General features: G+C 39.1%; 2 protein-coding genes across 2 annotated transcripts; both read left to right on the top strand.

Annotated features, from left to right (window-relative positions):
* The first annotated feature begins 65,598 nt into the window (after nt 1–65,598).
* Cdx4 (caudal type homeobox 4) lies at nt 65,599–73,659 on the top strand. Its single transcript, XM_042666933.1, has 3 exons — nt 65,599–66,103; nt 71,753–71,898; nt 73,453–73,659. Exons 1-3 carry the CDS (start codon nt 65,599–65,601, stop codon nt 73,657–73,659), a joined length of 858 nt encoding a protein of 285 aa, XP_042522867.1.
* Nucleotides 73,660–81,922: 8,263 nt separating this feature from the next.
* Nucleotides 81,923–137,374, top strand: LOC122096374 (cysteine-rich hydrophobic domain-containing protein 1-like). The gene is given in 7 exon segments (XM_042666911.1): nt 81,923–82,357; nt 92,324–92,378; nt 105,470–105,602; nt 105,605–105,624; nt 132,730–132,786; nt 133,022–133,081; nt 136,166–137,374. Coding segments are annotated over 7 exon segments (672 nt in total). The 5' UTR covers nt 81,923–82,061; the 3' UTR covers nt 136,217–137,374.
* Nucleotides 137,375–144,179: the final 6,805 nt, after the last annotated feature.

Below are 144,179 nucleotides of genomic sequence, written 5' to 3'. Positions count from 1 at the left end.
TTTTATAGCACATTACATTTATATAAAATAGAGGCTGAGAATGTGGCTTAATGGTAGAGTGCTTTCCTAGCATGTGTAAAACCCTGGGTTAGATTCCTCAGTATCACATAAACAGAAAAAAACACAAGTGGCCCTGTGGCTCAACTGGTTGAATGCTAACTTTGAGCACAGAGAGGTTCAGAGACAGAGCCCAGGCCCTGAGTTCAAGCTCCAAGACAGGCAAAAAAAATTAGATAGGTAGATACATACATACATACATACATACATACATACGTAGAATTATTAGAGATCATAGTTTAATCCTGCTTTGCCCTGTAGTACCACCTTTCTTTCCTCCTCCTTCCCACTAATTCCACCCACACAATGTCTCCTTTATGGTCATGTCTTTTTGTTTTACCAGTCTGTAAATGACTGAAACATGCCAGATTCAGTCTTTTGAACTTGGTTTATCTCAGAATGCTGCACTTCAGTACCACCCATTTTCCTTCAAGCAACATAATTTCACTAATATTTATGATTCATCATCCGTTGTGTGTGTTACTGTTTTTGACGTGAGGAGCACTAGGCCTCCAAAAGAGAAAGCTTGGTTATTGTGAATAATGCTGCAGCAGAGATAGCTATGTAGGTATCTCTTTTATATGTTTATACTCTTTCAAATATATATGCTCATGAGTGATATCATTTGTTTTCTTGGCATTTACGAATTTTTTATTTTACTCTTCCTAACAAGTGTGCAACAATATCTCAGTTGATTTTCATATTCATAAGTTTACTGACTCCATGAAAACAAACATTATGTTGGTTTCAGAATACTGCTAAAAAAGTGAATTGCAGTTTCTTGTCAAAAAGCTACTGTTCACAGCCTAATTTGTAGTAATATACCTTTTAGGTATTTTTTTGTTTGTGTCAACACGGGGCTTAAACTCAGGAGCTCATACCCTTGCTCAGCTAGTACTATACCACTTGAGCTACACCTCGAATCAGGCATTCTGCTTGTTAATTGGAGGTGAATTTTCTGCCTAGGCTAGCTTCAAACCTCATTCCTCCGGGTTCCAACCTTCTTAATAACTAGGGTTATTAAGACTCTAGGTATTTTGATTGTCTCACTGAAGTACAGGGACTTTGAAACAAGTTTAGTTACATTGGCAGAAAAAAAAATTCCCTATTCTCACTTATAAGCCTCAGAACCTCAAGAAGACTTCAAATTAACATTGTGAATGCTCTGTAAAAGAGAGGGGATAAATAGTAGTATCCCATAGGAGTTGACAGAAACCCTTGTGTATCTTGGTTCAGTACATTCAGCCAATGGTGAGCCTATGGCTCAGCATTTTAATAAATCTCATTAATATCTGTTCTGGTCTCCAGCTAAGCACAGTTCTCCCCTGGGAGACACAAAATCGCATACTTCCAATTTATTCCAATAGTAGTGATACTATTTCAGGACACTAGATGGCATCTCTGTACAATACGTTGTCTATGCTGGGTTCCAATAAGTGAAAGGAAATTGCTTCTTATGAGACATTTGCATGTAAAACAAAAATACAAATGACTGATTCTTATCTCCCACATTCCTTTTATGCCTTTTGAATAATTCTAAAGGGTCTGACCTGCTCTCACCTCTCAAAATTTTAGTTCCAACATATGAAAGTTAACACTATAAGTAAAACATGAATGTATTAGTAAACATTTAAAAGTTAACAAAAACGATATTCAAGAGACATTTAGGTTGCAAAACTACCAGTGTGTTCTCTCAAATTGTCAAAGAATCAGCTGAACTTATATTATATACAAAACATGAAACCAGAGAAATTACTAAAAGACTAACAAATTCCAGTAACTAGAGAGCTTTGCCTGCTTTTTTCCCTACTTACATATATCATATATATACCATTATTACTCTTCAGTGTCACAAGATAATTCAAATCACATGTTCAGTTTAGCTGATTGTTAAAGCATCTATATTTAATTGAACAATGTAACAATTTATTAAAGTATAGCAGTGTTCACATTCTTCTAGGACTCCAGAATCAGAGAGGTGTGGATCTATACCTGGATAATGACTCTTTCAGAGGTGTTTTTCTAACCAAGCTTTGAAATTAGTCAATAGGTCTGTAAGTGTCTAAGCAAAGTCACTGTATTTCTGCATAGCATGGTATACTTCAATTTCCCAATGAAGAGTTTATAGCTCTCATGATAGATGTCATGTACATTCTATTATATCCATAATGGTGTATTTATTGAAATGCTATTTTAATTTCTTTGATGGACAGTGTTTTTATATAGATGACTTTTCCATCACCCATGTTTAAGAATGATAGTGTATACACAAAACAATGACAAACTCTTTTGACTAAGCAGTGGGGGAGTTAGAAAAGGTATAAGCTGTGCATTGGTAACTCAGGCCTATAATTCTAGCTGCTCAGGCGTCTGAGACCTCAAGAATTGTAAAGCCAACCTAGTCAGAAAAGTCCATGAGACTACATCTACAATTAATGAGTGAAATGCCGGAATAGAGGCACGGCTCAAGGGTAGAGCACCAGCCTTGAGTGGAAAAAGCCAAGCAAGAGTGTGAAGCCCTGAGTTCCAATCCCAGTACAGGTGCAAAAAGAAGAAAAGGCATATAGGAAACAAGGACCACATGTGCAGGGGTGGAATGGGGAGAAAATTGACCTGTGAGCAGATAACATGGGTAGACAGCCCATGGTGCAAGGCTGACTCCAGCTCAACTTCCAGCTGTAAGCATCAATAACCCTCAGGATTGAAGAGTCATAAATGGCATGGACTCAGATGTCTTTCTCTGTAGAATTAAATTTATCTGTTCCATTGCCACTTTAATAAAGCAACAATAGGCAGCTTCAAATTCAACAGCACAATACACATACCCTTTTCAAACATGCTTGTTTCTGTCCAACAGCAGCTGCTATAAACACAGTTCTGCAAGGAACACACAGTTCTCTCAAGCCAGGGCAGCGGCTCATGACAGAAGACCAGACCAGAGGACCTGAATCAACACCATCTGTTAGAAGGCACCATGTGAGAGACACTGGGGCCTCTAGAGACCAACTGGTGCAGGTGATTTCCAGATAAATATTTGAACTTTGCCTTCAGCAACATTTAAATATAAACAGACATTAAAGTCCACTATAATTTACACTTAAGGTTTTGGAGGGCCTGGCTCACACACTAGAACTTTTTAGTGATAGAAAAAGTTTAGGTTCTTAATTTTAATCAAGTTCTTGCTGTAACAAAACCTAATAGAGAAGGGTCACATATAAACTTTGGAATGGGAAAATTATGATACATTTACACTGTTGATTCAGTGCAATGAAAGTCATTGACAAGAAAAATCCCTTATTTAAACCTTTTAAAAAAGAAAATATGCCAGCTGTGGCTGTTTGGGCTCTAAAAGCTCTTCTGTGTTTCTCTCTGTCTGTGTGTGTGTGTGTGTGTGTGTGTGTGTGTGTGTGTGTGTGTGTGTGTGTGTGTGTGTGTGTGTCTGTGTCTGTGTCTGTGTCTGTGTGTCTGTGTGTCTGTGTGTCTATGTGTCTGTCTCTGTCTCTCTGTCTTTCTGTCTCTGTCTCTGTCTGTCTCTGTCTGTCTGTCTGTCTCTCTCTCTCTCTCTCTTTCTCTCTCTCTCTTTCTCTCTCTCTCTTTCTCTCTTTCTACTGGGGCTTGAACTTAAGGCCTTGTACTATGAGGATTGATACCACTGAGCCACTCTTCCAGCCTTGTTTTTCATTGATAATTTTTAGAAAAGGATCTTAATTAGGCTTCCTGCATTGCTGGGTTATAGGCATGGGTCATCATGTCCAGATTCCTCTCTGGAAGAGAAGTTTTGCAGGCATTTCTGCTCTGGATGGCCTGAAATGAAGATCTTCCCAATTTCAGCCTCCATGTAAATTGAAATGATGGGCCACATACCTGCATCATGCTATGGGTTGAGTATGGATCTCACAAACTTTTCTGCCTGAATTGGCCTCAAACCAAATCCTGCAGGCTAAAGCCAGCCAGAGAGCCCTTCATGTGTTCCTTGTGGTCATCACATTACCTTGTCAGACCTTGTGCAAACATAGGAGCCCTGAGATGTCTTGTGCCTGTGTGTGTGTGTGTGTGTGTGTGTGTGTGTGTGTGTGTGTGTGTGTGTGATAATCCTGAGGATTGAACTCAAGGCCTGGATGCTCTCTCTGAGCTTTTGTGCTCAAGGTTAACACTCTACCACTTGAGCCACAGCTCCATTTCCAGCTTTTGGTGGTTAATTAGAGGTAAGAGTCTCACAGACTTTCCTGCCCAGGCTCACTTTGAACCATGACTCTTAGAACTCAGTCTCCTGAGTAGTTAGGATTACAGGCATGAGCCCCTGGAGCCCACTCTAGAATAAAGATGTATTTTATTTTAAAATTATTTTATTTTGATGCCCTGTTTAGTAAAAAGGTTAAGTTCAAGGCTTCAAGCTTGCTCCACTGGTGCTCTATCACTTGAGCCATGCCTACAGCTCTGTGTATTTGCTTGTTAAAGGGAGATAGAGTCCCTTAGACATTTCTAACTGGGCTGGCTTCAAACTTTCCTTCCAGATCTCAGCCTCCTAACTAGTTAAAATTACAGATGTGAGCCACCAGTATCTGCTTTTTAAATGCTCATTTAGTCAATCATGAATATCATTTATGAATTCTATTTTCTTTCATATAAATACCTTGATATCATATATATTTATAAATATGGAATCTTTTTCTGATTTACATTCCATCTTGCCTTAATGCTTATGGAACTGAAATATAATGCTAAATACAAAATATTTTAATAGGTCTTTTGTCTCAATGTTGTGACACTGGAAAAGGTTCCCACAGTTAGTCATCAAATATAATATTTCCCAGATATCTTTTTGGTTAAAAATTTACAATGTATAATCATTAATAACTCCTCTTCAGTTACTACATTGGTTAATGTTTTATGATGAATGGATTTTTAACTTTATTACATGTTTTTCCTGAATCTATTTAGATGACCTTAATTCTTACTCTTTTTTTTTTTTTTTTTTTTTTTGGTGCCAGTACTGGGACTTGAAGTTGGGGCATGGGCATTATCCCTTAGCTTTTTTACTCAAGGCTGGTGCTCTAGGACTTGAGCCACAGCTCCACTTCTGGCTTTTTTGGCAGTTAATTGGAGATAAGACTCTCATACAATTTCCTACCTGGGCTGGCCTTGAACCACAACCCTCAGCTCTCAGCCTCCTGAGTAGCTAGGATTATAGACATGAGTCACCAGCACCTGACTCCCACTTATTGCTATGATTTATATTAATTAATACAAAACTCTACTTGACTATATTATTCAGGGCTATATTACTCAGTACATATATGCATATGTACATATGTACCTAAAATATATAATATAATCTGTGAATTCTAGTTGCTAGTATTTGCTGAGAATTTCTATATCATTGTTCCTGGGTGATACTATATATATAACATATATTCGTGTAATGTTCTTATTAGATTATGATACTAAAGTTTTGATTTCCCTGTGAGTTGAGAAATGTTTCAGTTTTGTCTACTATCTGGAAAATATAAGATTAGTACTATTTCTTCCTTTGATATTTGGTAAATCTCCCTACTAAAACCCCCCAGCCTGAAATTTTATGTATGGGAAGAATTTTTTGTGTATGTGCTAGTCCTGGGCTTGAACTCAGGGCCTGAGCACTGTCCTTGAGCTCATTTGCACAGGCTAGCACTCTACCACTCAAGCCACAGCTCCACTTCAAGCTTTTTGGGTAGTTAATTGGAGATAAGACTATCCTGCCAAGGCTAGCTTTGAACCACAATCCTCAGATCACAGCCTCCTGGGTAGCTAGGATTTACAGGCATGAGCCATCAGCAACCTGGCTCAGAACCATCTTTTCATTATGCTTTTAATGTAGTTTTAAGTTTGCAGGAAAGTTGAACAGAAAGTATAATTTCCATATGCCCCCTCTTTCCCACACAATTTTCTCCTATTACTAGCATCTTGCAGTATTGCAGTACATTTGTTACAATTAATAAACCATTACTAATCTGTTACTATTCAACAAATCCTTAGTTGGTACCAGCTCTCCCCAAACAAATAAGAGTTATCTCAGTGATGAGGGTAGGAAACTTTGCAATTTTATATCTCTAAAGCCCAAAATGCTCTGCCTCTCTCCTATGCTGGCTAAGCAAATAGCCACTGAGAGAATCTGTATGTGGATTCATGAAAGTAGTGAGACTAGAACTCATATTCATGGATACAGAATTTCTTGAGTGGATAATACAAGCCATAACATGCAATGGTATGTGGTGGTATGTTATCTCAGATATGTGGAACCTCATGCAAGGGAAGTTCAGAATGAGTTGTTAGATACTAATCTGAAAGACATCAGAATAGTAATCTGCAAACCAGAGCCAACACATACATGGGGTAAGTTGAAGGAGCCACTGATGGTGAAGAGCCACTTTCTCAAGTCTCAGGTACAATCTCATGAGTCTATTGGAAAGCAAATTTGGAGTTGGTGTATACCACATTCACATGAGAATACGTCAGTCCATTAGAAGGTAAACTAAGAATTAACAGGAGTGTGACTAAAGGGATTTCCATGACATTCTGGAACAAACAGAAATGTCAGGAGTCACTGGCCACAAGGAGATGAGAAATGAACAGCTGTTATGCTATCTCACAAACAGCAAGATATTTATTGTGACAGAGATCTGGCTCAGGGGTTCCCAAGTGCTGAGCGGGCTGTCTTTTACTGAGCTAAGTCCCCCAGGCAACACTCTATGGTTTTACCTGTTCAGACTTCAAAGAACAGAGAAACTGTTTCAAGAGAGTGGGGAATCCTCTCACTTCTTCCTGAGCAAAGATCTGCAGAAATGTAAGCCAACATATAACAGAGATACTTGCGCAATTGCTATATGCTTAGAGCAGCACTATTCATAATATCAAATTATAGAATCACCCTAGGTGTCCATCAGCTTATGAACGGACAAGAAAATGTGTCATATGTATATATGGGATGGAATAATATTCAGCCATAAAGAATGAAACTACTTCATTAGCATGAAATTAGACATAACTGGAAGTCATTGTGTTAAAGGAGATACTAAGAGAAATATTTTCTCCCATATGTGGAAAATAAGCCTTAAAAAATGATGAGAGTAAAATGGAGGATTGTTTGTGAGTGGGAACCAGAAAGAGAAAGTAGGATAAGAAAAGAGAGTGAGGGGCTGGGAAGGTGGCTCAGTGGTAGAGTGCTTGCCTTGCATGCCTGAGGCCCTGGGTTCGATTCCTCAGCACCACATAAGCAAAAAGAAAAAATGCCAGAAGTGGCACTGTAGCTCAAGTGGTAGAGTGCTAGCCTTGAGCTGAAGAGCTGAGGGACAACACCCAGGCACAGAATTCAGGCCCCACGATCGGACCAAAAAAAAGAAAGAAAGAAAGAAAGAAAAGAGAGTGAAAGGGCAGTGAATATGCGTATTTAAAAAGAGAATGATAAACCAGGTACGAATGGCTTACACCTGTAATCCTAGTTACTCAGGAGGCTGACAACCTGATTGAGGTTTCAAGCCAGCCCAAGCAGGAAAGCCCCCCAAAAACCAGAAGACTAAAAACTAGAGGATTGAAGTTGATGCCAGCCAGGGCTGAAGAGTCTATGAGACTCCATCTTCAAAATAACCAGTAAAAGTAGGACTAGAGGTGGTAGAGTGATAGCTGAGCAAGCAATCTGAACAAGCATTAGGCAATGGGTTCAAAAGGCCCTCAGTACTACCAAAGAAAAAAAGGCCAGTGTCAGTGGTTCATGCCTATAATCCTAACTACTTAGGAAGCCCTGAATTCAAGGCTCAGCCCCAAATAAAAAGTGGTACACGGAGCTGTGGGTTGTGTTACAATCCTAACCTTGAGCAAATTACCTCAGGGAAAGAACCCAGGTCTTGAATTAAAGTCCAAGGCCAGTAATGAAGAAAAACTTTGGAAGTGGAGCTGTGGCTCAGGTGGAAGAACACTAACCTTGAGCAAAATAGCTCAGGGAAAGCACCCAGGCTCTGAGTTCAAGCCCTAGGCTCAGCACCAAATAAAAAGTTGTAAGTGAACATGTGGCTCAAGTGTTAGAATTCTAACTTTTAGCAAATTAGCTCAGGGAAAATATCCAGGCCTTGAGTTCAAGTCCTAGGCATCGCACAAAACAAAATGTTGGAAGTGGAACTGTGACTCAAGGGGTAGAATGCTAACCTTGAGCAAATTAGCTCAGGGAAAGCACCAAGGACTTGAGTTCAAGCCCTAGGCCAGGCAGGAAAAAAATACTTGGAAGTGGAGTTTTGGCTCAAGTGATAGAATGGAAACCTTGAGTTAAATAGCCAGGGAAAGCACTCAGGCCCTGATTTCAAGCCCTAGGCCCGGCACACACACACACACACACACACACACACACACACACACACACCACACACACACACACACACACACACACACACGCACACGCACACGCACACACACGCACACTTGAAAGTGGAGCCATGGCTCAAGTGATAGAATGCTAACCTTGAGTAAAATATTTCAGGGAAAGCACCCAGGACCTGAATTCAATCCCTAGGCCAGGCAGGAAAAAGTACTTGGAAAAAGAGCCATGGGTCAAGTGGTAGAATGCCAACCTTGAGCAAAATAGCTCAGGGAAAGCACCCAGGTCCTGAATTCAAGCCCTACGCCAGGCTCGAAAGAAAACATTGGAAGCAGAGCTGTGGCTCAAATGATAGAATGCTCATTTTGAGCAACTACCTCAGGAAAAGCACCAAGGACCTGAGTTCAAGTATTAGGCATAGCTGACAAAAAATATTGGAAGCGGAGCTGTGGCTGAAGTGGTAGGATGTTAACTTGGAGCAAAATAGCTCAGGTAAAACATTTAAGCCCTGAATTCAAGCCCTAGCACAGCAGGAAAAAAAAGTTGGAAGTGCAGCTTTGGCTCAAGAATGTTAACCTTCATTAATAGCTCAGGGAAAGCACCTAGGCCCTGAGTTCAAACCCTAGGACAGTCACTGAAAAACAGTCGGAAGTGGAGCTATGGCACTAAGCTCAAGTCCTAGGCATGACATGAAACAAAAAGTTGGAAGTGGAGCTTTGGTTCATGTTTTAGAATCCTAGCCTTGAGCAAATAGCTCAAGGAAAGCACCTAGGCCCTGAGTTCAAGCCCTAGGCCAGGCACATACAAAAAAAGTTGGAAGTAGAGCTATGGCTTAAGTGGTAGACTCTTAACCTTGAGCAAAATACTTCAGGGAAAGCATCCATGCCCTGAGTTCAAACCCTAGGCCCAACACCAAAAATAAAGATGGAAGTTGAACTATACTCAAGTGATAGACTGCTATAATTGAGCAAAACAGATCAAGGATAGCACTCAGCCTGGAGTTCAAGACCTAGGACCAGTACAAAAGAAGCTGGAATTAGAGCTGTGGCTCATGTGGTAGAATGCTAACTGTGAACAAAATACCACATGGGAAGCATTCAGGCCCTTAGTTCAAGACCTAGGATCATTATGAAAAAAATAGAGACAAAATAGTGCACCAGAGCCCTGAGTTCAAGCACTAGAACCAACACACGTGCACGCACGTGCACACCACACACACACACACACACACACACAACCTTGAAAGAGAAGCTGTGGCTCAAGTGGTAGAAAGAACCCAGGCTCTGAATGCAAGACTTAGACTTGCCATAAAATAAGTAGGAATAGGAGCTGGGACTCAAGTACTAGAGTTCTAACTTCAAGCAAAATATCTCAAGGAAAGCACTCTGGTCCTGAGTTCAAGCCCTACACCCAGTACAATAAAAAGAAAGTTGGAAGTGGAGCTGGGGCTCAAGTGGTAGAATGCTAACCTTCAGCCAAATACTTGAGCAAAAACACTCAGGTGCTTATTACAAGACCTAGGATAAAAAAGTTGAGGGCTGGGAAGGTGGCTCAGTGGTAGAGTGCATGCATGCCTTGCATGCATGAGGCCCTGGGTTCGATTCCTCAGCACCACATAAGCAGAAAAGCCAGAAGTGGCACTGTGGCTCAAGTGGTAGAACACTCATCATGAGAGCTGAGGGACAGCGCCCAGGCCCAGAGTTCAGGCCCCACAACTGACAAAAAGAAAAAAGAAGTTGAAAGTGGAGTTGTGGTTCCAGTGGTAGAATGGTAACCTTGAGCAAAATAGCACTTGGAAAACACCCAAGGCTCTGACTTCAAGTCCTAGGCACAGCATAAAACAAAAAGTTGGAAGTGGGGCTGTAGTTCAAGTCATAGAATTCTAACCTTGAGCCAAATAGCACTGAGAAAGCACCCAGACCTTGACCTCAAGCCCTAGGCCATACAGGAAAAAAAAAATAACTTGGAAGTGGAGCTGGGGCTCAAGTGATAGAATGCTAACCTTGAAGTTAAATAACCAAGGAAAGTATCCATGCCCTGAGTTCAAGTCCTAGACATGGCACAAAACAAAAATTTGGAAGTGGAGTTATGGCTCATGTGGTAGGATCCTAACCTTGAACAAAATACCTTAGGGAAAGCACCTAGGCTCTGATTTCAAGCCCTAGGCCCAGCTCCAAAAATAAAGTTGGAAGTGGATCTGTAGCTCTAGTGGAAGAATGCTAACCATGAGCAAATTAATTAAGGGAAAGCACCCAGGACCTGAGCTTAAGACCTAGGAATGGCACAAAATAAAATCGAAAGTGGAGCTGTGGCTCAAGTGACATATGCTAATGCTGAGAAAATACCTCAAAGAAAGCACCTCAGAGTTTAAGCCATAGGCCCAGCACGAAAAAAGAAGTTGGAAGTGGACATAGGGGTCAAGTTGCAGAATGCTAAGCTTGAGCAAACACCTCCAGGAAAGCACCAGGCCTAGAGCTTAACCCTAGTCCTGGCATGAAAACAAAAAACGTTGAAAGTGGAGATGTAGGTCAAGTGGTAAAATGCTAACATTGAGCAAAATAGCTCAGGGGAAGCATCTAGGTCCTTAGTTCAAGCCCAGGTGCAGGTATAAAAAGAAAAGGTGGAAGTGGAGCTGTGGCTGAAGTGATAGAATGGTAAATAAGCAAATTAGCTCAGAGAAAGCACCAAGGCCATGAGTTCAATTCCTAGGCATGGCAAGAAACAAAAAGTAGGAGGTGGAGATATGGTTCCTGTTTTAGAAGCCTAACCTTGAGCATTTGGGTCAGAGAAAGTACCCAGGCCCTGACTTTAAGCCCTAGGCCAGACATGGAAAAATCAACTTGGAAATGAAGCTGTGACACAAGTGCTAGGATGCTAACCTTGAGCAGAATAGCTCATGATCTAAGTTCAAGACCAGTAAAAAAAACAGAATTGGAGATGTAGCTCAAACGGAACAATGCTAACCTTGAGCAAAATACCTAAGGGAAAGCACCAGGCTCTGAGTTCAAGCCCTAGGCTTCACATGAAAAAAAGTTGTAAGTGGAATTGTAGCTTGATTAGTAGAATGACTACCATGAGCAAAATAATTCAAGGAAACCACCAAAGCCCTAAGTATATCTCTAATCCCAGCATGAAAAAAGAATTTGGAAGTGGAGCTTTGGCTCAGTAGGTACAGTGCTCACCTTCACCAAACACATCATGGAACCACAGGCTCTGAGTTTGTCCTTAGTCCAGGCATGAAAACAAAAAATGTTGGAAGTGGAGCAGTGGCTCAAGTAGAATACTGCTAACCTTTAGCAAATTAACTCAGGGAAAGCACCCAGGCCCTGAATTAAAGCCCTAGGACCAGCACCAAAAAAAAATGGGAGTGAAGCTATGGCTCAAGTTCTAGAATGCTAAATTGGAACAAATGCCTCACGGAAAGCACCCAGTTCCTGAGTTCAAGCCTTAGGCCCAACAGGAAACAAAAAGTTGGAAATGGAGCTATGGCTCAAGTGGTAGAATGCTATGCTTGGCAAAATAGCACAGGGAAAATACTAAGGCCCTGAGTTTATACCTAGTCCCAGCACAAAAAAGAAATGTTGAAAGTGGAACTGTTGCTCAAGTGGTAGAATGCTAACCTTGAGCAGAACAGATCAGGCAAAACATCCAGGCCCTGACTTCAAGTCCTATGCCACACAGGAAAAAATACTTGAACGTGGAGCTGGGTCTCAAGTGATAGAACCTAACCTTTAGTTAAATAGCCAGGGGAAGCACCCAGGCCCTGAGTTCAAGCCCTAGGATTGGCACCAAAAAATAGTTGAATGTAGAGTTGTGGCTCAAGTGGTAGAATTCTAACCTTGAGCAAAATACCTCAAGGAAAGCACCCAGGCCCTGCATTCAAACTCTATGTCCCACATGAAAAAATTGGATATGGATCTCTGGTTCAACTGGTAGACTGCTACCTTGAGAAAATTACCCCCCCCCCCCAGGGAAAGCAACCAGGCCCTGAGTTAAAGTCCTAGGCCCATCAGAAAATAAAAAATGTGGAAGTGAGATTTTGGCTTAAGTAGTAGAAAGCTCACCTTGAGCAAAATATGTCATGGAAAGCAGCCAGGTCTTGCATTCAAGCCCTAGGCCTGACACCAAATAAAATTTGTCAGTGGAACTGTGGCTCAAGTGTTAGAATTCTAACCTTGAGCAAAATAGCTCAGGGAAAGAACCCTGGCCCTGAGTTTAAGCCTAGGCCTAGCAGGAAATTTTATAAGTGGAGCTGTGTCTCAAGTGGTAAAATTCTAACCTTGAACAAACACTTCAATTCAAGCCCTAGGCTCACAAGCAAAATAAGATGAGAGCTGTGGCTCAAGTAGTACATTGCTAAACTTGAGCAAAATAGCTCAGGGAAAGCACCCAGGCCCTGACATCAAGCCCTAGGACCAGCACAGAAAAAAAAATGGAAGTGGAGGTGTAGCTAGAATGTAAGAATGCTAACCTTGAGCAAATACCTCAGGGAAAGCACAAAGCACCTGAGTTCCAGCTGATAGAATGCTAACCTTGAGTTAAAAAGCCAGGGAAAACAACCAGGCCATGAGTTCAAGTCCACATACAAGTGCAAATAAAAACTTGGAAGTAGAGCTGTGGATCAATTGGTAGAATACAAAGTTGAGTAAAAGAGATCAGGCAGGGATAGCACTGAGGCTTTGATGTTCAAGACCCAGGATCTGCAAGAAAAGCAGTTTAGAAGTGGAGCTGTGACTCAAGTGGTTGAATGCTATCTTTGAGCAAAATAGGCCAGGGAAAGCACCCACGCCCAGAGTTTAAGCCCTAGGTTAGGCATGAACAAAAAATGTTAGAAATGTAGGTGTGATTCAAGTGGTAGAATGCTCACCTTGAGCCAATAACTCAAGGAAAGCCCCCAGGCCCTGAATTTAAGCCCTTGGACCACCTCGAGTTCAAACCCTAGTCCAAGCACCTAAAGAAAATAGGAAGTAAAGCTGTGGCTCAAGTGGTTGAATGCTAACCTTGAGAAAAATAGCACAGGGAAAGCATCCAGGCCCAGAGTTCAAGCCTTGGTTCACTATGAAAAAAAAGTCTCAGGTGGAGTTGTGACTCAACTGTAGAATGCTAACATTGAGCAAAATACCCCTGAGTTGAAGGCCTAGATTGGGACCATTAAAAAAAAGTTGGGGGGCTGGGAAGCTGGCTCAGTGGTAGAGTGCTTGCCTTGCATGCCTGAGGCCCTGGGTTCGATTCCTCAGCACCACATAAGCAAAAAGAAAAAAGCCGTAAGTGGCGCTGTGGCTCAAGTGGTAGAGCGCTAGCCTTGAGCTGAAGAGCTGAGGGTCAGCTCCCAGGTCCAGAGTTCAGGCTCCACGACCAGACCCCCCCCCAAAAAAAAAAAGTTGGAAGTGGAACTGTGGCTGAACTAATAGAACGCTAACCTTGAGCAAATTAGCTCAAGGAAAGTACCCAAGCCCTGAGTTCAAGTTCTCGGACATGCACTAAAAAAAAAAAATGGAATTGGAGGTGTGGCTCAAGTGGTAGAATGCTAACATTTCTTATTGTCAGTACTGGGGCTTGAACTCAGGGCCAGGGCACTGTCCCTGAGCTTGTTTTTGCTCAAGGTTAGCACTCTACCACTTGAGCCACAGCGTCACTTCCGGCTTTTATGTGGTACTGAGGAATCAAACTCAGGGCTTTATGCATGCTAGACAAGTACTAAGCCACATTCCCTGCCTAGAATGCTGACCTTGAGCAAATACCTCAGAGAAAGTACAAAGCATCTGAGTTCAAGCCGAAAGCCCAGCACAAACCAAGAAGATTGAAATGGAGCTGTGAGTCAAGTGGTAGAATGCTAATATTGAGCAAAATATCTCAGGGAAAGCATCCAGGCCCTGAGTTTAAGTCCTAAGCCAGACAAGAAAATATTACTATGACATGGAGCTGTGACTCAAGTGATACAATGCTAACTTTGAGTTAAATACCCAGGAAAAGCACCCATGCCCTGAGTTCAAGTCCTAGGCCTGGCACCAAGAAAAGCCTGGAAGTGGAGCTGTGGCTGAAATGGTAGAATGGTAAATAAGCAAATTAGCTCAGAGAAAGCACCCAGGGCCTGAGTTCAAGCCTAAGATCTTATACAAAAAACAAAAACAAAAAACTTGGAAGTGAAGCTGTCACTCAAGTGCTAGAATGCTAGCCTTGAGCAAAATAGCTCAGGGAAAGCACTCAAGACCAGAGCTCAAGGCCGAGGCCAAGCATTAAAAACAGGTAGAAGTGGAACTGTTTCAAGTGGTAAAATGCTAATCTTCAGCAAAATAGCTCAGGTGGTAAAGCACCCAAGACTTCAGTTCCCAACCTAGGCCCAGCTTGAAAAAAAAAAAAACGTTGGCAGTGGAGCTGTGGCTCAAGTCATAGAATAATACCCTTGAGCAAAATAGTTCATCGAAAGCATACAGGCCCTGAGTTCAAGCCCTAGGCCTGGCACACACACAAAAAAAGATGTAAATATAGCTATGGCTCGTGTTAGAAGGCTAACCTTCCGCAAAATAGGTCAGGGAAAACACCCAGTCCCTGAGTTGAAGACCCAGGTCTGGCACAAAAGAAAATGTTGGAAATGGAGCTGTGACTCAAGTGGTAGGATATTAACTGTAAAAAAAAAAAAAAATACCACATGGAAAGCACCAAGGCCCTGAGTTCAAGCCATAGGCTCAGCCCTCAAAAAAAAGTTGGAAATGGAGCTGTTGCTCACATGACAGAATATTATTCTTGAGCAAAAAGGCTCAGGGATAGCACTCAGGCCCTGAGTTCAAGACCAAGGAATGACACGAAAAAAAAAAGTTTAGAAGTCAATCTGTAGCCCAAGTGGTTGAATGTTATCCTTGAGCAAAATAGCCCAGGAAAAGCACTCAGGCTCAGATTTTAAGCCCCAGGTTTGGCATGAAAAAAAAAAGTTGGAAATATAGCTGAGGTTCAAGTGGTAGAATGCTCACCGTGAGCAAATACCTCAGGGAAAGCACCCAGGCCCTGAATTCAAGCCCTAGGTCTGGCAAAAAAAAAAAAAAAAAGTTGGAAATGTAGCTGTGACTAAACTGATAGAATGCTAACCTTGAGTAAATCAGCTCAGGGAAAGCACCCTGGACCTGAGGTCAAGCTCTTTGCTAGGCATCACAGAATTAAGACAAAGCCAAGTGTGGATTGGATCTTGTTTTGACTGACTTATTTTCTACCAGGGTTGTGACATATCCTTACTTGTCTTTGCTAACATTAGTCCGATTAGACAACTTCATGCTACCTCCTGCCTTGATTCTACTAAGTAGAGAAGCATGCCTTATATCACCTTTTTGGGGGAAATAAGATGGTAAATGACATCCTCCAGCTTGCTTCTTCTATCATCAGATCTGTGGAAAAGCAAAGTATCAAGTAGCATCACTTTACATAATTTCATTGCTGCTAGGTAAAGATAGAAGTTGAGCTTTCTGCAGGGCTTTACTGAACTCATCCTCACAAAAGCACAGTTCCCTTCACATTGCTTTGCCCTGCCCCATTGTTGTGTCTTTGACACCTCATTACCACTGGGCCAGGCTGTATATTTTGCTTCTCCCTTGAGCTCCAAGGGGGAAAAGTGCTGACTGGCATCACTTTGTATGATCTATTGTATTGTCTGGCCGAGGTGGGCAGGACAGACTCAGAAGTCGGAATCACTTTGCCAAATAACATGCCTGTTGCTGTTGGGGTAATATAAATTCAGATTCTTTGGGGAATCTGCTTATACCACTTCTAATTGCAGAATTCTAACTCATACCACCTATTGCTTGTGGGGGAGAGGTGGCAATGTAGCTGCTCATCAGTCCCTGCTAACACCAGGGGTTGGAAAAGCAATGGTCAACTCACAGTAACTTGTTACTGTCCCATGGGGGTAGAATTTTAGCTCTGTACTTAGACCCACTGACATCAGTGAGGAAAACCAAATACTGATTTACTGTTACTATGTCAGGATGGAAGCCCTGCTACCCTCTTGGTCCCAATGACAGCAGTAAGGACTGGAAGTTTAGTTCTTCATTAAGTTCTATTAACACTAATAGGTCTTTTTCTGTGCTTGTTGATAATTTTCAGTTGCAGAATTCTCTAGTACCCAATCTGGTGTGTTGAAGGCAAAATTCAAAGAGGAAATTGCCAGGTATAGGTTGCTCACAGTGTAATCCTAACTACTCAGGAGGCTGAGATCTGAGGATAATGGTTTAAAGCCAGCCCCGGGGGTTAAAAAATGAGAAACTCTTATCTCCAACTAACCAGCAAAAAGTTGGAACAGGAGGCATGGCTCACGTGGTAGACCTCAAATCTTGAGTGGAAAATAAATGAGTTCAAGCCCCCATACCAGTACCTAATATAATAATAAAAATAATAAAAGGAAGGAAAGGAAAGAGAAGGAAGGAAGGAAGGAAGGAAGGAAGGAAGGAAGGAAGGAAGGAAGGAAGGAAGGAAGGAAGGAAGGAAGGAAGAAAGGAAGGAAGGAAGGAAGGAAGGAAATAACAGAGAAGGAAAACAAGAAAGTGGCAAAGTTCCTGACATTTCAAGATCCCTAAGCAGTTCCACACCTCTTTTCCACTCTGGAGTTGTTTTGTTTGTTTGTTTGTTTTTTGTCGGTCGTGGGGCCTGAACTCTGGGCCTGGGCGCTGTCCCTCAGTTCTTCAGCTGTAGACTAGCACTCTACCACTTGAGCCTCAGCCCCGCTTCTGGCTTTTTCTGCTTATGTGGTGCTGAGTAAGCGAACCGAGGGCCTCATGCATGCAAGGCAAGCGCTCTACCACCGAGCCACCTTCCCAGACCCTCTGGAGTTGTTTATATTTGTTGTGCCCGGGCATTTAGCTGTAATAAAAAAAAAAAAACTAAAGTATAAGCTATTTCATCCTGGCCAGAATCCCGTAGTGTATTTTAAGGTTTCATTTTCTTCTTACTATTAGAATATGCAGATAAAAGTAAATAAAAGAAGCCAGATTCAGACCTCAAGTGTGTTGTGGGGTGTGTGTGTGTGTGTGTTGATTAATTGTAATTGTAGGACTATTTGGGGGGGATGAGGAGAACAAAGGGAGAAGAAAAGAGAATAGGAGGTGACTAATTTTGAAGTACATTGTGTCCATGAAAATGGTGAAAGCTGTTAAAAAATAGGGGAGGGGCGGTGCACCTGTGGCTCACGCCTGTAATCCTTAGTCAGGAGACTAAGATCTGAGGAACTCAGTTCAAAGCCAGCCCAGCAGGAAAGTTCGTGAGACTCTGATCTCCAATTAACCACCAGAAAACCGAAAATGGCGCTGTGGCTCAAGTGGTAGAATGCTCACCTTGAGCTGAAGAGCTCAGGGACAGCACTCAGGCCCAGAGTTCAAACCCCACAACTAACAAAAAAAAATAAAATAAGGGAAAGAGATAGGAAAAATAGCAATAGAGGGGTCAATCTGATCACAGTACAATATATGCATGTGTAAAATATCACAGTGAAACTTCCTTTGTACAGTTAATATATGCATTAATAACAAGATGGTTTTGTTCATCACAATGTTAAAAAAGAATATGAAGATGTAATTAATTTTTGTATACTGATGATGTTCAAGGATCTTACTAAGTTGATATGATCTGCAAACTCTGTCTATAGATTCTTTTGGACTTCATATGTGCATGATTTTTTTGCCTGATATATTTTTTGTTTTCTTCATAATCATTTCATTCCTTATGACTTTATACTGCTTAGTGTATGATCCAAACTTCAATTGCAGCTGGGGGCCTATGGCTCACACTTGTAATCCTAGCTACGCAGAAGGCTGAGATCTGAGGATCGCAATTGGAAGCCAGGTCAAGCAGTAAAGTCCACGAGACTCTTATCTCCAATTAACCAACAGAAAGCTGGAATTAGAGTTATGGCTCTAGTGGTAGAATGCTAGCCTTGACTAAAAAAAGCTTAGGGACAATGCCCAGTCCCTGAGTTTAAGCCCCTAGACAGAAAAAATAAAAACTTTCATTGTAGTAATTAATGTGATGATAGAAGACATACTTACTTTGTTCTGAAATTAAACAAGAATGTATTTAATATTTTTAGCATACTCTTCTATCAATAGAGTTCTAGCCAAAATAGCCAAGATTGAAAAAAAAAGCACTATGGACCTTTGGTGGCAATACAAGATGGTGGCTTAGAAGCTTCCTATGTGAATGAGAAGAATCATACTTCAACAACAGCAACAACAACAAAAGCCCACATCCAATATCTTACTGAATTTTGAAAAGCCTGAGAGCATTGCTGCTAAAATAAAGACTCAGACAAGACTATTCTCTCTCACCATTTTCAAAATTTTGACTATCAATCAATAATAGAAAAATCCAAAGGGGATTATAAATAGGAAAGGAGAAAAAGTTCAATTATCTATGTATGAAGATAATATGATTCTATCCTTAGAAAACCATAATTCATCAGGTGCTGGGGCTCACACCTATGATACTAGCTACTCAGAAGACTAAGATCTGAAGATCATGGTTCAAAGCCAACGTAGGCAGGAAAGTTCATGAGACTCATCTCCAATTAACCACCAAAAACAGCCAGAAGTGGAGCTCTGAATCAAATGGTATAGCACTAATCTTGAGCAAAAAAGCTCAGAGAAGTGTCCAGGCCCTGAGTTCAAGGCCCAGAACCAGCACCAAAAACAAACAAACAAACAAACTCTGGAGGCATCACAATACTTGATGAGAAAATATACTACAGAGTCCTAGCAACAAAAACAGTATGATACTGGCACAAAACCAGACATACAGACAAATGGAATACAATAGAGTACCCAGAAGTAAACTCATGCATCTATAGCCATCTGATTTTTTTGTCAGTTGTGGGATTCGAACTTAGGACCTGGGCACTGTCTCTGAGTTCTTTTGCTCAAGGCTAGCCCTCTACCACTTTGAGCCACAGCACCACTTCCAGGTTGGTTTTGTTTTTAGTAGTTAATTGGAGATAAGATTCTCATGGGGATTTTTTTAGCCTGGCTGGATTCAAACCACAATCCTCAGATCTCAGCCTCCCGAGCAGCTAGTATTACAGGCATGAGCCACCGGCGCCTAGCACCATCTGATTCTTGACAACAGTGCTAAACCATAGAGTATATATGTAGAAGATTGAAACGTGACCTCTTTCACCCTATACAAAAAAAAATAACTCAAAATTGGTCAAAGACATTAATGTAAGACCTGAAAATTGCCTGTCTGGCTTTTCAGTGTATTTAGTTTTGTAGAAGAATTATTGTTTGGTAGGCTTTTTCATGAATTTTCTCATAGGCAAAAAGCAAAAGCTTCTGATATATATTTTTCTCCTCATAGGAATAATACTGGAAAGGAACTGTTGGCATTTTAGTATAATGTAGCTGTTGTAAACAATTCTTAACTTGATTTTGACTTGGAAATCTATACTGACCAAGAATTAAGCATAAGGACCATATATAAGTCATTAAAGCTGCAGTCTCCCAATGGAGATAGAAGGTGTTTTTATCCTGAGTCTTACATGCTGACTTTCCTATCATATTATGAATAAGATTGTTCAATGAATTGAAACATGGGCTATAGAAAGTAGTTTTACAGTATAGATCTTACAATGAAGTTTTGCTTTTAAGTTTGTACCATTTATTCTGTTAGGAATAAGAAACGATGGGTTTACATGCTTCTTTGGGATACTCTCTTAAAGGCCACTATTACAGTCTCTCATTTATCATGCTGAGACTTCCTCCTTTCAGACAATTGTGGAGAGATACTTGTACCCACTTTGTACCTTCCTTCTGTTTCTTCTGCAGATCATTTTAACAGATACAGAAAACAACACTGAAATGTCCATGTTATGGATTTGTCCATGGGTACCAACACACCTTTACTTTGTTAGTTTTGTGCTATCACTTTAAAGTACATTTTTGAAAGAATGAGTAAAATAATAAAGTTAAAATAATCCCATTTTTAAATTAAGTGATCCGTTTAAAATTTGTAATTCAATAAAGCTTTTTGTTGTTGTTAAAAAAAAAGACCTGAAAAATTTTAAATTACCAGGAGAAACCCCAGAGGAACATTTTAAGATACTGGCACAGGTAATGGTTTCCTGAATAAAAATTATATGGCTCAGTAAACAAAAGCAACACTTGACAATGTAATTACATCAAATTTAAAACTTCTACACCACAAAGAAATCAATCAACAGTATATACAAATAACCAACAGGATTGAAGAAAATCTTCACTAGTTATGCATCTGAGAGAGATTTAACACCCAGAATCCATAAAGACCTTAAAATTTTAATATTAAAAGAACAAATAATGCAACCAAAAAGGGGCAAATAAGCTCGAAGCTTGGGGCTCATGACTGTAACCCTAGCTACTTGGGAGACTAAGAATGGGGGTATCACAGTCTGAGGACAGGTTGAGCAAAGAAAGTTTGTGAGACCCCTTCTCAATCCATACCTGGGTACAATGACCTATGCTTGTCATTTCAAGCTGCATAGGAGTCTGCAATTGAAAGGCCTGGTTCCAGGCCAGCCTGGCAGAAAAAGCTCATAAGATTCTGTCTCCATAGAGAGAAGCTGGATGCAGTATCTGGCATTTGTGATTCCAGCAAGGACAGGAAACTTAAAAGTAAGCAAAATGTAGCTGCACACTCCTGGGCAGGAAGCAAAGACCCTATCCTAAAAAAAAAAAAAAAACAGTGAAAAAATAGAGTTGGAAATATGGTTCAGCAATATCATGCCAGACTAGCATCCATTAGGCCTTGAATTCAAAACCTCAATACCACCAAAAAAAAGGGTGGAGGGGGGCAGGGGAAAATGATCTGACAAGACACTTCTCACAAGTAGTACAACTCAGGGGCTGAGATGTGAGAATCACAGTTCAAAGCCAGCTCACAGGAAAGTTTGTGAGACTCTGAACTCCCACTAACTACCAAAAGCTGAAAGTGGAATCATGGCTCAAGTGGTAGAGTGCCAGCCTGGAGCAAAAAAGCTAAGGAACAGCACCCAGGTCCTGAGGTCAAGCCCCAGTATTAGCAGCAAAACAAAATCTATTTCTTCAAAAGTCACTATTTGGAAAGTGACTAAATGAAACCATAGACTGTAAAATTATGTTCTCTCTTCTCCACAGAGAGGTTATATCTACATATACATAGTTTATATATACATATGTAGTTTATATAGGAAACTCATAAAAACCAAAATAAAAGCTGAAAATTCATTTAAGATTTGGACATTCCTTTTAGAAAGAGAGTCTACAACTAGTCAAGAAGTATATTAAAATATATTGGTATCATTAGATATGAAGAAATTCAACTCAACATGTACATATATAAGAGTACATATACAAAACTGGAGTTAAAAATACAATAACATGGTGCTGTGGTAACTATATTTTTAATTTTTTAATTTTTTTTTCGGTCCAGTTGTGGGCCTGAACTCTGGGCCTGGGCGCTGTCCCTCAGTTCCTCAGCTCAAGGCTAGCGCTCTACCACTTGAACCACAGCGCCACTTCCGGCTTTTTTCTTTTTGCTTATGTGGTGCTGAGGAATCGAACCCAGGGCCTCATGCATGCAAGGCAAGCGCTCTACCACTGAGCCACCTTCCCAGCCCTATTTTTTAATTTTATTGCCAAGGTGACATACAGAGGGGTTACAGTTACATAAATAAGGTAGTGATTGCGTCTCTTGTCTAACTTGTTAACCCCTCCCTCATTTGCTCCCTTTTTCCTTCCCCTTAACCTCCCTACACACCCAAGTTGTACAGATCATTTCCAACCTATTGTCTTTTAAGTATGGCTGTTGCATAGATTCTCCTTTGTCTTTTGACTCACCATTTTGTTGTTCCCTTCCCTTCCTTTCCCTAGTTCAGATAAACATACATACAATACCCAGGGTACCAAAATCAAATACAGTGACAACAGGGGATAAACCATAGAAAGAAAAAAACACAAACGAAAAAGGAAATCATATAGTACATTGAGAACAACAATAAAGAAAAAACTCTTGGGGCTGGGAAGGTGGCTCAGTGGTAGAGCGCTTGCCTTGCATGCCTGAGGCCCTGGGTTTGATTCCTCAGCACCACATAAGCAGAAAAAAAAAGCCGGAAGTGGCGCTGTGGCTCAAGTGGTAGAGCGCTAGCCTTGAGCTGAAGAGCTGATGGACAGTGCCCAGGCCCAGAGTTCAGGCCCCACGACTGGACCAAAAAAAAAAGAAAGAAAGAAAAGAAAAGAAAAAATTCTTGTCTCCAGGTCTTGGAGTTCATTTCACTTAGCATCATCTTTTTTAAAATTTTTATATATTTTTTATTATAAAAATTCTGTACAGAGGGGTTACGGTTACATGAGTAAGGTAATGAACATATTTCCTATCAAGCATTGTTACCTCCTCTTTTGTTTTTCTCCTATCATACTTTCCTTCCCCACCTCCCCAACTCTACCTCCCCCAAGTTGTAAAGTTCATTTTCAACATAGTGTATTGTACATCTCATTGTTACAATGGGTCAACCTGTATCCTTATTTCAGCATTTTATTATTTTTCTTCCCCTCCCCAAATTAGAAAAATGTATATTATATACAAGATGCAGGGCACCAGAATCAAATACAGTGAAAACAGGGGTTATACCAAGGGGGAAGAACATACAAGAGGAACAAAAAAAAATCACATAATACATTATAAATACATTAAAAGCAACAGCAAGAAAGAAAAAACGAGTTGTGTCCCTATCTTGGGGTTCATTTCACTTAGCATCATCTTATATGGTCTTATGCACATAGCTTTTGAGCTTTTCTGCTTGTACTAGACATATACTAGTTATTGCAAATAAGGGAAACCATGGGACCTATGTGTCTTTGGGCCTGGCTTACTTCACTTAATATGATTTTTTTCCAAATCCTTCCATTTCCTTACAAATGGGGCAGTGTCACTCTTTCTGATGGAAGAACAGAATTCCACCATATATATATATAATCACATTTTCTTGATCCATTCATTTACTAAGGGGCATCTGGGTTGGTTCTATATCTTAGATATGGCAAATACTGCTGCAATAAACGTAATTGTGCTGGTAGCTTTAGTGTGGCTTTGTTTGTGGTCATTTGGGTAAATGCCCAAAAGTGAGATTGCTGGGTCATAGGGGAGCTCTATGTGGAGTCTTTTAACGAACCTCTATAGTGCTTTTCAGAGTGGTTGAACAAGTTTACACTCCCTCCAACTAATGCAGTAAGGTTTCCCTTTGGCCACATCTCCTCCAGGATCTGTTGCAATTAGAGTTCTTGATTATAGCCATTCTAACTGGGGTGAGGTGGAATGGCAATGTTGTTTTGATTTACATTTCTTTTATGGCTAGAGAAGATGGACATTTCTTCATGTGTCTATTGGCCATTCCTATTTCCTCTTCAGAGAAGTTTCTCTTTAAGTCTTTAGCCCAGTCTTTAGGGCAGTTGTTTCTTTGAGGAGTTGTTGTTGGGGGATTTAATTTTTTGAGTTCTAAGTATATTTTAGATATAAGGCCCTTGTCTATTGTATGGCTACTGAAGATCTTCTCCCAGTCCATGGCTTTCTGTTGATTTTGCTAGCTATGTCCTTTGCCATGCAGAAGCTCTGCAGTATCATGCAATCCCATTTGTCCAAACGTACTTTGATTTGTTATGTTTCTGGGTCTTTATTAAGAAAATTTCAGCCTATGTCAAAGAGCCCTAGAGTTTCTCCTATTCCTTCCTGTAATGTTTTCAGGGTATCTGCTTTTACCTCAAGGTCTTTGATCCATTTGGATTCAATTACAATTTTTAAAGATGTTTTTCCAAGGGAGAAAACTTTCTCAAGACAAAAATAAATTTTTTAAAGTATTCCTTTGAATATTTCTTTTCTTTTGGCTAACTGTTGTTTTAACTGTTATTAACTGTCACTTATAAACCATTTTGACTTAACAGAAAACCAACTGCTGTGACTGCCACTTTCTCTCAGAGGGGGTACTTCAAACCAATAGAAGGCCTATGATTGGTTCAAGCACCAACTTTTATTTGCATAATGGACTGTACCATTTTTTTGGTACAAGCATGAAGGGACTCTTGTGATTGGTGCGGACTCCCCCTTATAGATATATAAAGGTCCAGTCAACTCACTTTGTGAGCAGCTAGGAAAAATGAAATTGTAAAGAAGACAAGATTAAGACATCAGTCTTAAATTCATTACATAATTAATTCTATGCTATGCTAGAATGGTATTATAACATGTTCAAAAAGAGGATTCCCCCATCCAACTTTGTAGGTTACATTTTCTTCTGTTTTTCTTCAAGTCAGAAGTAGTATAGCTTTGAAATACTTTAACTCATAGTTTCACTCTTTTTCTTTTTTTATTTCTTTTTTTAAGAACAAGCAGTCAGGGGCTGGGAAGGTGGCTCAGTGGTAGAGCGCTTGCCTTGCATGCATGAGGCCCTGGGTTCAATTCCTCAGCACCACATAAGCAGAAAAAGCCAGAAGTGGGACTGAGGCTCAAGTGGTAGAGCGCTAGCCTTGAGCTGAAGAGCTGAGGGACAGCGCCCAGGCCCAGAGTTCAGGCCCCACGATCGGACCCCCCCCCAAAAAAAAGAACGAGCAGTCTACCTATATTTACATTTACTTAAACATAGCAAGTATGTTGCCCTTAATGAAAATGCCAGAAACTCATATGAAGTGATAAATTATATAAAGATTGGACAAATGACTTAGTCTTCCTTAGTTTTCAACTCTAAAATAAGGATAGCATTGATATGGGAATTAAATAAATCATTCAAAGTATACAGAAACCTCCTGGAACATAAGTATTTAGTAAGTATCAGTTCTTATGGTTATACAATAGAATGGTTATACTCACTCTTTTGTTGAGACAAATAACAGGCCACAGGCTGCAACCCAGTGTGCAACAGCAACAGAGACATCCACACAGCAGCCATTTCACATTGACTGGGAGAGCCTTTTTCAAACATGCATTCACACGGCCGATGCTGGTCTTAAATTCTTCTGGGGCCACCTATAACAAGGGTACTATCTTTAACAATTTTGGGGCAGTTTCCCACTATTTACCTTGAATCCTAAGGAAAATGTCTCATTACAATTGCAAATGTCTCAATATATTTCTTTCCCATCTGTCCCACAAGTATGTATCACATATTCTTGGAAGACATCAGAAAGTAAAACAATAGGACTGAGGGGCATGGCTGGAGTGGTAGAGTATCTGCTTAGCAAGTGCAAAGTTCTGAATTAAAATCTCAGTAACCCCTCAGAAATGTTAAGATGATATATTAGTCTGGGATGTAGTTCAGTGGTAGAGTGCTTGCTTAGCGTGTACAAGGCCTTGTGTTCAACAGAAAGCAACAAAACTGAAAAGAAAAAAGTAAAACAATATCTTTTCATGTTCACAGAACTTAGGTTAATATTCAAAAACATCTTCTGAAATGATCAACAATAAACTGTGAGCAATAGGCAATCTGGTAAAGGATATCTATCAAGCAGTTTTGTTAGCACATATTGTCATCAAAGCAACATTTTTCACAGACTTCAGGTACTCTGACTTAAAGTTGAATAAGACTGGAATAATAAATCAAGAATAAAGTCCCAAATACTACCAGTGAGAATAGAATTAAAATTAGACATTGATAATAGCCCTGGATTACTTTTGTGTGTGTGTGTGTGCCAGTCCTAAGGTTTGAAGTAAGGGCCAAGGTGCTGTCCATTAGAATTTTTCTAGACCAGTTCTCTACCACTTGAGCCCATAGTCTGACTTTTGGCTTTTGGGTGGCTAATTGGGATTAGAAGTCTTATGGCCTTTCTTGCCTGGGTTAACTTTGAACTACAGTCCTCTTGTCTAAGCCTCTTCAATAGCTAAGATTACAGGCATGAGCCCCCAGTGCCTACCTAGATTACATGGGGCTTGAACTCAGGGCCTGGGCCCTGTTGGTAAGCTTCTTTTGCTCAAGGCTAGCACTCTACCACTTTAGCCATAGCTATACTTCTGCCTTTTTGTTAGTTTGGTGGAGATAGTCTCATGGACTTTCCTGCCTGAGTTGGCTTCAAACCATGATCCTCAGATCTCACCCTCCTGAGTAGCTAAGATTACAAGTGTGACTCACCAGCTCCTGGCTACTCTTTACATATTTAAAAGTTCCTATTAACATCCCCCCACCCCAGTCAGTCCTCTGTTAACTCCTTCATGGATTATCTTATTTTTATGCCTTTTTGTGAACAGGCCTTAGAATGCTAGCTAGTTAAGTCTTCCTTGGTCAAGCAAAATGGTTGTAGAAAAAGCATTTCTCTGAATATGGCTTCTAATACATTGTGCAAGCAACCTATTTGAAGAAATGCATCAGTCTGTATTTCTAACATATCCTTTTTTTTTTAGGTGCTTGTCCTGGGGCTTGAACTCAGAGCCTGGGTACTATTCCAGAGGTTTCTTGCTCAAACTAGAACTCTGCCACTTGAAACACAGATCCACTTTCAGCTTTTTTGGTGGTTAATTAGAGATAAGAGTCCCATGGACTTTCTTGCAGGGTCTGGCTTTGAGAATTGAGATCTTCAGATCTCAGCCTCCTAAGTAGCTATGATTATAGGCATGAGCCACTGGCACCCAGCTAACATATTCTATTTTTATTCACCGTGATTTTTCATTTTCTTCCCATATACTGTGACTTAACTAGGATTACTGGTTCACATAGTATCTAACCCAGGGTTCCTTGTAATTCAGCAGCCTTGTTTTAAATATTGGGAGACTAAGATATTTCAAGGAGAATAGAATTGCCTGAGTGGTAGAATTTGGAGTATATTTTTCTCCTGGAAGAACCAGAGAGAAGCTCAAAAAATGAACAATGTACCTGCCATATAAATGAGGGTAAAAGAGAAGGAGAGACTAGAAACAATGGAGAAGTGAGTAAAATTCTACGAGATAGGAAGGAAAATCTAAAAAGCTAAAAGGGCTTGTGAAGATGGAAAGTCACCAACTTATATTACTTTTTTTTCTTCCCAAGTCATTTACATGTGAATCTCTCTCACATTACACAAAGATATGCAAAAACACCTACAGTGTCAAGTTTAAAGTCTCCAGGCTGAACTGTCAGGATGTTTAGGTTTTTATTTAGAAAATATAAAGTCACTGGGGTTATTGTATTGCTTCTTGGATTTTTCCCAATCTTTTGCTCTAGGGGAATTTTTTTAATGAATTAAATTCCCTGGCCTTTCCCCCGTGTCTCTCATATTGTCTCCCAATTTTAGTGCTGTATGTGTGCCTTTAAAATGTAGACAAACAAGGGCAAAAAACTATTCAGGGAAACCCAAAAATTCACTTGCACAGGCACAGCCCTTCACGATCAAACTTCTTTACAAAAAGGGAAAGACTGGAATGAGAGTTGTGAAAACATTACTGAACAGTTCTTTTCCTCACCAATCTGAAGAGCTTCCTCCCAAACAACCTACCTCTCCCTTCCTCTACTTTTCAGATAAAAAGAGGAGAATCCACTTCTCCTGAAAAGATCATTAGACTTCCCTCCATTATCTATCCCACCGGAGACCAGTCCCAAATTGATGAGAGAAAGGAACTTGTAGGGTTTATTCCAGTGTAACCACTGGGTCGTAAACACCTCCCTTCTAACAGGTTTTTTTCCCCCTGAAAACAATAAAGTCTAGGATAGCCCTTTTTATTTGCTGTGAAAATCCTCACCTTTTCTTGCAATATAACCCTTGAAGAAAGGCGAGCTGAGGAGGAACCCTGGTGCATATCAAAGCTACGTGAAATGTTTAAAAGGTCTGTTGCTTCAGTATGACAAGATAAGACCTCAAACTCCTAGACAGAGTAGGAAGCTGTTTTCTTAGACCTCATAATTCCTGGACAAAGAGAAAAACATCAGCATTCAAGAGCAGCTCTGTCTTGGTGTTGTCTTTCAGATCTCTTTAGTGGGCCTGGGTAAGAGTGTCACCTTCAGATGGATTAAATGAGGAAATAAGAGGGGCAGGGTAATGAAACAACATCCCAGTGGAGAATGCACCTTCTTCCCACCAGGGGGCCACATGGTGATGAATAGTCTCCTTACCTCAACTCCTGAAAGATTTAAAGAGAACACCAATTTTGCAGCTCAGGAGGCTGAAATCCTAAGGAATAGATCTGACCAGATAGTTAGAATTGAGACGAATGTCCAATTCTACTAAATCTAAACTGAATTATGCTCTACCATTGGAAGGTCAGCACTGTAGCTACAAACTTCAAATATACTCAGTGACTTTAAACTGTTCCAAATTCTCTATAAACTCAAGAGGCTTTTCACAGAATCTTGGGAGTGTAGAATATCTTCAAAATCTTTTATCATAAGAACTGTTAGGAAATAAGTCACTAAACTGACAGTGGTAGACGCTAGAGTTTAAGAATACACAAATAGTATAATTCTTTAGAAAGTCTAAGCCAAAGCCTAGTAAAATAAGTACCAGGAAATGTGTACTTGCAAATGGGGGTATGATAAGAGGAGAGGGGTAGAAGAATGAACAGGGAAAATGAGTAGGCAGGCAAGAAAGCATTGAATATAAAGAACTAAGAAAAATAAAGAAGAGATGGGTTAAAAGGAGTTGAAGCTGTTGAAGGGATGACACAGATCAAGATGCATTGTACACATACACTTCCTTGTTAACTTGTAAAAATAAATCCATAACCTAAAACTTAAGAAAAGTGAGGGAAGGGGTGGGGTAGGAAAGGTGAGAATGCTAAAAGGGGTGACATGGATCAAGAGGCATTGTATTCATAAACTGCTCTGTTGAATAGCAACTCCTTTGTACAACTACTTACAGAAATAGAAAATATATTTAAAAAGAAAAGAAATTTATTATCAGATACATATATATATAATTCCAAAGTACGTGGACCTTTATTTGTAATTATTATAATAGATATCTTAAATAGATATAACTGATTTTTGTCTATTTATTTGTAAAAGAATGATGTTTTGTAATAGTTTTTAAGTCAAATTTCTGCACAACAAAGGAAGAATAAACAGGAAAAAAAGAGTCAACATACAGGATTGGAGAAATATTTGACACCTAAACATCAATAGACAAAAACATCATATATTAAAAGTAGGCAAAGGATCTAAACAGACATTAATGTTTTTGTCTATTGAATGTAATCCTCAGACGTCAGCCTCCTGAAAAGCTAGGATTACAGACATTAGCCATCAGCACCTAGTGATTTAGCAATTTTTTTTTATTGTAGCGGTCTGTTGTAGAGGTCTTTCAATCCACAGTTACATTAATTTCCTGGTATTTGTTATAGCAATTATAGTCTGATTATTTTGTTTTCATAGCTCTTTCTCATAAATCTTGTTATTGGTATATAAAAACACCAGTAATGTTTTATATATTTTTGTACAGAGGGGTTACAGTTACATGAGCAAGGTAATGAGTCCATTTCCTATCAAGCATTGTTATCCCCTCCTTTGTTTTTCCCCTACCATCCCTTTCCTCTCCACCTCCCCAACTCCTCCCTGCTCCCACCAAAGTTGTAAAGTTTGTTTTCGACATAGTAAAAACACCAGTAATTTTTGTATATTGGTCCTGATTACATCAACATCTCCCAGTGTATGTGGAACAATGTATGTCAGTGGATGCAGAATGACAGACATTGATGGGTGCAACATGGAGTCTGGAAATAGCTGATAGGAAACCTGGTAAGTTTGATCATGGCAGCTAGGATCCAAGTGCTAGATTGTCTAGCATTCCATGGGGAATGCTAGACCAAAAAGATCACACCAATCATGACACAGCAAACTCTCCTGAGACAAATAATAGAATCCTAACAACTAGCACAAGTCTGATAGTAGTCTGGAAATTTTGACATGGACCCAAAGTGGCATGATCACATAGACTGTCCACAGCCCTAGAGCTCAACTTTTTAATCTCTAATAGGGGAATCATACCAGCCTAAAAAAGAATAGTCTGTGAATTGGCAGGGACCCAGGAGATTTGGAGGGCACCTCAGGTTAAATGGGGAGTGAAATCAGAGAAAGGTTTAGGAGTCCCAATTTTGGAAGACAGCATGGATAATTGCATACAAAACTTTAAGTGTATTTTCTGTACTGAGGTCTCAACTCAGAGACTTATAGGCCCTGATTGGCTAGTCTGCCATCAAGCTAAATACCCAAACCAGACACCCCCTCTCAATCATTTCACATTTTTAACACTGCTTTGGAGAGGAAAGGGAACCTCCTCAACAATAAGGAAAATACTGTTTTGTTACTGGCTTAGTCTTTTGGAGAGTTGTTTGGTTTTGTTTCTTTAGGGGTACTTTTGCTCTATTTTATACTTTTTCTGTCCTTTCCTTCCTTTCATTTCTTTGCAGTCATTATACATGAACCAAAATACCCATTTTCTTTTTTCTTTTTTCTTTTTTTTGTCAGTTGTGGGGCCTGAACTCTGGGCCTGGGCACTGTCCCTCACTAGCTCAAGGCTAGCACTCTACCACTTGAGCCACAGCGCCACCTCCAGCTTTTTCTGTTTATGTCGTTCTGAGGAATTGGACCCAAGGCCTCATGCATGCAAGGCAAGCGCTCTACCACTGAGCCACCTTCCCAGCCCCCCCCCCATTTTCAAACATTGAATTTTTAACCATCTCTTCTCCCTTCCTTCCTAGTGCCCTCTCCCATTTCTACTTTCCTTCTGACCAAAATTAGATTCTTCTTTTTTAAAATCTTTCTCTGTTCCCCCATTGACAATCCCTTATCATTACCTTTGGCAGGCTATTAAATTACAAGATCCACTTTTCTCTCTCCTTTTATTCTCACTATGCTTTTAGTGGAATCTTTTCTATCCCCCTTTTTCTATTCCCCTTCTTTCTCATTAACCCTTTCTACCTACATTAGCCACCCCTTCCATTCCTTTACACCATACATCTTGTAGTACCCATTAGTATAATCCCTCTTACCTGCTATCTATTCCTAGCTTTATTAACTCCTGTCGTCCTAGTTCATGAAATGTTATCTTTTATTCCTTTATTCTTCTAAAGATATTCTAGCAGTAGCAATAATTGTTCTTTCTAAGAGATTACTATATTCTCATAATGACTTAATATTTTTCTCATTTAGGGAAATAAAGGGTCTTGAGCATAGGGTCAAGGGTCTTGAGCATAGTCAAGGGTCTTGAGCATAGTCAAGGGTCTTGAGTGTCTACATGCCCACAACAAAAATACTACCCTGTCTTGCCTAAATATTACAAATACTTCAACTGAAAGGGCACAGAGCATTAAAACCTCCAACCATAAACTTGGCCTCAGATGTGTAAATCCCAATGTAGAAACCAAGTAATATGAAAAAAGTCAATATGTCTCCTCAAAAAGTCAATAATTCGCAGGGCGCTGGTGGCTCATGCCACCAGGAGGCTGAGATCTGAGGATTACGGTTCAAAGCCAGCCAGAGCAGGAAACTCCGAGAAACTCTTATCTCCAATAAACCATCAGAAAACCGGAAGTGGAACTGTGGCTCAAGTGGTAGAGCACTAGCCTTGAGCTGAAGAGCTGAGGGACAGCGCTCAGGCCCAGAGACCAAGCCCCACGACTGACCAAAAAAAAAAGTCAACAGTCCTATAATAAAGAAGTTGAGCCAGGTGCCAGTGGCTCATGCCTATAATCCTAGCTACTCAGAAGGCTAAGATCTGAAGATCACAGTTCAAAGCCATCCTGGGCAGAAAAGTCCATGAGACTCTTTTTTTTTTGTCAGTCATGAGGCTTGAACTCTGGGCTTGGGTGCTGTCCCTGCGCTCTTCAGCTCAAGGTGAGCGCTCTACCACTTGAGCCACACAGCGCCACTTCCGGCTTTTTTCTTTTTGCTTATGTGGTGCTCAGGAATCGAACCCAGGGCCTTGAGCATGCAAGGCAAGCGCTCTACCACTGAGCCGCCTTCCCAGCCCAGTCCATGAGACTCTTATCTCCAATTAACCACCAGAAAACTGGAAGTGATGCTGTGGCTCAAGTAGTAGAGTGATAGCTTTAAGCTGAAGAGCTCAGGGACAGCATCCAGGCCCAGAGTTCAAGACCCATGGCCAATCCCTGCCAAAAAAGAACTTGAGAGACAGTGAAGTAAATGAAATCTCACATAATGAACTCAAAAGCATCCTGTATTTAAAGAACCCTATAGTATAAGACAGAGTCTCAGAATCACAACAAACCAGAGAAAGACTGGATAAATGAGATTTCATAAAACTGAAGAGTTTCTGCATGGCAAAGAACATTGCTAGCAAGATGAATAGAAAGCCCAAAGAATGGGAAAAGACCTTTACTAGTTATGCATCAGACAAGGGCCTCATATCTAAAATATAATTAAAGCTAAAAAAATTAACCCCTCAAAAACCAATTTCCAAAGAAACAACAACCCAATTAATAAGTGAAAGACTTAAGGAGAGATTTGTTAATAGATGATAGAAACATGAAGAAATGTTCAACATCTCTGGCAATAAAACAAATGCAAATAAAAACAATATTGAGATTCCACTCACCCCAGTTAGAATGGCTATTATCAAAAAAAAAAAAAAAAACCTAACAATAATAGATGCTGGCAGGGATGAGGCCAAAAGGGAATGCTACTACACTATTGATGGAAATGTAAACCACTCTAAAAAGTAGTATAGAGGTTTCTCAAAAGACTAAACATATAGCTTCCCTATGACCCAGCAATTCCACTCCTGGGCATTTATCCAATTGGCCACAGACCAGGCCACACTAAAGCTATCAACACAATCATGTTCATTGCAGTATTGATTACCATAGCCAAGATATGGAATCAACCCAGATGCCCCTCAGTGGACAAATGGATCAAGAAAATGCAGTATATATACACAGTGAAATTCTATTCTCCCATCAGAAAGAATGATATTGCACTGTTCGTAAGGAAATGGAAAGACTTGGAAAAATTATATTAAGTGAAATAAACTGAACCCAAAGAAACATAGGTGGCATGGTTTCCCTCATTTGTAGTAATAAGAATGTGCCTATAAATCTACAAGTAAACACAATGGATTGTAAAAGAAAAAATTACAATTGGGCATGATAAATTAAACAGGACTCTACAGTGAGAACAAAGGAAACTATTCTTAGGAGAAGATCACAAAGGCTCAATAGGTATGTGGGTATGATCATATAAAATGATGTTTATCAAAATGAACTCCAAAAAATGGAAAAAAGAGGGTTTTTTTGTTATTTTGATTTGGGTTTTTGTTTTGTTTAGGGGTTGTTTTTTCTTTCCTTTGTCACTGTTTTTGATTTCTGTACTTTTTGTCTTGTATGTAAGTTTATCTGTTTTGGAAGGAGTAAGGGGGAGCACAGAAATGGTGGGACAAATGATGAACAAATGCAGCAGTGATATTCACTAGCCACTATGTTAAAAATGAACTATACAACTGTGGGAGAGGCACGTTGGGGGGAGGGGAGGAAACTAGAAGAAAACAAGGGAAGAGGTGACAATGTTCAAAAAGAAATGTAGAGGATCACATGGGCTCAGTAGCTATGTGCATATGATCATATAAAATGAGGCTTATCAAAATAAACGCCAAGAAATTGAAACAAGAGTTATTTGGGGTTTGTTTGTTTTTTACCAATCCTGGGGCCTGAACTCAGGGCCTGGGCACTGTCCCTGAGCTTGTTTTTGCTCAAAGCTAGCACTCTACCTCTTGAGCCACAGTGCAACTTCAGTTTTTTCTGTTTATGTGGTACTGAGGAATCGAACCCAGAGCTTCATACATATTAGGCAAGCACACTACCAATAAGCCACATTCCCAGCCCAAGAGGTTTTTGGGTTTTTTTTTGTTTTTTTTTTTTTTGGGTCCGGTCGTGGGGCCTGAACTCTGGGCCTGGACGCTGTCCCTCAGCTCTTTAGCTCAAGGCTAGCACTCTACCACTTGAGCCACACAGCGCCACTTCCAGCTTTTTTCTTATGTGGTGCTGAGGAATCGAACCCAGGGCCTCAAGCATGCAAGGCAAGTGCTCTACCACTGAGCCACCTTCCCAGCCCCCCAAGAGGTTTTTTATTGTACTATTTTCAGTTATTTTTTCTTTTCTTCTTTCCTTTTCCTTTGGTTTATTCCCTTTTGTTATTGTTTTTTATTTCTGTTCCCTTTGTCTTGTATATGTTTATCTGATTTGAGGAGAAGTGAAAGGACAGAAATGGCGGGACAAAGGGTGAACTAATTCAACATTGAAACACACTCGACACTACAAAATGAACTACAAAACTTGGGAAGGAGGAAAGTCAGGAGGGTAAAAACTGAGAGAGAAAGAGGGAGGGGGTAACACTCTTCAAAAGGAAATGTACTCATTACTTGGCTTATGTAACTGAAACCCCTTTCTGTACATCACCTTTAAAACAAAATTTTTTTAAAGAAATGTACTCATTACCTGACTTATATAAATATAACCCCTCTTTACATCACCTTTACAATAAAAATAAAACTTTAAACCTAAACATAAAAAATAATAATTAAAGAGGACAGGCATAAACATCTGAATTGAAAGAGAATGCAAATAAACAGCTGTATGTACTTAAAGAGAATTCAAATAAACAGCTAACTAAAATAAGGAAAATAAAGGAAGATATGAGAGAGGAACTCAATAAGGATATAGATATCATTACAACATCAAATTGAAATTCTATAAATGAAAAAGTTCAGTAAGTAAAATGAAAAACTCAATTGGAAGCCCAGGACTTGAAGATAAAGGAAAGGAAAAGATAAAGAAAAGCCAGGTGCTACTGGCTCACACCTGTAATCCTAGCTACTCAGAAAGCTGAGATCTGAGGATCCTGGTTCTAAGTCAGCTGAAGCAAACAAATTTGTGGGACTCTTACTTCCAATTAACTATCAAAAATCCAGAAGTGAAAGTGGCTCAGCTGGTAGAGCATCAGCCTGTGCACAAAAGTTAAGGGAAAGCATAAGGCTCTGAGTTCAAGCTACAGCATTACACACACACACACACACACGACAAAGAGCCAAATGCCAGTAGTTCATGCCTGTAACCTTAGCTACTCAACCTGATGAGCTCTGAATATCACAGTTCAATGGCAATCCAGGTAAGAAAGTATATGAAACTTATCTCCAATTAACTACTAAAAAGCTGGAAGTGGAGCTGAGGTTCAAGTGGTAGAGCACTAGCCTTGAGTAAAAAAGGGACAGTGCCCAGACCTTGGGTTCAAACCCCAAGACCAGCACATCAAAGGAAAGACAAAAATGTACAAATGATTAGTTTATGCATTCATATTAAGTTTGTACAAACAAAATATTTTATAATTAAGACTGCCATTTCGAAATGGAGAGGAAAAGACATTCCTAAAGAAACAAAAGCTATGAGATTTTATTACTACCAGATCAACTTTACAAGAAATGTGAAAGGGAATTCTTCAATCTAAAACAAAAGTAATTAGCACAAGGAAAACATAAAACTCACTGGTAAAAATATGTATATACTTAAATTCAAAATAGTCTGGTTCAATAATGAAGTTGTAAAACCACTTTTGCATATAGTATAAATGTTAGTAAAAAATTTAAATCACGGGGAGACCAAGATGGCGACGGGGCAGTAGGGAAACACCACAGCTCTCTCCAACCAAAAAGAGAGTTCGAGTTCCAACGCTTAATCTCCCCAAGAGACCGACAACAACAAAAAGACAAACACTCAGAGAAAAACCAGAGGTGGAAAATAACAAAAAAAGAAAGAGAGGAAAAGAAGAAATTCAGAACAGAGAAGAGCGAAGACCCCTCCCCCAACCTTTACTGGCCGCGCGGCAGTGCGCCAAGCCGCCGGCCAGCCGGCCCTGTGGGGGCTGCCGGAGCCCCAGAGACACAGGGGGCTGCTTGCAGATCACCAGGTACCGGATTGCAGAACAGCCGATCGCCAGGAACAGAGAAACCTACCAGCCGGGAGTCTCCACGAGGATCCCACCCCCACCCCTCACTCTCCACCGGAGCGGAGAGGCTCCATCCCGCCAAAGCCACCCAGCACCAGCAGTGCGACAAAGGGACCTGTCGGCAGACCACCCGCCCAATCGCTATCGCAACTACCCTGCGGGGGCCGCCCAACCCAGCCCGCAACCACCCCAACTAAACTCGGATTGCAACAACAACTGACGACCTTCAGGGTGAGTACCCCACAGGGGACAGTGAATCCATCAAGGGAGACCAGAGCTGGAGGGAATCCCCAGACCCTGACCTAGACTCCCTACCCCAACACCCGGACCACAGGACCCACTAAAACTGGGAACTGTTCGAGAGCTCCACCAGCCGGTGGAGCACACTCTGCTGGCCAGGCCAGAGCAAGAGCGCCCCTGGAAGGGAGCTTAAATGCCCAAGCCAGGAACAGCGCCCCTGGGTCAAGACTACCAACAGTAGAAGAAATTTGAACTGTGTCCTCCAGGCTGCATAACCTAGGTGGTATACACATTAGCACAGGCCTAACGAGCGCGCTCCAGGCTGGGGCCGGAACCAGGCCCGGGGACCGGCGCCTGAACAAAGCAAAAAGGGTCAGAAGTGGGGCTGTGGCTCAAATGGTAGGGTGCCAGCCTTGAGCTGAAGAGCTGAGGGACAGCACCCAAACCTAGAGTTCAAGCCCACAGCCAGCCCAAAACAAACAAACAAAAACACATCAGGAGTCCATAGCAGACTCCAGTATTTGGGAGAGTGCATCCAGAGCATCTGACCTTCCCAAGAGCACCCGGAGGAGCAAACACAAGCAGTCTAGGCTGCTCAACCCTTCCAAAGGCGGGAATTGCCAGCAATCTACAGCAGAGAGCTGAGAATCCTAAGTAAGTCAGAATAGCAGCTGGAAATAGGCTCCCAACAGAATCCAGTTCAGGCACAGACTCTCTCTACCAATACAGAATCAGCAACCAAGCAAAGACAGACACACCAAAACAAGATTGAAGAGCAGTCTCCTGAACCCCCATGCGAAAATCACAGAGAAAAATCACAAGGTTTACCACTACCCAGGACAGCAAGCTCACCTCAAAAGCCAGCAGCCACGCAGGGGAGAGCCCCAGTGGGAGCAAAGCAGGAATGGAAGACAAAAACTACATCCAAGGGTTGCTGGAGGCAATGACTCAAGAAATAAAGCAAGAAACGGATCAGAAATTGAAAGAGCACAAGGATGAACTATCAAAAGATATACAGGATATCAAACAAAAATTGGATGCAAAAATAGAAGCTGCACAAACCTCAGTAAGAAGTGAGATAAACGCCAAATTAGAGGTAATGCATACTGATCTCACCTCATTGAGAGGTGAGATCAGTACTCTGAGAACCAACATTGAATCCATAAAGGGATCCATTTCCACCATGCAAACCACAATAGAAGCCACGGTCAACAGAGTGAATGAAATGGAAGGTAGAGTGTCAGATACAGAAGACAGAATACACCAACTGGACCAAAAAGTGACAGATATGGAAAAATCACTCAAATTAAACCAAAGGGAAATTCAAGAGCAAGCAGATAATGCTAAAAAATTTAACCTTCGCATAATCGGAGTGGACAAAGGTGAGGAATTCCAGAGCAAGGGAATACAACACCTATTTAACAAGATAGTCAATGAAAATTTTCCCCACCTCAAAAACGACCATCTTAACTACATCACAAAAGCTTATCGAACACCCAACAAGCAAGATCCCAGGAGAAACACTTCTAGACACATTGTAGTAAAAATGATGGATCTGAATAATAAGGAAACAATCCTGCATGCAGCAAAAATGAAGAAGGAGCTATACTACAACGGGAAAAAAATTAGAATCACTGCAGATCTCTCCACACAAACAATGAATGCAAGAAAAGCCTGGGAAAGCACCATACAAGCCCTGAGAGCCAATAACTGCCAACCCAGACTGATATACCCGGCAAAGCTAGCATTCACATTCGATGGAGAACTGAAAACTTTTAATAGCAAAGAAAAACTAAATGAATACATAAACATTAAGCCAGCATTACAAAGAATTCTAAGAGGGGGGACACAACCTGAAGAAAGCAACCAGGAACTGGGACCTGCCCCAAACAGGCATTACTCAAAGTCTAACTGAGCAAGCACAGGAAGAAAGGAAAGAAGAAAAACTTAGGAAAACAGAATGGCAGGGACAACAATGCATCTCTCTATACTTTCTCTTAATATAAATGGGCTGGATTCGCCAATTAAAAGAAAACGAATTGAGGACTGGATCAGAAAACAAGACCCATCCATCTGTTGCCTTTAGGAGACCCACCTCTCAGCCAAACATACAAACAAACTCAGAGTGAAGGGGTGGAAAAGGATCTACCAATCAAATTCCCCCAATAAGAAAGCAGGTGTAGCTATCCTGATATCTGACAAAATAAACCTTTCATTAAAATCAGTACAGAAAGACAAGGACGGACACTACATATTAATAAAGGGAACAATCCAAGAGGAGGATATAACCATCATCAACTTATATGCCCCAAATAGCGGTGCACCCAGATATGTTAAACAAATGCTCTCAAACTTACAGAATAAAATAGATCCCAATACGATAATACTAGGAGACTTTAACACGCCACTCTCACCAAAGGACAGGTCTACCAACCAGAGGATTGGCAAAGAAGCTACTGAATTAAGTGAGGCCATACTTCAAGCGGAATTAACTGACATCTACCGAGTATTTCACCCTAAAACAACACAGTACACATTCTTCTCAGCAGCTCATGGAACTTTCTCCAAAATAGACCATATCATAGTTCATGCAAGGAACTTAAGCAAATACAAAGGGATCGACATAATCCCCTGTATCCTATCTGACCACAGTAGAATCAAGCTAGCTCTCAATAACAAAGCATACCGCAGAAATTTCTCTAATACATGGAAATTGAACAGCACACTCCTTAACAAGGCCTGGGTAACAAGAGATCAGAGAAGAAATAAAGCATTTCCTACAACTCAATGAAAATGAAAACACCTCACAAAGAAACTTGTGGGACACAGCAAAAGCAGTCCTGAGGGGCAAATTTATTGCCCTCAGTGCCCACATCAAGAGAATGGAGACAGACCAAGTAAATAATCTCATGTTGCAACTAAAACAGCTAGAAAAACAAGAAAAAATGGGACCTAAAGCTACTAGACGAAGCCAGATAACCAAATTGAGAGCAGAGATTAACCAATTAGAAAATCAGAAAACCATAACCAAAATAAACCAAACAAAAAGCTGGTTCTTTGAAAAAATAAACAAAATTGATGGCCCGTTGGCAAGATTAATTAAAAAAAGAAGAGAGGAAACCCATATTAATAGGATTAGGGATGCCACGGGAAACATCACAACACGTACCCAAGATATCCAAACAATTCTAACAGACTACTTTCAAAAGCTATACTCTCTAAAGGAAGAAAATCTGGCAGAAATGGATGCATTTTTAGAGAAATACAAGTTACCCAAACTGAGCAAAGAAGAAGTTAACCAATTAAATAAGCCAATATCCTATAATGAGATACAGGAAGCTATCAAAAGTCTTCCAACAAAAAAAAGCCCAGGACCAGATGGATTCACAGCAGAATTCTATAAGACCTTTAAAGAAGAACTAATACCCATACTCCTCAAGCTCTTCAGAGAAACAGAGAAGGAGGGAGCTATCCCAAACTCATTCTACGAAGCCAATATCACACTCATCCCCAAACCAGGCAAAGACCCAACCAAAAAGGAGAATTACAGGCCAATCTCCTTGATGAATACAGATGCAAAGATCCTTAACAAGATTCTAGCTAACAGAATCCAGAAACACATAAAAAAAATAATACACTATGATCAGGTAGGCTTCATCCCAGAGACACAGGGATGGTTTAACATACGTAAGTCAATAAATGTAATCCAGCATATCAACAGAGCCAAGGTCAAGAATCACATGATTATCGCCACAGATGCAGAAAAGGCCTTTGATAAAATTCAACATTCATTCATGCTAAAAGCTCTGGAGAAAATAGGAATAGAAGGAACATTTCTAAAAACAATAAAAGCCATTTATGACAGACCAATAGCCAATATTATACTTAATGGGGAAAAGCTACAACCAATCCTCCTAAAAACAGGAACAAGGCAAGGATGCCCACTGTCTCCACTCCTCTTCAACATAGTCCTAGAACCCTTAGCCAGGGCAATAAGGCAAGAAAAAGACATTAAAGGGATCCGCATAGGGAAAGAAGAAGTTAAACTATCCCTTTTTGCAGACGACATGATACTATACCTCCACGATCCCAAAAACTCCATCCCCAAACTTTTAGAAATCATAAGTCACTTCGGCAAAATAGCAGGATACAAAATAAACCCACAAAAATCAGTTGCCTTCCTATACACTGATAACGCACAGGAAGAGAGGGAAATAAAGGGAGCAACCCCATTCACAATAACCTCCCAAAAAATAAAATATTTAGGAATTAACCTAACCAAAGATGTAAAAGAACTATTTAATGAGAACTATAAAAAGTTAAAGAAAGAAATTGCAGAAGACACTAGGAAATGGAAAGACCTCCCATGCTCCTGGATAGGCCGACTTAATATAGTAAAGATGGTGATACTTCCAAAACTAATATACAAATTCAATGCAATTCCTATTAAAATCCCAATGACGTACATCACTGAAATACAGAAAACAGTCCAAAAATTTATATGGAACAACAAAAGACCTAGAATAGCCAAAACAATTCTAGGGGATAAAGACAATATGGGAGGGCTATCCATGCCGAACTTCAAACTCTACTACAGAGCTATAATAACAAAGACAGCATGGTACTGGCACAAAAACAGACCCGAAGACCAATGGAACAGAATAGAAGATCCAGATATAAATCCACAGGCCTACAGCCAGCTGATATTCGACAAAGGAGCCAAAGACATACAATGGAAGAAACACAGCCTCTTCAACCGCTGGTGCTGGGAAAACTGGGCAGCCACATGCAGAAAACTAAAAGTGGACCACAGCCTATCACCATGCACCAACATCAACTCAAAATGGATTAAAGACCTTAACATTAAACCTGAATCTCTGAAACTACTGCAGGACAGAGTAGGAGAGACACTTGAACTAATAGGCACAGGAAGGAACTTCCTGAACAGTGTCCCAGGGTCACAACAAGTTGGAGAGAGACTCGACAAATGGGACTACCTTAAAATAAAAAGCTTCTGCACAGCTAAATCTATCGCAACTAAGCTAGAAAGACAACCAACTAATTGGGAAAAAATATTTACCAGCAATATATCAGACAAGGGGTTAACATCCTGTATACAGGGAACTCAAGAAACTAATCCCTCCCAAACCTAACAAACCAATTACTAAATGGGCAAGGGAACTAAAGAGGGACTTCTCAAATGAAGAAATAAAAATGGCAAAGAAACACATGAGGAAATGTTCATCATCCCTGGTGGTGAAGGAAATGCAAATAAAGACAACCCTGAGATACCACCTTACCCCAGTCAGAATGTCCCACATCCACAAATCAGCCAACGACAAATGCTGGAGGGGATGTGGAGAAAGAGGAACCCTATTACACTGCTGGTGGGAATGTACACTTATACAACCACTTTGGAAAGCAGTCTGGAGGGTCCTTAGAAAGCTAAAGATTGACCTCCCTTACAACCCAGTCATACCACTTCTAGGCATCTACCCTGAACAACAGGAACCAATATACAAGGACACGTGCACCTCCATGTTTATTGCAGCACTGTTCGCAATAGCTAGGATATGGAAACAACCTAGATGCCCCACCACAGATGAATGGATCCAAAAATTGTGGTATCTATACACAATGGAATATTATGCAGCCATTAGAAATGACAAAATAATGGCATTTGCAGGGAAATGGATGGAGCTAGAAGGAATCATGTTGAGCAAGGTAAGCCAAGAACAAAGAGACAAACGGTACATGGTCTCCCTGATAAGTGGATGCTAAATCCAAAAGGTTAGGTGATACGACAAAACTAACAGGACTTAAGAAACAAAGAACTCCCGCTCATCTGGTTGAACCACTACTAAATATCCCCATGCTGCTGATCACAAATATGGTATATAACATGTGAACACTGTTATATATTACAGACTGTGGTAGACAATTTGCTCCAGGGAAGTTAGAATGAACTTGTGACTTTGAAATTATGTAATCATTTAATCACAATCAAAAAAAAAAAAAAAAGAACCTCGTGGAAGGGAGGGAGGGAGGGGATGGTAGGGGGAAAACAATGGAGGGGGTAACAATGTTCAAGAGGAAGTGTACTCAGTACCTCACTCATGTAACTGTAACCCTCTGTGTAGTAGCTTCACAATAACAAATAAATAAATAAATAGGAAGGAAAGAAGGAAGGAAGGAAGGAAGGAAGGAAGGAAGGAAGGAAGGAAGGAAGGAAGGAAGGAAGGAAGGAAGGAAGGAAGGAAGGAAGGAAGGAAGGAAGGAAGGCAGGCAGGCAGGCAGGCAGGCAGGCAGGCAGGCAGGCTACATCTAGGATGGAATTTGATGTATGGAAGTATCAAAATGAAATGCTTTTGTTCAGTAAATTTATTCTAATAATAATAAATAAATGTTAAAAAAAATTTAAATCACTATAACTAAAATAATTGGTCAATGTATACATAAAACAAAAAGATGCAAATTGCAATATCTGAAACTACAAGGTGGGGTGGTAACAGTAAAACTAAATTTCCCATATACAATTATATGAGTTGTTATCAGCTTAAACTGTTACAACTACATGATATTTTATGTAACTATCATGGAAACCTAAAGTCAAAATCTGTAGTGAATAAAAAATAAAGAAAAAGATATACAAGTAGTTCATTATAGAAAATCATCACAATAAAAATGAAAACAAGAAAGAAATGAACAAAAAATATACCAACAACCATAAAACAATTAAGAAAATTTCAAAACTAAACCCTAACATGCCATTAATTTTCTTCATTGTAAATAAATTAAATACTCCAATCAAAATACATAGTGACTGAATATTTTAAAAAATAATTTCTACATTATCTACAAACAACTCACCTTAACTTTGGACTTTTGTTGCCTGAAGAGATGGAAAAGATATTTCAAACAAACAATAATCAATAGAGAACAAATGTAGCTGTGCTTGCATCAAGGAAAAGTATACAATTCAAAAACTATACAAAAAGGACAAAAATCCATTGCATATTGATAAAGGGATTGATTCATCATGAGAATATAAAAATTGTAAATACATAGAAGCAACACCAGAGAATCTGTATATATAAAATAAAAATAGATAGACCCAAAGGAAATAAGCAGCAATACAATATAACTACAGAATTTCAATACCTTATTTTCAACACCACCTAGAACAAATCCAAAGAGATTTGGCACTTGAGCTAGACTTAAGACAAAATGTACCTTAAAAAATATACACAGAACTTTCAACCCACCAGTATCACAGTTTAAGTAGAACTTAATACAGGACAGGTCACATGGTAAGATACAAAACAATGCCAAACAAATTTAAGATCGCCTGGTAATGGTGGCTTATACCTGTAATCATAGCTACTCAGCAGGCTGAGATCTGAGGATCGAGGTTCAAACCTAACCCTGGCGGGAAAGTCTATGATACTCTTATCTCCACTAAACTACCAAAAGAGCTAGAGGTGGAGTTGAAGTTCAAATGGTAGAGCACTAGCCTTGAGTAAAAGAAGCTCAGGGATAGAGTACAAGCCCTGAGTTCAAGCCACACCACCAGCACAAAAAAAAATTAAGAAGACCTACATTTTATTAAGTATTCTTTTTTTTGGGGGGGGGGGTCCGGTCGTGGGGCCTGAACTCTGGGCCTGGGCTCTGTTCCTCAGCTCTTCAGCTCAAGGCTAGCGCTCTACCACTTGAGCCACAGCACCACTTGCGGCTTTTTTCTTTTTTTGCTTATGTGGTGCTGAGGAATCAAACCCAGGGCCTCAGGCATGCAAGGCAAGCGCTCTACCACTGAGCCACCTTTCCAGCCCTTAAGTATCCTTTTTTGATACAATGGTATGAAACTAGAAATCACTAACAGGAAGAAAACTGGAAAATTATAAATATGTGAAAATTAAACTTTTGAAAATCCATGATTGAAAGAAGAAATCAAACAGGACTTTTTTTTTTAATTGTTGGTTGTGGGCCTGAACTCTGGGCCTGGGCACTGTCCGTCAGCTCTTCAGCTCAAGGCTAGCACTCTACCACTTGAGCCACAGCACCACTTCCAGCTTTTTCTGCTTATGTGGTGTTAGGGAATCGAACCCAGGGCCTCATGCATGCAAGGCAAGCACTCTACCACTGAGCCACCTTCCCAGCCCTCAAACAGGAAATTTAAATTACCTTAAGACAAATGAAAATTGAAATATGACATACCAAAACTTACGGAATGAAGAAAAAACAGTTACAGAAAGAAAGTTTATAATGCTAACCACCTAAACATGAAGAAAAAAGGATCTCAAGAAACCTAAATTTGTGAGCTGGGAATGTTGGCTTAGTAGTGGAGTGCTTGCCTAACATGCATGAAACCCTGGGTTTGATTCTTCAGTACAGAAAAAACTGGAAGTTGCACTGTGGCTCATGTGGTAGAGTGCTAGCCTTGAGAAAAAGAAGCTCAGAGACAGTGCCCAGGCCCTGAGTTCAAGCACCCGGACTGGCAAAAAAAGAAAAGAAAAGAAAAAGAAAGAGAACTAAATTTATACCTCAAGGAGACAAAAAGAACAAACTAAGGTGAAAGTTAGTAGAAGGATGAAAATAACAAAGGTCATCACAAATAAATGAAAAAGACTATTATTTACCTACCAGTAAAAGAGAATATTTCTGTCATTTGCAGCAAAATGGATGCAACTGGAAGATAGTGCCTTAAATGAAATGTCTTTTTTTTGAGGGGGGGGGTCCGGTCATGGGGCCTGAACTCTGGGCCTGGGCCCTGTCCCTCAGCTCTTCAGCTCAAGGCTAGCACTCTACCACTTGAGCCACAGCACCACTTCTGGCTTTTTTCTTTTTGCTTATGTGGTGCTGAGGAATTGAACCCAGGGCCTCTGGCATGCAAGGCAAGCACTCTACCACTGAGCCACCTTCCCAGCCCCATTAAATGAAATGTCAAAAGCAGAATGGGGAATGATGTGTTTTCTCTTACACATATGGATGTTTTTCTATTTTATTTATTTGTTCATGCATTCATACATTCATTTGGTGCCAGTCCTGAGGCTTGAACTCAGGACCTGCATGCTATCCCTAAGTTTTTTGGCTCAAGACTAGTGCCCTACCACTTGAGCCACAGCTCCACTTTGTTCTTCTAGTGCTTTCACTGGAGTTACAAGTCTCATGAACTTTCATGCCTGGGCTGTCTTTGAACCTCAATCCCCATATCTCAGCCTCCTGAGTAGCTAGGATTATACGTGTGAACCACCAGTGCTGCCCAGCATGAAAGTTTTTTGAAAGTCAACTAGATGGACTCTTCTTTGGAACCTCTCTCTGGATGGAGAGTCTTGCTAGTTTCCTTTTGCTATTCACTTTAAAATAAACTTGCTCCATCTGGTTTAAATGTTAAAAATTAAAACTGGAATGTGTAGTTATTAGTTGAGGCTGGATAGAAAAGGAGGAGAGTAGGAGGCCTGATAATGGGTACCCAAACACAGATTGATGCAATGTGTTCTGGTGTTCTAAAACACTACAGAACAGTTAACAATAAACTTATTTTTTAATAAATGGAAGACTCCAAACTCAAATAATTATAAGGTGATAGAAATGTTGATTACTGTGATTTGTTCAGTATATATTGCATACATGCATTGAAATAGCATTCCATGCTCCACAAATATGTATAATTATATATTAATCCTTTTTTCAGTTTAAAGAGATGTAAATAAATGTTAATTACCAAGATTTGATCATAATATGTAACAAATAATAAAACAGTTAAAATCGAAATATCCATTTGTATAGTATTGTATATTTTATCTGTGTGAGAAGTATTTTAGTTATAGTGAGAGTTATCAATAAATGTATAATATATGTCCCTCAAAATGATCATCCATTGGAAAAGATTAGTTAAATATTAGGAGAGGCTTTTAATAAGCCATTCTCAAAATAATGCTCATATGGCTGACAAACTTATAAAAATATATTCAGTGCTGGGCACCAGTTACTTACTCATGTAAATTCTACCTACTAAGGAAGCTAAGATCTAAGGATCATGGTTCAAAGCCAGCCCAAGCAGGGAAGTTTGTGAGACTATCCAATTCATCACCAAAAAGCCAGAAGTAGAGGTGTGACTCAAGTGGTAGAGCACTAGTCTTGAGCAAAAAATGCTAATGAACAGTACCCAAGCCCTGAGTTCAAGCCCCAGGACCAGCACAGAAACAAACAAACAAACAAAAAACACTAAGAAAAGCCAGGTGCCAGTGGTTCATGCCTATAATCCTAGCTAATTAGGAGGCTGAGATCTGAGGATTGTGGTTCAAAGCCAGCCTGGGCAAGGAAAGTCCATGAGACTCTTATCTCCAATCAACCACCAGAAAACCAGAAGTGATGCTGTGGCTCAAATGGTAGAGCACTTGCCTTGAGCTGAAGAGCTCTGGGACAGTGTCCAGACTTCAAGCCACACAACTGACAAAAATAAAAAGTACACTAGGAAAGCATACTCAATATCATCGCTTAGGGAAATGTGAGTGAAAACCACAGTGAGACATCAGTCCAGCTAGACATGTTAGCAGACTAGTATTAAAAAGTCAGAAGTAGGACTGGGAATGTGGCCTAGTGATAGAGTGCTTGCCTAGCATGCATGAAGCCCTGGGTTTGATTCCTCTGTGCCACATAAACAGAAAAAGCCAGAAATGGCACTGTGGCTCAAGTGATAGAGTGCTGACCTTGAGCAAATGAAGCTCAGAGACAATGTCCAGGCCCTGAGGTTAAGTCTCAGGACTGGCAAAAAAAAGAAAAGGAAAAAAGAAAGGAAGAACATTAGAAAAAGATTGATGAAGGTAAAATAGAGGCCTTCATTTAGCTTATTTCTAATTGATCTAGTAGATGTGTTCAAAAAACTAATCATTGAATTTATTTATGTATGCATGTATCTAAGCACAAGTGATGTGAATGGCAGGGAGAAACAAGGTTCAAAAGGAACAACTGATAAGGTAATTGAACACAGTATAATGGTATATACATGTACACATATAGTATAGTGTTATATGAAAGAAGACTTGGAATAATTGTAAATATATGTTGTGAACCCTAGGATCACAACTTAAGAAAGCAAAAAAAGTAAGAGTGGTATACTAAGAAAGGAAAGTAAATAGAATTCTGCAAAAACTTAGTTGAAACCACAAAAAGCAGAAAAAGTATAGATCAGAGTCTGTTCAGACTACTATAACAAAATACCTTAGACTGGGTAACTTATAAACAACTGTAATGCTGGGTGCTAGTGACTCACACTTGTAATATAGCTTCTCAGGAGGCTGAGACCTGAGGATCGCCATTCAAAGCCAGTTCGGGAAGGAAAGTCCATGAGACTCTTATCTCCAATTAACCACCAGAAAACCAGAATTGGCACTGTGGCTCAAGTGATAGAGCCAGCACCCAGGCCCAAAGTTCAAGCCCCACCACTGAAAAAAACAAACAAAAACTCACAGTTGTGGTGACTGGAAAGTCAACAACAAATTCAAATGAGAGAAAATTCAGTGTCTGGTGAAACGTTGTCCCTCAAAGTAAGTGCTTTCTGTATCTGGATTTGTCAGATGGGACAAAGAAACCCTTCAGACTTCTTTCATAAGAGTACTAGTTCACTCATGAGAACAGGACCAGCAGGATTAAAGCACTTCCCTAAGTCATCATTTTAATATCATCTTAACATTATGTATTTGAACATAAATATTCCAACCATAGCAGTGTAAAAGACCAAGATCAGAGCAACAAACTAGAGCAACATATAGAAAACATAGCAAGCATGTTTTATATTAACCTCAATATATCAGTAATCAACTTAAACCACCTCTGTAGACTAAATAGAACAATAATAAGACAGATATTCAAAGGAGACTTTCAGAATATCCACCAGTTGTCTATAAGAAACTCATTTTAACTAGGAACATTTATTGATTAAAGTTAAGGGAATGGAGTGGTTATAACATACAAACACCACTGACAAAAGCTGAAGTAGCTTTATTAATTTTAAACCAAGTAGAGCAAGGAAAGTTATCATGAATAATTTCATACTTTCAAAAGAGTTGATACTTCAACAAAAATAACAATATATAAAGTATATGTACCTAAAAATACAGCATCTAAATGCATGAGGCAGCAGTCTGGGATGGTGGTACATGCCTATAGTATTCCTGAGGCAAGGAGAATCATTTAAACCCAGGAATTCTAGACTGGCTTGGTTAACATAGTAACACTCTGTCACAGAAACAAAAATTTTAATTCACGGAGGAAATAGAACTTAAGAGGTAAGAATCAATCTACTGTTAGAGTTGGAGAAATTAATACTCCTCTATCAGAAATGAGTAGATCCAGAAAATCGGTAAGGAGATAGTTTAAATCAATAGTACCATCAACTAATTAAACAAAATTCAAATCCATGGTGACTTCTTCCAAAAAACAGGGCAATGTACACTCCTCTCAAGTCACACAGAATGTTCACAAGGATATACTGCTTTCTGGACTATAAAAAAACAAAACACCTGGAGTCCAGAGGAAGATAGCAGAGGAGAAGCTGGAGGCTAAACAAGCTCTCACATAGAAACCAGTTTTAGTGTTCCAGTAAAAAGTCCAAGGCTAGAGAGTCACACCAAGTGTGCCATCACAGTACAGAGAGTTTGGCGAGAGAGAAAAAATCCAGGCAGCTTGGTTAAGGAGACAGATTAGAGCACTCACCAATGCGGTAGCAGTGGCTCCTGCTCCAGCTGCCATATCAAAAGAGGGAGCCTGGGACAAAGGAACCAGAGGCAGTATACGAGTGGATTATACTCACCAACAACAAGAACTGACAAGAGTGGACATCTTCATCCTGCTGACCACAGACAGTAGCAGACCGTAGACAGCCCAGAAACCAAGGGAAAGGTATGAATACCCCACAAGACATCCTCACTCCTTTTCACAGAGCAGCTGTGGGAAGGTAGGCCCTCCCCCACCACCAGAGAACTCCATCTTTGATACAGACAAAGACCAGGCCAGAGCAACTAGCAGGTTAATCAGGCCTTGGAAGAAGACAATAGGAGCCATTCAACCAGTCAAAGGAACCTGGGGCTCAGCTCCACCCCCTGGAGGAAAGTTGCCCTTCCCAGGCAGAGAAGCTCTGCCCATGGAGGAGTGACTTTCTTCACTGGGTGAACAGAGCCAAAGGCTGCTACACCCCACTGCAGCACAGGCAGCAGACCTAGATGCAGGAGGTTAAAAGAAAAACAATTAGAAATTCAATACACATAAATCATGAGAATAGCTCCAGTCTGGGCTGTGTGAGAGTCTCAGGAGCTAGCCACTCAGGAAAAGGCTACTGGTTGCTGACAGGCCTCAACCCTACCCACAAGCTAGCCCTATCACAGAAACTCCAAGCTAGAGGAAACAGCCATCGCCCTCTTTTCTGATCTCAAAGCAGATCACTCTCCCATTGAACTAGCCTGGGAGAAGGGTCATAAAGTCCCTGCTAAGGCAGAGCCTCGTTCTGCTTGCTCAAACTGATTTGAGAAAACAGTTGAGCCACAGGAAAACCAAACACCACAAGCAAACCAGAGACTCCACCAAGAGACTGGTTATGAACACAGGGGAGACACAAGATCCCCCTCCCAAAAAAAAATCAAAGAACTACTTTTTCTACCTAAATTTTTTTAATTGTTTTCTTCTTTTTTCATCATTTTTTTGGGGGGGGGCCTGGTTGTAGGGCCTGAACTCTGGGCCTGGGCGCTGTCCCTCAGCTCTTCAGCTCAAGGCTAGCGCTCTACCACTTGAGCCACAGCACCACTTCCTGCTTTTTTCTTTTTGCTTATGTGGTGCTGAGGAATCGAACCCAGGGCCTCAGGCATGCAAGGCAAGCGCTCTACCACTGAGCCACCTTCCCAGCCCTTTTCATCATTTTTATTTTAGTTTTTTTTTTTTAATTGCCTTTTTACTCTTTTCCCTTTTAGTCATTTTGGGGTTTTTTGCTTTACTTAATTGTTATTCTGTTCATTACCAAATATTTACCTGTCTTCGATTATTAGACCTTATTCTTCACTGTGTGCATACTTTATTCAAATATTGATTACTCAATTCACAAACTCTCAGCCTTAACTCCTTTAATTGTAGTATTATATCTTTATACGTATATAATTTTTAAGTTTTCCATTTTTAAATTGTTTATTTTTCATTTTTCCTTTTTCTGTATCTCTCTTCTCCCTTCCTTCTACTCTTTTCCTCTCTCTATATTTAGGTTTTGGTTATGTCCCCTCTCTCCCTTTCCCTCCCCACATTCCTCTAATCCTATTTTCAACTCACAATTCTCCCTAAACCTTTTAATTTCTGGTCTGCTGACTCCTTCTTTGATTTTCTTAGTCCATTGATCCCTAGTGTTTGTTGTTGAACTGAATCATATCTGTTGAACTAGATTGTATCTGTACTCATTTTGACTGCAACAAACAATCAGGGCTCTGGTTGATGCTTGCCTTAAAATAGTGTTCTAGTGCAGAATTGCCTTTGCTTTCATTCCCAAATGGGCAGAACAAGCCAGAGAAACACAAGGAAAAAGGCAACTCTCACTCATGATAACCAGGCAACAGAACAGTTAATGAATAATCCAGAGGAAAGTTCCCAAAATGCTCTACAAACACTACTGGTAAACATGCTGAATGAAAAGATTGAAAGCCCGCAAAGGACACTGTGTGAGCATGATAGGGAAATGTGTGAGTATGATGAGGCTAACTAAAGATTAATACAGGAATTTCATGAGTGTGAGGAGGCTAATCAAAGATCAATTGAGGAATTGTGTGAGCGGGATGAGAATAAACAAAGATTAATAGAGGCATTCATGGAATCCACAAACAGAAAGCTGAAGGAACCCTTGGAGGCCACAAAGGGAATGCTGAATGAAGTCCAACAGAAGGAAAGGGAGTCCAATGAAACTATAACCAATCAATAAGGGATCTGAGTATGAACACTGAAAACCAAATTAAGTAGGTAAAGAAGTCCATACAAGATCTAAAACAAAGCTCCAACAAAGAATCTGAAGCCGTCAAATCTGTAATTAGAAGGAAAGGAAATTTATGTAATTATCTAATCTCAATTTTTTTTAAAAAGTGAGAGAAGGGACAGGTTAGGAACGATGAGTGACAATGTTGTCAAACATTGTACTCATATGCTGTTTTGTAGAATGGGAGCTTCTTTGTACAACTACTTAAAGATATAATAATAAAAATGTAAAAAAAAAAAGATTGTCAGAGAAATTAAATTACATTTGTTAACACCAAAAAAAAAAAGGAAAGGAAATAAAAAACAAAGTAGAAAGTCTTGACAGTAGGTTAGACCATGCAGAAGATCAAATCTCAGGGATTGAAGACAGCCTAGACATTATAGAGAAATAACAGACAAGTATTCAAAAGAAATCTAAAAAATATGATAGATGTATTCACCATTTAGAAAACACCATCAGAATGCCTAATTTAAGGCTAATGGGTGTAGAGGAGGGTCTAGAGACAGAAGTTAAAGGTCTAAGAAATTTATTTAACAGGATCCTAGCAAAGAACTTCCAAAACATGCAAAAAGATAAGCCCATTCAGATACAAGAAGCTTTAGGACCCCAAATAGACCAGACCAGGACAGGACATCCCACCATCACATTGTAATCCTCACAGGATCAATTGAGACCAAGGAAAGGATCCTTAAAGCTGTCATGGAGAAAAGATCAATCACTTATAAAGGGAAAACAATCAGAATAACTTCAGATTTCTCAGCAGAGAAATTAAAGCAAGAGCCTGGAATAATGGATGTCATGCCCTAAAGACAAAAAACTATCAACCAAGAATACTCTACCCAGCTAAACTCTCCTTCATAACAGAAGGTCAAATAAAAACCTTCCACAGCAAAAGAAAAATTGAAACAATATATCTCCACCAAACCAGCCCTACAAAAGATACATAAAGATGTCCTACACATAAAAAACCAACAAGAGCACGATAAAGGCCGAGAAACAGCCCCCAAACGGAGAATCCAAGAATCATAGGAAGAACCCATTTGTCACATCCCACAAGAAGGTGGATAACATGGCAGAAATTACCAAACACCTCTCAGTCCTAACTCTCAATATTAATGGACTTAACTCTCCAATTAAGAGAGACATAGGTTGTCTAGTTGGAAAAAGCAAGATCCTTCTATCTTCTGCCTTCAAGAGACACATCTTGCCCACAAAAACAAACATATTCTGAAAGCCAAATGCTGGACTAAAATCTACCAAGCAAATGGCCCCCATAAACAGGCGGGAGTTGCAATCCTAATATCAAGTAAAATAGTCTTCAAATTAAAATTATCGAGAAGTGATAAGGAAGGTCATTTCGTACTAATTAAGGGATCTCTCCTTCAGGAGGATATTACAATTCTAAATATCTGTTCACCAAATAACGGAGCACCGAAATTTATCCAAGAAACACTACTTTATCTAAAATCTCACATAGATCCAAAGACATTAATTGTTGGGGACTTTAACATACCACTATCCACACTGGATAAATCAATCTGACAAAAACTCAACAGAGAAACCTTGGATCTAAACAACAGCATAGATCAACCAGACTTAACAGACATCTACCCAAATTTCACCCAGCAGCATCAGAATACACATTCTTCTCAGCAGCAAAATAGTCCACATTTTAGGTCACAAAGCAAATTTGCCCAAATTCAGAAACATTGAAATTATGCCCTGCATTCTCTCAGACCACAAGGGAATAAAATTAGAATTCAACACCAAAAGCCACCAAAGAAAGCCCTGTAACACATGGAGGCTTAACAACACATTGTTGAACCACCAGTGGGTCATGGATAAAATTAGAAAGGAAATTTAAATGCTCATGATATTTAACAAAAATGAACACACAAATTACCAGCTCCTCTGGGACACAGCAAAGGCAGTACTCAGAGGCAAGTTTATAGCTCTGAGTTCTTATATCAACCAATTGGAGAGATCTGAAACCAACAATTTAATGGCACCTGAAGCTCCATGAAAAAGAGCAACAAGCTAAACCCCAATCCAGTAGATGGAAACAAATAATTAAAATTAAATCAGAATTAAATGAATTAGAGTCCAAAAAACCATAGAAAAAAATCAACAAAAGAAAAAGTTGGTTCTTCGAATAAATTAACAAGATTGACAGAGCCTTAGAAAATCTTATCAGAAAAAAAGAGAACACACCAAAATAAACAAATCAGAGATGAGAATGGAAACATTACCACAGAAACAACCAAGATTCAGAACATAATAAGGGGATACTTCTCAAACCTTCATGCTAATAAGTTTGAGAATCTGGAAGAAACAGATGAATTTCTAGCAAATACTGACATGCCCAAACTAAACCACGATGATTTAAATCGACTTAACAGACCCATATCAAGCATCAAAATAGAAGCAACCCTCACAACTATGGTTCTCACAGCATTATTCACCATAGCTAAGATATGGAACTAACCCAGGTGCCCCTCAGTAGATGAATGGATCAAGAAAATGTGGTATGTATACACAATGGAATTCTGTGCTTCCATCAGAAAGAATGACGTTGCCCCATTTGTTAGGAAAGGAAAGACTTGGAAAAAATTGTATTAAGTGGTGTAAGCCAGGCCCAAAGAAACATAGGTCCCATGGTTTCCCTTATTTGCAATAACTAGTATATGTCTGAGACAAACAGAAAAGGTCAGATGAGTTGATGTTAGGTGAAATGAACCCCAAGAAGTATTCAAATGTTTTTTTTTCTTTCTTGCAATTGTTTCTAACACATTTATAAAATTATTTCTTTGTTGCTTTGTTTGTCTCTCCCCCACGGTATAACCCCTGCTTTCATTGTATTTAATGTTGGTATAATTTGTGGAGGGGAAGGGAAAAAAAAACAAATCGTTTAAATAAGGATATAGGTGGACCCATTGTAACAATGAGATGTACAAGTCGTTATGTTGAAAAGTGAACTTTACAACTTTGGCCGAGGGGTGGGGAGGGGGTAAGGGGTGGGGAGGAGAGATGGGAAGGGATGGGAAGGAGAAACAAAGGAGGAGGCAACAATGCTTGATAAGAAATGTACTCATTATCTTGCCCATGTAATTGTAACACCTTTGTATGGTATTTTCACAAAATAAATAAACAAATAAATAAAAAGAAAATGTGGTATATTTATACAATGGAATTCTATGCCTCCATCAGAAAGAATGACATTGCCCCATTTGTTAGGAAATGGAAAGACCTGGAAAAAATTATATTAAGTGAAGCAAGCCAGGCCCAAAGAAACATAGGTCCCATGGTGTCCCTGATCTGCAATTACTAGTGTATGTCTAGGACAAGCAGAAAAGGTCGAAAGCTATGTACATATGACCATATAAGACGATTCTAAGTGAAATGAACCCCAATATAGGGACATAAGCGGTTTTATCTTTGTTGCTGTTGTTTTAAATGTATTTATAATGTACTATATGATTTTTTGTTTCTTTTGTATGTTCTTCTCCCATGGTGTAACCCCTGTTGTCACTGTATTTGATTCCAGTGCCCTGCATCTTATGTGTACATTTTTCTAATATGGGAAGGGGAAGGGAAATAACAAAATGCTGAAATAAGGATACAGGTCGACCCATTGGTGCAATGAGATGTACAATACACTATTTTGGAAATAGTGCTGGGGGTGGGAGGAGTTGGGGAGGGAAGCAATGGTATGGGAAAAACAAAGGAGGAAGTAACAACGCTTGGTAAGTAATGTACTCATTACCTTACTCATGTAACTGTAGCCCCTCTGTACAGTATCTTTACAATAAAAATATATTTAGTAAAAACATAAAAAATAGGTCTGGGAACATGGCTCAGTAATAGAGTGCTTGCCTCACATGCATGAGGCCCAGGGTTCAATTCCTCAGTAGCACAAACACAGAAAAAGCTGGAAGTGGGCATTATGCCTCAAGTAGTAGAGCACTAGCCTTGGGCTGAAAAGCTCAGTGACAGTACCTAGGCCCAGAGTTCAAGCCCCACAACTGACTAAATAAATAAAGAAATAGCTTACTATTAGGGGCTGGGAATGTAGCTCAGGAGTTGAACATGTGCCTTGCCTGCATAATGTTCTGGTTTTAATCCACAGCATCAAAAAGAAAAAAAAGTAGACAACAGAAATCAAACCATATCTATTCTCACTACAATGCCATTAAATCAGAAGTCAATGGCAGAAATACAGATAGGAAACTCTCCAATAACTGGAGATGACACAGGAAAATTCTAAATAATACAATGGGTTAAACTAGAAGTCAATGGCAGAAATTTAGCTAGAAAACACAAATAATTGGAGATGACACAACATAGTTCTAAATAATTCATGGATTAAAGAAATCTCAAGGTATATTTTTAAGTCCTTTGAATTAAATGAAAATAAAAATATGAATTTTCACAACTTGTAGGACATAGCAAAGGCAGGACTAGTCTAGCACTGACTACATACATATTTAAATAATATTTAAAGCTTAATAATCAAAACTTCCCCATTAAAGAACTAGAAAAATAAGGTCAAATTAAATCCAATTAGAGACAATAAATAATGAGAAGAATTACAGCTGGGAATAGTGGCTCAAGCCCATAATTCTAGCTACTTGAGAATCCAAAATCATTCTAGCTGCAGCATAAATAGAAGGATTACAGTCAAGGACAGTTCCAGCAAAAAGCAAGACACTATTTCAAAAATAACTGAGGTATTATCAAGAAAACAAAACAGATGCTGGCAGGGATGTAACCACAAGGGACCACCATTACACTGTTGGTGGAGATATAAACTAGTTCAACCACTTTGGAAAGCTGTATGGAGGTTTCCGAAAAGATTGAACATAGAGCTCCCCTATGACCCAGCAATCTTACTCCTGGGCATTTACCCAAACAATAACAAATAAGGCCACAATAAAGCTACTAGCACAACTATGTTCATTGCAGCATTATTTACCATAGCTAAAATATGGAACAACAAGATATGGAATTATAAGCTAGGGAGCAACAAGATATGGAATAACAAAATGGTGAGACAAAGGACAAAGGGTGGACCAATGCAACGATATTCACAAGACACTATGTTGGAAATGAACTTTACATCTTGGGGGGGGGGGGGGCGGTTAGGGAGAGGGAAAGTGGGAAAAAACAAGGGAAGGTATAACAATGTTCGGCAAGAAATATACTCATTACCTTACTTATATAACTGTAACTGCTCTGATATCACCCTAACAATAAAATTAAATTAAATTAAAAATAACCAAGGCAAATCCCATAGCTAGTGTCTCATGCCTATAATTCTAGATACTTGGGAAACTGAGATTGAGAGTATTGTGGTTTGAGGTCAGCCCTAGCAGAAAAGTTTGTGAGACCTCTTCTCATCCCAGGGCTAGGTGCAAATGCCTGCCATCTCAAAGTATGTGAGAGGAAAGAGGGTGAAAATATGCAGCAGTGGCGCTCACTGGACACTGATGAAAATGAACTACACAACTTGTGAGTAGAGACTGGAGGGAAGGACTGGGAGAGAATGAAGAAACAGAAGGCACTGTAGAAAAGGAAATGTACTCATTACCTGACTCTTGTAATTATGACATCTCTGTACATCACCTCTATAATAACAATAAAGTAAACTAATTTTTTATTGTGAAAATACTGTTACAATTACATGAGCAAAGTAATGAGTACATTTCTTATCAAGCATTGTTGCCTCCTCCTTTGTTTCCCCTTCCCATCCCTTCCCATCTCCCACCTACCCCTCACCCCCTCATTTCCCCCCACCCCCAACTCCCGGCCAAAGTTGTAAAGTTCGTTTTTCGGCATAACGACTTGTACATCTCATTGTTGCAATGGGTCCACCTATATCCTTATTTGTTTTTTCCCTTCCCCTCCATAAATTATACCAACATCAAATACAGTGAATGCAGGGGTTATACCAGGGGGAGAGACATACGAAGCAATAAAGAAATCATCTTATAAATATTTTAGAAACAAGAAAGAAAAAAATTTGAATCCTTATCTTGGGGTTCATTTCACCTAACATCAACTTATCTGACCTTTTCTGCTTATCTCAGACATATACTAGCAATTGCAAATAAGGGAAATCATGGGACCTATGTTTCTTTGGGCCTGGCTTACTTCACTTAATATAAGCAATCCCACTTTTGGGCATCTACCCAAATGATCACAAACAAGACCATACTAAAGCTACCAGCACAACTATGTTTATTGCAGCATTATTTACTATAGTTAAGATATGGAACCAACCCAGATGCCCCTCAGTAGATGAATGGATTAAGAAAATGTGGTATATATACACAATGGAATTCTATGCCTCCATCAAAAAGAATGACATTGCCCCCATTTGTTAGGAAATGGAAAGACTTGGAAAAAATTATATTAAGTGAAGTAAAACAGGCCCAAAGAAACATAGGTCTCATGATTTCCCTTGTTTGCAATAACTAGTATATATCTGAGTCAAGCAGAAAAGGTCAAATAAGTTGATGTTAGGGAAATGAACCCTAAGATATGTATTCAAATGTTTTTTCTTTCATGAGATTGTTTCTAACACATTTATAAGATGATTTCTGTGTTGCTTTGTATGTCCCTACCCCATGGTATAACCCATGCTTTCACTGTATTTGATGTTGGTATAATTTGTGGAGGGGAAGGGAAAAAACAAATCGTTTAACTAGAGATAGAGGTGGACCCATTGTAACAATGAGATGTACAAGTCATTATGTCAAAAGAGGAACTTTACAACTTTGGTGGGGAGTGGGAGGAGGATCGGATGGGAGATGGGGGAGAGTATGGGAAGGGATGAGAAGGGGAAACAAAGAGGAAGCAACAATGCTTGATAAGAAATGTACTCATTATCTTGCCCATGTAATTATAACTCCTCTGTATGGTATTCTTACAATAAAAAAAAACTATCTGAAAAAAAAAAAGAAATGTACTCACTACTGATGTAACTGTAACCTCTCTGTACAGCATCTTTACAAGAAAATGAAATTTTAAAAAAAATTTTAAAAAAAGAGTCTCATGGGGGCTGGGAAGGTGGCTTAGTGGTAGAGCACTTGCCTTGCATACCTGAGGCCCCGGGCTTGCTTCCTCAGCACCACATAAGCAAAAAGAAAAAGGCCAGAAGTGGCGCTGTGGTTCAAGTGGTAGAGCGCTAGCCTTGAGCTGAAAAGCTGAGGGACAGTGCCCAGGCCCAGAGTTCAGGCCCCATGACCGGACCCCCTCCCCAAAAAAATGAGTCTCAAAGAATTTTCTGCCTGGGCTGGCTTTGAACTGGGATCCTCAGATCTCAGCCTCCTGAGTAGCTAGAATTACAGATATGAGCCACTGGCGCCTGGCTAGCTATTTATTTATTTATTTGCCTTTTACAAGCCTTACAGTTAACTTGGAGATCAATCCAGAGTCTGAAGCCTCATTTGATCCCTGCCTCTCTAGGTCTCAGAAAAACTAAAAGATCTCTTCCTGGAAGCACTAAGATTGCTATAGTGAAGCTGCTCCTCTCATTCATATTTTTTTTTTACTTTATGTCTTTATTTATTTATTTTATTATCTTTAAGTAGTTGTACAAAGATGTTCCCATTCTACAAAACAGTATATAAGTACAAAGTGTCTGACAACATTGTCACCCATCTCTCTTAACTCATCCCTTCTCTCACTTCTTTTTTCTTTGAGATTAGGTGATTACATAAATTTCACATATTTCACAGTGTTGTGGAATAGTGATACTTAGAGTCACAAACACCTTCTAATTCTCACAAGGCAAATTGTCATTATCATGGTCTCTATAGTTTGTGAATTCTATGAGCTCTGACATTACAAGTTATTTTTTCCACATCAGGTGATGTTTATATTTTTTTTCCTTTTGCTTAGTGTGGGCTGTTCCCACTTATTCTATTCCTCCTGCTGGCTTCCCTCTTTTTTGTGCATATATCTACCATATATATGATCTAGAACATGAGGTCATTTAGCAAAGATATGACAAAATGAGTGGCTGTCTTTTGTTTCTTGAGTCCTGTTTGCCCTATCTTCTTGTATTTTGGCTTTAGCATCCACATATCAGGGAGACCATGTGCCATTTGTCTCTTTGTTCTTGGCTTAGTTCACTCAAAATAATCTGCTCTGTCCCATCCATTTCCCTGCAAATGCCATTATTTTGTCCTTTCTAATTGCTGCATAATATTCCATGTATATAGGTACCACAATTTTTGGATCCACTCATCAGTAGTGGGGCATCTGGGTTGTTTCCAAATCTTGGCTATTGTGAACAGTGCTGCAATGAACATGGAGGTGCATGTGTCTTTGTATACTTGTTCCTGTTGCTCAGTGTAGATGCCTAGAAGTGGTATGGCTGGGTCATAGGGGAGGTTTATATTTAGCTTTCTGAGGTAGCTCCAGACTGTTTTCCAAAGTGGTTGTATTAGTATACATTCCCATCAGGAATGCAGTAGGGTTCCTCTTTCTCCGCATCCTCTCCAGCATTTGGCTGACTTTAGGATGTGAGCCATTCTGTAGGGTAAGGTGGTATCTCAGTGTTGTTTTTATTTGCATTTCCTTTACAGCCAGAGATGATGAACATTTCCTCATGTGTTTCTTTGCCATTTTTATCTCTTCTTCTGAGAAGTCTGTCTTTAGTTCACTTGCCAATTTCATGATTGGTTTGTTAGATTTGTGAGGAGTTAGTTTCTTGAGTTCCCTGTATATAATGGATATTAGACCCTTGTCTGATATTTTGCTGGTAAATATTATTTCCCAATTAGTTAGCTGTCTTCCTAGTTTGGTTGCTATTTCTTTAGCTGTGCAGAAACTTTTTATTTTAAGGTAGTCCCATTTGTCCAGTCTCTCTCCAATTTGTTGTGACCCTGGGACTCTGTTCAGGAAGCTCTTGCCTGTGCCTATAAGTTCAAGTGTCTCTCCTACTCTGTCCTGCAGTAGTTTCAGAGTATCAATTTTGATGTTAAGGTCTTTAATCCATTTTGAGTTGATGTTAGTGCAGGGTGATAGGCTAGGGTCCACTTTCATTTTTCTGCATGTGGCCACCCAGTTTTCCCAGCACCAATAGTTGAAGAGGTTATGATTCTTCCACTGTATGTCTTCGGCTTCTTTGTCAAATATCAACTGATTGTATGTATGTGGCTTTATTTCTGGGTCCTCTAGTCTGTTCCGTTGGTCTTCGGATCTCTTTTTGTACCAGTACCAAGTTGTCTTTGTTATTATGACTATAGAAAGCTTGAAATTCGGTATCGTGATCCCTCCTGTGTTGTTTCTTTTGCCTAGCATTGCTTTACCTATTCTAGGTCTTTTGTTGTTCCATATGAACTTTTGGACTGTTTTCTCTATTTCAGTAAAGTATATCATTGGGATTTTAATGGGAATTGCATTGAATGTGTATATCAATTTTGGCAGTATAGTCATTTTCACGATGCTAATTCTGCCTATCCAGGAACATGAGAGATCTTTCCATTTCCTGGTATTCTCTATGATTACTTTTTTTAGGCTTTTATAGTTTTCATGAAATAGATCATTTACATCTTCGGTAAGGTTAATTCCTAGATACTTTATTTTTTGAGGTTATTATGAATGGGGTTATTTCCTTGATTTCCCTTTCTGCTTGTACATTGTTGGTGTACAGAAAGGCGACTGGTTTTTGTGGGCTAATTTTGTATCCTGCTACTTTGCCAAGTGGTTTATAATCTCTAAGAGTTTGGAGATGGAGACTTTGGGATCGTTAAGGTATAAAATTATGTTATCTGCAAAAAGAAATAGTTTAACTTCTTCCTCCCCTATGCGGATCCCTTTAATGTTTTTTTCCTGCCTTATTGCTCTGGCTAAGGATTCCAGAACTATATTGAATAGGAGTGGGGAGAGTGGGAATCCTTGCCTTGTTCCTGTTTTTAGGGGAATTGGTTGTAGTTTTTCCCCATTAAGTGTAATATTGGCGGTTGGTCTGTCATATAAGGCTTTTATTGTTTTAAGGAATGTTCCTTCTATTTCAATTTTTTCCAGAGATTTTAGCATGAATGAATGTTGTATTTTATCAAAAGCCTTTTCTGCGTCAATGGAGATAATCATGTGGTTCTTGACCTTGGATCTGTTGATGTGATGAATTACATTTATTGATTTACGTATGTTAAACCATCCCCACATCTCTGGGATGAAACCTACTTGGTCATAATGTATGATTTTTTTGTATGTTTCTGGATTCTGTTGGCTAGAATTTTATTGAGCTTTGCATCTGTGTTCATCAAAGAGATTGGTCTGTAGTCTCTCATTGATCTTAAGAGTAAGAAAGAAACCAAAAGTCATAGTCAGATAAACTAGACTACCTGCATGCCAACACACACACACACACACACACACACACACACACACACACACACATATTGTGCTGTGCTTAGCACAACCTGGCTTCAGAATTGCTGTGTGTGTGTGTGTGTGTGTGTGTGTGTGTGTGTGTGTGTGTGTGTGTGTGTATGCTGGTACTAGGGCTTGAATTTAGGGACTAGGCACTGTGCCTTAATTTTTTCCGCTGAAGACTAGCACTCTGCTGCTTGAGCCATAACTCTACTTCCAGCTTTTTGCTGGTTAACTGAAAATATGAGTCTCACAGACGTCCCTACCCAGGCTGACTTTGACTTGGGATCCTCAAATCTCACTCTCCTGAGTAGCTAGGGTTACAGGCATGAGCCCGTGGTGCCCAGCTACAATGTTCTTTACTGGCTTTATTTCCCCTGACAAGCCTATAGCTGGGTCAAATGGTAGTTCCAATCCATAGTTCTGAGGTCTTTCATCGAGTCTGTTCATAAGTATTTCCCAAGACTCTACATGTGCAGGGACACTCCATTCTGCTGGCTTCACATATTCAGACTCCAAAAGATTTAGATAAGATCTCAAATATCTCTAAGACAGACTAAATAGTTTTAGTCATTTAAGGAGATCAATAGGTAGTGGAAGTTCAATAATAGTATATTCTGAGAGAAACATCACCACAAGGAGGCTTTAAGGAGAGGGGATACTCGACTTGAATCTAGTAAAACAGGAAGAATTTGAACAGCTTTTTCTCTCTACAACAGGAAAATTATGGAGATAAACAGTTTGGGCAAACCCCCAGACTCCTCATGTACAAAAAGGATAGTCCCTGGGTGAGATACATTTGAAAGACCCCCTGTTGTGCCTCTATCCTGACATCATTTTTCAAATATTAGGTATTTGCCTCCAGATAAAACAAGTGAAAGAATTATCCAGGGGTTATTGAGTTTATGTTGTTAAAAAATACCTTGAAGGCTAGGCTTCAGATCCTGAGCACAGAAAGAAAACAGAATCCAATTCTTGATCTATGCCCTGACACTATAACAACCTGGTACCAGTGTAAGAACATCTTCTTTATAGTCAGGGCAGCCTACACTGGAACCTAGCATTACTTCACACCAGCTATGTATCCTTAAATACTTCATGTCACCTCTTTGAGCCTCTGTCTCTTCATCTCTAGATAGAAATGATAATAATTTGTGGGGCTGTTGTGAAGATTAAATGAGACTAAGGTGTAAAAAATATCCACAGATGTGTTATTGCCCTGCATCTTAGTCCCTTCTCTCCAGCACAAGGCTTTAATTCGTCTTGCTGATCAATTACTTGTTTCTCTTCCGTTTCTTTTTCTGTTTCTCTTCTGTTTTCTGAAATAGGCTTGAAAATATATTAAGATTCCAACCACTTCTCCCATCTCCACTGCCATTCACCAAATTGCAATGCCCTTTTAATTGTCTCACTGGTTGTATTTTGTCTGCTTAATCCATCATGTGCCTCATCTGCTCAAAGCCCTACAATGCCTCCTTGCCTCATATAAAGGAAGACCAAAATCTAGAATGTTTACAGTGACCTACTCTACCTCAGCATTTGGACTTTACTGTCATTTCTGCCAGTACTGGGGCTTGAACTCTGGGCTAGGGCACTCTCCTTTAGCTTTTTCACTTAAGACTAGCATTCTACCACTTGAGCCACAGCCCCACTTCTGACTTTTTGCTGGTTAATTGGAGATAAGAGTCTCAAAGACTTTCCTGTCTGGGCTGGAGTTGAACTGTAATCCTCATACCTCAGCCTCCTGAGTAGCTAGGGTTACAGGCATGGGCAATTGGGCACCAAGCAACTATGCCTACTATTTAGCTACACTATTTTTCCTTGCTGTTTCTCAAGGTATTCTCTTTTTACATGTTCCTTCTAACTGAATCCTCTTCCTTTATGATTCAGTCTACCAACTCTCATAATTGAGTGTCATTGCTCAGGAAAGATCTCCTGGACTAGTACACTTAAAGTTGTAGTCCCTCGCCAGCATTTCTCTTTCTTCTTTTTCAAAACATGTATTACGATCTGACATACCATACAATTTAGTTACTTAAAAGTGTTTTTCCTCACCAAAATGTAAACTCATAAGGTCCCTACTCATGTCTCCATACACAGAACAGCATCTCAATAAATATTTCTTAAGTTGGTGAATATAGTAGCCCACACTAGGTGCCAAGCAATAAATTAAGCAGTTTGTATTTATTATTATTATTATTATTATTTGCCTTGTAACATAGGTAACATTAGGAATTCTGCCTTTAAAAAGCAGACTACCCTGGGGATGTAGTTCAGTAGGGCCTAGCACATACAAAGCCCTAGGTTATGTCCTCTGCAGGGTATGGGGAAGGGAGATGGAAAGCTCAGAAGTTAAATGACTTTCCCCAAACGGGGGGAGGGATTGGCTAAGTGGGAGTGTCAGCTTGGGTGAGACATTGTGGAGGAGCACATTTCCTGAGGTGGCCTGAATTACAGGTTGCGGTGGGTCTTGGTGGGAGGGAATGGATAAGAAGAACACAGAAGGTGATGGGGTTTTCTGCTAGCAATCCCAGATCTTTTACAACTAGAGCTTTGAAAGGGAATCCCAAGTCTGCAGCAACAGCCATTGACTCCAGACTGCAAAAATCCTGGCCTCTCAGAGGATACTCTTAGGAAGGAACACAATAGGTGCATTGCCTCCTGTGCCTCTGATCAGATAAATTAATATTTATCCATATGAAAAAAATATGACCTTTGGGGGTATCAACTTTGGGGCAGAAACCATACTTGACAGAGATACCTGAAACTAATAAATTAATATGAAGTTACAACAGTTCACTAATTCACATGATCTGTCTCTCTCTCCTCCTCCCCCCATCTCCCTCCCTTTTTCATAACCCACACTCTTCATAGTAGTTCTGATTAATTCAGCCTGCCATCTACTAGAATATAACCTTAGGAAAACAGAATTTAAAGAATGGTTGCTTGCTCAGTGCTCTGTCCCCAGTGTCTACACTAGTACCGGGCATACAATAAATTTCCAATATGTAGTTATGAACAGAATTTCTTCCCTTGGTAACAAAACACTTTCCTGGAGAAGGGGAGAGGGAAGGAGAAGGGAAAATCCTTTTCGATGGTCTCATAGGCCATTGCCTGGTTGGGAGAAAAAAAAATCGCTACCAGGGAATTAGGGCAGGAAGGTGAAAGTGTATGCAGGCTGGGCTCCAGAACTTCGGTAAAAGAGAGGTGTCCGTGTTGAGAGCTAAATCCCAGAGAGCATGACCCGGTGTCTTAACCTCACTTGGGAGCGAGCTCGTCAGAAAGTGTTGGAGGAAGTCCTGATTCCAAAAGCGCCAAACTGGTGTTGTAGGAACCAGATGGACAGTCAGGAAAGATGATTTGGAAAGGCCCAAAGGCTTGGGAGAGGAAGCCTACAGTGAAACCAAGTCCCCGTGAAAGTGAAATGGCCCTTCATTTGAATGCAAATGCTATGTAAAGCCTGAAGCCCCTTGACGTCAGCCCAAGCCATGGGTGGCCCATCTCCACCGGGCTACCTGGAAACCGTCAGGGGGTAGCAAACGTGGGATGGAGTAGTCTGAGACTGGGCAGAGGAGCTTGCGGCACAGCTAAGCAGTGGTTGTCCTTCTTGCTTTCTCAAAGTCAGGTTGGGGACCTTTACAGGGAACCTCAGGATGGCTTAGGGAGTTCTTTCCTTCTTACCAAGCCAGCATGTACGGAAGCTGCCTTTTGGAGAAAGAAGCGGGCATGTACCCGGGCACTCTCAGGAGCCCTGGAGGAGACAGCAACGCGGGGGTGGGTCACTCTGGGAGCGGTGGGAGTCCGCTGCCAGCCCCCAACTTCGCTGCGACCCCGACTTATTCACATTATATGAGCTATCCTCATGTGGCCAGCATGGATCCTCACGGTCCATCGCTGGGGGCCTGGAGCTCACCCTACAGTCCCCCCCGGGAAGACTGGAGTGTGTATCCAGGGCCGTCCAGTGCAATGGGCACAGTGCCCATGAACGATGTGACACAGAGTCCTGCGGCTTTTGGTTCACCCGATTACAGCAACCTGGGTCCCTCGGGCGGCGGCGGAAACAGCAGCAATAGCTTGCCAACCCCCGCCAGTGGGTCACTGATCTCCATCGACCCAGTGACCGCAGACGCCACTTCTCCCAGTAGGAGCCGCCACAGTCCTTATGCATGGATGCGCAAAAGCGTGCAGGTGACCGGTGAGTAAGCAGTTGGGGCTACGTGACCCACTTCCTCCCCTACTTGTCTGCGCCCCTCTCCATCTGTCAGCCCTCCTACTTCTCAGGAGTCTCCAGGGAGTGTTTAGGTGAGGAGAGTCAGGCGTGCTGGTTTGCTTACCTTTCAAGCAGCCCCGGGGCTCAAAGGTTGCTAAATGTGTGGCTCAAGACTAAATCTACCGAGAAGGGGAGCGGGGGACTTGGGGGATCTCCATTCCCTCATGAACTAGGGGACTGAGCGAGTGGGAAACGAGCACCATTATTAGCCAGAAGGATCAGGAGCCAAGAAACAGATGTACGGAAAAGCTCAACGGGTGCATCGCTAAGGTATGAGGACAGCTGTGATGTTCAGATGTGCTTTCCCAGTGCGCAAGGCTTGCTCTTTTCAATTCGTTCACCATCTGGGTGAGGCGGCTCCCCCAAACAGCTGGTGATGAGCAACTTCAGTTCGCCGTGCTTGGGACCTTCCAGTTTAACTACAAAGGTTTCCCGACGACAAAACTCTAGACTTCTAGCTTCCTTTACCTAAATTGGCAGACACAAGATATAAACTGACATAGACTACTCCAGGCAATCCTCACAGCAACCAGCTCCCACGCGAGTAACAGCCCTAGTTACTAGTGGCTGAAGCTCTAGTCAGTATTAGGACCGGCATCAGGGAACCGGCGATTAAATCCAAGTCTGAGGTAGTGGCACCTTACAGGAAGACACGGGCGGATCCTAGCCTAACACCAACCAGCAAAGCAAATCCCTGGAAGCTGGAGGCGTGAAAGGCTGGAAGTCTTTAATCTTGGATAGGGGAAAGGGAGAGATGTCTATTTTCAGCTATGGTTGTTGGTGGGTTGTTGTTTTTTTTTTTTTTTTTACTCATGTTCTTATTATTCCAATTCTTCCTCCCTAGCATTACGGGAAATTGGCAAGATTCGATTCTATTACTTTCATCCCTCTGGAGGAAAAAAATGACTTTTCAATAGCGTTTACCCACAGTGATTATGCTCCCCATTCACACTTTTGTTTTCTCTCTCCTCTCCAAAGCCAAGGCGGGAAAGTGAATGGGAAGGTACCAACTTTTACCATTAAGAGGACTTTTTAGCCAGAAGAGGAAATGCAAGTTGATCATAACATTACTAGTGTGATAAACACAAATTAAAAGTAGAGCGGAAAGCACCACTGGCTCATGCCTGTAATCCCTACCTACTCAAGAGGCGGTGATCAAGGATTGTGGCTCAGAGCTAGACCAAGTAGAAAAGCCTATGAGACTCTTATCTACAATTTACCACCAAAAAGCCAGAAGTGAAGCTGGAGCTCAAATGGTAGAGCACTAGTTTTGAGAACAAAAGCTCAAGGATAGTGCCCAGCACGTGAGTGCTCATTCACACACACACACAAAATGGGTAAGTCAGATGATTAAGTAAGAAAGAAAATGAGGTTAAGATGGGCCATTCGTAGAGCTGTTATTACATCTAATCTCATGGTTGTAATTATATCCATTTACTAAAATGTAATAATCAGGAAAAGACACAAAAAATGACCAGAAAAGTAGTAGCTCCTGGACCAGGATTATGTTCTGAAACATTTTAGGAGACAGACGTCATTGGCATGTTGTTAAAGTCACTGGCAGGTTGTTTGGAATAGAGAACAATGGGGGGAAAAGGACAAGATAAAATATTATGTTGTTCTTTTTCAGTTTATGAGGGAAAATATGACAAGTTTATTTGCTTTAACATCTTCCACTTACATATGTTTTCCTGAGCTGGAGCCTCTCTTGGGAAACTTTGGTGCCTTCTAAGTGTGTGGCATCTGACTTTTCCATGTGGCCTTCATGGGATTTTTCTCTTCACTCTCCATGAAAAGTTTAAAAGTGAATGCTTTTGGAATATCTTTGACTCTTAGGCAGCCTATCCTACAGATGAAGCATTATTAAATCCAACCTTTGTTTCATTTGCAATATACTCCTTATAGCCCAAGGTGCATGTTCAGTAACAACTTAAAATATAAGGAGAACATGGCTATCCTCCCAGGAAAATACACAAAAGCACACAAAAACACACACATTGTCTACATGCACACACACACACACACACACACACACACACACACACACACACACAAACTATTTCACATAATTTCCACTATGACTCTTTTATGGACATCAGATCTCATGAAAAAAAAATGAAGTTAATCACCTAACTGGATCACTCTGGATCAAAATGCACTCATTTATATGCTTAGCACATAGAGAGGGTGTTATACAAATATTGGTTAAATGAATGAGTGAGTCAGATCCTCCTACATTTTTCACTTCACCCTGTAGTGTTATAGGATAACATTTGGTTTGTGGCTGAGACAAAAATAGATGAACTACAAAGTGGAAGTAACTCTTTCCTGAACTAAGGCAATTATGGCAAGTTCTTTCTATTCCTGAAGAATGTTTTTAAATAGACCTAGGGTCTATTTAATTTATCTCCTAATACGAATACTTTTGAAAAGTATCACTATGGAATATCTTCTCATTGTCCCCTAATATGTATACTTCAAAATATTCCACAGTGATCATTATAGCATTTGATTGTTTAATGATAGCAAAAGGACCGATGTATAGAATCAATAATTGTGTTACAGGTGATCTGATTTAAAAGTAAGACATTTTGTTTCTACTTAGTTCTCTAAGTCATCTATTCCAGCAAACATCTCATTTTAAAGATTATGTTAAGAAGACTGTTACAGAAAAGTTTCTATGGAAAGTTAAACATTTTATACATTTTCCTATTTTGAATACTTAGCATGTTAGAGCAGGTCCAGTTATGGACCTGGATGACTATTGGCAATATGGTATCTTAAGCAGGGCTGGAGAAAGGCTTTCTTGGTAGGGGGAAGAAAAGGGAAGAGGAAAGAGTAATTTTGATTGGTTCTCATGAAGCTACTCGACAACACTGAGGAAGTCGTGCTTTACTTGATTATGGCACTTCATAATAGAATAGCTTAATCATTATTGAGGCTTATCATTGTCTTCCTTGGTTTTGCTTATTACATTTTGCCACTTTTTAAATGAATTGGATGAACTGCCATTATATGAAAAATCATCACAGTGAAGTTAATTACACAGTTGTCTCTATAGAAGAAAATTGGTTTTTATCACGTTTTTCTCTACTGACAGCATCATTGTAGTCCCTGGGTTTGGTGAGTGGTCTTCTGCCTACCAGGACTTTCACAGACAGTCTCTGATGAGTACTTCTAAAAATTCATTTAGGGTGACAGTAAGTCATCATACATGATGACAATGGCTTACAAACCCCATGAGGACAGTGTCTTCTAGGTGATGAGAAAAGGGTCCATCCATCTTGAACTACAGAGATTTGCCCAAGTCTGAGGAACAGGTAATGAAATCCCCTTTGCAAAGAAATGGAAGTAGCTGTCTAGTAAATTGTAAACTTTCTTAAATTAGCTCACAGTTGCATCTGAGAAGGTAATCCCTCAGTCTCTAAAATATCACTATCTCTAGAAGAGAATGGCTTGAACAATAAGCACAAGCATCTCAACTCCTAATACTTTATTAATGTTGCTTATGGCAATATGGACAACATGCTCTACCAGAAAATGCTCCAAATCCCTTTTGGTCATTTAAGGACGCGATGCAGTGAAGTAGAGGAGAAGCAGTTAGGAAAGTGGCACAAGAGGAGAACCAGGAAATTGAAAATCCTTTCTCTTTGTAAACTGTGCAGCTACTATATTCCCCTGAGCTATGTCTTCCCTGGTTTTAGGTCTTATCTGTCAGATTGGGGCTACAGAGCCTGTTTAACACTTAGCTTGGCTTTGATATGCATCCAGGCTTTTCCTTGTCCCTCCTTTCTTTAGGGGTTATATTGCCGGAAAGGGTGAGGATTTTCATGGCAAATAAAGAGGCCTGGTCTTGACTTTATTGTCCTCAGAAGAAATTGCAAGAGGGGAATTTATGACCAGTGGGGGTAGGGAAGAACCACAACCTTTCCAGAGATCTTGAAGTCTGGTTATATTTACTGATTATAAAAGAGCAGAAGACACAGACAAGTTGAATTTTAACTTCTCTTGCCTTGAATTAAAATTTAAACATCCAGCCCCTTTGGTATTAGGAGGGATTTTAGAACATGCTTCCTGAAAGATACATTTTTATTCCAAGATTGGAGGTTATGGACTAAGCTAAACCTCAGGTTTTCATTTTTGTCCCCCTACACACATTCTTCCTTTGCTCCATAACCAATACCAGACAACATTTCTGTTTGTATTCAGCAAATAATACCAAAGTTTGAGCCTTTGAGTCAGGTTGACTAACTGACACTCATAGCTTTCATTTTCAAGAAGATTTTTGTTTAGGTCATTAGTCAGGCATTTAGTTTAATCATAAGATAGATTTCTCAAGTGGAATTTGTTTCTACTTTCGTGGCTCTTTTTTGTTCTTTCCTGGAGATGAAAGGGTGTCTGACATTTGTTTAGGGCTTGTAAATTCCAAACCAATTGGTTGGTGCTCCTGAATGTAAAGAGGGTTCAGGATGGGATCTGATGCCGTGTAGCTCCTTTGTTAGGCCTGTGGTGCACCTTAACACCTCAATGGAGTTTAGGGAGCCACTTTAAAGAAGTCTTTGTCTTACAGATAGCTCCCCAAAACCTCACATCAAAAACAACCAGGAAAGATCAGAAGGAGTTTCTAAAAGCCGTAGAGAAAAGGAAGAAGATCCTGGAGGGGGTTAGAGAAACTGAAAAGAAACTTCCTAATCACCTTCAGAAAATTTGAAAGGAGGAATAAAATTCTATTTGAAAGAGGGCATGAGAAATTAGTTAATGTTGTAACGCAAAGCAAATGTTTGGATATCCTTTCAAAGGACAAGAAATACTCACTTTATTCTGCTTAAATCAACACACCTTTCCCCATTCAGCATTCACTTGGGAATAAAAATTGGCTTAAGACTCCCACCAAAAAAAGGTCTGGTATTTTTAATAGGTAATAGGGACTCTTCTGAAATAGAACTTGCGAAGTGACAATAAAATTTTTCTTTTACAATTACTGTTCAAATCAAATTCTGTCTAAGTACTGTGTGTAACTATCATTTCAGGATCTCAGAGTAGTTTAGCACTCTTGAGACTTTCTTACACTTCCCATCATGTCTAGACTGGGAATAACAGCATACTGAAGTAGGAGTCCAAGATGGGTCCTCTCCAGAGCCCACTAGCACAAATTTACTTGCCCATACCGAACTTCAGGTTCCTTAGCTCTACAATGAGAATAAGCATGTTCTGGGTAATTCAAGAGAGTATGCAAGAGATTTAGTAGAAAGCAATATGAAAGCATAACATAAAAATATAATGTATAATGGATGTTGGTACTACTACCAGCGCCATTGTTGTGAGAAGGGAATTAAAAGCATAGATTAGTGTTTAAGCATTTTAAATGTTTTGACTCAATGGTATACAAATGGTAGACTGACTATGGTTTGAATGATCATTTTAGTAGAAATATTAAAGAGATGAAACCAGCGTTTCATAGACAGACAGAGAGACTGTATCTATTGCTAGGATAAGGAGCTATGATTCCTTCAACAACACAAAGTCTCCAAAGAAACAGAGTAAGATTAAATGAAATGCTTTCTCCTCCAATAGGGAAAACCAGAACAAAAGAAAAATACCGTGTGGTTTACACAGATCATCAAAGGCTGGAGCTGGAAAAGGAATTCCACTGCAATAGATACATCACTATCCGGAGAAAATCAGAGCTGGCAGTTAACCTGGGACTTTCTGAGAGACAGGTATCCCAAAAATGCATCTAATATATTATGTGTAGTCGTTCAATAGACTAAGGGTTGGAGGAAGTCTGTAAACAGAGATTCAAGACATCACTCATCCTATAGCCCACATTCATTTTAGTGGCTTTCCTAGCTTACTTTCTTTCGTCAGTGGGTGTATAAACTATTGAATTTGGTGGACATCATGTAAACACAGAAGCAAAAGATGGGACATGAGCCAGGCGACGGTGGCTTACGCCTGTAATCCTAGCTACTCAGGACTGCGGTTCAAAGCCAGCCCGGGCAGGGAAGACCTTGAGACTCCTATCTCCAATAAACCACTAGAAAACTGGAAGTGGCGCTGTAGCTCAAGTGGTAGAGTGCTCGCCTTGAGCTGAAGAGCTGAAGAGCTGAGGGACAGCGCCCAGGTCCAGAGTTCAAGCCCCATGACCGACAAAAAAAAAAAAGAAGGTGGGACATGAGAGGAGCAGAGACCCTTAATCTGGTTCCTCAAGTAATCAAAATCAGTGTATGAAGTGCAGCTCAGCAACAATTGCAATTATCTGGTTCCTGCCATCAAACTACAAGAGTATCTGTTTTTAATTGGCAACCTGTACCAAGATTTTCCATTACTGAGAGTAGGACAATTGATCTTTTTTTTTTGGAGGGGGGGGGGTCCAGTCGTGGGGCCTGAACTCTGGGCCTGGGTGCTGTCCCTCAGCTCTTCAGCTCAAGGCTAGCGCTCTACCACTTGAGCCACAGCGCCACTTCTGGCTTTTTTTTCTGCTTATGTGGTGCTGAGGAATCAAACCCAGGGCCTCATGCATGCAAGGCAAGCGCTCTACCACTGAGCCAACTTCCCAGCCCGACAATTGATCTTCTAAAGAAAATTAATTATAATGCTATGATTCTTACCTTCAGTTCATTTTATTATAAACATTAAATTAGGGCAAGGATAAAAAATTTTCAGTGTGTTCAAAGTTGAAAATTACATAACAAGCTAGTAATTTTTTTCACTTCAGTCTAGGAATAATCCTGGAGCCATAGAATTCTAAAATGGTAAAGTTCATTAACACATTGCCCTATCCCAACAATCTTGCATTGCTGCTTATATAAGCACAGTAATAACACTCTAGTCTTCATACATGGTGTATCTTGGCCCATGTTCACCTCGTTCTATGTTGCATTAACCTTTTACTATTAAGATGTTTCTCTTAGTGATCAATTGTAATCACCTGTTTGAATCTCTCCCTCTTCCCAACATTCCTCAGTGTCTGTCACTCTATCATCAGTCATTTTAACTTATGTAAATAAGTTGATGAGTTGTAACATAAAGAACAATTCATTTAGAGTAAGTAGTCCTAGACTTGATCTCAGTCTTATTTCTTGAAAGGTATTTGCCTCTCTCTGGACTACAGCTTAAAAAAAAAACATATTAAATGGACATACTCCACAAGATCATTGTGAAACTCAGATGAAGCTTTATAAATGCTAAAATTCCAGTGCAATATCAGCAACCCCTGTATTTACTCTTTACAAAATGTTATGCCATTGAATATAAAGCATTTTGTGTTGCAGGTGAAAATCTGGTTTCAGAACCGGCGAGCCAAGGAGAGAAAGATGATCAAAAAGAAAATCTCCCAGTTTGAGAACAACGGAGGCTCAGTGCAAAGTGACTCTGGCTCCATCAGCCCTGGGGAATTGCCTAATGCTTTTTTCACCACTCCATCTGCTGTCCGTGGATTTCAACCTATTGAGATACAACAGGTCATAGTGTCTGAATGAAAGAAAGGTCAAAAGAAACAGACAATGCTCTTCCTTTAGCAAAGCCTCTTTGGTCTCTGACTTGCCAGCAAGAGAGTTGGTACAGGGTGAAATTCCTTGTAAAAAAGTTATTCTCAACAAGTAAACTCACAATGAGTTGGAGGAAAAAATGTCTCATATGACTCTTAGCAAAGATCCCCAGGAACCTCCTGTTACATTCTGTTATGTGTCAATCCCTCAAGAAGCTTAGTTATAAACTCTCTTAATTAAAAGCTAGACTCATAAGCTCTAGAAATTCTGTTCACTAGTTCAGAAAGTTGCTTGTGAACAGACCATAAAACACAGCTCTGCCAGGAAGTGCACTTGTGTGTACCCTTGTGTTTATTATTTGCTACTGTGTTCTTTTCAAACTATTTTTAGTGGGTAGGAATAAGGTAAGAAGAAAGTTACCTCTATAATAGCTTTCCAAATGTATAATTCCAAAGTTAACCGTTTGCCTAACAAGATAACTTTTTTAAAAACCATCAAGAGGTGATTCTGAATCCATTGTCACTATCTAATAAAAATAGCAAATAAAAAAGATCATTTTGTCCCTCAATTATATTTCGTCTGGCATCAATTATCTTATCTCAGGACTTCTAACCTGCAGTGTCAATTTCAAATCTTGTTAAAACAATGAAATCATCCTGTAACAATATAAGCCAGCTTGGTTGATTGATTAGTCAGGCAGATACTCATCACATAGTGTAAACCTTCCTGCCCTTCTGTTTTCCACAGCTATTAGTATTGTGATTAAATGCTAGTCAGGTTTACATAAGCACAAAGACAGCAAGCTAGTCTGTAAGCTCCTGCCTGTCATCACCTTTCAACCAGTTCAATTTTATCCACATCATATCATCAAAGAGCTGCTGTTTACAGATAACAAACACACAACTTGGGTAAGAGAAAGAACAGCAGTAAAGGAGGATAGTTTTTGATGTTGGTCCAGTGTACTGTTTCCATATCAAAGTTGCTCTGAATCATTTCTAAATTGAAGTGGTGTTGGTTTGATTTCATTTGATTGGTTGGTAGGGTTGGAGTTTTAACTTAAGGCCTTATACTTGTTAAGCAGGTGAGTGCTCTATCACTGAATCACACCTGCAGTCCTAAATTGAGGTGGTTTAAAGGAAAGATTGATAAAAGTATAAAAAGCAATCATATCCCAACTTCCCTCTCTTTTTGAAGACACACCTTCATAGTTGTTTTTAAAAATAGAATTTTTGAGCATAACTACTTGTCTTGGGATTGAAAATAAGAAATTTATCATCCCACTCCTTATGAAAAATCTCAAGAAAAATTGTTCAATTTCCATGGCTATTCTACAGGGTACTTCACTAGTGCTGAAAAGATTTAAGAGAAAACTTTCCATTTTTGACCAGTACTGTTGGTAGGATATTTTTTCACAACACATTTAAGAAGGTATCAATTGCTCCATTTTACTGATGAGGACAATGAGGTGTGAGCAAACAGGTCACTTTATAAAGATACGTGGCAAGTAATTGTGGATACTACTGGGAATCCTCAGCTAGATATGGTGGTCTTCCTCAGTCTCTAGCAATAGGTCCAAAGTCAAAGCATTCCTTTCTATTCATTTAGTATCTGAGGATACCATTGAAATTGCACACCCCTCTTCAAACACCAATCAGTGGGCAATTACCACCTAGGAAACCAGCCTTTGTTTTCTAGCTGTCTTGCTCTCTGAGTTAGTGAATCTGGGGATTTTATTAATAATCTTAATGCCGTGTGTGTGTGTGTGTGTGTGTGTGTGTGTGTGTGTGTGTGTGTGTGTGTGTGTGTGATATCTTATATGTTTCAATATGTTTTCATTTCTGTTATGCTATTTGATTCAAAATCTTGATGTGAGATACACAGAAATTGATATCCTTATTTTGTAGTTTAAAGAGCTAGAGATGGACTGGAATGCTTTTGCACAACTAAAGATAATAAAAATTTTTAAAAACCTAGAGGCTAAAACAACTTATAAATTAAAATTCCCTTTCTTTTCAAAAAAGTTACTGGCCTTACAATAAGTTAATGGTAATATCTTGGATGAGATCTCAGATCAACTGTTTAATGAATATTTTTTGAGTTTTACTCAGGATTGCGTAATTCCTCTCCCTTCACGGACTGGGGCTTGACTTTAGAACCTTACATTTTAGTTCAGCTTACTAGACTACTGCTGTACCACTAAACCTCCAGTGAACTTTTTGCTGGTAAGTTTGAGATAGAATCTCTCAGCCTTTTCTACCTGGGCCAACTTAGAACTTCAGTCTTCTGGGCAGCTAGGTGCCTGGTTTCAGGTGCTTTTCCCCACTCGCTTAAACCTTCTCATGTTGTTGTAAACTTATTATTTTCCCATAGTCAATAAACCATCACTAACATTTTTCCACTTTATTCACTACTTTTATAAAAGGGTGAGTGTTTAAAATTCCCTCCCTACCTCTCCATTTTTGTTGACATTAACTTGGTTTGCTATTAAAGGATAACATTCTTGAACTCTGGGCCGGGGCACTGTCCCTGAGCTCTTCAGCTCAAGGCCAGTGTTCTACTACTTGAGCCACAGCGCCTAAAGGATAACATTCTTTTCAATTATTTCCAGTGAATTTATAATTGTTTGTTGAAATATTTTCATTGTGGTTGATTTAAAGACTTCTTCCTTAACTTGTTATTGGCATTTATTATCTTTATTTTATCTTTCAGGTTTATCTTCCTGATACTTGGTATAATGAATAATCTTTTATTGAAAACTGGATATTTTCATGTTAATGTGATAAAACTGTGGGTCTTATCTAAACCTCACTTTTATTTGACTGCTTCTGAAGTTGCTCTGTTAGTACAAGAGTATCTCGCCCCATTATTATCAGCTGTTGGTAGAAATCCAACTTTCCTAGTCATGTTGATATGAAGGACTAGGGGCTCCTCCTCATTATTAGGTAATATTCAAAGTTATGGCTCCCCGCTAGGCCTTTACAGATAACTTGCTAGCTGAACAGACTAGTAATGCCTCATGAGTATTTGGCTTCCATTGACATGGCTACCAGTGTTGACCTCATAAGCACTGAAAAATCATGAAAGTCCTGACTACTAAAACTACTGACACCACTCCAGTGGGAATAGAAGCAGTACCTTCATATTGAGAAGTGAGGTAGAAAGTCAGGCTTCCTATGTGGTCTCTATTGACAACTTGGTGTGGAAAGCTTTGTTATTGTCTTGCATTGATAAAAAGTATCTGCATCCTAATTGACTTTCTGTGACACTGTCACCAAAACATTAACACAGCTATCTACTTCACTCCTTGCCTCCAATGAGATAAGAATTCAGGCAAGATATAAAGCTTAATGGAAGTTTATTAGGAAAGGAATAAAAGGAGGGAGGAGAAGGGAAAATACAACAGAGGGGAGGGGAGGAAGAGGGAAGGAGAGAGTAGAGGAGAGATTACCACTGAAGTAGTAATCAGCAAATACTTCTCCCTGTACACATGGACTTAGTAGGCCTTTATAGATAACGTTTGGAAAATATTTAATCTCATCTATGGCTTTTACTTCTTGAAAGAAATTGGTACAGAATATTGGATTTGATCTTAAATCTAAAATATTTTACTCTCATAGTTGATATGACACATTTATGAATACCCAAGAAAACAAAAATCTATGTTTTGCCAGAAGATATTTATGAAATATTTTGAGGATGAGGAGCATGGCTCAAGTGATAGAATACCTGCCTAGCAAGTGTGAGGCCCTGGGGCTTAAATCTCAGTAATGCCCTCTTTCCCCTTGCAAAAAAAAATCTTAAGAGCTCTCTCTCTGCTCTTTTCTAGCTCTTTCTCAGCTCTTTCCTTCTCTTCTCTTTCCCAGATCCCTTCTCTTTCCTAGCTCTCTCTTTCCCACCTTTATGCTCTCTTTTCTAGCTCTTTTCTCCCTCTTTCCCAGCTCTCTTTCCAGCTCTCCCAGCTCTTTTTCCCAGGCCTTTCCCCACCACGTGGAGGACCAAGATGGCCTGGTGCCAGCCGGAACAATGAATAAACCTACCCCTTACCTGAATAAAAAAAAAATCTTAAGATGCACTATCATATTATTTCTCAAGAAAGAGACATACATTACCAGAGAAAAAAATTTAATACTATAATTTTTAAACCTTCAAAATGTATCTATCCACTTTAAGGAATTTAATGTGAATAATAATGTGAATCTGAGCAGTCATCAGAATTTCTGATTATAGCCAGGCACCAGTGACTAAAATCCTAGCTACTCAAGAGGCTGTTACCTGGAAGACTGAGATTTGAAGCCAGCAGAAAAATCTTCAAGACTCCATTTCCAGTTAACAAGCAAGAAGCTGAACTGGAGTTGTTGAAATGTTACAGCTCCAGTCAAGCAAGTAATCTAAGCAGGCCCAAGGTCCTGCGTTGGTACTCTGTACCAGTAAAAGTGGAGGGAAAAGGAAAAAAAGAATTTCTGATCATAGAATTGTTATCTGAAAAATATTTGGCAAAATATTCCTAACAGATATAACACAGTGTCAACTTTATTTGCTTATGTTATTTTTTGAGTGCAGTATTGGATCTTTAACTCAGGGTCTCAAGCATATTAGTCAAGGACTTTGCTAGGTGCACCAATCATCTCCAGTCCTGCCAATTTTCACAGATCATATAACTAGTATGTGTGCTATTGTCTTATTTTTGTACAGAAAAAATGTGTATGTGTATATATATAATATAGTATATATATATATAAATGCTAAACCAAACATATCAACAATGGGCATCTCTGAGTAAAAAGTTATCTTCCTTTTAGATTTTCACAATAAATATTCTTCTTAGTACTCTGGAAACAAATGACTAAAATTGTAAAGGAAAAATCTTAGTAACTTCTCAAATTATACTGATAAGACTAAACTAAGCAGTAACCTTATGCATCTAGAAGGCCAATGTTCAGGAGCTGATGTCCCACGCAATCTCTCCTAGAAGCCCTGCCAATGTCATAGTTTTATATTCCTCTGACAGACTTTATTCTGTACAGACAATATCTAGCTATCCAGAAAGGAACTGTTCTAGGCAGGGCAGATAGTTGGTGAACTACTAAATTCACCACTACCATGCTGATCACAGAAGATGAGAGAGCAGGCAGGGAGACATGTATAACCAGGGAGTTTGCTGCACCTCTTCCAATAATTACAAACAGCATACCTTCACACAAAGACAGGATAATGAGGTTGGATCAATAAAAACCACATAAGTAATGAAAATTAAATAAAAGTTTTTTTTTAAGACTCTGTCTTTTATTAGAATTTCTAGCTAGTAAAGTTCTCTGTATTGCAAAAGGCTAGATTTTGTTGCTTATTGTTAGTATTACAACTTATTTTTTAAGCTCCTATGGAGTTGGGAAGGTGGCTCAGTGCTAGAGTGCTTGCCTCACATGCATGAGGCCCTGGGTTTGATTCCTCAGCACCACATAAACAGAAAAAGCTGGAAGTGCACTGTAGCTCAAGTGGTACAGTGCTAGCCTTGAGCTGAAGAGCTGAGGGACAGCGCCCAGGTCCAGAGTTCAAGACCCATGACCAACAAAATAAAAATAAAAAAGCTCCTAAGCCGGGCACAGGTTGCTCGCGCCTGTAATCCTAGCTACTAAGGGGGCTGAGATCTGAGAATTGCAGTTCAAAGCCAGCCCTGGCAGGAAAGTCTATGAGACTCATCTCCAATTAAGCACAAGAAAACTGGAAGTGGTGTTGTGGCTCAAGTGGCAGACTCTTGCCTTGAGCTGAAGAGCTCAGGGACAGGGCCCAGGCCCAGAGTTCAAGCCCACAACTGGGAAAAATAAAAGCTCGTAAATAATTAAGTTATTGAATACAATGGAGTGTTTTTTTCTTTCATTAGTAACACAGATTCCTTGGTGCCAGTACTGGGGCTTGGACTAGGGCTTGGGCACTGTCCATTAGCTTTATCACTCAAGGTTGCTACTCTACCACTAGAACTACACCTCCACTGTAACAAAAACTTGATAATAATAATGGTTTGATCCTCTTATAAAACTAATTTCTTCCTCCCTCTTACACCATAAATGTTTTGTTTATATTGTTACACAGCTAACAGGAGTCATCCTAATTGCAAGTGTGTCTGTTTTCCCAGTCTCATTGCCTAATTGGAATTCAGCTGTAGTGTAGGAGAAAGAGGGAGAAACCAGATGTTTGATTGCCTGAATTACAGTACTTTTTCTATTACCCAGCAGCTATGTGATTTTACTGTGCTAATAGCAGGTTATCTGTTGCTGCCAAGTATTAGCCAGTTTGGCACTTTATTTGGAAACTGAAAATATGTGACCTCTGTATTCTAGTGGTGTGGAGAACGTAAAATAGAACATTTGAAATGGAACCATTTGGACAATATGTCGCAATAGACCTAAATACATTACTTAAAACTTCCTGAGATTCAGTTTTGTCATCTGCAAAAGGGTTACAATGATCATTTGAATTAACTGAGATATTGTATGGGAAAGAGTATAGCTCCATATCTGAAAAAGTGGGGGGAGTAATATTAACTCACATTACGTTAAGTTGAAATGTTCCCTATACCCCCAATTTTCACAAATCCCAATAAAACAGAATTGAAACTTGCAGATTCTTACTCATATTTTTAAAAAACAGCCCCAAAGGCATCACAGTACAAAGCCTTTTCAAACAACTTCAGTCAGTATGATCGTTTAGTTAAGCTTTTGGAATCAGAAGATGCTTCCAAATTTGAAACGACGTCTACTTTCAATAGCTTCATGGCCTTAGGCACATCCATATTTCTTTTTTTTTGTTTGTTTTTGTTTTTTTTTGGTTTTTGGGTCCGGTCGTAGGGCCGGAACTCTGGGCCTGGGCACTGTCCCTCAGCTCTTCAGCTCAAGACTAGCGCTCTACCACTTGAGCCACAGTGCCACTTCTGGCTTTTTTCTTTTTGCTTATGTGGTGCTGAGGAATCGAACCCAGGGCCTCAGGCATGCAAGGCAAGCACTCTACCACTGAGCCAACTTCCCAGCCCAGGCACATCCATATTTCTGTAATTAGATTTCCCACATCTAATGAGATCATCTAGGCATAAACGTGATAAGGTTGTGGAGGATTAAGTGAGATATGCATGCAATGCCTTTGGTAATCTAAGGCAGTTCATTCACCTTAAACTGCTATGTAACAGAAGCAGAAACAGAAAGGTTCCTCTTTAGTGAAATGTTTAATAAAAATGTTTACCACCGGGCACCAATGGCTCACGCCTGTAATCCTAGCTATTCAGGAGGCTGAGATCTGAGGATCATGGTTCAAAGCCAGCCTGGGCAGGAAAGTCCTCGAGACTCTTATCTCCAATAAACCACTCGAAAACCGGAAGTGGTGTTATGGCTCAAGTGGTAGAGCGCTTGCGTTGCATGCATGAGGTCCTGGGTTCGATTCCTCAGCACCACATAAGCAAAAATAAAAAAGCCGGAAGTGACGCTGTGGCTCAAGTGGTAGAGAGCTAGGCTAGCCTTGAGCTGAAGAGCTGAGGGACAGCGCCCAGGCCCAGAGTTCAGGCCTCACAACCAATCCTCCACAACCCCCCCCCCCAAGAAAAGTTTAGCCTGTCATGTGTCAGAGCCCAAGAGGGTTGAAAGGATTGGTCTGGAAAAATCTCAAAGTAGTTAAACATTTATGGTCACGAGTATTTCACTGCTAATGTGCAATTAGGGTGAAAAAAAGATGACAAAGTCCCAAAATGCACATCCATCTTTTATAATATAATTATATGTACATTGTAGTCTTCATTGGCTTCGTTCTAGTACTCTGAAGTGGGTACATATATGCATTTTTCTGTGTATTTATATATTTATATAAACATATTGTACATTGTCAAAAAATGTTATCCTGTCTCCCAGGATTATAGCAAAAGTCCTTCAACTGTAATTCTGAACAAATCTAAGGAATTGGTATCTGTGTATCTTGAGATATTTTAGGCAAAGTTCTGAACTCACTTTTATAGAATATGCTTGCCCTCGACCGCCTGCAACAAGGGATAGCCTTAATTAACAGGAAATCAAATCAGAAGCTACGTCCGTGGATTTATAAAGTAGCTCTCGCCCAGCACGCAGCGTTAAGATCAGCACCCGCAGACCGGACCTCGAGAATTCCCTGGAGTTCACCTCTAACGGCCCCCTCCTCTCGGAGCCGCGCAAGCGTACACCGAATTTACTCCTCGGTCCCTCGTGCCCCCGCCTCCAACTCCCTCCCGCCCCCTCCCGTCCGCCCAACACGCAGGCGCGTCTGCACAGTCCATTCCCTGCCCCCCCTCCTCTTTCTCATTCTGTTCCCCCTCCTCTTCCAGCAGCTCCGCAGGTTCAAACTCTTCTCCCCGAGAGTGGTGGCGATCGCGGGGTCACGTGATGAGCATCCTGCTGCCCAACATGGCGGAGTTCGACACCATCTCGGAACTGGAGGAGGAGGAAGAAGAAGCCGCAACGTCGTCGTCGTCGTCGCCGTCGTCGTCGTTGGTCTCTGGGCCTGAGGATGACGAGGAAGATGAAGAGGAGGAAGAGGAGGAGGAAGAGGAGGAGGAGGAAGAGGAAGAAGAAGAAGAGGAGGAGGAGGTGCCGCCCCCGCCTCGGGTAGTGAGTGAAGAGCATCTGCGGAGATATGCCCCTGACCCTGTGTTGGTGCGGGGCGCCGGCCACATCACTGTGTAAGCGACAGGGGGGCCGTGGGGTTTGGAAAGGCTGAGATGCGGCGACTGAGATAAAAGGTGATCGAGGTGATCCTAGGGCCTGTGGAGTGGGGGAGGGCTGGTTGAGGCGAGCAGTTAGGAAAGGACACCTGGGTGTGTGTGTGTGTGTGTGTGTGTGTGTGTGTGTGTGTGTGTGTGTCAGAGAGAGAATAGGTGTAGAGAAACTGCTGGGGGGGGGGAGATGGGGGGGCGATCGTGATGCCGATTTTCAGCACCAACGCCAAGAGTGTCTAGGACATGGCAGGAGATTGAGAACCAGAGGTGTTGGAGTGTGCTTGTATGCTGGCAGGTGAATAATCTCTCAACTGCAGGATGTACTAGAGGCTTCTTTGCTGCTGAGATTGGTGTAGAAAACAGCGACTGCTGTGACATGTGACAGGAGCTAGGTTTGGATTCTTCAGCACAGAAATATGTGATATGTTTTGTGAATAATATTGCAAGTAGACATCCACCCACGTATTCCTCCATCCATTCTTCCGATGCAATCTTTATATGAATGAATGCAATCATCTTTTCCTTGTTTGCTCTATTCTGACGTTCCTTAAATATCACATCATTAGAGGTTGAGGTTGATTGATAGGCAGCTATAGAAAGTAGAAAGAGCCAGAGATTACAAGGCAGGGATCTTGGTTACTAGTCTCAGGGTTTTGTTGTTGTTGTTGTTAATGGACCTGTGACCTTGGTGGGTTGCATCTTATTTCTGGGCCTTGGTTTCTACATCTGTAAAATGAATGATGATTTCTTAACCCTTGCAGCTCCGAGAGCATTTCCTCCAGGAGATGAAATTATTTCTATGCCCAAATACTAAATAGACAAGCAAATATATAGAAATCAGCCCTCTAGGAACTGAGAATGATTTCTTGAAAATTTATCCAGGGTGGCTTTGTTTGAAATTGAAATCTTAGATCATATTTCAGAAAATAAAATGAGGAGAGACTTGATAACATCAGATACAAAACAAAACAAAAACCAGAAAGGACAGAAAAATGAAATGATAAGTCTCTGGTTTTTGAGGAGTGCTTCCAATTTTTATTTGCTTGGAATGTAAATACTTGAAAGTTTGAGCATTATATTATGTTCATTCTCCAAATTGTGCTTTTGCTGCATTTTTAAAATAGGCCTGTTCTTTCCTATCATATCATGCTGTCTCTAATTTTGATAATAGCTCACTTTAGTGACTCAACTGGGTTTATGTTATATGATTTATATTTATAGCATATTCAATTATATAGCATGCACTATCTCTGTCATGTTAGCTTTTTAATTTTAACATGTTGGCTATTTTCATTGTGATGCACTGTTCTAATATCTGCATGAAATATATTTACAAAGATTTTTTAATTGTGGAAGAGTTTGGGAAGGTTTTTAGACTTGCGTTTTGATTAGGCAGTTTTAAGACAGTTTTGCAGATAGTATTCAGATGCCAGCTTACTGCGCTGTTTTACTCTCATTCCTTTCATCACTAGAGAAACAGTTTATTGCTCAGACTAATTATGATTCTGGCACCAAGGGTTCCCTTCATGAAGATTAATTTATGTGACTCAACACAGAAAAGGTGTCTTATTCAAGTTTATAAATTTATACTCTTAACATCCCTCACCCATTATTTTTTAAAATTCAGACATTGTGTAAGAAGCAAGGAAATAGAAGTTAAGTTCTCTAAAACTTATTGACTCTCCACACAACCATGGTCAAGTATTATTTCATTATTTTCATTATTTAATTCAGAGCACTGACAGTTGGCCATGTCCAGCCCATTGTAAAAGTTGTGATGTCTCTCCCAGCTTAAAAATTCTGCAGTTTGGAGTGTGAAGGGGTAGTAACTTGGAATTAATTAACTGAAGCTAAAATCTGAAAAGCACAGGCCAGTACTACTGTATACCACACAATGTATACAGTTGGGCAAGTTATTTAGTTTTATTATACACCTTATCTCACCCTAAAAGCATATTTGATATTAAGGATATCTTTGATGGGGGTGGGGACATTGAACATCTAGGAGAACCTTACTGGATGTGAGAAAGAGGCTATGGTAGTACACCTTTATATCAAGTAATGTAAAACTCTTAGAAAATAATCTTGAACTTGGAAATATAGTTCAAGTGGTAGAGCACCTGCATAGTTAGCACAAGGCCCTGAGTCCAAAACCCAACACTGCAAATAAAAATAGTTAATCCTATTCGGGTACATCTAAAGTAAAGATTGTTTCTTTTCTGGCATAAGAATATTTGAGTTACCTTAAAGTATAGGCCTTGTTTTTGGCTTTTGGCTGTTGTAGTGCTAGGCATTATACAAGCTAGGCAGGTGTTCTGCCACTGAGCTACATTCCCAGCCCTAACTTCTGACTGAAACACTGTTCTTTTTCACCCAGATTTTTTCATTCTCTGTACAGATTTCATTCTACAGAAGGCTTTGTTTCTTTTCAAAATTAAAAATTTGAGAGCCATCGCCTCCAACTGTATATTTCAAAAAAAACTTGAAGGAAGTATTTTGAAGTTTTTCATCATGAAGAAGGAATTGAGGAGAGATATATGCTTAAACTGATCCAAACTTGGTATACCTTAAAACCCAACTTTTTTTTCTTTCCTACACTGACTGCATTTCTAGTTGCCCTGTCTCTAACTATGGTACCACTGTTCTAATCTCTCAGTCTAATATTTAAAATCTTTTAAGTCATTTCTACTCTTCCTTCTTTAACTAGTCTGTGCCGATCTTCCCCAGAACTGTCATCATACCTTTGGAATGTCTTCTAGATTTTTCATTTTCTCTATTCCTATTTGGCACCACTCTAGTTTGGGTTTCCATCATCTCTTTCTTGAATTATTGTCACAGTCTTCTGTCTCTCCTGCACTTCAATCCATCCTGCATGCTTGTGCCAAACTAATTTTCTTAAAACACAGTTCAATCATGTGGCTTTCCTGCTGCAGAGCTGCACTGGATCTTAATTAGATCTGAGTTCTTCCAACCTCAGAGTTCAAGGACTCCTTCCACTTATCCGAAGTTCTTCCTTTCTCTTGTGCTTTCCATACCCTTCTCCTCTACCCTCCTTCTAGGTCTTACTCTATCAAATAGCTCTTGGCTTCAATATAACTTTTCTGTGCCACTCTGCTAGCTTTTGCTGTAATCATATTCAGTCCTTCTGATTAAAAATAAAAAGACAAAATCCTTCCAATACCCATATTCCCTTTGGCTACTGGATCTTTCTTCTTTTTCCTCCAGATTTCTTTTTTAAGCTACCTTTCTTTTTAAATTAATTTATTTTTTATTGTAAAGGTGATGTACAGAGGGGTTACAGCTGTGGAAGTCAGGTAATGAGTACATTTCCTTTTGAACAGTGCTTATGAATAGATACAGATACCATATTTATATCCTCTGATATGAATTCTGCTACTTCAACCAAAGAGGAGCCAGCCTCACCATGATCATGGGCTAGGGGTGTAGCTCAGAGGTAGAGCCCTTGACCAATATATGCACGACCTTGGGTTCAATCCCCAGTGCTGAAAGAAAAGATTACAAGTCCAAACACAGCCTGGGCTAAATAATGAAATCCTGTCTCAAAACAACAGCAAAGAAAGATCACCATGATTGCTCTTGTTAGTTGCTTAATCAGTGTACATCTTTCATTACCTATCTTCCTATCCTCCCTGCTGCATTTGACACTTACAATGACTTCATCTTTTTTAGAGGCTTCTATATAGAGATCATTAAATACAAAAGCCTGAAGCCTAGGAAGTCACAGAAGATAAAAGTGTAAGTAGTGATAAGGTCTTAGTAAATTGGAAGGTATAAAACTTTTTAAATGTCTTCAAATTCTAATTTAAAAGACAACATTCTGCCAGCCAAACAAACCTGAAAACTCCTTGGCCACTTCTTTCTCCAGGTTGTCTTGGTATTTTTCATCCTCTTGTTCCTTAACCATCTCAGTCGTGGCTCCTCTTCCTTTCTTACCTGTTAAAGTCAGTAATCTCCAGAATTTTATGCTCAACCCTCTACTTTTCTTATTCTCTACACTTCTCATTTTATTTCTCAGGGTTTCAAGGATCCCATGTCTCCTAAAACATGTATCTCAACTCCCCACTCTGCTTAGACTCTTATTATGCTTAATAACCCATTATCATCTTAAATTTAATGTATTCAAACAAATCTCATCCTTCCACACCCTCAAACTCTCAAGAATGCCTTCTCTTTCTGTTTTCCTTCTCTTGCTATGTCATTACTTATCCTTAGTTCTCCTTTTTTTTCTCATTACTTATCCTTAGTTCTCACATTTCCCACAGCCAAACAATCAGCAGTTCCTAAGAAATGACAAAAATTTGCTTCTTTTTCTCTCTACTACAACTTCTCTGATTCTGACCCTTTTCATCACCCTAACTAGTTTTCTTGCTTCATCCTTGTCACTTGACAAATATCCTTCAACCTGCTGCTAGATTAAGACACAAAAAGTATAGATGTATGCTGGTGGTTCACTCCTGTAATCCTAGCTACTCAGGACGCTGCAATCTGAGGATCACAGTTCAAAGTTAGCCTGGGCAGGAAAGTCCATGAGACTCTCCAATTAACCACAAGAAAACCAGAAGTGGTTCTGTGGATCAAGTGGTAGAGCATTAACCTTGAACTGAAGAGCTGAAGGACAGCGCCCAGGCCCAGAGTTCAAAGCCCCACAACCGCCAAAAAAAAAAAAAAGTATAGGTCTAAACAAACCACTTTTCTTCTTAAGGTTATTGTGTAATTACCTCTTACAGAATATAGTGTAAGCTCTGGAACATGGCATACAAAACTGTATCCAACCTGTATGTTAGCATCAACTCCTATCATTGAACTTGCTGCTTGTGTTACTACTCATAGCATATTTCTTATTTTGTGCCTCTGTTCTATCTAAAATGCAAATACTCACCTCCTTCTTACCCCAGCTCTTGTGTTACCACCTCTTATAAATCTTCTTTGCCCCCATTAAATTGTAACTTGAAATAGCAAGAGCAAAATTTCTTATTACCTCTGAATCCTCCAAGCATAGCACACTGCCTGGCATAATGAATGAATATCATAGTACAAATTATTATACTATAGTCCCTCAACAAATATTTGTTAGTTGAATCATGAACCATGTGGTGGAGAGAACTTTTTCCAATAGCACATCTATATGGATACAATACACCAATTCAGGTGATGGGTTTAATGGCATGGCCTTATTTCTGAAAGCTTTGCAAAGCTAGCCCCTATATGTCAGAGTATTCCTGTTTACTTCAATTATCTTAATATTTTCACTAATTATTGTAACAAAATGTTAATCTTTTGGCACACAATTAATTATAATCTCATTAAAAATAGAATGACCTAATCACATTAATTGTAATTCCAACTCTGAAATGAGACTCATATATCAATATTTGGTGATCTTTTCCCAAATTAAAAAAAAAAAAAACATAGCAAAATTAACTCCCACAGGTTTGAGATTCTAAATTGATAAAAAAAAATATTGGAAATATTTACTGTTTCAGAAATGCTATATTCCTAAGTGATAGCACATGTAAGTATCACTTTTCTTTGTGATGTTTTTAGGATAAATACTTGGATGCAATACATAGAAATACAGAAAAAAATAAACCTTACCAAGTGCCTGTAATCCTAGATATTCAGAAGGCTAAGGATCACAGTTTGAAGCTAGCCCAGGCAGACAAATTTGAGAAACTTTTATCTTCTCTTAACCAACAAAAAGCCAGAAGTGAACCTGTGGTTCAAGTGGTAGCGCACTAGCATTGAGCAGAAAAAGCAAAGCAAGAATGTGAGGCCCTGAGTTCAAGCCCCAGTACCAGCACAGAACAAAGAAAAGAGAAAAAGAATTACAGAGCTGGGCACCGGTGGCTCACACTTGTAATCCTAGCTACTCAGGAGGCTGAGATCTGAGGATTGTGGTTCAAATCCAGCCCTGGCAGGAAAAGCCGTGAAACTCCAATAAACCACCAGAAAACCTGAAGTGGTGCTGTGGCTCAAGTGGTAGAGTACTAGTCTTGAGCTGAAGAGCTGAGGGACAGCGCTCAGGCCCAAAGTTCAGGCCCCATGACCAACAAAAAAGGTTGGGGATTTAGGTCAGTGGAAGAGAGCTTGCCTGATGAGTGCAAGGCCCTGAATTCGGTCCTCAGCTCTGGAAAAAAAAAAAAGAATTACAGAGATTTCCCCCCCCCCCCTTATTTATAGACATTTACATATTTTTGTATTAAAATGCATGAATATTTATTCTTGGCATTGCATCTGTGTATCAGTAGAGATGATGGATTACCAATTCTCATAGACTCAAAATTATCTCATTGAAATTAATTTAAAAAAGCTGAAATAGGAACTGGAGGCATGGCTCAAGTGGTAGAGCACCAGCCTTCAAGACCCTGGATTCAAGCCCTAGTACTAGTACACACACACACACACACACACACACACACACACACACACAAATACACACACATATACACACACACCAAACATACAGGCTGAAGTTATTAAAGAATTGAAAAGATGACTAAATATGCTAAACAGTACACTTTCTGAAAAAAATAACACTTCACATATTGATACTTCTCAAATAAAACAATGGTTGTCTTTAAGAAATTATACTGATCATTTGTTAAGTTGTGTTAAAACAAGGTGACTATTTTATAAAGTTTCAGGCTTTAAGAATATTGAATCTATCTATGACTATTTGGTATTATACAGTGTGGTAAGACATGATTATTTCCACATGAAAGATTAAAGATATTTAACATCTTTTTATTGTCAGTATTTCTTTTTATTTAAAATTTTACTTTATTTCATTTTCTTTTTTATTATCTTTAAGTAGTTGTGCAAAGGAGCTGCCATTCAACAAAGCCCTTTATGAATTGGTGTCTTGGTCAATGTCACCCTTTTTTTTTTCTTATTTTTTTTTTTTTGCTTATGTGGTGCTGAGGAATCGAACTCAGGGCCTCATGCATGCAAGGCAAGCGCTCTACCACTGAGCCACCTTCCCAGCCCTCAATGTCACCCTTTGAACGTTCACACTCCTCCCTTTCAACATTTCTCCCTGCTCTTCCCTCATAGAATCTTTAAAAAAAAAAACTCTTTATACTGTATGACACAGCTTTTCCTTTTCATTGGTGTAGTAGAGGTCCAGTGCATGTGCTTTGAATCCTTGTTACTATTAAGTGCAGTTTATTTTAGCAAAATTGTGTTTCTTATTGGCAGAATTTGACTGCACTGTTTTTGTAAACCATCTGAGCACATGAACTTTAATTTGTACACGGTTTGAGAGGCTGATGTACAACCATTTTCAAAAGATGGGAAGTGGGGGCTGGGAATGGTAGAGTGCTTGCCTAGCATGCATGAAACCCTGGGTTTGATTCCTCAGTATCATATAAACAGAAAAAAAAAAAACCGGAAGTGGCACTGTGGCTCAAGTGGTAGAATGCTAGCTTTAAGCAAAAAGAAGCTCTGGGACAGTGCCCAGGCCCTGAGTTCAATTCCCAGGACTGGCAAAAAAAAAAAAAAAAAGATGGGAAGTGAGAGATGTAGGAGGGAGAGTGCAAAACTGAAAGAACCCATTCTTTGTTTCAATTTCTTTTTCTCCAAACAGTTGTTCCAATAAATTAAAGATTAGGGCATTTGAGGTACTTAACAAAGAAAATATAGTTATTGAGAACCACCAGCTGGGTCAACCTCAAAGACATAATTTATTTTATATTTCATGAAATCAATAAAATGACAGTGGATCAGTTCCCAAGTACCTGTTTGTCTAATGTGGAAGAGCCCCACATCTTGGCTAATGTCTTACCACTCATAAGTACTGAGTTGATGAACTTGTCTAACTTCTGTGGATTTATAGTTTGTAACTTAATGGTTTGTTTATAAAACAGAGCTGAAATATTTATTCAGCGGGAACTATTACATTATCCTTGCAGCTATAAGTGAAACTCTAGAGCCTAATTTTATTGGAGTTTAAGTACTCTTTTTATGTTTTCAGTCTTTAAAGAGGAAGAGTTAAGAAAGAAATCCCTGATGGCAAGAACTGAGTAGCTACTATTAGTCAAAAGTATGGGAGAGTATCAGGCCTGCTTTTCTTTCTTCATGTTTTTTTTCTGTTTGTTTTTTGAGATAGGATCTTACTCTATAGCCCAAATGGTCTCATGATTCTTTTGCCTTCAACCTCCCAAGTGTTTGGTCTATAAGTGTGTGCAACCATGCCTACCATCTTAATGCTTTATTTTGTCAGTCTTGGAGCTTAAACTCAGGGCCTGGGCACTGTCCCTTAGCTTTTTCTCTAAAGGCTAGTGCTTGAGCCACAGTGCCACTTCTTCAAATATATTTGTAATGTACAAGATGCATTGTATTTATACATAAGTCCATATCCTGCTATTAGCTACTAAATATAGAGAATCTGTGCACTTAAGACTGGCTTGTTAGCTCGGCACCAGTGGCTTACACCTGTAATCCTAGCTACTCTGGAAGCTGAGAGCTGAGGATCAGAGTTTGAAGCACACACACACACACACACACACACACACACCAAAAAAACTGGCTTGTTTCCTTGAAACTGAGCTATTAGCAAGGAGAATATAAAATATCCGCACAGAGTTTTAATCAGACATTGGGTTCCTCCATTTCTTTAAAGTGATCAGAGTGCCATAAATCAAGTGAATCAAACAGTACAATCACTATTATTTCACAAACTTTTGTTAAACATCTACTAGATTACACTATATAGCTAGACATAATAGAAAATAGCAGAACAACACTTATTTCTGTTCTCAAAGAGTTTAGTACAGGAAAGAAAGGACTTAGGGGTCAGCATTTGAATTGTAATCACCCCTACTTATTAATGAAGTATATACCTGACTTTGGCAAGTCATTTAATTAATCTATTTTTAAATTTTTTTTTCTGAATGTCAGCCTCCTTGTCCGAAAAATGGGGATGACAATACTTCTCTTGAAGGCCTTTAAAATTTTGAAGTAATGTAGTACTAACTACACTACTTAGCACAGTGTCTAGCTTGGTAAGTACATAGTTATTGGTAGCCGGTAATTTAATTGCCTTCCTCACATGGAGTTCTCAGTAAATGTTAGTATCTTCCTTTCTGCTTACAAGCTATCATCCACTATAATAAAATTGTAATAACTATGATATGGTATCATCTAACATTCAGAAAATCACCTGTGTTATCTCTGCTAAAGTTGAAATGAGGTGAGAAAAGGCTTCTTACTACAAATTTTAGTGAGCGTACTGAAAGGGAAAGTCTTTTAGAGACTGGGATCTCTTTTCTAAAAGTTGAGTACATGAAAGCCATTCATAAAGATCAACCTTTGGATATCTGAAGAGTAACTGAACAAAGTTATCAAGTTCTATACCTCCAAAGGCTAGATTAATGGGGGAGGGGAGACATTTATTAGGAATATTTAAAGTAGTAAAAAAAAAAAAAGTACGATGCATTCCCACATATTACCACCCTATCACCTCGTCCAAAAATTTATCAACTAAAGTGGGTTTTAACAGAGAAACATTTTAGTCAAATACTATCACATTTTTGGCTCTCTTGTAAAATGTATTTCTCATTAATTTTTAAATCCTGTGTTATGATTATGGTTAGAATCCTATTGTAATATTTGCTTTTGTTGAGCTTCTTTACTGTTAATATGGATTAATAGTCAAAGATTTATTTCCTTTAATATAAAGTTTAATTTAGAATGTATATTTTTATTTTATTTTAGGACTTCTATAGCATGTTAAATTTTAAGTTTAATTTTTAACTGCACAAAAACCATAACAGTTGCATATATTCAGGACAGATTTTTAAATCAAAAGCCCAAAAGAAAAATGCATGGATGTGTGGCTTTTTAAGAAAGAAAATAAGAGGGTTAAATATACTGGATAGAATATATTTTGTTCTGTCTTTTGTTTTTAAGGTTTGGCTTGAGCAACAAGTTTGATACTGAATTTCCCTCAGTTCTAACAGGGAAGGTAAGTGTAACTTTGCTTTGAACTTTTGAATTCTAATGCATTGTTATATGGCTTATTCAGTGTTATGACAAATGCTTTAACTTATTGGTAATGAATTCAAAGAACAAGAGGCCTCCATAACTGAACTTGTGTTAGCAACTGAAAGCTATCCCCATGACGACCAATCTCTGTCCAGTTATTCCATCTATTGTTTATTAGTACTCACAATTATTTATTTACTTCTTCAGCTTTTGCAGTTGTCCCCCCCCCCCCAGAACAGGTAGCTATAATTATTTTTATTTACATCAAAAATAATTTCCAATTTTTTATTGCCAAAGTTATTTTTAACTGTATTAGTCTGTTATTTTGTGCCAGTGCTGGGGCTTGCACCCAGGGCCTGGGTGCTGTTCCTTAGCTTTTTTGCACAAGACTAATGCTCTACTACTTGAGCCATACCCCCAATTCCAGCTTTTTTGGTGGTTCATTGGAGATAAGAATCTTACAGACTTTTCTGCCCATGTTGGCTTCAAACCTCAATCCTCAGATCTTAGCTCCCTAAGTAGCTAGGAATACAGGTGTGAACCACCAGTATCTGTGGGATGATGCATATAATTTTGAGTTTTTAAACTTGGACTCATGGCAATAAATCATTACCTTTCTGTTTCCTACATTTTAGTATATTCTAGCATTGAGGTTCAGAATTCAGACTTTCGGGATTCAATATGATAAAACTGGAGACCTAATGTAAAACAAGATGATTATACCTAATACATAATATTGCATTATATACTGATATTTTGCTGAGTGAATAGATTTCAAGTCTCCATAGCACAAAAGAAAATCCTTGTCAGGATTGACATGTTAATTTAACAGCTGTGATCATTTCACCATGTATATATGTATCAAAACATCATATTGAGCATGTCATGGTGGGGTATGTCTGTAATCCCAGAGGAGGATCATTTGTTCCATGCCAGGCTGGGGTACCTAGTGAATATGAGGCCAACTGAGGCTGCATAAACCCTGAGACTACATAAACCCTGAGACTACATAAATCCTGTCTCAACAAAACAAAAAACAAACAAAATCTATCATATTTATACCTTAAATATATACAATTTGAAAAACTACATTTGGGAACTTCTCTTAACAATGCTTTTAAGTTCCAATGGAGAAGGCTGTGCCTAAGACAAAAAGTTATTTTACTGGTTGTTGTTGTTGTTGTTGTTGTTGTTGTTGTTGTTGTTGTTGTTGTTTTGGTCATGGGGCTTGAACTCTGGGCTTGGGCACTATCCCTCAGCTCTTCAGCTCAAGGCGCACGCTCTACCGGTTGAGCCACAGCTCCACTTCCATTTTACTGTTTTTATATACAGTGGAATTCTATGCTTCCATCAGAACACCACCCTATTTGTTAGGAAATGGAAAGACTTGGAAAAAATCATATTAAGTGAAGTAAGCCAGACCCAAAGAAATATAGGTCACATGGTTTCCCTTATTTGCATTAACTAGTATATGTCTAGGCTAATCTTACCAGACAAGCAGAAAAGGTTAAAAGCTATGTAGGTATGACCATATAAAATGATGCTAAGCGAAATGAACCCCAAGGTAGGGACACAAGAGATTTTTTTTCTTTGTTGCTGCTGTTTTTAATGTACTATGTGATTTTTTTGTTTCTTTTGTATGTTCTTCCCCCATGGTATAACCCCTGTTGTCACTGTATTTGATTTCTGTGCCCCTGCATCTTGTATATACATTTTTATAATTTGGGGAGGGGAAGGGAAATAACAAAATGCTGAAACAAGGATGCAGGTTGACCCATTGTAACAGTGAGATGTACAAGACACTATGTTGAAAATGAACTTTACAATTTGGGGGGGAGGGAGGTGTTAGGGAGGTGGGGTGGGAAGGGATAATAGGGGAAAAACAAAGGAGGGGGTAACAATGCTGATAGGAAATGGACTCATTGCCTTACTCATGTAACTGTAACCCCTCTGTACAATATCTTTACAATAAAAATATTTTTAAAAAGTTATTTTACTGTTTGCTACTTGAATAAATGTAGAAAAGAGGAAAGTATTACAGAATACTCAATAACTTGTAAATGATTATTAGCTGAAGGCTTGAGTAGCTGAAATGATGATAATGGGTTACCAGAAAGTAACAACAAAGTCAAAGCCCAACAAATTAAGTACCAGAAAATGGGTACTTGCAATAAGAGAGGGAGGTCAAAGGGAAGGGGGGGGGCGGGGAACACAGGCAAGAATGCATTATATAAACTACAGAATTGAGAAATATAAGGGAAGGGGTAGGGGGGTAAATATGTTGAAATGGAGACACGAATCAAGATGTATTTTATATATATAAATTGCTTTATTAAAAAAATTCAATACATAAAACCTACAATTAAGATAAGCAAAGGAAGGGGTGGGCGAGAATGTTGAAAAGGGGTGATATTTGATCAAGATGCACTGTCTTCATAAGCTGCTTTGGTGAATGGCAACTCCTTTGTACAACTACTTAAAGATAATTAAAATATTCTTAAAATAAAATGAAAATGAAAGAAATTGCCTTTTTCAATAGTTTGATGTTTTGTATTTAAGTAAGCAGTTGCTATTTGTCAGTATAGATTTGTGTCATTGTCCAATGCCATTCTGAGGTTGGGGGCATTGCTCAAGTGGTAGATCACCACCCTAACAAGTACAATGCCCTGAGTTCAACCCCCAGTACTCCCCAAAAAATTATAAAAATAAAGCTAAGTGCCAGTGGCTCACAACTATAATTCTAGCTTCTCAGGAGGCTGAGATCTAAGAATCGTGGTCTAAAGCCAGTCTGTGAAACTTTTTATCTCCAATTATCCATTTAAAAAAGCCAGAGTTGGAGAGATGGCTCAAGTGGCATAGCACCAACCTTGAGCAAATGAGCTCAGAGACAGTGTCCCGGTGCTGAATTGACTGTGGCAATTAATTAATTAATTCTTCTCCCTAAAGGACCTTTATGCTATTTTGATGTTAATTTATTGCATATTGTTAATTAGGAAAACATGGTATAAATTGATATGTCTAATGTATTTAAGAAACAAATGATAAACACATTGATAATTGTATTTTATATAAAGCAGTTCTAGAAAAACATGCATGAAACTAACTAGTTATTACCTTGAATGGGAAAGAAGAATGAGGTGGATGGAGGAAAAGATAATGATGAGACTGTTCTGTGAATTTTTAGTGTTGTTTTAATTCTGGAACTATGACTATATTGCCTTTTTTAGTGTTATTGTAGAGGTGATGTACAGAGGCTTACAGTTATATAAGTCAGGTAATGAGTACATTTCTTTGTGAACAATGCCACCTCTTCCCTCATTCACTCCCAGGTTTCCCTCCTAACAACCCTCCAGGTTGTATAGTTTATTTTCAGCATAATGTCTAGGGAGTACCACTGCTGCATTTTTTTCACCTTTTGTCCCACCATTTGTGTGCTTTCCCTTACCCTCCCTAATACAAATAAACTTACATAAAAGACAAAAGGTATAGAAAACAGAAACAGTGACAAAGGAGAAAAACAAAAATAAAAAACAAAATAACAAAAATACCTCTTGTTTCTATTTCTTGGAGTTCATTTCAATAAACATTTTTTTTTGTCAGTACTGGGGCTTCAACTCAGGGCCTGGGCACTGTCCCTGAGGTTCTTTTGCTCAAGGCTAGAACTCTACCACTTGAGCCATAGCACTACTTCTGGCTTTTTCTATTTATGTGATACTGAGGAATTGAACCCAGGGCTTCATGCAAGCTAGGCAAGCACTTCACTATACTACTAAGCCACATTCCCAGCCCTCAATAAATATTTTATATGATCATATGCACATAAGTATTGAGCCCTTGTGATCCTTTCCTTTTGAACCTTAATTTACTTTTTTTTTTTTTTTTGGGTCCGGTCATGGGGCCTGAACTCTGGGCCTGGGCGCTGTCCCTCAGCTCTTCAGCTCAAGGCTAGCGCTCTACCACTTGAGCCACAGCGCCACTTCCGGCTTTTTTCTTTTTGCTTATGTGGTGCTGAGGGATCGAACCCAGGGCCTCAGGCATGCAAGGCAAGCGCTCTACCACTGAGCCATCTTCCCAGCCCCGAACCTTAATTTACTTTTAATTTGTCCTTTATTCTGAACTCTTTGAGAAGGAAAATATTAACTCTTTTTTGTTATGTTGTATTTTCTAGCTGTTTATTCTTCTAGCTTTTGGCTTAATCCCAGTCTTCCCTTCCCCCCAGCCACTAGGGGTTAAAGGGGGAATCTATATATTGTCAGTTGTGAAGGCTGAACTCTGGCCCTGGGCGCTGTCCCTCAGCTCTTCAGCTCAAGGCTAGCGCCCTACCACTTGATCCACAGCACCACTTCCAGCTTTTTTCTGCTTATATGGTGCTGAGGAATCAAACCCAGGGCCTCATGCATGTAAGGCAAGCACTCTACCACTGAGCCACCTTCCCAGCTGGGGAAAACATTTTTTTGGGGGATGGGGGGGTCTGGTCATGGAGCCTGAGCTCTAGGCCTGGGTGCTGTCCCTCAGCTCTTCAGCTCAAGGCTAGTGCTCCACCACTCTTGAGCCACAGCGCCACTTCCAGCTTTTTTCTTTTTTGCTTATGTGGTGCTGAGGAATCAAACCCAGGGCCTCATGCATGCAAGGCAAGCGCTCTACCACTGAGCCACCTTCCCAGCCCGGGAAAACATATTTAATGCTGAAGTTTTGAACTCAGGGTCATGCACTTACTAGGCAAGTGTTCTACCACTTTAGCCATGCCTCCAGTCCTGGCTGAGAGAAAAGAAAAAGGATAAAAAGCAAACATTTCTGTTTTCTAGAGGTTATCTCTGAGATTGTAAGGAATCATAGTTAATTTAACCCTAAAAGGTAATTTATACTTTATTTGCTTCATTTTTCTCCTAAAAAATGGGAGCCAATTTGATAGAGAAGTTGAGCAACAAGCTTTGCAGTTGGATCTGTGTTGGAATACAAGTTCTGTCACCTCTCAGCTATGTGGCAAATCACTTCTAAGCCTAGGTTCTTATGTGAAAAAAAGAGGTGATATTGGTAATTAAGTCACTTCTTCTAAGGATTAAATGAGAGCATGTATAGGAATCATAGGGTATTCTCAGTCCTGGTGTATTCTCTCTTTTAATTTTGCTTTCTCTTCATCTGAGTAATAATTTATTCTAGGGTCGCACTCCTAATTTATCCTTTTGATTGTTGGGCCTTTCTATCTCTCCTGAGGCATGTCAGAGCCTGCCACGGAATTAGTCCCTGGCAAAGTTAACACTTGAAAATATGTGGCCATTTAACTTTTTGGCATACAAAACAACCTTTGGTATGAAGCTTTAGCCTCAGTCTCTAGGATATTCTACCTTGTTCTTCTAATCATTTAAAACATTTCACAAATTGGAACAGCTCGGACTTATTTTGTTTGTCAGTCATGGGGCTTGAGCTCTGAGCCTGGGCACTGTCCCTTAGCTCTTCAGCTCAAGGCAAGAGCTCTACCACTTGAGCCACAATGCCAATTCAGGTTTTCTGGTGATTAATTGGAGATACAAGTCTCCTGGACTTTGCTGCCCGGGCTGGCTTTGAACTGTAATCCTCAGATCTCAGCCTCCTGAGTAGCTAGGATTACAGGCATCTGTACAGCTAGGATTACCAGCTTAAATTTGTTTTACATAAATTAATCTAAAACATTTTCTCCAAATGAATAACCATGGAAATATCTCTTCAATAATAATATATTGGTAAAAGATGGTAGTTACAAAATTAAGATTTAAAAGAATGTGAATTTAAATCTCTTCCATAGAAAATTTATTAATGTTGTCCGGAAAGTTATATCAGCTTTAATATTAGCTTCATCTTGTGGGGTGGACAGTACCAGTCCTGGGGCTTGAACCCAGGGCCTGGGTGTTGTCCCTGAACTTTTTTTGCTCAAGGCTAGTTAGTGCTCTGCCACTTGAGCCACAGCTCCACTTCCAATTTCTTGGCAGTTAATTGAAAATAAGAGTCTCATGGACTTTCCTGCCTGGGCTGGCTTTGAACTGTGATTCTCAGACCTTAACCTCCTAAATAGCTAGAAAAACAGGCATGAGCCACCTGCATCTGGCCATTTATTTTGATGTTGGGGATCAGACTCAAGCCTTTGAGTGAGTAGAGCATGTGCTCTACTACTGAGCTAAACCTTCCACCCTTGAAGATAGATTTTTAAAAGACAGATTGTTATAACATTAGTTTTAAAGCTGAAACAAGAATACAGGTTGACCCATTGTAACAATGAGATGTACAAGACACTATGTTGAAAATGAACTTTACAACTTTTCGAGGGATGAAGGGTAGGAGTTGGGGAGGTGGAGAAGGAAGGGATGGTAGGGGAAAAACAAGGAGGGGGTAACAATGCTTGATAGGAAATGTACTCATTACCTTACTCATGTAACTGTAACCCCTCTGTACAATATCTTTACAATAAAAAATATATTTGAAAACATTAGTTTTACTCTTAATTTTTTTAATGAGAAAATTTTTCTCCATGAGGTAATGTTTTATTTGGATATGTTAGTTTAGATTATCAAAAAAATTCTTGGTTTAACAGGGAAAAGACCTTATATGAGTGTGAAAATAAAATTTTACAAAAGTCTGAATTCTAGGGTTAATAATCTTTGTATGAAACTTTTAAAATTAATGAATGCAATAACAAGAATTGAAAAAAGACCTGCCCTTTATAAAATTAGTTATCCAGCATGAATGAGATTCTAGGTAGCTCTTATTCCTGTCGGAGCTGAGCAAAACTGCATGAACTCTAAAAACGTAAAAGTTCATTTGACAAGCTCTGTGGCTCAGTGTTAATTTTTGCTTCTTTTATGTTAATACTTATCATCAAAAAATAAAGTGATCTTTTCTATTAAGTGTAGAAAATATATTTCTTCACTCTTTCAATCAAAGTCTTCCTCTCACGATAAGAAGTATCAAGTGAGTATGAGCACATAGAATCTGGTGAGCAGAAAAATGAAAGAATCACAGCACTTTAGAAAGGAAATTAAAGCTTCTGGCCCTCGTCTTAAAATAATTAAATGGTGTTATAAGGAAGTTAGTGTGCAGCGTAGGGAATCGTAAGCCATAAAGATTGACCTTTCCTATTGTGACCCAATATGACAAGTGATTGATAGGGTTGTGTTCCCCACAACTAAAGAAGGCAAATCAGTCCTGCTGGGGTTTGCTTAGATTTTCTGTGTTTGTAGAGTCTCCTGCATCCTGTTATAAAATACTATTGCCCTTTCACCCACCTTTATGATGTGGTTTTCTTTTTTCTTTCCAAGAGAATGAATAGGAATGAAACGTTTCTTTACAACTTATGGTTCAACTAGAAAATGAGGGGTTTCCCGCTAACTTTCAGGACCAAAGATGCTCATTTAGATGGAAGAGAATGAGTCAAAGTTATTAACTCTGATTCTATACAGTTAGCTGAACATTTCTTTCACATTGTATAACATTGAGAGCTAACCAAGTCTAATTTCCTATGCCTATATCTCTACTTTATGATTTTAACTGTTTTTCAAATACAGGGTGTTTTTTTTCCCCAAAGACAATACTTGGGGCTAGGGATGTAGCTTTATGGTAGAGTGCTTGCCTACTATGTATGAAGCCTTGAGTTCGATTCCCCAGTACCACATAAACAGAAAAAGCTCGCAGTGGTACTATGGCTCAAGTGCTAAAGTGCTAGTCTTGAGCAAAAGAAGCTCAGGGACAGTGCCCAGACCCTGAGTTCAAGCCCCTAGACTGGCAAGAAAAAGACAATTCTGGCCTCTTATTTAGAGACAAAAATATAGACTTTAGTTTGTTGCTTTAAATTCCACTAAAAGCTTTTCTTTTCTGTATATTTGTATTATGATTAACGATTTTGAATTGGTCTATGATAAGAATATAAAATGAAACTACTTATTAAAAGTGGAAAGTTATTGGTGGGAAAGAAGAAAATTGCCATATTTCAGGAGTGTTACTCTTTTCATTTTCAAAAGCATATAGTAAGAAAAGTTTAGTAACATTGTATGTACATTGGCATGTAATTTATGTCATTGTGTTTTAAGTTAAAGGCCCATTTTCCATTTCCTCTATCCTTTTTGTCTCTAAGTCTCCCTCAGTCATTCTTCCCTAGTAGAAGTAGAGTTTTCCATTCTAAGACTCCTTATACACATATATTGTAGGGGAGCTAGAAACATTTTTTCATTTGTTCATTTAACCTCACCCTTTACATTTATTTTTTCATCTGTGCTTGCATACTTACTTTAAAATAAAATCTTAAATTCCAGTTATAAGCTTTTAAAATTGTTAATGGGCAGCATTAGTAATTTTATGATGTGTGTGTGTGTTTACATCAACAGTTCACGTTTTTTAAAAAATGTGCTATCACTTCTGAGTACATAATTTAGATTTGATACTAGTGTTTTATAAAACATTAAAGCTCAATACATGCTTTTCTTTTTCTTTTTTTTTTTCTTTTTTATCGGTCATGGGGTCTGAACTCTGGGCCTGGGCGCTGTCCCTCAGCTCTTCAGCTCAAGGCTAGCGTTCTACCGCTTGAACCACATCACCACTTCCGTCTTTTTCTGCTTATGTGGTGCTGAGGAATCAAACCCAGGGCTTCATGCATCTAGGCGAGCATTCTACCACTAAGTCACATTCCCAGCCCTTTCTTTATTTTAAATTCTACTTGGTTATTTGGTGATTCCCTAGGGGAAAAACATTGAATATTGTTGTTTGCAAGGGGTCAACCATTAGATAATAACTTGATTCCTGATTTTTAAAAAGAACATCAAGGAACTGGGGATAATGCCCAGTGGTATGGCATGTACCTTAGCATGGACAAATCCCTGGATTCAGCACAGAAAAGAAGAGGGAGGAAGAGAGGACTGGATCTCAAAGAACTGAAGAGCATTAAATCTACATTCACAATCTAGCAGATTATCTTTTGTTTTGTAATATAACATGTAATAAACCAAAATATTAAAAATTGCTTGATGGAACCCCTTGTCTTCAGATGAGAGTTCATGTAAAAGAGAGCTTTTTTTTTCTTTCTCCAAATTGATTCAGAAATATAATTTGCACACTTTCTTTTGCAAATTATTCCAGTCCATTTCTTTTGAAGGTATAATTTAAACTCCCAGCAAATTTGTAAAACTTAAGATTATTCTATTTTATAGATAGGAAAATGAAACTCAGAAAAATTAATTGATCTTCCCTAGGATTTTCCAGAGCTAGTAAGAACTAAGATACCAATGTCTTGATTTATTGTCTAATGTGCTTAGCTTGTGTTTTTCTCTTTTCAATAGTAAGACATAGTTCTCTGAATTTATTTTCATATTTACTCATATTGTGACAAATAGTTGGAAACTTTTATGCACACTGATTTTCTTTTTTATTAGCATCAATTAGTTGTACAAGGGAGATTCCTTTTAACAAGTCTATTTGTGCTTCTTGATCATAGTCACTCCTCTGTCACTCTTCTTCCTCCCCTTCCTGCTTCTCAGACCAGGCTCATCAAGTTGCCTTGTTCTATTTTCACACATGTATATATTTTGGCTATATTAATTCCCCCCCCCCCCCGTATTCATCTGCCCCCTTGCCACTAGTACCTACACCTTAGAGAAGACATGTTTCAAATTCCTAAATTTTTGTTTAACATCCATAGTGGTTTTCATTGTGTCATCTTGCTGACAGTATAGATGGAAAATGAAATTCATTTACTTGTTTCCTATAATAAACTAATTTCACAACCATTGATTGATAGGTCAAACATGAGATTCATGAGCCAAAAAATTAACCTTATCAAGTGATACAAACAGTTCTAATAAAGATTATATATTTGATGTTTTAATCAGCTGAACTCTTGACATGTATCTTTACAGCATATGCTAATAAAAATGTTCTGCAGTGTTGACTCTAATATATTACTATTAAAAGTGAAAAATGTGACCAGACACTGGTGGCTCATGCCTGTAATCCTAGCTACTTGGAGGCTGAGATCTGAGGATCGCAGATAGAAAAGTCCCTGGGAGACTCTTATCTCCAATTAACCATTCAAAAACCAGAGGTGAAGTGGCGCTGTAGCTCAAGTGGTAGAGCGCTCGCCTTGAGTTGAAGAGCTGAGGGACAACGCCCAGGCCCAGAGTTCGAGCCCCACGACCGACGGAAAAAAACAAAAAACTATACAGAGCGCTCAAAAACCAGAGGTGGCTCAAGTGGTAAAGCACTAGCCTTGAGCACAAAGAAGCTAAGGGATAACACCCAGACCCTGAGTTCAAGCCCCACAACCGACCAAAACAAGTGAAAAACATAAATTGATTCCTCTAGTCCAGTTATTTTATTTGGTACAGTAAAGCTGTATTGTTTGTGATACTTAACAAAGTACCGGGCTTTTATTTTACAGCAGCTTATTTTCCCTAACAATAACAGAATGTTTGTTTTCACAGCCAGATGCTAAAAAATTTTCCCATAAACTTTAGTCTGACAGCTTTCTAAATACAAGAGAATCATTTTGGGGATCCAGAAATGTGATTTAACATAAAGAAAACTATTTTTAGTATACCTTTGACTAATCTTAAAGCAGAATTTTTGGTATAAATCTTATTATGCAGGTCATGCTTCTACCTTTGAATTGACTTTGTCATTGTCTGTAGAGAGACACAACCAGTTACTTCCAGGAATAGAGAGATATCATCTAAAAATATTAAATCTGTATATTTAATGACTATCAAGTTTTACTGCAGTTATGATTCCAATTTATGCTGAATCTTAAATATTTTTAATATAATTATTGCACATTATAATTTGTTAGTATAGTATTTCCATGTCAACAACGACAAGCCTTGAATTGCTTTGTTACAAATTTTCCAGGGAGAAAGAAGTTTAAATGTAGCCTTTAAAAGTAATCCAGGCCCAGTACTGGTGGCTCACTCCTGTAATTCTAGCTACTCAGGAAGCTGAGGTCTAAGGAGCACAGTTCAAAGCCAGCCTGGGCAGAAAAGTCCCTGTGAGACTCTTATCTCCTATTTACCACTCAAAAAAAAAGTGTCACTGTGGCTCAAAGTGTAGAGCACTAGCCTTGAGTGAAAGAGCTCAGGGACAGAGCCCAGGCCCTGAATTCAAGCCCCGTGACCAACAGGAAAAAAAAAAAGTAATCCAGGTAGGCACTGGTGGTTCATGCCTGTAATCCTAGCTACTCAAGAGGCTTAGACCCAGAGGATCACAGTTCAAAGCTAACCCAGGCAAGAAAATCCATGACTCTTTATTTTATTTTATTGTAAAGATGCTGTACAGAGGGGTACAGTTAAATGAGTAAGGTAATGAATACATTTCTTGTTGAGCATTGTTATCCCCTTCTTTGTTTTACTATCCCTTCCTGCTCCCACCTTCCCCATTCCCCTCCCCCCCCCCCAGGTTGTAAGGTTCATTTCCAAAATAGTGTCTTGTGAGTCTCATTGTTGCAATGGGTCATCCTGTGTCCTTGTTTCAGCATTTTGTTATTCCCCTTCCCCTCCCCCAATTAGATAAATATATATACAAGATGCAGAGTACCAGAATCAAATACAGGGATAATAGGGGATATACTATAGGGGGGAAGAACATGCAAAAGAAACAAAAGAAAATCACATAGTACATTAAAAATAACAACACAGAAAAACCTCATGTCCCTATCTTGGGGTCCATTTCGCTTAGCATCATCTTATATGGTCATTTGTACATAGCTTTTAAGCTTTTCTGCTCATCTGATAAAATTATCCTAGACGTATACTAATTATTGCAAATAAGGGAAACCATGGGACCTACAAGACTCTTAATCCCAATTAACGACCCAAAAGCCAGAAGTCGGACTATGGGCTCAAGTGGTAGAGAACTAGTATAGCAAAATACCTTTTTTTTTTTTTTGGGGGGGGGGGGGGTCCGGTCGTGGGGCCTGAACTCTGGGCCTGGGCACTGTCCCTCAGCTCTTCAGCTCAAGGCTAGCGCTCTACCACTTGAGCCACAGCACCACTTCTGGCTTTTTTCTTTTTGCTTATGTGGTGCTGAGGAATCAAACCCAGGGCCTCATGCATGCAAGGCAAGTGCTCTGCCACTGAGCCACCTTCCCAGCCCCTAGTATAGCAAAATATCTAATGGACAGCACCTAGGCCCTTGGTTTAAGTCCTAGGAATGGCACACACACACACACACACACACACACACACACACACACACACACGTAATCTAGGATTATTATATTGATAATAGCTTAATAATTTAATTTTAATTCTGTTCTCACTGGTAGTATTTGGAACTTTATTCTTTTTTTAGGAGGGGGGGATCCGGTCATGGGGCCTGAACTCTGGGTCTGGGCGCTGTCCCTTAGCTCTTCGGCTCAAGGCTAGCATTCTACCACTTGAGCCACAGCACCACTTCCAGCTTTTTTCTTTTTAGCTTATGTGGTGCTAAGGAATCAAACCCAGGGCCTCATGCATGCAAGGCAAGCGCTCTACCACTGAGCCACCTTCCCAGCCCTGGGACTTTATTCTTGATTTATTATTCCAGTCTTATTCAACTTTAAGTCAGAGCACCTGAAGTCTGTGAACAATGTTGCTAACAAAACTGCTTGATGTATATCCTTTACCAGATTGCCTATTGCTCACAGTTTATTGTTGATCATTTCAGAAGATGTTTTTGAATATTAACCTAAGTTCTGAACATGAAAAGATATTGTTTTACTTTTTTCTTTTCAGTTTTGTTGCTTTCTGTTGAACACAAGGCCTTGTACACGCTAAGCAAGCACTCTACCACTGAACTACATCCCAGACTAATATATCATCTTAACATTTTTGAGGGGTTACTGAGATTTTAATTCAGAACTTTGCACTTGCTAAGCAGATACTCTACCACTCCAGCCATGCCCCTCAGTCCTATTGTTTTACTTTCTGATGTCTTCCAAGAATATGTGATACATACTTGTGGGACAGATGGGAAAGAAATATATTGAGACATTTGCAATTGTAATGAGACATTTTCCTTAGGATTCAAGGTAAATAGTGGGAAACTGCCTCCAAATTGTTAAAGATAGTACCCTTGTTATAGGTGGCCCCAGAAGAATTTAAGACCAGCATCGGCCGTGTGAATGCATGTTTGAAAAAGGCTCTCCCAGTCAATGTGAAATGGCTGCTGTGTGGATGTCTCTGTTGCTGTTGCACACTGGGTTGCAGCCTGTGGCCTGTATTTGTCTCAACAAAAGAGTGAGTATAACCATTCTATTGTATAACCATAAGAACTGATACTTACTAAATACTTATTATGTTCCAGGAGGTTTCTGTATACTTTGAATGGTTTATTTAATTCCCATATCAATGCTATCTTTATTTTAGAGTTGAAAACCAAAGGAAGACTAAGTCATTTGTCCAGCCTTTATATAATTTATCACTTCATATGAGTTTCCGTCATTTTCATTAAGGGCAATGTACTTGCTATGTTTAAGTAAATGTAAATGTAAGTAGACTGCCTATTCTCTCTCTCTCTCTCTCTCTCTCTCTCTCTCTCTCTCTCTCTCTTTCTCTCTCTCTCTCTCTCTCTCTCTCTCTCTCTCTCTCTCTCTCTCTCTCTCTCTTTCTCTCTCGCTCATGGGGCTTAAACTGTGGGCCTGGGAGCTGTCCCTGAGTTCTTCAGTTCAAGGTGAGCACTCTAGCACTTAAGCCACAGCGCCACAGCGCCACTTCTGGTTTTCTGGTGGTTAATTGGAGATAAGACTCAGGGACTTTCCTGCCTGGGCTGGCTTTGAACCGCCATCCTCAGACCTCAACCTCCTGAGTAGCTAGGATTACAGGCATGAGCCACCAACACCTGGCCAGACTGCTTATTCTAAAAAGAAAAAAAGAAAAGAAAAAAGAAAAACACTGAAGCTATGAGTTAAAATATTTCAAAGCTATACCACTTCTTACCTAAGGAAAGACAGAAGAAAATGTAACCTACAAGTTGGGTGGGAGGAATCCTCTTTTTGAACTTGTTATAATACCATTCTAACATAGCATAGAATTAATTATGTCATGAATTTAAGACTGATGACTTAATCTTGTCTTCTTTACAACTTCATTTTTCCTAGCTGCTCACAAAGTGACTTGACTGAATCTGTTTATATATCTATAAAGGGGAGTCTGCACCAATCACAAGTCCCCTCATGCTTGTATCAAACATGGTACAGTCCATTATGCAAATAAAAGATGGTGCTTGAACCAATCATAGGTCTTCTATTGGTTTGAAGTACCCCCTCTGAGAGAAAGTGGCAGTCACAGCAGTTGGTTTTCTGTTAAGTCAAAATGGTTTATAAGTGACAGTTAATAATAGTTATAACAACAGTTATCCAAAAGAAAAGAAACATTCAAAGGAATATTTTATTTTATTTTTGTCTTGAGAAAGTTTTCTCCTATGGGAAAATATCTTTAAAAATTGTAATTGAAGCCATTGAGGAAAACATTGATTTTATGTAAAGTTCTTTTTCCAGTTCTACATTAATGATTTTGTTTAAAGTTTTAAATAATAATTAGTCTACAAATCATATTTAGAATTACAAGCACCTTGTAGAGGAAATAACTAATGATACTATTGTTTGACTAAGATAATAAAAAAAAGTCCCAAGAAACACTCATTTTTTTCTCTCCATTTTTCCTGCCTTCTTTCATATCTACTTCAAAAAGACAACTAATAAAATATTTACAACTCTATGACTTTTTTAATGAAAAGTCAAGCACTTTATTGATTCTGTTGGTAGCCACCAGTAGGTCATAGCTTTACTTTATACAGCTTAATTTGTTGATCAAAGCACATAAAATTATTTTTTTAATTTAATTTTATTTTTTTGTGAACATACTGTACAGAGGGGTTACAATTACATGGGCAGGATAATGCATACATTTCTTATCAAGCATTGCAGCCTCCTCCTTTGTTTACCCTTCACATCCCTTCCCAGCCTCCCCTCCTACCCCCCCACCCAATGCTCCCCCCCCAAAGCACATAAAATTATTAAGTGGCTTTCTATAAATACAAAAAGCTGACAGTATAAATTTCTCTTGTCATAATCTTACTTTTAAATGTTACAATCATTAACTTCCACCCACCGCATTTTTTAAAGCCTCAGTGTGAATTAATCATGTTTTTAATTTCCTATCATGTAAATACATCCAATCTGAAATACTTTAAAACAAGGTTGGGTTTTTCTGCTGCTCTTGTTATCTGGGATCTTTTTTCTTTGATGACCTATTTATGTTTTACCTCTTTCTTAGTACTTCTACACTGAGCCTGAAATAGGCCTTTGTTTTCAATTATTTGATTTTACTATGAGTACTTCTAATAGATGATCAATGGAAATTGTAGTAATATTAATGATGTGGTCCCTTCCTATCATAGCTTCATTACTTTGGTGAATTAAGAGTTCATACTGAAGCCAGGTGCTAATGACCCACGTCTGTAATCCTAGCTACTCAGGAGGCTGATCTGAGGATCATGGTTTGAAACCAGCCTGGGCAGGAAAGTACATGAGACTCATATATATATATATATAAATGTATGTATATATGTATATATGTATGTGTATATATATGTATATATGTATATATATGCACACTCTTATATATACATGTGTATATATAAATAACACATATATTTTTGTAATAGTTTTATTGAAGTACAGTAAAAACATAAAACCACCAAATATGTACAGCATAATGCAAGTTATTTTTAATATATTTTTATTGTAAAGATACTGTACAGAGGGGTTACAGTTACATGAGTAAGGCAATGAGTGCATTTCCTATCCAGCATTGTTACCCCCTCCTTTGTTTTTCCCCTACCATCCCTTCCCTCCCCACCTCCCCAACTCTTCCCCCCCCCAACCAAAGTTGTAAAGTTCATTTTCAACATAGTGTCTTGTATATCTCATTGTTACAATGGGTCAACCTGTATCCTTATTTCAGCTTTTTGTTATTTCCCCTCCCCTCCCCAAATTATAAAAATGTGTATACAAGATGTAGGAATCAAATACACTGGAATCAAATACAGTGACAACAGGGGTTATACCATGGGGGAAGAACATACAAAAGAAACAAAAAAATCACATAGTATATTAAAAACAGCAGCAACAAAGATAAAACCTCTTGTGTCTCTATCTTGGGGTTCATTTCACTTAGGATCATCTTATATGGGCATATGTACATGAGACTCTTATCTCCAATTAACCACCAAAATCTCAAAGTGAAGTTATGGATCAAGTGATAGAGTACCTTGAGCACAAAAGCTCAGGGACAGAGCCCAAGCCCTGACTTCAAGCCCCAGGATGGATGAGGCTTGAGAGAGAGAGAGAGAGAGAGAGAGAGAAATTTTATACTGAAGTTTAAATACTATTGTATCTTGAATAATCTTTCAGTTTTTTAAAAAAAGATAACTTAGCACTGATTTTTTAAGCTGTCATTCAAGGAGCCAAATCCAGCTCAAACTGTTTTAAGTGTCAGCATTTAAAAATCAGAATATTGGGGCTGGGAAGGTAGCTCAGTGGTAGAGTGCATGCCTTGCAAGCATGAGGCCCTGGTTTCGATTCCTCAGCACCACATAAGCAGAAAAGCCAGAAGTGGTACTGTGGCTCAAGTGGTAGAGCGCTAGGCTTGAGCTGAAGAGCTGAAGGACAGTGCCCAGGCCCAGAGTTCAGGCCCCACAACCGACAAAAAAAAAATCAGAATATTGAGACTGGAGGATAGCTCAGTGGTAGAGCACTTGTTTAGCATGTATACAGCCTGAAGTTTGATTCCCAGCACCACAAAAGAGTAAAATAATAAAATGTGTAAAAATAAAATGTGTGGTACCCAGCCTCTCATAAAATCTAAAGTTCTGGCAGTACTACATCCACATACCTGTCTGTCAGCAATCGGTTCCATCAGAGTGGAGGCTGCTTTTAAATAGAACACACAGTTTCTTGTTCATCACAAAACCACTCAGCATTACCTTCTTTGTCTTTCTCTGTAGGCACATAAGTTCATGGTCCCTGATTTTGTACATGCCATACTGTCAACACTGCAGTACACAATGAAAACTGAAGCACACGCTGATAACCTTGTGAAAGGCGCTTAGTGTCCTCACCTATAGGGTTAGGATAATACTATTTACGTTTAAGGCAGTGGTGATGAGACTTAAGACATCTCCCTGCTTTTTTGTATACACTGGGAAATAAGTAAAATTCAGTTAAATAATCTGTATACCTCTGTTATTGCTTCCTAATCTGAGCTCCCACAAATAACTTTTGGCTCTGGTGGGAATTCCCATAGCAACATGCTGTATGAAATTAGGGTTGTCATTTACCTGATCTTACATCTGCCATTGAAACAGCAGTGAGACCAGGCTAAATGCCCGATCCCATCCTTAAAGCTTGAAATTAATTTTAACCTTTCCCCTTTGTACTTTAATACTTGATAAACTGAGAGGGATATTCAGAAAGAAGCTATTTTCTGTCTCACAATATGCATATGATTTTTTGGGTACAGGTACTGGGGCTTGATCTACAGGCCTCATGCTCTCACTTGGCTTTTTCTGCTCAAGGGCAGTGCTCTACTATTTGAGCCAAACCTCCACTTCCAGCTTTTTGCTGACTAATTGGTGATGAGTCTCAAATTTTCTGTCCTTGTTGGCTTCAAACCTCAATCATCAGATCTCATTTAGCCTCCTGAGTAACTAGATTACAAGTGTGAGTCACCTCTATCCAGCTATGAATATGATTTTGTTTTAGGGGAGAAACCTTTTTAATTCACTGTCGTATTTGGTTCCAGGTTTTTGTGTATCTAATTTAAAAAGGATAGAAACAAGAGCTCCATCCATACATTATGTCACATGGTAAAGAAAATCAGCCTATATAATGAGAGACAGTCCTGCTGAGTCTTAACACAAATTACATGTAGTCTCCATTTAGATCATTGATGTATTCTTTTCAAGAAGTAGACAGTCTGTGTCCTAGACAAAGACAATTACAACTTGATCATAGCTTGCCTTTCCCACACTGTCTTTGAACCTTTTGAGGCTTTTTGTTTGGGGTGTGTGTGCATGTGTGCATGTGTGCGTGCATGCGCATGCCTATACTGGGCTTGAACTCAGGGCCTGTGTACTGTCCTTGAGCTTTTTGCTCAAGGTTGACTGGTGCTCTACCACTTGAGCCACAGCTCTACTTCTGGCCTCTGTGATAGTTAACTGGAAGATAAGTTTCACTGACTCTCCTCCCAAGGATAGCTTCAAACCGTGATTCTCAGCTCTCAGCCTCCTGAGCAGCTAGATTGCAGGAGTGAACCACTGGCACCTGGTTAAACCTTTTAAGTTGTAAGGAACTTTAATCATTAGCCTATAGTCATATATAAGAAAATGATGGTGATCTAAGGATCAAGGTTCAAAGCCATTCTAGGCAGAGAAGTCCATAAGACTGTTATCTCCAATTTACCACCAAAGAACCAGAAATGGAGATGTGACTCAAGGGGTAGAACTCCAGCACTAATAGAAAAAGTTAATAAGACAGTGCCCAGGCCCTGAGTTCAAGCCCCAATACAGACAAACAGGCACATGCACACACATGCATGCACACACAAGATTAGTAGTCATATATACTAGTTAAATTATCTGTTCTTGGGATTTTTTTTTCTTGGTAGATTTTGATTACTCATTCAGCACACTTACAAGTTTATTCAGATTTTCTATTTCTGCTTGAGTTGGTCCTAAGAATATGTCCATTTTGTCTAGTTTGTCTAGTTTGTCAATCTACAGTTGTTCTTATTAGTCTCTTACAACTTTTTTCTGTAAAATTGATAGTCATGTTTCTGATTTTAGTAATTTGAATCTTCTTTTTTTCCTTTTTTCCTTTTTCCTTCTTTCTTAATCCATGTAAAAAGTTGGTTAATTTGGGCAGTCTTTCCAAAGAAATAACTTTTTTTGGTTCTATTGGGGTTTGAACTCTGGTGTCCTTATGCTTTCTGGAGAGCTACTCTACCACTTGAACAATGGTCCTAACCCCTGTTTTTGTATTCTTTTGCACCACTCTTTTGGGGGGGTTTCTTTCTTCAATTAACTTTAGGTTTAATTTATTCCTTTTTGGTAGCTCTTTAAGGCATGAAATTCCATTTTTGATTTAAGATTTTTTAGTGTAAGCACTGTAGCTCTTAATTTCCTTCTAAATACTACTTTAGTTACACCCCATAAATTTTGGTATATTTTGTTGTTGTGTTCATTGATTACAGTATTTTCTTCTTTGGTTCACATTATTTCAAAGTGAGTGTTCCAGTTTTCTTCTGTTATGATTTCTAGCCTTATTCCCTTATTATTGGGAAAGATACTTTGGATTACTTTAATCTTTTTAGGTTTATTGAGGCTTATTTTGTGACATAGCACATGGTCCGTTCAGAAAACTGTCCCATATCCACCTGATAATTTTTCGCTGCTTTGCTGTAGATGGAATGGGCTATATGTCCATTCTCAGTGGTTGCTACCATTCAGTTTCTGGGTTTCTTTATTGATATTCTGTATAGTTGTTTTATCCATTATTGAAAGTGGAATTTTAAAATCTCTATTATTATAGAACTATATTTTCCCCCCAATTTTCTTTTTGCACATATTTTGTGGATCTGGGACTTGTTGCATGTGTGTTTAATATTATTTCTTCCTGATTGCTTTGGCCTTTTATCAGTATATGCTTTTATAAACTGCATGTTTATGTTCCCCCCATATTTATGTATTGAAACCCTAGTTCCCAATGTGAAGGTGTTAAAGATAGGGCATTTGGGAGGTGAATATGCTTAAATAAATTCATGAGAGCTGAGTCTTTATGATAAGATGAATGCCTTTATGATAAAAGTTTCCCTCTTCTCCTTCATCCTTCCCCTCTCCTCATCACTATTTTTTTATATCTCCCTGCTATGTGATGATAAAACAAAAGGCAGCTGTCTGTAAGCCAGGGTAAGGCTCCTCACCATGCTGATGCTCTCATTTCAGGTTTTCCAGCCTCCAGGACTGTGAGAAATTTTTATTTTTAACCCAGTCTACAATATTTTTATAGTTATCTGATCAGACTAGTGTTTGTGTGTGCGTGTGTGCGCGCGCGTGCATGTGCACACGCGTTTGTGCATCCACAATTGTGTGCATAAATGTGTGTCCCTCTTGCTTTTTTTTGTTGTTGTTTGGGGGATAGTTTTGTTTTTGCTTTTTTTTCAGTATCTGGAGTTTTTAACTCAAGGCTTCACACATCCTAATCAAGTATTTTACCACTTTGGCCATACCTCTAGCCTTTTTGCTTTAGGGTTTGCTATAGGGTCTCACGCTTTTTTTCTTTTTATGCCAAGGGCCAGCCTTAGACCCTGATCCTCCAACCTATACCTCCCGAGTAGTTGAGATTATGAGCATGCCTACCTTCTTCTTTGAAATGGAGTCTTGCCAACTTTTTTTAAAATTAGGCTGGCCTTGAACCCTGACTCTTTTAACTGTACCTCCCAATTAGCTAGAATTACAGGCATGATCCATTGTGCCTAGACTCTCTTTTTCACTTATATATTGGTTTTTTCACTGTAAGTTTTTTTAAGTAGACTTTCAGTCTGTTTTGTCTGATAACCACCAGAGCTCTATTTTTTTGTTCCTGTTTGTATGGAGTGTCTTGTTCTGTCTTTTCACTATTTGTGTCTCTATATTTTAGTCTCATGTGGACAACATGTAGCCACTTTATAGTTCCCATCCATTCTGCAGACCTCTAATTTCTAATTGAGAATTTTATCTAATTTACATCTGAAATTATTAATGATAATATATTACTTGGCTAATGTCTCTGTACCAAAGTACCATCAACTAGGTGCTTAAACTGCAGAAATATATTTTTCCACTGTTCTGGAGGCTAGAAGTCCAAGATCAAGGTACCCCCAGGGAGCTGTTTTTTTTCTGCATCTTTTGGTTTGTAGCTGGCCTTCTCCCTGCATCTTCATACCATCTTTCCTCTGTACGTGTCTGTGTCTTAATTAATGTTCTCTTCTTAAAATAATACCATTCATTAGATGAGGGAATACTCAAAAGATCTTATTTTAATTTAATTGACTTCCTAAGTACTCTATTTCCAAAAACCATATTCTGAGGTATAGAGGTTGAATATTCAATGTATGAATTTTGAGGAAATTTAATTCAGCCAATTTACTTCTTTGGTTTTCCTATTTGTTTTTTTTGGGAAGGGGCAGCCAATACTGGGGCTTGAACTCAGGGACTCTTGCTTAGCTGGCACTCTACCACTTGAGCCACACCTCCACTTTCAGCTTTTTGCTGCTTAATTGGAGATAAGAGTCTCCTGTAGTTTCCTACCAAGGCTGGCTTTGAATCTTAATCCTGAGATCTCAACGTCCTGAGTAGCTAGGATTACAGGTGTGAGTACCCGACTTTGTCTTCTGTCATAGCTTTATTGCACCCTAGTGCCTCCATTATTGCCTTATTTTGTGTTTCTCTGGTCTTGTACTAGAGCATGAACCTTCTCATTTCCTTTTTGTGTATTTTTTTGTTATTTTCCCATTTGTTACAATTAATCCAAACTTTACAACACATGAGTTTGAATTACTACTAGTTTAGCTTCAGTAGTATATAAACTCGCTAGTATCTCCTTTCCTCCCTGTTTTTATTCTTACAGATTATTTCTTAACTTATCATGGGCCCATTAACATAAGTATGTACCTTTAATTTTTGCTTTGTCTTTTAAGTGATGTAGGAAGAAAATAGAAGTTCCCATACAAAAATGCTACCATACTGGCTTTTCATAGATTCATGTACTTTTGCCAGTGTTATTTACTTCATAACACAACTGAAGTTACTGTATAGTGTCTTTCATTTTAACCTGAAAGACTCCATTGAGAATTTCTTTTTTTTTTTTTTTTTTGCCAGTCCTGGGCTTCAACTCAGGCCCTGGGCACTGTCCCTGAGCTTCTTTTGCTCAAGGCTGGCACTCTACCACTTGAGCCACCGTGCCACTTCTGGCCTTTTCTGTTTATGTAATACTGAGGAATCAAACCCCGGGCTTCATGCATGCTACCACTAAGCCAAATTCCCAGCCCTCCATTTAGAATTTCTTACAGGCAGTTCTAATAGCAATAAACTCCTTCAGTCTTTTTTTTTTTTTTTAGGGATTTCTTTTTCTCCTTTTTTCAAAGGATAATTTTGCTAGATACAGAGTTCTTGGTTCACAAGTTTTCTTTCCACACTTTAAAATATGTCATCTCACTGCCTGGGACCTTTATGGTTTCTAATATGAAATTAGCTGGTAGTCTTACCAAGGATCCCTTATAACAAATTGTTTCTCTCTTACTACTTTCAGGACTCTTTATTATGCCAATATTCTGGGGTTTGAAATCAGAGCCTTGCATTTGCTTAGCTTGCTTGCTCAGCTTGCTTCCTCTACTGGTACTCCACGTCCAACCTGGGTTTTTTGGGGTTATTTTTGAAGATAGGCTTTGCTGCCTAGGCTGGCTTCGAACTGCAATCCTGATCTTAGCCTCCTGAGTATCTTGGATTACAGACCTGAGCTACCAGAATCTGCCTTGTTTTTGAGTTTTGAGTCCCATTATACTTTGTCTTCATAAGGCTCACTTTAAGTTTATCCTATTTGGAATTCACTAGGCTTCTTTGAATTTTCTTCTTAGATCAGTGCAAATTCAAATTAATGTCCAATATCACTTGGTTTCAGTCTGCAAAGCTTCCTTTAATGTCTCTCCTAAGGTAGGCCTGCAGAAAATATATAATGTCAGATTTTATATAAGAATGTTTTGGTTTCAACATTTTGTATATAATTTTAATAGATGTCTTTTTCTCACAGTTTGAAGAGTTTATTTGTTTTTGTTGGTGATGGTGATTGTGGGACTTGAAGTTAATGCCTAGGTACTGTCTCTGAGCTTTTTCACTCAAGGCTAGCACTCTATCACTTTGAGCCACAGCACCTCTTTTGTTTTTCTGGTGGTTAATTGGAGGTAAAAGTCTCAAGGACTTTCCTGCCTGAACTGGCTTCGAACCTTGATCTTCAGATCTCAGCCTCCAGAGTAGTTAGGATTACAAGCCTGAGCTACCAGCACATATCAAAGAGTTTATTTAGTAGAGAGAAAGTAAAAGCCACTCAGAAGAATGAGCAATAGGACCTGGAAACCAGTTGTCCCTAGTTAATAGAGTACTTAAACAATTTTAAGTTTAAAGAATAAAGTGAGAAAAAGTACAGAGATTTCCCACAAGTCTCTATTGCTCAATGCCAGTCTCCCCTATATTTGCACCTTGCATTGTTGTTACAGCTGATGAGCCAATATTGATACATTATAAATAGCTGAGTTCGTGGTTTATATTAGAATTAATTCTTTGTCAAGTATTTTAGTATTTAGCATCATACAGATTAGTAGTTTCATTGCCCTAAAAATCCACTATACTGCAACTATTTATCTCATCTCACCTACCTCCAAATCTCAAATTATAGCTGAATTTTTTGTCTCTGTAGCTTTGCTTTCTCTAAAATACCATATAATTATTATTAATATTTTTTGCCAGTCATGGGGATTGAACTCAGAGCCAGGGTGCTGCCTCCGAGCCTCTTTGTGCTCAAAGCTAGTGCTCTACCACTTGAGCCACAGCACCCACTTCCAGCTTTTTCTGAAAAGTTTATCAGAGGTAAGAGTCCTGGGGCTGGCTTTGAAATGCGATACTCGCTCTCAGCCTCCTGAGTGGTAAGAATTACAGGTGTGAGCTACTGACACCTGGCTATAATAATTATTATTATACAAGCAGTCTTTTCATATTGTTTCACTTACCAATATTTATTTGAAGAGCCTTCTTTACCTTGTCTGATTTTGTAGCTCATTTCTTTTTAGCATAGAATGCAATTGTTTGGATATACCGTTTTTTCTTTATTCACCACATTGAAGGACGTATCATTTGCCTCCAAGATTTGGCAATCATAAAAAAGATGATCAGCAGAAAATTTCAACCCATTTGGGTGAATAGCAAGGAGTGTGACTGCTGGGTCATAATGGGAAGAGAATGCTTAGTTTTGTGAGAAATTGCCAAGTAGCTTTCCACTGTAGCTTTACAATTTTGCATTCTTGTCAGCAATGCGTAAGGGTAATACTACTGTTTGGCCACTGGTAGCTTTTGCCTATAATCCTACTCAGAAGACTGAGATCTGAGGATCAAGTTTCAAAGCCTGGGCAAGAAAAGTCTGTGAGACTCTTACCTCCAATCAAACACTAAAATGCTAGAAATGGAAGCCTTAGCTCAAATGGTAGAGTGCCAGCCTTTAGCAAAAATGCCAACGGACAGTGCCCAGGCCCTGAGTTCAAGCCCCAGTACCAGCAGTTCAACATCATCACCAGCATTGGTGTTGTCAGTGGGTTTTTTCAGTTCTACCATGTAGTTTACCTCACTATTGTATCATTTCCAGTTTTTCACTTACAATATTGAATAGCTTTGTATAGGCTTATTCACTGTTTATACATTATTCTTTCATTTCTACTGAAACTATGCTCTTTTCTTACTACTTTCAGAAGAAAAAGAAGGCTGTGTGTACTCCAGAGCACCCTCACCCACCTATTTCTAGAGGAGGGCTTAACAGGGCAGAAACTGAATCTCCTATGACCACTTTTAAATTATGCCATTTCTTTTATTACTGATGATTTTTTCTTCTTTGTTTTTGGTCGTGAGACTTGAACTCTGGGCCTGGTCGCTGTCCCTCAGCTCTTGAGCTCAAGGCTAGCGCTCTGTTGAGCCACAGTGCCACTTCTGGTTTTCTTGTGGTTTATTGGAGATAAGAGTCTCACAGACTTTACTGCCCAGGCTGGCTTTGAACCTCTGTCCTCAGATCTCAGCCTCCTATGTAGCTATGATTACAGGTGTGAGCCACCAGCGCCCAGCTTATTACTGCTGAATTTTTTTAACATATTCGTATACCATGGATGCAGTACATATGTTTTGCAAATAATTTCACCAAGTCTGTTGCATGTCTTTTTATTCTTTTGTAGAACAGAAATCATTCATTTTATTGACTTCAAACTTAAACCATTTTTATGCATCATGTTTTTTGGCATTGTACCTAAGAATTCATTGCCAAACCCAAAGTCACCTATATTTCATTTGGTGCTATATTGTAGAAGTTTTATAGTTTTGCATTTTATATTGAAGTCTGTGATCCATATTGAGTCATTTTCTCTAAAAGGTATAAAGACTTTAGATGTGTTTTTGTGCATGTGAATGTACTTGTACCAACGCCACTTGCTGAAAGACTGTCCTTTCACCACTAAATTGTCTTTGACCATTTGTCAAAATTCAGGTGTCTGGGCTGGGAAGGTGACTCAATGGTAGAGCGCTTGCCTTGCATGCCTGAGGCCCTGGGTTCGATTCCTCAGCACCACATAAGCAAACAGAGAAAAGCAAGTCCTGAGGTCAGCTTGGTCTGTCCTTTGACTTTATGTCAGTTCTGGGGGTTGAACTCAGGGCCTGCTGCCCTTCTAGTTTGTTGTTGTTGTTGTTGTTTTGTCAGTCATGGAGCTTGAACTCTGGGCCTGGTTGTTCCAGTTTTTCACTCAAGGCTAGCACTATATCACTTGAGCCATACCTCCACTTCTTATCCTCTGACTTGGTTCCCCCTAAGTACCCTGTTGACTATTCTGGGTCTTTTACCTTTCCATGTAAACTTTAGGATCAGTTTGGTAATACATGCTAAATTGCCGAGATTTTGATTGGGATTGCATTGAATCTATACATTAAGTTAGGAATATCAGGTACCTTGACATACTGAGTTTTCACCATATTCATGACATGTCTCTCTACTTATTTAGAACTTTCCTTCATCAGAATTGTGTGATTTTCCTCAGAAACCTTTCTCCAAAATTCATATGTTTACTCTGAACACATTTGTGATAGTATTATTTTATTGTTACATTCGTTTATTCTTTCTTTAGCACTCAATTTTGTTCCCCTAGGCTTTCAGCAATTCAGTACCCAAGTCCAGGTTTATATGGAGTTACCTTCTACAATTCGTTTTAGTAGGTTGTGCTTCTCCATATCTGCCTATGTCTTCAATATTTGAGGCACATGTATGCACCATGATCTCACTTCTTAGACAAATCTTACAGGAATTATTGATTCTCCAATTTATCCTGTCTTTTCCTTATTATGTGGCCACGATAGATTATTTCTGTACCCCATATATTACCTAAATGGATCACCCTAATGTTATAAGGTTAATTTTGTCATATATGGGACTCTTAGTTGGTATTTTTGTGATAGTACTGAGGCTTGAACTCAGGGTCTGAAAGCTGTCCCTTAGCTTTTTCAATCAAGGCGGCCATCTGTCCCTGGAGCTACACCTCCACTTCTCAGGCTAAGAGATGTCTCCAGGAACATTTTTTCCCCAAGCTGATCATGTTCATCAGATCCCAGCCTCCTGAGTAGCTAGGATTACAGGAGGGAGACACCAACACCTGGCTAGATATTTTGTTTCCTCACTTTCAATTTCTTATCCTATTGTCTCTGTCACACATTTTGTTTGTTTTAGGTTTGTGGTTTTAAGTTTAGGGGTTTTGAAGTTAGTTTTATTCATAGAAGGGGATTTTTGATTATGACATTTCCATACATATATGCAATGTTTCCCAATCAACACCATCCCCTGTTATCACTGTTCTTCATCCCCCTCTCCCTTCTTAAAACAGTTTTAACAGATCTTATTGTTATATTTTCAATCAAATAAAGTATTTTGGTTATATTCACCCCTACTTGTCCTCATCTCCATCTGAGTATGGCTGTGGATGTTTAAAATTACATCAAATTCATCTTTGCTTTTTGTTTGTTTTTTGGCAGAACTGAGGTTTAAACTCAAAGCTTCAAACTTGGTAGGCAGGTATTATACCACCGAGGCACCCCTTCGCTTTAGTTGTTCCTGGTTCCTAAACCTCTGTTACAAATTGTTACCATCGAGTGTTGATGTTTTAGAGTTCAGAGCTATCATTTGAGAGATTCATTTTTCCATAATCCAGTTCCTCTTTTTGTCAATTGATCAAATTCTTCCTTGGTTTCCAGAGTAGTAACTCAATTTTAAAGTTTGAATTTTGCTCAGATATATACAGAATTTACCCTTTTGATCATTTCAAGTGTTAAGGTTCAGTAGCCTTAATATATTCCCAGTGTTGTACAACCATTACCACTATTTCCAAAATCTTTTCATTAGTCCATAAAGAAATCTTATCACCACTAAGTAATAACTTCCCATTCGCTCTTCCTTTAGATTCTAACCATCTCTGACCTATTTTCTGTCTCTACATATTTTCTTATTTCATTTACTAAATTTTGTTCCCATCTACAGCTGAATTACAATCTGTTTTATTTATGTACCACATATTGTTTATTCATTCATCTTTTAGACATTTGAGTTGCTTCTACCTTTGGGCTACTATGAATTATGCTTCAACAAGCATTGCTGTACTGGAAGTAGCGCTGTGGCTCAACTGCTAGCCTTGAACTGAAGAGTTGAGGGGCAGCGCCCATGCCCAGAGTCCAAGCCCCATGACTGACCTGTTTTCAGTTTGTCCCAAGTATTATCTAGAAGTTTAATGGCTGGGTTGTATTAGCCATTGTTTAGCATTTTCAGGAACCACCAAAATGTTCCATAGTAGCTGCGACATTTTATAGTCCTACAACAATGCGCAAGAGTCCCTGAATTTCCTGATCCTCACCAACATTTATTTACCATTTTATTGATAATATGATAATAACAATAAATATATTATATAGATACTTACATATTATATTTATATATTTATGTGTATATTTATATAAAATATGATAATATAATAAATATGAAATAGTGTCTCCTTATGGTTTTGGTTTTCATTTCCATAATAAATTGTGAGCATTTCTACTTATTGGCCATGTGTTTATCTTTGTGTTTATTTGTTTTTGGCATGTTACTGCTAAGCCATGCCTTCAGCCCGTATGTATTGGTTGTGGGGCTTGAACTCAGGGTCTGGGCACTGTCCCTGAGCTCTTCTGCACAAGGCTAGTGCCACAGTGCCACTTCCAGCTTTGTTGAATAGTTTATTGGTGATAAGAGTCACACAGACTTTTTTGCCCAGGCTGGCTTTAAACCACCATCCTCAGATCTCAGCCTCCTGAGGAACAAGGATTACAGGCATGAGCCACCAGGACCCAGCTACCTTTAACCCTTATATGTCTTTTTCGAATAAATGTCTGTTCAGATCCTTTATGCATTTTGTTACTACATTGTTTTTTGTTCTTGAGTTGTGGATGTTTTTATATATTCTTTTTTTATTGTGAAAATACTGAGTTTTTATATATTCTTATTGTTAATCACTTGTCAGATAAGTGATTTATAAAAATTTCCTCCTATTGTGTGGTTTATCTCTTCACTCTCTTAAAAATATCACTTAAGGGAGTTCTCAAGATGGCGACGGGGCAGTAGGGAAACGCCACAGCTCTCTCCAACCAAAAAGAGAGTTCGAGTTCCAACCTTTAATCTCCCCAAGAGACCGACAACAACAAAAAGACGAACACTCAGAGAAAAACCAGAGGTGGAAAATAACAAAAAAAGAAAGAGAGGAAAAGAAGAATTTCAGAACAGAGAAGAGCGAAGACCCCTCCCCCAACCTTTACTGGCCGCGCGGCAGTGCGCCAAGCCGCCGGCCAGCCGGCCCGGCGGGGGCTGCCGGAGTCACAGAGACACAGGGGGCTGCTTGCAGATCACCAGGTACCGGATTGCAGAACAGCGGATCGCCAGGAACAGAGAAACCTACCAGCCGGGAGTCTCCAGGAGGATCCCACCCCACCCATCACTCTCCACCGGAGCGGAGAGGCTCCATCCCGCCAAAGCCGCCCGGCACCAGCAGCGCCACAAAGGGACCTGTCGCGATCGCAACGACCCGGCGGGGGGCCGCCCAACCCAGCCCGCAACCACCCCAACTGAACTCGGACTGCAACAACAACTGACGGACTGCAACAACAACTGACGACCTACAGGGTGAGTACCCATCAGGGGACAGGGAATCCATCAAGGGAGACCAGAGCTGGAGGGAATCCCCAGACCCTGACCTAGACTCCCTACCCCAACACCCGGACCACAGGACCCACTAAAACTGGGAACTGTTCGAGAGCCCCACCAGCCGGTGGAGCACACTCTGCTGGCCAGGCCAGAGCAAGAGCGCCCTGGGAAGGGAGCTTAAATGCTCAAGCCAGGAACAGTGCCCCTGGGTCAAGACTACCAACAGTAGAAGAAATTTGAACTGTGTCCTCCAGGCTGCATAACCAAGGTGGTATACACATTAGCACAGGCCTAACGAGCGCGCTCCAGGCTGGGGCCGGAACCAGGCCAGGGGACCGGCGCCTGAACAAAGCAAAAAGGGTCAGAAGTGGGGCTGTGGCTCAAATGGTAGGGTGCTAGCCCTGAGCTGAAGAGCTGAGGGACAGCACCCAAACCTAGAGTTCAAGCCCACAACCAGCCCAAAACAAACAAAAACACATCAGGAGCCCATAGCAGACTCCAGTATTTGGGAGAGTGCATCCAGAGCATCTGATCTTCCCAAGAGCACCCGCAGGAGCAAACACAAGCAGTCTAGGCTGCTCAACCCTTCCAAAGGCGGGAATTGCTACAGCAGAGAGCTGAGAATCCTAAGTGAATAGCAGCTGGAAATAGGCTCCCAACAGAATCCAGATCAGACACAGACTCTCTCTACCAATAGAGAATCAGCAACCAAGCAAAGACAGACACACCAAAACAAGATTGAAGAGCAGTCTCCTGAACCCCCATGCGAAAATCACAGAGAAAAATCACAAGGTTTACCACTACCCAGGACAGCAAGCTCACCTCAAAAGCCAGCAGCCACGCAGGGGAGAGCCCCAGTGGGAGCAAAGCAGGAATGGAAGACAAAAACTACATCCAAGGGTTGCTGGAGGCAATGACTCAAGAAATAAAGCGAGAAATGGATCAGAAATTGAAAGAGCACAAGGATGAACTATCAAAAGATATACAGGATATCAAACAAAAATTGGATGCAAAAATAGAAGCTGCACAAACCTCAGTAAGAAGTGAGATAAACGCCAAATTAGAGGTAATGCATACTGATATCACCTCATTGAGAGGTGAGATCAGTACTCTGAGAACCAACATTGAATCCATAAAGGGATCCATTTCCATCATGCAAACCACAATAGAAGCCACGGTCAACAGAGTGAATGAAATGGAAGGTAGAGTGTCAGATACAGAAGACAGAATACACCAACTGGACCAAAAAGTGACAGATATGGAAAAATCACTCAAATTAAACCAAAGGGAAATTCAAGAGCAAGCAGATAATGCTAAAAAATTTAACCTTCGCATAATCGGAGTGGACGAAGGTGAGGAATTCCAGAGCAAGGGAATGCAACACCTATTTAACAAGATAGTCAATGAAAATTTTCCCCACCTCAAAAACGACCATCTTAACTACATCACAAAAGCTTATCGAACACCCAACAAGCAAGATCCCAGGAGAAACACTTCTAGGCACATAATAGTAACAATGATGGATCTGAATAATAAGGAAACAATCCTGCATGCAGCAAAAATGAAGAAGGAGCTATACTACAACGGGAAAAAAATTAGAATCACTGCAGATCTCTCCACACAAACAATGAATGCAAGAAAAGCCTGGGAAAGCACCATACGAGCCCTGAGAGCCAATAACTGCCAACCCAGACTGATATACCCGGCAAAGCTAGCATTCACATTCGATGGAGAACTGAAAACTTTTAATAGCAAAGAAAAACTAAATGAATACATAAACATTAAGCCAGCATTACAAAGAATTCTAAGAGGGGGGACACAACCTGAAGAAAGCAACCAGGAACTGGGACCTGCCCCAAACAGGCATTACTCAAAGTCTAACTGAGCAAGCACAGGAGGAAAGGAAAGAAGAAAAACTTAGGAAAACGGAATGGCAGGGACAACAATGCATCTCTCTATACTTTCTCTTAATATAAATGGGCTGAATTCGCCAATTAAAAGAAAACGAACTGAGGACTGGATCAGAAAACAAGACCCATCCATCTGTTGCCTTCAGGAGACCCACCTCTCAGCCAAACATACAAACAAACTCAGAGTGAAGGGGTGGAAAAGGATCTACCAATCAAATTCCCCCAATAAGAAAGCAGGTGTAGCTATCCTGATATCTGACAAAATAAACTTTTCATTAAAATCAGTACAGAAAGACAAGGACGGACATTACATATTAATAAAGGGAACAATCCAAGAGGAGGATATAACCATCATCAACTTATATGCCCCAAATATCGGTGCACCCAGATATGTTAAACAAATGCTCTCAAACTTACAGAATAAAATAGATCCCAATACGATAATACTAGGAGACTTTAACACGCCACTCTCACCAAAGGACAGGTCTACCAACCAGAGGATTGGCAAAGAAGCTACCGAATTAAGTGAGGCCATACTTCAAGCGGAATTAACTGACATCTACCGAGTATTTCACCCTAAAACAACACAGTACACATTCTTCTCAGCAGCTCATGGAACTTTCTCCAAAATAGACCATATCATAGTTCATTCAAGGAACTTAAGCAAATACAAAGGGATCGACATAATCCCCTGTATCCTATCTGACCACAGTGGAATCAAGCTAGCTCTCAATAACAAAGCATACCGCAGAAATTTCTCTAATACATGGAAATTGAACAGCACACTCCTTAACAAGGCCTGGGTAACAGAAGAGATCAGAGAAGAAATAAAGCATTTCCTAGAACTCAATGAAAATGAAAACACCTCACAAAGAAACTTGTGGGACACAGCAAAAGCAGTCCTGAGGGGCAAATTTATTGCCCTCAGTGCCCACATCAAGAGAATGGAGACAGACCAAGTAAATAATCTCATGTTGCAACTAAAACAGCTAGAAAAACAAGAAAAAATGGGACCTAAAGCTACTAGACGAAGCCAGATAACCAAATTGAGAGCAGAGATTAACCAATTAGAAAATCAGAAAACCATAACCAAAATAAACCAAACAAAAAGCTGGTTCTTTGAAAAAATAAACAAAATTGATGGCCCGTTGGCAAGATTAATTAAAAAAAGAAGAGAGGAAACCCATATTAATAGGATTAGGGATGCCACGGGAAACATCACAACACGTACCCAAGATATCCAAACAATTCTAACAGACTACTTTCAAAAGCTATACTCTCTAAAGGAAGAAAATCTGGCGGAAATGGATGCATTTTTAGAGAAATACAAGTTACCCAAACTGAGCAAAGAAGAAGTTAACCAATTAAATAAGCCAATATCCTATAATGAGATACAGGAAGCTATCAAAAGTCTTCCAACAAAAAAAAGCCCAGGACCAGATGGATTCACAGCAGAATTCTATAAGACCTTTAAAGAAGAACTAATACCCATACTCCTCAAGCTCTTCAGAGAAACAGAGAAGGAGGGAGCTATCCCAAACTCATTCTACGAAGCCAATATCACACTCATCCCCAAACCAGGCAAAGACCCAACCAAAAAGGAGAATTACAGGCCAATCTCCTTGATGAACACAGATGCAAAGATCCTTAACAAGATTCTAGCTAACAGAATCCAGAAACACATAAAAAAAATAATACACTATGATCAGGTAGGCTTCATCCCAGAGACACAGGGATGGTTTAACATACGTAAGTCAATAAATGTAATCCAGCATATCAACAGAGCCAAGGTCAAGAATCACATGATTATCGCCACAGATGCAGAAAAGGCCTTTGATAAAATTCAACATTCATTCATGCTAAAAGCTCTGGAGAAAATAGGAATAGAAGGAACATTTCTAAAAACAATAAAAGCCATTTATGACAGACCAATAGCCAATATTATACTTAATGGGGAAAAGCTACAACCAATCCTCCTAAAAACAGGAACAAGGCAAGGATGTCCACTGTCTCCACTCCTCTTCAACATAGTCCTAGAACCCTTAGCCAGGGCAATAAGGCAAGAAAAAGACATTAAAGGGATCCGCATAGGGAAAGAAGAAGTGAAACTATCCCTTTTTGCAGACGACATGATACTATACCTCCACGATCCCAAAAACTCCATCCCCAAACTTTTAGAAATCATAAGTCACTTCGGCAAAATAGCAGGATACAAAATAAACCCACAAAAATCAGTTGCCTTCCTATACACTGATAACGCACAGGAAGAGAGGGAAATAAAGGGAGCAACCCCATTCACAATAACCTCCCAAAAAATAAAATATTTAGGAATTAACCTAACCAAAGATGTAAAAGAACTATTTAATGAGAACTATAAAAAGTTAAAGAAAGAAATTGCAGAAGACACTAGGAAATGGAAAGACCTCCCATGCTCCTGGATAGGCCGACTTAATATAGTAAAGATGGTGATACTTCCAAAATTAATATACAAATTCAATGCAATTCCTATTAAAATCCCAATGACGTACATCACTGAAATACAGAAAACAGTCCAAAAATTTATATGGAACAACAAAAGACCTAGAATAGCCAAAACAATTCTAGGGGATAAAGACAATATGGGAGGGCTATCCATGCCGAACTTCAAACTCTACTACAGAGCTATAATCACAAAGACAGCATGGTACTGGCACAAAAACAGACCCGAAGACCAATGGAACAGAATAGAAGATCCAGATATAAATCCACAGGCCTACAGCCAGCTGATATTCGACAAAGGAGCCAAAGACATACAATGGAAGAAACACAGCCTCTTCAACCGCTGGTGCTGGGAAAACTGGGCAGCCACATGCAGAAAACTAAAAGTGGACCCCAGCCTATCACCATGCACCAACATCAACTCAAAATGGATTAAAGACCTTAACATTAAACCTGAATCTCTGAAACTACTGCAGGACAGAGTAGGAGAGACACTTGAACTAATAGGCACAGGAAGGAACTTCCTGAACAGAGTCCCAGGGTCACAACAAGTTGGAGAGAGACTCGACAAATGGGACTACCTTAAAATAAAAAGCTTCTGCACAGCTAAATCTATCGCAACTAAGCTAGAAAGACAACCAACTAATTGGGAAAAAATATTTACCAGCAATATATCAGACAAGGGGTTAACATCCTGTATATACAGGGAACTCAAGAAACTAATCCCTCCCAAACCTAACAAACCAATTACTAAATGGGCAAGGGAACTAAAGAGGGACTTCTCAAATGAAGAAATAAAAATGGCAAAGAAACACATGAGGAAATGTTCATCATCCCTGGTGGTGAAGGAAATGCAAATAAAGACAACCCTGAGATACCACCTTACCCCAGTCAGAATGTCCCACATCCACAAATCAGCCAACGACAAATGCTGGAGGGGATGTGGAGAAAGAGGAACCCTATTACACTGCTGGTGGGAATGTACACTTATACAACCACTTTGGAAAGCAGTCTGGAGGGTCCTTAGAAAGCTAAAGATTGACCTCCCTTACGACCCAGTCATACCACTTCTAGGCATCTACCCTGAACAACAGGAACCAATATACAAGGACACGTGCACCTCCATGTTTATTGCAGCACTGTTCGCAATAGCTAGGATATGGAAACAACCTAGGTGCCCCACCACAGATGAATGGATCCAAAAATTGTGGTATCTATACACAATGGAATATTATGCAGCCATTAGAAATGACAAAATAATGGCATTTGCAGGGAAATGGATGGAGCTAGAAGGAATCATGTTGAGCGAGGTAAGCCAAGAACGAAGAGACAAACGGTACATGGTCTCCCTCATAAGTGGATGCTAAATCCAAAATGTTAGTGATACGACAAAACTAACAGGACTTAAGAAACAAAGAACTCCCGCTCATCTGGTTGAACCACTACTAAATATCCTCATGCTGCTGATCACAAATATGGTATATAACATGTGAACACTGTTATATATTACAGACTGTGGTAGACAATTTGCTCCAGGGAAGTTAGAATGAACTTGTGACTTTGAAATTATGTAATCATTTAATCACAATCAAAAAAAAAAAAAAAAAGAACCTCGGGGAAGGGAGGGAGGGAGGGGATGGTAGGGGGAAAACAATGGAGGGGGTAACAATGTTCAAGAGGAAGTGTACTCATAACCTCACTCATGTAACTGTGACCCTCTGTATAGTAGCTTTACAATAAAAAAAAAAAAAAAAAAAAAAAAAAAGAAAGGAGAAAGCTGTCCACACAGAGGTCTGCCCTTCCAGAATGTTCTCCCTCAGAATCCTTGTCTTTGCCTCTTTCCTACGCCCTACCTGATTTTGCAACAACAGTGCCTTTCCATTTTGCAACAAGGTGTCTTACGAGATATGAACTTGCTGTTGAAGGGACTTCTAAGATAAATGGATACAAGTGCTAAAAAAAAAAAAAAAAAAAAAAAAAAAATATCACTTAATACACAAATTTGTTAGTTTTGATTTGTTGGTTTCCTTTTTCTTTTCAAAAAAACACCAATTCTTAGTTCTGTTGTTCTTTTCTGTTCTTTTCCAGCGTCTCACTTATTTCTACTCTGATGTTTATTTCCTTTCTTCTACAAAAGTTGAGCTTAGTTTGTTCTTTTTCTAGTTCTTTGAAATAAAACATTATTTGAGTGTTTTCTCTTTTTTTCAATGTACACTTTTTTCTGTAAATTTCCCTCTTGGCCCTCCCCTATGGTATAACCCCTGTTTTCACTGTATTTGATGTTGGTATAATTTGTGGAGGGGAAGGGAAAAAACAAATCGTTTAAATAGGGATACAGGTGCTCCCATTGCAACAATGAGATGTACAAGATGTTATGTAGAAAAATGAACTTTACAACTTTGGCGAGGGGGGGGGGGCACCAAGTGGGGGGAAGGATGGGCAGGGATGGGAAGGGAAAACAAAGGAGGAGGCTACAATGCTTGATAAGAAATGTACTCATTACCTTGCTCATGTAATTGTAACCCCTCTGTACAGTACTTTCACAATAAAAAAAAAAATTCCCTCTTGGACTGCTTTTGCTTCATCTCATTCGTTTTTGTGTGTTGTGTTTCCATTTTCATTTCTCTCAAGGTATTTATTACTTCCCTTTTATTCTCTTCTTTATTGTCCTTTGCCCTATTGGCTGTCTAGGACCACACTGTCTAATTTCCACATACTTGTGAATTTTCCAAGATTTCTTGTGCTATTATAGACTTCTCACTTCATTCTGTTGTTATTGGAAAAGACAGTCACTATAATTTCAGTCTTCTTTTTTGGGGGGGGGGTGGTCCTAGGGCTTGAACTCAGGACCTGGGGACTATCCCTGAGCTTCTTTTGCTTAAGGCTAGCACTCTTCCACTTGAGCCACAGCACCACTTCTGGCTTTTTATTTTTATGTGGTACTGAGGAATCAAACCCAGGGCTTCATGCAACCTAGGCAAGCACTCTACCACTAAGCCCAATTTCAGTATGCTTAATTTTATTTATTTGTTTGTTTATTTGTTTATTTAATTTATTGTCAGTCATGGGGCTTGAACTCTGGGCTTGGGCACTGTCCCTGTGCTCTTCAGCTCAAGGTGAACGCTCTACCACTTGAGCCACAGCACCACATCCAGTTTTTTGAGTGGTTCATTGGAGATCAGAGTCTCACAGACTTTCCTGCCCCAGCTGGCTTTGAACCGCGATCCTCAGATCTCAGCCTCCTGAGTAGTTAAGATTACAGGTATGAGCCGCCAGCGCCCGGCTTTTATTCTTAATTTTTAAGAATTGTTTTGTGACCTACTATATGATCTGATCTGTCCTAGAGAATACTCCCAAAGTATTGCCATCTTAATATGAAATCGTCTGATTCATGAAAGTAGGACTCCCCCCCCCACCTCCATTTGTTTACTTCTTTAGCTTTAATCTTTGTTTTATTTTTGTGGTACTGGGGATTAAACCCAGTACCTTATCCATTCTAGGCAAGTATTATACCACTGAGTTATATCCCCAGCCTCTTACTGCTGTTTTATTCTGCTATAAGATTATTTCATAAAACTTAGTGGTACATAATAATGCCCATATATTATTTTATAGTCCAAACTCTAGGCACAACCTATTCAACTGGATTCTCTTATTAATAGTATCAGTGGCCAAAGTCAAGATGCTGGGAGGCTCTATTCCTCAGTGGACTAATTTGCTTCCAATCCCATTCAGGTTTGGGCAAAATTCACTTCCTTCTTACACATCTTATGTAGCCTTTTCCATCTTAAAGCCAGCAATGGTCAGTTGGATGCCTCTTGTAATTAAAATCTTTCCCTCTCTACTGGGCGCTGGTGGCACATGCCTGTAATCCTAGCTATTCAAGAGGCTGAGATCTGAGGATCGCAGTTCAAAGCCAGCCCAGGCAGGAAAGTCTGTGAGACACTTATCTCCAATAAACCACTCAGAAAACCAGAAGTGGCACTGTGGCTCAAGACATAGAGTGCTAGCCTTGAGCTGAAGAGCTGAGGTACAGCACCCAGGTCCAGAGTTCAAGCCCCACTACCAACAGAAAAAAAAAATCTTTCCTTCTCCTAGCCAGGAAAATTTCTCTGCTTGTGTGATTTCATTGATTTTTCCCAAGTAATCCTGGATTATCTCTCTATTTGAATGCCAGTTGATCAGTAACTTTAATTACATCTGTACAATTCCTTTTGTAATGTAACACGTAACATACATAGTCACAGGTGTAATGCCAGGTGCTGAAGATTATAGGAGCAAGAATTGTACCTCCCACAATTTTATATCCTGCAAACCTGGTTGAACTACTTAGTTTACAAACTGTATATTAAGTGGTGTTTTCAGAGAGTGAAAAGATAAACCACAGAATAGGAGGAAATACTTGCAAGTCACATATCCGATAAGGGATCAACAAGTGTTTTAGTGGTTTCCTTTAGGGTTATCTAATTGCTCTAGCTATAACTGCTAATACAATGTTGAAAACACAGTGAGAGGAAACCACCCTAAGTTCCTAATTTTTTTTGGGGGGGGGGGGGTTAAAAGATAATGTCACCATAAAGCATGGTGATAGTTCTAGGCTTTCCATAGATGTCCTTTCTCAAGGTGAGAGAGGTCACATCTAGTCCTAGTTTCTTAGGGTTTTGTCATGAATGGATATTGGAGTTTGTCCATTATTCATAATTATATGAACACAGTATTTTTGCTTCTTTTGTTAAGTTTCTATTTCTAAGTATTATTTTTTTATTTTTTATGCTATGGTAAATGGTGAGGTTTATTGATTAATTGTGGGGGGAATGTTAGTCATCTGGAGCTGAGTGTGATGTTTCAAGCTTGTAATCCCAATACTGAAGAGGCTGAGTCAAGAGAATTATGAGTTCAAGACCAGCCTGGGCTACATAGCAATTTCCAGGCCAGCTTAGACTACATAGTAAGACCTTGTATCAAAAAAGGTAAACATGTTTTTTTTCCTTTATTCTATTAATGTAATGTGTTATATGAGTTTGTTTTTGTGTTGCCAGAACTCAATTTGAATCTGATTCCGTTTGATAGTGTAGTTGCGAATATTTTGTTTGTATCAATTAGGGATATTGATCTGTGGCTCTGTGTGCATATGTGACATCTTTGAGTTTATAGGGTGAACTGGAAGTATTCCTTCTATTTTCTGAAAGAATTTGTGAAGGACTTGTATTACTTCCTAAAATGTTTGGAAGAATTCATGATTGAAGCCTTCTGATCCTGGGTGTTTTTTTTTTTTTTTTTCCTTCTGGAAAGATTTTTTTCTTTGTTTAAGTTAGCTTATATTAGTTATACAGGAAGGATCTTATTGTTACATCTCCATACATGTTTACACTATATTCCAATCAATCTCACCCACTCTTTCATACTTCCTTGTCTTTTCCCCCTAAACGCCCCAGCAGGTTTCCTTCTGTTTTCATAGTTGAGAATTATCTGTTTTGACAGTATTCCGCCTCCTTTATTCTTCCTGAAAGATTTTTTAATTACTGATTCAGTCTCTATTTGTTATTCACCTGATTTTATCTAGATTCTATCAAATGTAATGACACCGTAACACACTCTAACATTTTTGCTGACCTAGCCAATTGTAAATAGTTAGAAGTCATTTAGAATTCAGTTGCCATAGATTGTTAACTTGCACAGTTCAACAGGTAGGATAGCTTCTTGTGTTGGCACTTTAGAAATCATTTCAGAGATAGTCTGCCTTGTAAATCCTTTGGTTGTAAAGAGTAATTTTCAAAGTTGACAGTGCCTACCAGCAGAGTTTTTAAAATAAAAAACCATATACAACTCTATCAATAATAATTAAAATGCCTAGTAATCTTTTAATCCTTTCAAAGGCTTTGCAAACTCTTTTTATTCACTACAAAATATGTGCAATCAGAATGGAGAAACCCTGCTTTTGTCCCTGTTTGCTACATTGCTCTTTCTCTCCTTTATATTTTTCTTTCTAAATGTATGTCTTTCTACGTGGTGTTCCTAATATGTTATTTTTTGTGGAAAATTCTGGCTAGTATTACTCAGCCTGTTGGCTTTAACTGACTGCTGTATCTGCCAGGTGTTACACATTAGGAGTCTGATTTGGAAACTTTGTGTGAGGAATCAGATTAGCTTTGCATATTAGATGTTTATTAAAAACTAATTCTAGCTAGATGCTGGTGGCTCATGCTTGTAACTATAGCTACTCAGGAGGCTGAGAACTGAGGATCTTTGCTCAAAGCCAGCCCTGCCAAGAAAATCAGAGAGACTCCTATCACCCATTAACTACCAAAATAAGCCAGAAGTAAAGCTGTGGCTCAAATAGTAGAGCACTAGCCTTGAGCACAAAAGTTCAGAGACAGCCTCAAAACCGGCGCGCGCGGCTGCGCGCGCGCGCACACACACACACACACACACACACACACACACACACACACACACACACACACACACACACACACACACACACACACACACACACACACACACACACACACACACACACACACCCCGAATCCTGTGAAGGTATATGAAAATCTAGGTTTGTAGATACTACTGTTTCAAGAAAGCAGTATTGATAATGTTTTCATAAATAGTGAAATGGAAAGTCAAGTCAATGGCTACATACCACAGAGCAATTAGTACATATTTCATTTTGAAAAACATAAAAGCATGAGGTATTATTATAACTCTATAGTAATTATCTAAAATATTCCTTTTCTTTGGGCAATTTCAGTCAGATCTTTTGCTTTTTTCTGATTTCTAATAGGAAAACAACAGGAGAACTTAACTAAATTTTATATAAGTAAGCAGAAAAATATAGATAAATGCAGTTTACAATGTTTTTCAGTTCACTTTATAACAGTCTTGATCCTTTTCCTTAGACTAGAAGATCAATTCAGAAGCTACTAGAATGGGAAAATAACAGATTATATCATAAGGTAAGAAAATTTAAGCAAATAAATTACTGTATTAAACAGGAATTTTTCAGACCATAAAGAAATGGATTAGAGAATTCATACTCAATTTTAAAAAATATATATGTATACTTTATGAAGTATTATAGGTGTGTTTTGTTTCTTATACCAAGATTGTTTTCCATGACTTATTCAAATGCTCACGTTGTAGTAAGTTTAAACAGATATAAGAAGTCTTAATGAAACTCTGCTTTCTTAGCTTGCTTTGCACTGGAAGTTGACTAAAAGGAAATGTGAAACGAGCAATATGATGGAGTATGTAAGTATGAAGTTGTTTTAATTACATTTTTTGGGTTTCATCCTAAATGTAACATTTTACGGTGCTTAGCATCTGTCAACCATTTTTCTGCCTTTTTTCTTCTCAGCCTGAACTTTTATCAGTTGGAATGTAGACATTTCCTTTCCTTTTCTTTAGATTTGTAGCCAAACTAAAATATATTGAAAGCTGAGATTTAGATCTTAGAAAGGTTTAGGCAAGTATTCCCAAATGAAAACATTGTACAACTCTGATTTCTTTTAACATATACACAAACCTTAACACATGATAGTGAGAACAGCTGCTGTGGTAAAAAAAAAAAATTCTAAATTTGAAATCTTGTCAAAACTTACATAAAGTTGGAATTGACTTCAGAATTCTGAGTTCATACTTTGGGCTGTTTTATCTTGGCTGACATTTAACTTGCAGTGAAAGAAAGATGGATTTTAATATAGCCTCAGTGTTTGTACTGAAAGCTATGCAATCTTTTTTTTTTGGGGGGGGGGTCTGGTCGTGGGGCCTGAACTCTGGGCCTGGGCTCTGTCCCTCAGCTCTTCAGCTCAAGGCTAGCGCTCTACCACTTGAGGCACAGTGCCACTTCTGGCTTTTTTCTTTTTGCTTATGTGGTGCTGAGGAATCGAACCCAGGGCCTCAGGCATGTAAGGCAAGCGCTCTACCACTGAGCCACCTTCCCAGCCCCAAGCTATGCAATCTTAATCATGGAATATAAATGCACATAGAACTGGTGGGCACTGGTGGCTCATGTCTGTAATCCTAGCTACTCAGGAAGCTGAGATATGAGAGTTGAGGTTCGAAGCTAGCCCAGACAGACAAATACAAGACTATTATCTCCATTTAGCCAGCAAAAAGCCAGAAGTGGAGGTATTGCTCAAGTGGTAGACAGCACCAGGTATGAAAGGAAAAAAAAAAAAACAAGCAAGAGTGTAAAGCCTTGAGTTTAAGCCCGAGTTACTAGCACATGCACACGTACAAGAAATTCGCATAGAACCAATGTGATCTATTCCATAGTATTAGCTTTTGAAGGAATATTAAACCAAGCCAGGTGCTGGAGGCCAATACCTGTAATCCTAGCTATGCAGGAGACTAAGATTTGAGAATCATAGTTTGAAGCCAGCCTGGGCAGCAAAGTCCAAGCAACTCTTAATTTCCAATTAACCACCAAAAAGCCAGAAATAGCCGTGGCTCAAGTGGCAGAGCACTAGCCTTGAACGAAAAACTTAGGGACTTAGGTTGAGTTCAAGCACCAAGACCATCATGAAAAATAATCCTGAACTACCCAAGCTACAAGGTGCTGATACATGGTATATATTTAATAATAATAAATACCCCATCCACATCTCTAAATGATTATTATGGTATCTCTCACACTGAATAGTTGTAGGAGAAATGACACATCTAAATTCTATTATAGATAAAACACTTAAAATAGCTGAGGTTTTTATTATTATATCCATCAGCCTTTTTGCAATTAAATTGATTTAGCCAATCCATTTTTCATGAATGCCTTATAAAACATAGTAATCCTCAACTAATATCAGCTTCTGGGATTGAAATATATATAAGCATAATATACAGAGGTTTTTTTTTCTAATCTGTGTAATGTAGTTTCAATTATCTTCCCCTTTGCAAATACAAAAAGTTAGGGGAGAACATGAAAATTCATAGAGTTTGCTCTTCTCACCTTAACTCACTAACAATTGTAAATCAAGTAATAACAACTCTTAGCTACAAAAATGAGATTTGTTTGCCAGTAAAAAATGGCAGTGGCCGGGCACTGGTGGCTCACGCCTGTAATCCTAACTACTCAGGAGGCTGAAATCTGAGGATTGCGGTTCAAAGCCAGCCTGGGCAGGAGAGACCGTGAGACTCCTATCTCCAATAAACCACCAGAAAACCGGAAGTGGCGCTGTAGCTCAAGTGGTAGAGCGCTTGCCTTGAGCTGAAGAGCTGAGGGACAGCGCCCAGGCCCAGAGTTCAAACCCCACGACCGACACAAAAAAAAAAAATGGCAGTGGAACAGGTTGACCCACTGTAACAATGAGATGTACAAGGCACTATGTTGAAAATGAACTTTACAACTTTGGGGGGCAGGTGGAGGAGGGAGGAGTTGGAGAGGTGGGGATGGAAGAGATGGAAGGGGAAAAACAAAGGAGGAGGTAACAATAGTTGAGAGGAAATGTACTCATTACCTTACTCATGTAACTGTAACCCCTCTGTACAGTAGCTTTACAATAAAAATATATATTAAAAATGGCAGTGGAGCTGGGTGTCAGTGGCTCATGCCTGTAATCCTAGCTACTCAGAAGGCTAAGATCTGAGGATCATAGTTCAAAGCCAGGCCAGGCAGAAAAGTCTAAAAAGTCTATGAGACTCTTATCTGTAATAAACTACTCAGAAAAAGTCAGAAATGGCGCTGTGGTAGAGCACTAGCCTTGACCACAAAGATGCTCAGGGTTGTGCTCAGGCCCTGAGTTCAAGCTCCAGGACTGGCAAAAAAAAAAAAAAAAAGACAGTGGGTAAGGCCCAGGCAGGTCTATGCTCTGGACTCTATCCTCTTAATTTTCAAAAGAAATCTGTGGACGAAGTCACTTCAAGGTCCCTAAAATCTCCTAAGTTTCCCCCTGTTTTTTTGTTTGTTCTTGTTGTTGTTGTTGCACAAAACACTGCATAACATGACAGAGACTGTCACAGACCCTGTTACACTCACACTTAAAATGAAATGTCAGAGCTAGAGGAGTACTCAGAGCTACGTAGAGTCCTTACCTAGTTTGCACAAGCCCTGAGTTCAAACCCCAGTACTGCCCTCATCCCAGTTTATATGTTTTGCATACCAGTATGTATTGCCTATTCTAAAACTACAAAATGACTTTTTTGAGTAATACTGGAGGTTTGCCAGTTTAATTTTTAAATTGCCAGTCCAATTGCAACTTGCAATTTCTTTGTGTTCATATGTGTTTCAATTAACAAAATGCAGTCATAAAAACTGATTATAGACTTCCGGGGTCATATGTTATAATAAATGAAAAATATTTTGTCTACATATTCTTGTTTGTTTTTATTTTGCAGGTAATTCTAATAGAATTCTTACCAAAATACCCCATATTCCGACCTGACTGAGGAGTTTTATTCAGTCACTTCTGTGTTTCCTGTCATTTCCTACCCTTAGTGCCTTGTAGATGATTTTGGAATGAAGATGGTCTCCTTTGCTGTGTTCAACTTATTCCTTATAATGGTAGAATATTCTCCTCACTCTTTTATTTGTGTTGGTTTAAGAAGAGAATTTGCACATCCTTTGTTCTTAAATGAAGCTTGTGTTTTGCACTTTCAATTTTTACTTACTACACACTTATACATATACATATATATGCATATATGTATATATATAGTTGCCACAAAAAGGAAACATCAGTGATGGTGTTTTAAAAAACAAAACCTTGTTCTGAGCATGCTGCCTTATAATTTTCATACTCACTGTTTCTAATTATGCATCATTTTTTCTAGGCTATTTAATGCTCTGTAATCCCTTACTGACACACTTAAATAAAGCTTTTGGTAGCTTTTAGAAATGGTTTTACTCTGCTTTTAAAGGACATGCAATTAATAGCACTGGTTTTGTCCTGCACTTTGCTTAATTATCACTTATGTTAGTGGATAAAATATTTAAACTCCTAAAGCCTTGTAAATATTGTCTCTTTGCATAATGTAAAATGTGGTATGCCATGGTTTACAGAATGTAATATTAATCTTACTGTATTGCCAACAATTCTGCATAGATTTTAATATGAATGAAGTTTGCAAGCATCCTTTTGAATGTAGAGACTATTATTAACATGCTGTTTATGGCAGAGCCATACCAGTATGTTAAAATTTCAGGTGTAGGGCATGGTTGCCCTTTGTAACAAATGGATTCAGACTGAAATCATTATCAAGCTCAGATATTGTTCATTGCACCTGGAACCAAGATCCTTATTTTTCCCCCATTTAATTCAATGCTTCCCATTTTGTCCTCCCCTCCCACCCTCAAAAGACTTTATTTGATATCTGACAAATGTCCTAGCTTACTCTCCCTTATTTCTTTAAAAACAAAAAAACACCAAAACTTTGACCATTAAGTATTTTGAGATTTCATGTCTTGGGAGGTAGCTAGACTCCTATGAAAGCCACTGCTAACCCTTTTCTAGAGTTCAGTTATTCTGCTTTGGGGAGGAGCTAATTGAGAAATTATACATATATATGTATAACATATATGTATATATACGTACATATATACATATATATGTATAATAGTGGCCAAGTCATACTTGACAAAATATTTTCTTCTTTTGGAGGATCTTTCTTTAAACATTTGGAAATTATTCATGAGGAGAGATAAGTATTTAGACAAAAGTGTTTTCAAGCCGGGCGCCGGTGGCTCACACCTGTAATCCTAGCTACTCAGGAGGCTGAGATCTGAGGATTGCGGTTCAAAGCCAGCACAGGCAGGAAAGACCTTGAAACTCTTATCTCCAATTAACCATCAGAAAACTGGAAGTGGTGCTGTGGCTCAAAGTGGTAGAGCACTAGCCTTGAGCTGAAGAGCTGGGAGACAATGCCTAGGCCCAGAGTTCAAGCCCCACCACTGACCAAAAAAAAAAAAGTGTTCATTTGTTTGTAAATGTGCTACACATGTAGCCATCTAATTGGTATTGCATAGTTCTCTTTTTTCACAGTTAGTATGAGTGAGATTACCACACTCAGTTGAGTTCTAGAATTTTAGCGAAACAACAGCTTTATACCACAGTAATTCAACTGCAAAGGTATGCCTGTATGTAGGCATTGTTTGTTAACTCATAGGGCTGAAAATAAATTTCAAGCAAAAGGACTGAATTATATTCTTGTCATCTTGCTCCAACTGCTTTTAGTAAGCTTTTTAAGCAAGCTCTTATTCCAGCGGAGAAAACAATCATTTCTTCATACAAATGAAGCCTTTTGAAGCCACCTTTAAAGTTTATGCCTAATTTGAGAACTTTGTCTTTGACTAGTAGAAGAGAGAAGAAAGATGTGCTGTTTGATATGTGATTATAATTGTTTGCACAAACACTACCACCTCCTTCTGTGGAACCCCACTCCCCCATGCCACCTCACCACCTAAATAATGTGTTGTGTCTGCCTACTGCAAACTGGAAGATGTATTTTTATATAGACGATGTGGTAACTGAAAATGCATACCCAGTGTCTTGTTTCATAGCTAAGATCACAGAAAAATTGTATCTATGTTTATGTTCCAACTGTTGTGATCAGATTTATGCTTCAAACTGTGACATTTTAATACCAAAACTGATTTTCATCATAATATAGACTTTTCATTCATTCTAATACAATCATTGTTTTTAAATGTCAACCCTTAAAAATCATATCGTTTTTCTGTATCCTTAGAATTTGACCGTATGGTGTTATAGTAACTTTTGTGCCATGTATAAATCACACTTAGTTTTGCTCAAAAAACAGCAGGAAATATAGTGAGTTGTTTCCACGAAACAAATATTAAGATAGAAATAGAGCATATAAATCAAAGTCACAATAGTATTTGTCATAAACCAAAAACCTTTTCCAGCATGTGTATACTTAATTTTAACTAATTGCTCTTAAATTTAGTCTGTGTTGTCCATTGTGCTGTTTGACTAATCTGAGTTTCTTGAAACTCTACCCAGTAAACAACTAATTTCTTTTCTTTTGCCTTCCTTCTGTGACTGCTTTTTCAACAAGTTTTCCCTGTTTATGAAGCTGATTAGAAGTTGAGTGTTTGGGAGGGATTATTTTCTTTTCATTGAAATTGGCAGTAGCAAATGCTGAAATGACAGAGTACACTGTGGTAATTCCTCCCCTACTGAATGTTGTTTAATCCTCGGGATACACCATACTTGTATTTTTCCATTAAGTTAGTATTTTGTGAAAGTTATTATCAGATTGCAGGCATTAATTTTGAATTTCTTTGTTACATAATATTTTTATGAAATCTGCCATGTTAGTCTCCAGAGAAAAATAGCATGTATTTGCCAAAGTATATAAACATCAACTAAGCTTTGAGGTTAAAATTTCAGAGTTCTTTAAAAGTCACATTCCAATGCTTTTCATTTGGCCCAAAATTAAAGCTTAATAAATAGACCATTTTAAAACATCCAAAAGGCCAATGGCATGTGTATTATTAATAACAACCATGCGCAAGTGTCATTTACAGATTTCTTAACTCCTTCTCAAACATGTCCTCTACTTTATACCCTTCTATACTCATTTTAATTTAGGAAAGAGACCATTGTAGTCAAATTTTAGAGGTAAAGATGGAGAAGTGCCTTGTCTTTTTTGAACAAAGATAACATGTTATGCAGGAGGCAGAATAAATGGATTGGTTTGATTAGAAATCATCCTTTTTGTTTTTGCTAGATACAAAGGTATATTTCACTAGGGTATTGTATTTATTATACAAAACCTTTGTCTTGTTTTCCTCCAATCATGTGATAAATTAATGATAAAATATTGCAGGACAGGAATATAAGTCACTTAACATGAGTATAGTTTTAATGCTAGTAAACATGTGATTTAACATGGTCTGGAGGGACACTAGTCTTTGAAGCCCTGTATTCATATTACTATGACGTATAAACACTCATGCCTGAGAAATTAAACTGTATTAATATTCATCTCTCTACTATTTCAAATGAAATTTGTTGTTTTTTTAATCATTTGAGAAAAGTTCAAGTTCAGTAATATTTGTAAGCCTTTGAAAAAACAGTTTTAAACACCATTAGCATTTTTATTTTTGTCTACAGATAAGCTGCCACTTAAATAACCTTACTACTTGAACTTAAAGTCCCCAAACACTATTTCATTAGAATTTACTATATTGACCTAGGTGGCTATAGAAATTATATTTAGCTGATTAATTGGAGTAGCTTTACTAGTGGAAATATTTTTTGCTAATTCAATTCTAATTTCTGAAATTCATTGAAATTAAGTCCTATTTAATGCTTATAAAATTCTGCTTTTAAACAATCTATTTTACAATTGTCAAATTATTTAGGTTTCCTTAAATGGTGAACTGTTAGGATTTTTTTCACAGAAAAGGAATAGGTATTGTTAATACCTATTCATATATTTTGTGGACTAAAAACAATTGAAGGATATATATGTGTATACCTTTACATATGCACATGGATAAACATGCATAGATATACATATATATATATATATACATATATCCTTATCTTGCCCCAGATTTCCCTTACCTGATTCTGAGCCAGCTTTTTTAGTTTGTTGGTAGCAACCTGAGAATATGTTCCATTTTCTGTGGACTTTGTCAAACCCATACTATATGACGGTGATCCAATATTGCGGGCCCCAGGCAAGTCACTTAAATTGCATGTCTGTCTTTCTCATCTGTAAAATAATGGAGTTGAACCTAGAGCTGGACAGAAAATTAGAGATGCCTAATGTTCTGTGATACTAGGACTCCTTAGGAAATTTTTACTCTCCATAATCTCAGAATGATTATTCTCAGATCTACTACCCTTAGAAACTCTCACAGTGCCTTGCACACAATAAAAGTGAATTTGCCATCTGGCTGCTAGTTGGTGTGTGATAATATCACTGACTCAAAGAACTTGATGCCTGCTAGACCTTAGTTCCCCCATGAATGTAGTTTCCCTAGGAATTGAGTGGACTGAGGTCTTTGTGTTTTGCCTATGTGGAATCTGACAATGCAGTTGCTTCCAGGCAAGAATTACAGCTGTGATGATAATAGAGATATGAGAGGATCCACTTGGACTATGTGAAGAGTTTCATATCCTATTCAACATCTGCTTCTGTATCTTATCAAGTTCCATACCCTCAAAAAGATCAATTGGGACAAATGGATCAAGTTAGGTAGAAAAGAAAATGGTGTAGAATTCAAACCAAACCCAAGTCACTCCTTATTTAATTCTTAGCTCTGCTGCTTAATTCCTCTGTACCTCATGTCCTCATTGCTGAAGTGGGGACAATAATGTGGACCTACCTCACAGGAGAATTGAGGATTTTTTTTTTCGTATATTAGTGTGCTTTGAAATCAGCTGAGAGATATACTGGATATCATAATTGTTTTAAAGAGTCCTTTAAATCCATGTTTGTTAGCTTGCTTTCTCAGTAAGACCCTATAGAGTAAGTGTTATAGTTGATCTAACCTTTAGTAAATTTTGTTATTAATTCTGCTCTGTTAAACATGAGTAATTTTATTATGTTAGTACTTGGTTTAGGGAGGAAAAGCAGGTGGAGGTAAACCAGTGGTTCCCAACTTGGGGCAGATGAAGATAGCAGTGGAGGTATACTTGAGCTTTCCTTATTTCAAAAACTATACTAGAAACCTCACATTGACCTATAGTATTCCTTCTGCATAAGCTAACTGAGACATGGAATTCCCATGTTTTTTTCTTATCCTTTCAATTGTCTGTTAACATTGCTTATCAACACTGATCAGAAGCTGTGCATAACAGTATAATTTTGATTAATAAAAATTACAAAGCCTGTTATTCCATGCAAAGTAATAAATACTTGACAAAATGGAGCAGGAATCACAGCAAGACCCCATATGGGGAAAATGTTGGGAGCCACTTTTATAAAGGAACTAATATCATTTGGCCCTCTCCACATTTTGCTTCCCTAGTCCCTAAATAATATGATGCTAGACTCTGTGTGTGTGTGTGTGTATGTGTGTGTGTGTGTAGATTGGGCTATATAAATTCAGATTCAGATTTGCTGTCACTTTTCTGTTTCAGGATTATATAACAGCTAATTTATTGAAGTGTGTACATGTGCACACATAGTATTACAAGTGTAAGAAATGTTGTAATGTCATGCTGTAGCATTGAACTAAATAACAGTTTTGGAGTCTCTTAAAGTTGATCTGTGTATAAACTACATGACGATTCAAGGCAATAATTTCACAAATGTTCTTTTGATTTCTGCTTATTTTATTCGCATTTATCTGGGCTTCATTTTCTGTTTCTCTTGTAAGCAAATAGTATAAAATTGTTTTAATGCCTGGACTTTGGAACAACTTGCAAATGTTTGAAATTATATAATCTACAAGCTAGTTTGCCATCTTTGGACTAACCACATATAAATATGAGTCTCAGCTGCAAGAACAGGACAAAACATCTGGATAGCTAGAAAACTGGCATTGATTAAAAAACAATTCTGACCCAAAAGCCTACAATTTCTATTTTTTTAGCAAAGAATTCCTGTTGGGACAGCTTTACAAGAAAAGAATAATAGTGGATATGTCCATTGAAACCAAGAACTTTCATGCATCTGGTAGTGTTACATAGCCTGTGGAATGAATTCATCATTCTCCCCTGAGTCCAGGAATGACTCCCCTGGAAGAAGTCAACCTATATACAGCTGTGCCAAAATGAAGGGTATCTGCCTCTCAGACTTTCACTGCTGCTTCTGTTGTTGTTCACTTGTCAGATAACATTTTATTCTCAGGATGCAAAATTAAAATAAAGTGCAAATCTATGTTAATGAATTGTGGTTCAGAGTGTGTCTTCCTTCCCTTCATGTGCTTAGCATTATAAAATAATTACTTGAGGCTTCCTTCCAAAGACTGTATTTTGCATAGTTCCCTTTCCCATATGACTTAGTGTTCTAATTCTCTAATTTATGCCATATATTGGCTTTGAGAGTCTATGTCGGGCTCAGTATTCGGCATAATTTTTAAGTGTAGGCCTAAGTTTTGCAAATTCATCAAAAACTACAAGCTATAAATTAACAAAAAAAAAGTCTACTTTTTTCAGTTTGGTAATTTTACTGCTTATTTTAAAAAGACTATAGATTACAAAAGGTTAAGGCAGAGATGATGTACTTAAACCTATACATAATGTTTCATAATGTTTTGTTATAAAAATAATTTTTTTCCCAGAGCTGAAGATCAAACTCAGGGCCTTGCATTTGCCAGGCAAGTGCCCTTCCATTGAGCTAAATCCCCAACGCCCAAAATCTTTTTTTTTTCATACTACGGATTCCTAGTATGAACATAGGATCTTGCATGCACTGAGCATGTTTTCTAACATAGAGCACTGTAACTCGCATTTTCTGATAATTACAATGGAAGAATTCTAGTATCCTCCAGAGACCTTTCTACACTTATAGCCTCTGAAATTATTTTTGAAATTTCATTGATGATACACAATCTGTACTCTATATTGATGACATCTTAAATGTGAAGTAGAATGTACTAGATTTGAAACAAATTTTCATTACATTTACATTAAGGGAAAAAGCCACATGCCTTTAAATCCTTCATTAAATAATACTTAACACTTCAGAGGATACTTAAATAAGTGTAGGAAGGTCTCTGGAGGATACTAGAATTCTTCCATTGTAATTACCAGAAAATGTGATTTATAGTGCTCTAGCAAAAATCAGGACACTCATCAAGCCTAATTTTGTTCTTTATACCCAAGGTGGGGGGAGGGTTGGGCTAGTCAAGGTTGTAAACAAAGCCATATCCAGCCCTCTCCCATGGTTTATTTTCCCACACTGTTTGAAGTAGTTTCTAGGATTTAAGATTAGATCACTTCACATAAAAATCCAGATTTATCACTGGGCAGCTGTGGCTCAGGCCTGTAATCCCAACCACTCAGGAGGCTGAGATCCGAAGATCATAGTTTGAAACCAGCCCAGGCAAGAAAGTCTCTGAGACTCTTATCTCCAACAAACTACTCAGAAAAAGCCAGAAGTGGTGCTTTGGCTCAAGTGGTAGTGCCCTAGCCTTAAGCAAAGAGAGGCTTAGGCTCAGCAACAGAGCCCAGACCCTGAGTTCAAGCAAAGAAAAAAAAACAAAAACCAGATTTATAACTTCGTTGGTGAGAAATCTCACATATGAAGCTAGAGCTTTCAGCCTGTCCCTCTTAGATGAAACATTTATTTTCTGATTTCCCATGGTTGCCACTTTCCTTTTGTTCCTGATTGTTTTGCATTTTTTATGGCGTAATTAAAAGGAAAGTAAAATATTTCTTGAGTGTATATCTTTCCATTTGAAGGGAAAATATAGACCATATTTATGTTC

This window comes from Dipodomys spectabilis, unplaced genomic scaffold (assembly GCF_019054845.1).
Source record: "Dipodomys spectabilis isolate Male_0828 unplaced genomic scaffold, ASM1905484v1 ptg000370l, whole genome shotgun sequence".
NCBI classification, from domain to species: domain Eukaryota; kingdom Metazoa; phylum Chordata; class Mammalia; order Rodentia; family Heteromyidae; genus Dipodomys; species Dipodomys spectabilis.
The sequence above is the reverse complement of the archived record's forward strand: the minus strand, read 5'-3'. Positions and strand labels throughout refer to the sequence as shown.

Bases quoted from the DNA above. Each gene is read 5' to 3' on its own strand.
- Cdx4 (XM_042666933.1), top strand. From the start codon at position 65,599: ATGTACGGAAGCTGCCTTTTGGAGAAAGAAGCGGGCATGTACCCGGGC. The intron at 66,104-71,752 runs GTGAGTAAGCAG...CTCCTCCAATAG, and splicing joins CAAAAGCGTGCAGGTGACCG to GGAAAACCAGAACAAAAGAA. The intron at 71,899-73,452 runs GTATCCCAAAAA...TTTGTGTTGCAG, and splicing joins TGGGACTTTCTGAGAGACAG to GTGAAAATCTGGTTTCAGAA.